Below are 144,179 nucleotides of genomic sequence, written 5' to 3' on the forward strand. Positions count from 1 at the left end.
CCCTCGCCCAGGCTTTACCCAAACGGAGCCCAGGGCAGCTATACTGTTTATTTTCGGCCAAAGGCAGGACCGAAATCGAAAAAGTTGAACCTCTTGCAGATTTCTAAAGACCTGACGAAGGAGTACAAGGGCGTGACCGAAATTTCCAAGGTCCGGCCTAACAAGCTCCGTGTCGTGGTCGGTAACCTGAAAGAGGCCAACGATATAGCTTGCTCTGAGCTCTTCACACGCGAGTATCGCGTTTACATACCCGCACGAGACGTGGAGATCGACGGTGTCATAACCGATTCGAGTCTGTCCGTCGAGTGTATACTGCAAAGTGCCAAAGGGTGCTTTAAGAACAAAACGTGTCCCGAAGTAAAGGTGCTCGACTGCAAGCAATTGCGGTCAGCATCGATCATCGGTGGCAAAACAGTATACACTCCGTCAGACTCGTTTCGAGTTACGTTCGCCGGGTCTGCACTACCAAGCCACGTCTCGATCCACCGGGCTCGTCTCCCTGTGAGGCTCTACGTGCCCCGCGTCATGAACTGCCTGAATTGCAAGCAGTTAGGCCATACAGCCGCCTACTGCTGCAATAAGGCACGTTGTGGCAAGTGTGGGGAGTCTCATGCGGAAGATTCTTGCAGTGTTAACGCTGAAAAGTGTATTCACTGCGGAGAAAATCTGCATGAGCTCTCGACATGTGCGGTGTACATGCAGCGCAGGGATAAAATAAAACGGTCTCTCAAAGAGCGTTCAAAGCGTTCCTACGCTGACATGCTGAAGAAGACCGTTACCACTTCTCCCGTTACTTCGAACCCCTTCGATCTGTTGTCCTCTGATGAAACCGATTCTGACGATTCACCAGCGGGAGCATCTTACGCCAATCCTGGGGAGTCTAGAAAGAGGAAAAATATTTCCTCTCCTAAACTTCCCAGAAAAGGTCCTAAGATTTCTCAAAGTGAAATGAAAGTTACAAACAAACCAAACAGTGCTGCGGAAAAACCGAAGCAAACTCCTCCTGGGCTGGCAAATTTAAAGTCCCAGAAGGAGTTCCCAGCACTGCCAGGAACATCTAAAACCCCAGTTGCTCCTTTTACACTCCCAGTTGATGAAACAAACTCTGGATTAGTGAAATTTTCTGACATTGTGGACTGGATTTTTGAAACTTTCAATGTACCCGATCCAATTAAAATTTTTCTTACAGCATTCCTCCCAACAGTTAGATCATTTTTGAAGCAGTTGACTGCCCAATGGCCTCTCCTTGCAGCGATTGTATCCTTCGATGCCTAATTCAACTGCGTATATGAAGGATTCTATCTCTGTCTTACAGTGGAATTGTAGAAGTATTTTACCAAAAATTGATTCGTTTAAAGTTTTGATAAATAAAAACAAATGCGATGCATTTTCCCTTTGTGAAACTTGGCTTACTTCAAATATTGATCTCAACTTCCATGATTTTAATATTATTCGCCTTGATCGAGACACCCCATATGGAGGAGTACTTTTAGGGATTAAAAAGTGCTATTCTTTCTATCGTATTAACCTCCCCTCGATTCCAGGCATCGAAGTTGTCGCATGTCAAATGACAATACAAGGTAAAGAGCTTTGTATTGCCTCAATATATATTCCCCCCAGAGCACAGGTTGGGCAACGGCTGCTCTTTGATTTAATAGAACTTCTTCCCTCGCCACGTTTGATTTTGGGAGACTTCAACTCTCATGGCGTGGCTTGGGGTTCCCCATACAATGATAACCGCTCCTCTTTAATCTATAACCTTTGCGATGACTTCGACATGACTATTTTAAACAACGGTGAAATGACACGTATCCCGAAACCTCCAGCGCGCCCAAGCGCTTTGGATCTATCCTTATGTTCGACGTCGCTACGGTTGGATTGCACATGGAAGGTAATCCTCGATCCTCACGGTAGCGACCATCTGCCTATTCTTATTTCAATTACTAACGGGTCAACTCGCATGCGACCAATTGACATTCCGTATGACCTCACACGAAATGTCGATTGGAAGTTATACGAGGAAATGATTTCAAAAGCGGTCGAGTCGATTCAACATCATTCACCACTTGAAGAATACAACCTCCTCGCGGGCTTGATTCTCGACGCCGCGTTGCAAGCCCAAACGAAGAAATATCCCGGCGTAACGATCAAAGAACGGCCTCCCACTCCGTGGTGGGACCAAGAGTGCTCCGATGTCTACACGCAAAGATCCGACGCGTTTAAGGCCTACCAGACGGGAGGTATACCTGGCGACTATTTACGGTATTCGGAGCTTGATACCAAGCTTAAAAGCTTGGCTAAAGCAAAGAAACGTGGATATTGGCGTCGGTTCGTGAACGAGACGTCGAGGGAGACATCGATGAGCACTCTTTGGAACACAGCCCGAAGAATGCGGAATCGCGTAACGGTCAACGAAAGCGAGGAGTCTTCAAGTAGGTGGATATTTGATTTTGCCAGGAAAGTATGTCCGGACTCTGTTCCTGAGCAAAATATTGTTCGCGATGCGTCTCCGGGCCACGACGCGATAGAATCACCTTTTGCGATGGCAGAATTTTCAGTTGCCCTCCTGTCCTGTAACAATAACGCGCCTGGATTAGATAGAATCAAATTCAACTTGTTGAAGAATCTACCCGGCAATGCCAAGAGGCGCTTGTTGAACTTGTTCAATAAGTTCCTGGAGCAAAACATTGTACCGCAGGATTGGAGGCAAGTGAAGGTGATCGCCATCCAAAAACCAGGGAAACCAGCTTCTGATCACAACTCTTATAGGCCGATTGCAATGCTATCCTGTATCCGGAAATTGATGGAAAAAATGATACTCCGTCGTTTAGACCATTGGGTCGAATCAAATGGTCTACTATCAGATACTCAATTTGGCTTCCGCCGTGCCAAAGGGACGAATGATTGTCTTGCGTTGCTTTCAACAGATATTCAGCTGGCGTATGCTCGTAAAGAACAAATGGCGTCTGCGTTCTTGGACATTAAGGGGGCTTTTGATTCCGTTTCTATTGACATTCTTTCGGGTAAACTTCACCGACAAGGATTTTCTCCAATTTTGAACAATTTTTTGCACAATTTGTTGTCCGAAAAGCACATGCATTTTACGCATGGCGATTTGGCAACTTTTCGCATTAGCTACATGGGTCTTCCCCAGGGCTCATGTTTAAGCCCCCTTCTTTACAACTTTTATGTAAATGACATCGACGAATGTCTGGCAAATTCATGCACGATAAGACAACTTGCAGACGACAGTGTAATCTCTGTTACAGGAGCCAAAGCTGCCGATTTGCAAGGACCATTGCAAGATACCTTGGACAATTTGTCTGCTTGGGCTTTACAGCTAGGTATCGAATTCTCTCCGGAGAAGACTGAGATAGTAGTTTTTTCTAGGAAGCATGAACCTGCTCAGCTTCAAACACAATTAATGGGTAAAACGATTTCTCAGGTTTTGGTACACAAATATCTTGGTGTCTGGTTCGACTCTAAAGGCACCTGGGGTTGTCACGTGAGGTATCTGATGAAAAAATGTCAACAAAGAGTGAATTTTCTTCGTACAATAACCGGACAATGGTGGGGAGCCCATCCAGGAGACCTTATAAGGCTTTACCAAACAACGATATTGTCTGTTATTGAATACGGGTGTTTCTGCTTCCGCTCCGCAGCAAACACACATTTGATCAAACTGGAGCGAATACAATATCGTTGTTTGCGTATCGCCTTAGGTTGCATGCAGTCGACCCATACGATGAGTTTGGAGGTTTTAGCTGGATTACTACCATTGAAAAACCGCTTCTGGAGCCTGTCTTCTCGTATTCTAATCAAATGTGAGGTCTTGAACCGTCCCGTGATTGAAAATTTTGAAAGGTTAATCGAACTTCATTCTCAAACCCGTTTTATGACATTGTATTTCAATCACATGTCCCAAAATATTAACCCTTCTTCGAATATTCCAAATCGTGTCGACTTATCAAATACTTCTGATTCTACTGTGTTTTTCGATACATCCATGATAGAAGAAACTCGTGGAATCCCGGATCATTTACGCGTGCAGCAGATCCCTAAAATTTTTTCCAATAAATATCGAAACATCAACTGCGACAATATGTACTACACTGACGGATCACTTCTTGATGGGTCCACTGGCTTCGGTATCTTCAATAACAATTTAACCGTCTCCCATAAGCTCGATAATCCTGCTTCTGTTTACGTCGCAGAATTAGCTGCAATTCAGTACACCCTAGGGATTATCGAAAAAATGCCCACGGACCATTATTTCATCTTTACGGACAGTCTCAGTTCCATTGAGGCTCTCCGATCGATGAAAGATGTTAAGCACTCTCCGTATTTCCTGGGGAAAATACGGGAACATCTGAGTGCTTTATCCGAAAAATCTACTCAGATTACCTTAGCGTGGGTCCCTTCTCACTGCTCGATACCGGGTAATGAGAAAGCGGACTCTTTGGCTAAGGTGGGCGCAACAAACGGTGATATTTATGAAAGACCAATTGCCTTTAATGAATTTTTCGCACTTGTACGTCAGAATACGATCATCAGTTGGCAAAATGCTTGGACCAGAGGGGAATTGGGAAGGTGGTTACATTCCATAATCCCCAAAGTATCGACGAACCCGTGGTTCAAGGGGTTGGATGTAGGTCGGGATTTCATTTGCGTGATGTCCCGGCTTATGTCCAATCACTATAGATTTGACGCGCTCCTCCGTCGTGTTGGGCTCGGGGAAAGTGGTATCTGTGCCTGTGGTGAAGGTTATCACGACATAGAGCATGTGGTTTGGTCATGCCCTGTACACCGTGACGCCAGGTCTAAATTAATAGCTTCCCTGCAGGCTGAGGGTAGACAGCCGGCTGTTCCTGTTCGTGATGTCTTGGCGAGCCGTGACCTATCCTACATGTCCCTTATATACGTTTTCCTGAAATCCATCCACGCCCCAGTCTAGTCCCGTTCCCCTCCGTCTACACCCAACAAAACGACAAGAACACGTTTGAACCTTAAGCACAAAACCAGCAACCAGACCCCGCACAATAGAACCAGGACCCAAGGACTACGAGCCTCTGTCCCAACTCACGACATCGTGGCTCAGCAGAACGAATCCATACATGCCATTCGACGATTATCAGACGACCATTGAACAACAAAACACTGATTGGAAATCCCATGCTAGTTTTAAGTTAGACTTAATTTCAGCTCGTAGTCGGCAGCGAGGATAAAAAATTTGCTTTAGTTTTTAAGTCATCAGATATAATTGGCGCCGTTAAACATTAAATTGTATTTGTGCCGTGTCAAATAAATGTTATGTGAAGAAAAAAAAAAATATATAGATTTTATTTTGCTTGTTTAATTTTTCTCTAGATGGGCATAAGCAAGGTTTAAAAATACTGATGGGTTATGGGAAATGGGTTTTCGGGCATTTCTGAGTTACCAAAAACAGGCTTGCATCAATCAAAAACATTTATTTTCTGTAGGTAACCACTTGTACGCGGCACGTATCCCCCGCGTAAAAAGCGACTTTAGTGTATTTGAATAGTAAATCTGATAGATTGCCTGTTAGAGCTGGTGTTCTTCAAGGAAGTATCTTGGGCCCAGTCTTATATAATATTTTTACTTATGATCTTCCGGATTTACCACCATGATGTGAGAAATCTCTGTTTTGTGACGATACAAGCATTTCCGTATAAGAAAAAAGCCTTCATGTCATATGCAGTATGCTGCAAAAAAGTCTAGATATATTTTATTCATATTTGCAGAAATGAAAGATTTCTCCTAATGCATCAAAAACACAATTAATTATTTTTCCCATAAACCAAGAGTTTCTTTTCTCAAACTCACCAATAATCATGTTGTTAAGATGAACGGTGCAATCCTAAATTGGTCTGACCAAGTTAAATATTTGGGGCTAGTTTATGATAAAAATCTTACCTTCAAGGAGCACATTGAAAATATCCAAACAAAGTGCAATAAATATATAAAATGTTTGTATCCTCTTATCAACAGAAATTCTAGACTTTGTCTCAAGAATAAACTGTTAATTTGCAAATAAATATTTAGACCAGCAATGTTATATGCAGTCCCCATCGGGACAAGTTGTTGTACAACCAGGAAGAAGATGCTTCAAAGGATTCAGAACAAACTTCTGAAAATGATATTGTAGCGTCCTCGCTGGTTTAGCACGAATGAACTACACAGGCTTACTAGTGTAGAAACATTAAAAAATATGTCAAACCAAATTATCAATAAGTTCTGACAAAAATTGTTGCAATCCTCAATTACAACGATTAGCTCACTTTATAGTCAGTAAGATAGGTGTAATATTAGATTAAGGTTCAATTTTGAAATCCCTTTTTTTCTTGACAAGTAGGTTTACAATTTTCCTACAATTATATTCACTTAACTGTGGAAGCAATTACAATCTTTTAATGAAATAAAGCTAAGAATATATGTAATAGTGTTGATATGTCACCGTTTGTGGCAGAACACACAATAAAAATTCTGAATAAATATTAGTAAATAATTAATTCATCACAAATTCATCACATGAAAAAAATTTTGATACCTATGCTTTATTAACCTCGGTAAGAGTGGAAACTTGGCTGTAGAGCGTGCTCATAGCGGTTATCAGGAAGTTCTGATGGTACGCTTAATTTTGAATGATGCGCCGATAATTCTTGATTCTTCCGGAAAGTTTCATATTTGAAACGGAAAGTTTCCTGTTTGAAAGTGTCATGTTTGAGAACGTGCCGAACATTTATGTTTGAAATCGGATTTGTTTCGTTTATACCGCTTGTTATGCACAGTATCAACAAATCGTAATAAACATCACACTGCTGTGTATTTGCAGCAGCATCAAACCACAGTTGCAGTTTAGTAATAACCATTCATTATGCTCTTCCAAATACATTCAGTAGCCTTGAAAAGGTCCGATTGCTGCGATTGCAATTTTCATTCAATTATCGCATAAATGATTCATGGTCAGATAGCGTGCGAAATCGGCTCTGCTGACATAACAAATTTTTCGAACGTTGTGGAATTGTATAACTGGAAAAGAGGTGTGACTTAATTATTTCCAATTATACCATTTTACAACATTCGAAAAATTTTATTTTGTATGTCGTAATACTAATGTACGAAAAGTACATCTCATTCATTCTGGCTCAGAGCAATCGTTTGATAAGCCCCGCCATTATTTTCAGTTTCTTCAGTTTTTCCTCAGTTTCGTAACACGGATGTACAAAAATGATTTTTTGTGGACATTCTGTCCAGCCCGACCGATAGAACTCTCATAAAGGCAACAAAATAGCATGTATTGTGTCGTGTTGCGCATTTGGAAGAAGAAAACGTTTCCGCCCCTGTGTCGCATGGAAGCAGATTGTTGCGTGTTTGATATTGCCTATGGTAGACATGAGTATGAAGATCGTAATTCTGCTGTGATGTCAAACTTAAACCGTTTTGTTTTAAGACGCAATAGCGTAAGTGCTGCATTTTTGTTATCTGCTGCATCCAGCACGAGAACAAGTTTAAATTACAACCGGCCCTTCTCAGGGCCACCAACACGTTCTTGAGGCAATGTTGAATTTTTCTTGGCTTGCAAATGCTGGAATTTTCGGTTTTCAATCTATTACACATGATAAAAAATTTTAACTACTCCAATCACATAAATGTAGAGCACCAAAAGATGCTATTATATTTCACAACAGTAGCAACACTGGCAAATTTGTTCGTTTATTATCATTTCGGATAACCATTCGCCGATGATTCTAGTTCTCCCGTTTTCTCTAGTAGAATTGCCTGCCATTTACAATAATTCAGCAGCTACCGAAAACTCCATAACAGCTGCCAGGTGCTCAAGTATCAACGCGCCCAGCGCGATTAGCCAGAAATTGAAACCCGGATTTTCTTTCTTCGTCACGATCAGCAACCAACGTTCGTGTGGTATCGGTACAGTCATGGAATGAATTTTTCTTCTTCTTCTATATATCTATAAATGCGAATGTCTGTCTGTCTGTCTGTTTCCTATAGACTCAAAAACTACTGAACCGATTACCGTGAAAATTTGTACACAGGGGTTTTCGAGTACGGGGAGTAATCTCAAAATATTAGTTTTGCTCTATCTCATAAGCGTAGGCAAGGGGGGGGGGGTGAATTTGTGGTTCATGAACTTGAAAACTTCTCCCCGATAGCCGTGCAAATTGAATGTTGTCAACCTTTACTAATTTTAAAACCGCCTAACCGATTATCATTTAAATCGGTAAATACACGTCGTATAGCAGCGTATATGTCTCAATTACTTCAAATTATATCTATCTCATAAGCGTAATTACAGGGAGGGGGAGCTACGATTACCTTTATTATTTTTGAACCGTCTAATAGTTCATCTTGAAAATTTGTATCTTGGAGTTTTTGCATATCGGACATGTTTCTATGATATTAGTGTCGCTTTATTCTAGCGTGTGGAAGCGTGTATTTCGCAAAGTAGAGATCGTCAATTCCCATGATCATTTCAATTTAATTGTAAGGGATTTTAAGTTTAAAGGGCGTTTCCATGACATTGATTGCCATCGGATTTCTTTTGTTTTTGCAACAATCGATTGGAAAATTAGTCACGCCTCCATCAACATGCGGCAAATTTGTAATGATATGATAAGAACTATTGAACTATTGAAAAACGTCGATACATATTTTTAGCTCAGATTTTGGCCAATGAGAACTGAAAAAAGGCCAATATAGGTATTTTCGGCGCCGAGGATTTATTTAGAGACGGAAAATCAACCCAAGATATCAAGATGACTTGCTCCGGTTTCTGGAAAACATTCTAAAATGACTCAATACCACCCAATATAAATATTTCTCAAACCAAAATAGTACTAGGACCGGAAATCAAATCTAGACGTCATTTGAAATCCAATATGGCGATTTACGGTTTTAGAAAATTATCAAATACCACCCATTATGGTTATTTCGGAAACCGGTTTCCAGCAAATGGCTTCAAATGACCGAATACCATCCAATATGAGTATTTTTGGAATAGAGATAATGTTCAGAGACCTAAAATCAACTTTAGACATCTTTTTGAAATCCAAGACTTTCGGCTTTCGAAAATGACCTAATATCATCCCAAGACGCCATTTTGGAATACGAAGTAGCAACTCCCGGTTGCTGGAAAACAGCTAAAAATAGTCATCCCAGAACCGGGATGAAAAACAGGATGACGATTTTAGTAACCGAAAATGACCAAATACTAAATTGTATAGTTATTTTGAAGATCGAAATGATAACCAGCGGCCGAGATCCGACTTCGCAGACCATTTTTAAATCCAACATGATGACTTGCGGTTTCCGAAAAACAACCTGTAATAACCGAACACCACTCAAATTGGATATTTCTGTAATCGCAATGATGCCAAGAGATCTGAAATCAACTCAAGAGACCGTTTCGGAAATCCAAAATTCGGTTGCCAGAAATCTCCAAATGTCACCCAAAATGGCTTTTTCCGTAATCGAGATGATGCACATAGGCCAAAAATCAACCCCTAACGACATATGGGAAAAAGACCTAGAATACTCATTTCAAAATCGAGATGATGCCCGGATACCGGAGAATGAATCCAGATGCCACTTTGAAATCCAACGAGGCGACTTTCGGCTTTTGGAAAACGGCTTTCAATGGCCAAACGCCACCCAATACCGGTGTTTTGGAGATCAAAATGTTGTCCAGAGACCGGAAATCAAATCCAGACGCCATTTGAAAATCCAGTTTGGCGATTTCCGGTTCTTGGAAAAAGTCAAATACCACCCAATATGGGTATTTCCGTAATCAATATCATACACGGGAGCCAAAAATCAACACCAAATGCCATTTTGAAAACCAAAGTGGCAACTTTCGGTTGCTGGAAATCAGCCAAAAATTGTTATTTCAGAATCGAGATGATGCTCACGAACGGTAAATCAAATCCAACCCCCATTTTTAAATCCAAGATGATGACTTCCGGTTGCTGGAATACAGCTAAAAATGACCAAATCCCAACCAGTATGGCTATTTTTAAAATCAAAATGATGTTCAGAGTCCAGAATTCAATTCTATTCCTTAAATCCAAGGTAGCAATTTCCAGTTTCGTAGGAACAGCCAGAAATGGTCAAATATCATGAATATTTCCAAACCGCAAAGAAATCCAAAGATCGGAAATCGACCCCAGAAGGAATTTTAAATTTTTACAGGGCCACCACACAATTTCTAGAGAGTTATTTTATAAGTTTTTGTAGTGAGAAGTTGGCTTCGAACTTATTCTTGGTGATCATTCTCAAATGCAATAATGCAAGTAATGTGACAAACAGCATTATGTTGAGGTAGTTATCAAAATGGATGGATACTCTTTTTATTGGCAAAACAAATACACTTCACAAATTATTTTGAATCGAAATAACAGATTTCGAATTGTTTACGTTTGGCACCTGGGTGCTTTTGCACGTGTTGCTTGACTGAGGATTAGCACAATACTTCAGCTATTCCTAGCCAAAATAATACAAGTTTCAAGTGTGCGAGAGCTCTATCGGTCCGGTTTCGTCGGCTGCCAACATGAGATGAAATTAATATTTTGTGCATTCGCATTACGAACCAGAGACTGGAAAAAACTTGAAATAAAGGCGGAGTCTTGTGCTTGTAAGACTCCGCCTTTATTAAGTTCTTTCCAGTTTGTCTCTGGTTCGTAAGTTACAACATAGCTCTAAAAAATATCAGAAACAGAAAGCGACCTCAAGAAAAACAACAACAGCAATAACAACAAATCGTTTACAAAGTCAGATTGGTTGCATCCGTTAGTGTCGACTGTGCTTGTGAAGAGAGGTGGTGATTGGTTGCTCGGTATGATATAGACAATCCATGTTATTTATCAATTTTTCAATTGTGTATCTCAAACAATAGGCTATTTTTGTTACATACATTTAACCGTAAAAGAATTTCTGATCGGTTGATGCCAGAACCTCGAAATTCTGAAAAGAAATGATTGATATATAAACGCTCAAAACCTGACCACTCTTCCCTGGTTTTTCCTGGTTGTATTACTAGATTTTCAAATTCAGGCGCCTAACTTCGATATAGACGTTAGTCAACGTCCAAAGGTACCTGGGTTGCAGATAACTCCAGTATAGCGGCCATATGGACGACGCACATAGGAGTACGTAGAACAAAAACCTGGCCAAAATTATTTCAATGAGTTTTTAGATAGCAAATTTGTCTCAACGTGGTTTTATTTCTATTAAGCTTCATATTTAGACATAAAAACTTATTATTAACAAGATTTCTTCAAGATCTAATCACCTAGCAGTGATATATCAACTTTCTTCTGCTATTACTCTGCAATTCTAAAAAAGTACCAATATAGTAAGAGCTTGTTCTGTCGAATACTTTTTTGCCAATAATATCTATTATCTGCTACTTTTAAATCACTTTTTAATAACTCGCTTTCAAACGATCGTCTGATATGGTCTTAATAATGTTGGAAATCGCAGTGCGTAACTTAACTCATCCAATGGTACGATTTCTCTTAGCATTTGCGTTTTGCGTCTCTTGCTTCGATCACTGCCATCAATCCTTTGCTTGGACGACATAAATGCGAAGCTTCCGACCAACTCTACAACATTATGGTCAAGCTATACCAATTTTGTTATATTTCGAAGCTGTCAATTTTATATAATCTAACTTTTGAAGCGACTCTGTTGACATCTTAAGGTGAAACCTCATTGAATCCAAAATGGCCGACTTTGAGTCACCACTTCGAATTTTCGAAAGCACAAAACTCGGAAATAGCTAATGCGTTCCCTGTGAAAATACTGTTTTATGATTGCTGTGGTGAAGCAAACATAAAATAGAATTTTCATAGGGAACGCAATGAGTATTTCCGAGTCTTGTGCTTTTGAAAATTCGAAGTGGTGACTCGAAGTCAGCCATTCTTGGATTCAATGAGTTTTCATCTTAAGGTAGAGTGCTTCTTGGAGGACATTTGAGGGTTCTTTGTAAGACTTTTACCACTCGATCATTGTTTTGATCTTTTGTGGTAACATTTGAGGGTTTCTTTAAGTTTTTCTTCCAGAATCAGGAACTTTTTATTAATCAAATGTTCATAGCATTGCGCAATCAACCCGAATAGGGTATTTCTCGGCAAGTTATCACAAAATCTGAAGAAACTAATCAAGTTTTTACAATCGATGTATGACAAAGGCATGATAAATGCACTCATTCAATAAAAACTAAAATTCAGCAAAACTGAATGTTCCAACTTCGCATTGATCGCAATTACGAATGGGTGAGCATGGGGCAGATTTTCTTTCTGGTATTTATTGAGGAACACATAACCTTTCCAATGGTGGGTAAATTTTTGCTGGGACTTGCTGGGAACCCAAACAAAAATCCTTTTTTGTGAAAAGGTTGTTGATTAAAAGAAACTGAAAAACACGTGTATGGCAATGCCTTGTTTTGAACAAATTTTTTCAACCTATACAACACATTACCCACACAAATTCACTAAACATACCTTTGTTGTTACCGCCCATATTAAACTTACGCTCAAGAATCACTTTAAAGTTATAATAACATGAGTGGAAGTGTATAGTTTTCGTACAACAATTTGTGACTTATTCATGGTCTCTAACTAATATCAAGGTTATGATTGTTCCTGTAGTTTGTAAACAACCCAGATAATTTCAAGATGGCCTGCATACAAAGTAGTAAGTATCAGAGAACCCAAAAAGGACCAATAGCACGAGGAACACTTGAATTTTTTTTTTGCGTATTTTGGCCAGGTTTTTGACTGAAATACTTCTTTGTGCGACGTGAAGGTTCCTGCTTCAGGAGGTTGTTTCAACCTTAAAAGGAGGGTACGTGGTTGCCAAGATGAACGGAGTGTTCAATTGCAGTTGCTATGCTTCGCCACGTTGGTCTATTGAAAGGTTCACCCAGATGGTCGACGTGGAACTTACAAGCCTAACGCCGATGGTGGTGGAGGGCGACTTCAACGCGTGGGCAGTTGAGTGGGGAAGCCGCTCTACGAACCAACGAGGCTTTGACAAAGCTCAACCTAGATGTGGCCAACGCTGGGACCAAATGAACATACAGTAGAATTGGTGCGGAGTCGATCATCGACGTAACGTTCTCCAGCCCAAGACTGATCAAGAACTGGAAAGTACACACACACACACACGCACGCACGCACACACACACAAACACACACACAAACGCACACACACACACGCACGCATGCACACACACGCACACACACACACACACACACACACACACACACACACACACACAAACACAAGGCTCAGCTCGATTAACTGAGTCGAGTAGTTTATGAAATTCGGCTCATTCTCCCGTTCTTTAAGACTACGTAAAACAATTTAAACAAAACTAGTGCCAAAAGAACGAAGATTGTAGTGCCAATTTATGAAGATTGTACGTTTCGTTCGAAAGCTTCGAATAAAACTTATAAAAAGCCATTTGTAGACATATTTTTCAAAATATGCAAATTATTTTAATCAGGCCAGTACACTATCTACTATAGTTCGAAAAATACTGAACATACGTTCTAAAAGTAACTACTTAAACTATTTTTAAAAACTCAAAATCATATCTTATACTTCATTGCTTATTTAGCACAACTCCCCTCTCGAAAATTACGTCATAACATATGAGGAAAAAAAAATAGAACAAGCTTTCAATTCCAAATTGAAATCTTGCGCAACTTTTTTTTTTCTATACATGTTTGTTTATTCAAGTAATGTAACACATTAACAAACCTCATAGGAAAAACTCAGCTTCACATCGCGCTGATTTCCTGATCCTCTGGGGTACTTACTTTATAGCTTCCTGATTCCAGATGTTTCAATTGTTTTGAGCTTCGTCTTGATTCTTATATCAAACAATCGACGTTTTTGCTCTGTAACCTTTATGGTAGACCATTCCCTTCAAATTTGCCCAGAAAGTTTCAATAGACTACACTGTGGCACATTTTGAGAATTGTGTCCTTTCGGAATAAACCCGATATTGCCTTGCCGCAAATCCGCTAAAGTTGCATTAGCATAGTGTGACAATGCAAGGTCTGGCCAAAACACTACTTTGTCATTTTTATGGTACCTATATTCTGATTTTTAAACCCATTTCATGCAGATACTTTTTCACCGTTTTCGGATCAATCTGATATTTATTGCCCAGCTCACGATATAATTTCGCCGACCGACCAGGCGTTTCCACCCTCAATTTCGCCCGAACTTTGCTCTCTTGCAAAGTGCATTTTCGTCCCGAACCACATTTTCTTTTTAAGGTATTTCCATTCTCGAAGAGTTTGACAATAATGTATATAAATGTTTTTTTTGAAGTAGAATACTTCTCTCAGGAAGTTCGGCTACATAGGGATGTGAAATGAAAATCTAAAACCGAAAAAAGTGAAAAATATGTCCAATTTCAAATGCTAATAAATCGGTTAGTATTCGATGGTTTTCCTTCGTTCTTGCAGCAATAGATTGGAAAATCTTCTAAGATTCTTCCCAAAATAAGATAATTGTAATTTTATTATTCACACTATTGTACTATTGAAAATAGTCAAGCCTTGTCAAAACGAAAAATTCGACCTCTGATTGGTCGTTATATGCTTGCTTCCCAAGCACGGTCAACAGGATTATATACCTTGCAATTGAAAACATGCTATTTGGCCTATATAAGAGCCTGTTTCAGCCGGAGCCGCTCATAATAGTTCTAGACAGCGACAACAGCAGTAGTCCTTCCTTAGCAGCAGCACTAGCCCTGTGGTTGGTCACCACGTCTCAGGAGCAGCGCGGTTTTTCTCAGCGTGTGTCGCCAGACAGCCATTATTCCCCCCGTGTTGGGGCAGCATGAAGATTGCCATCAGGAAATCCAATTTTGGAAATCAAAATGTCTTTTTGAAGGCAAATAAACAAGTCATTGAAAGTTAATAATTTTTGTCAACGCAAGCAAGCATTCTGTGTTGCATCCTAGCAATTCAAATTTGTCGCACCCGTCTAATTTACTGAATGTGAAATAGCTTCCATAGTGCATGTTGTCCGTGTATCTTAATTCCACTAATGTTAGGGCAGCTCAAAGGTTGTAATTAGCAACCGATTTTGAACCACAACATGCTTTTTTCAAGGCAAATAAAAAAATAATTGAAGGTTAATAATTTTCTGGCATCAACACAAGCAGACATTCTGTGCGGGATGCAATCAAATTCTGTTGTAGTTGTCTAATTTTTACTTTATTTAGTAAACTCCTCACTGTAGGGGCAGCGCAAAGGCTGCGATCAGCATAACCGACATTGAATAATAAATTGCCCTGTTAGAACGCATTCACAAAAGCAGTTAGTTCGATTATGCAGAGCTAATATGAAGTCGATTCAATCAATCAGCATAAACAGAATTTCGTCGTCTCCCAGCTGCCAAGTTGCAACATGATGCAACACGCAACAGCGAGCAAAGCGCAATAAGATACGGGTTAAAACCGTTGCGTGTGTGAGAGCACCATCGGTGTTTATTCGCTGGATACACTATCTACTGTCTACTGAACGCAATAATCTGCTTACATGCGACACGGGGACGGGAACATTTTCTTCAACGAAGCTGCGCAACACGACACAAAACATGTTATTTTGTTGCTTCAATGAGAGTGCTATCGGTCCGGCTCGACAAGAAATCATTTTTAAGCATCCGTGCTACGAAACTGAGGAAAAACTTTAGAAACTGAAAAAAGAGGTGGAGCTTATCAAATGATCGCTCTGAGCCGGAATGAAGTCACACATATTTTTCAAGTTATATCATTCCACCACCTACGAAAAATAATTCATTCCTATTTTCATCCCTATATAAGAGCCTGTTTCAGCCGGAGCCGCTCATAATAGTTCTAGACAGCGACAACAGCAGTAGTCCTTCCTTAGCAGCAGCACTAGCCCTGTGGTTGGTCACCACGTCTCAGGAGCAGCGCGGTTTTTCTCAGCGTGTGTCGCCAGACAGCCATTATTCCCCCCGTGTTGGGGCAGCATGAAGATTGCCATCAGGAAATCCAATTTTGGAAATCAAAATGTCTTTTTGAAGGCAAATAAACAAGTCATTGAAAGTTAATAATTTTTGTCAACGCAAGCAAGTATTCTGTGTTGCATCCTACCAATTTAAATTTGTCGCACCCGTCTAATTTAAGCCTGTAGCCTGTACTCTTTGTCTAATGGTCAAATATTTGACCTTCTGACATAATGGTCAAATATATTTGACATCATGGTTGTTGTTTGCTCGTGTTTGCCCCATGTTAAAATTGGAGAGTGACAAATAATTAGCTTTGACCAAATTTTTATCTGTCAAAAAGTGACAAATATTTGACGCTCGGTCAAAGAGTGTACTACAGGCTTTACTGAATGTGAAATAGCTTCCACAGTGCATGTTGTCCGTGTATCTTAATTCCCCAAATGTAAGGGCAGCTCAAAGGTTGTAATTAGCAACCGATTTTGAACCGCAAAATGCTTTTTTCAAGGCAAATAAAAAAATAATTGAAGGTTAAAAATTTTCTGGCATCAACACAAGCAGACATTCTGTGTGGGATGCAATCAAATTCTGTTGAAGTTGTCCAATTTTTACTTTATTTAGTAATCCCCCCCACTGTAGGGGCAGCGCAAAGGCTGCGATTAGCATGACCAACTTTGAATAACAAACGGTTAACGTTTATTCACTAAAAATTCGTCCAATTCAAAAAAGGTTTTTGTCTGAGTACAATAATTTGCACAAAAAGACATTAAAAATTTTACCGCATTATTACACGCGTTTCTCCAGTCATGCCTCGTGAACGTGAAGGTTCCCTATCACAGACATAGATTTCGTGCTCCAGCACGTTACAACACGTGGAAATTGTCTTTTTACTAGTACTGCCCATAATTCAAAAACTGGCTAATATGCCATTTTTACCAAAATCGAGAAAACAGTTTCTCGTGATGGTACACACCCTAAACAAGGTCCCTACGGAAGCCGATTGTCAAAAAATGCATTTGGGAAGGCAGCAAACGTGAAACAATTTTGGCTAATATCCAGAATAGTTGAGAATTTGGCTAATATCCAATATCCAATTTGTACCTGTGGCATGTTCACGAACCAGTGTATTATTACTGAACTGTGTTTCTTCTAACTTTCGAAAGTGTGTTGTAGCTTGGTGGTTACTGGCGACAGGTGAGCGATCGTAAGGCTTTTGCATCAAATTTGACTTTTTCACGAAGAATATTTGATGCTACAAGAATTTATTTGTTGTACTGCGAAACCCAATGATCAAAACGTGTGACTGTTTCCTTCTGTCATAAACCTTTACATTTAAAAAAATGATATTTAGCTCTTTGATTGGGAGTATTATTAATAAAGATAAGATTCAGATTTCATTTTGGATTTGATGAGAAAAAATAGGAAAGTGGATTGTGAGATTACCATGAATAATAATATTTTCGTTATATTATTATATTGCCGCACGTAACAATTGTATCGTCGTCCTTTTCATCCTCACTTGTGCTTCCGTGTTGTTTTATTGAATTTAAAACCATTTGCATCACCAACGAGTACGATATAATTCACATCGTATGGATATTAGCCGAATTGCACACCGTTTTGTCAACTGACCTTTCGTTTATAATTGAAAAAAACGGCTACTGTGTTAAAAATACGTGGCGGATGGAATTTTTCTACAGATTTCCCTGTTTCAACTCAACGGCAAGGGTCCAGCATATATGAAGGGTGACATACTCAATAAAAAAGTTGTCATGAGCAGTCAAAATATGTTGTACCGATAAAAAACTTTCAAAGGCGCTTTTCTCGATTTGATGCCTACGGCATATTAGCCAATTTTTGAATTATGTGCAGTAGTGCAACATTTCTTGGAAGTGTTTCATTATTCTCGGGTAAGAGACTACGAGTGCATTTATTGCATTTATTGAGAAATCCATCGGAAGTGTATTCAGTGCTATGTCTAAATATATGAACGCCAAATACAAGCGTGATGCTCGGAAACGCGCGAAGGACCAGCATGGGGGAAGTGCATCGAAGAAACCAAGTACCAGTACGGAGGTCAATTTCAAAGCAGCCAGAGGTAACACGTGTTTCCAACCTCTGGTTGGGACGCTGGAGAAGGGCCTTCTACTAGAGGTAGGAGAAATCGAACCATTTTTAGGACAACCAAACAAATGAATTGAAGATTTAATATTTTCTTGTTCTGAGCTTTAACCAATAGTTAATTATCTTAATTTGAATTCACATGTACATATACGCTGACTGTTGAAACTTGTTTGCGCCGCAAAGAGTTTGTACTTTTCCTGTTCAGTGAGGTCGTATTTATATGTGCAAACTGAAATTGAGTAGTACTTCAACTTCGTTTGCACAGAATTTTCAATACTGCCATTGAGCGGTCAACATTTATTTACTAGGAAAAATGACTGACACGCAAGCAGCTGGGTTATCTTTCAGGTTAAAGTATTCTACTTCAACCTTGCGGTCGTGGCTTTGCACACAAACTTCCTGTGATTTTTTTTTATATATATATTCAAGATACTTAAAATAGTGGAACACTTCACTTTTAGATTTTTCTTTATTTCGCTCACAAAAATTGAAAATTTACAACGGTCTTCTTCCGACAACGCCCTTTTCTCAACTAAGCGTCACTTGACAGAGTCGACTGGTCGTGTTACAAGTTATATAAAAGCGAATCTTCATTTTGTGGAAAAGGATTTTTCTATTTATGCAGCACTTCAAAATCGTAGACCAATTTAAAAGTTGTTCGGATTTTTTTCCTCGCACGTTATGTTACATCTTTTAAATTAATTGTCACTTCGAATAATCAAAGTCTGACAACAAACCATACAACACCAATATTCTTAGAACGCACTGAGCGGAAATACACATATTGGTTGGTATTTAGCCATGTTGAACGGAAATGAGAAGCAGGCATTTCGAATTTCGGTTTTCAGCATATTGGATTTGTCCATTTTCATTCGACTGGAACTGAAATTGACTTTTTGGAAATCAAAAGGGCATCTTAATTTTACTCTCATTTGCTGGGTATCATCCTGTTCCCGGAATATACATGTTGGCTGACATCTGAATATTTTGGGCTTTATTCTAGAAATTATAAATCACCTCCCTGGATTTTAAAATGGTGTCTGGGATTATATTCCTACCCCTGGACATCATCCTGGTTCCGAAAAAACCCTTGAGGGGCGGTATTTGGCCATTGTACACACCTAAAATTTTTTTCCGGGTTTCGGTAACTTATTGCCGAGAACGGCACCACTGAGTGCTCGGTTAAAAAAATAATGACAGCTGTCATATTTTATCGTAAATCTCGGTTTAACCTAACTGAAATTTCGGCACAAAATATTACTACCGAGATTTCGGATATTTTGTGCCGGAATTTCAGTTGGGTAAACCGAGATTTACGAAAAAATGTGACAGCTGTAATTATTTTTTTAACCGAGCACTCAGTGATGCCGTTCTCGGCAATAAGTTACCGAGACCCGGCAAAAAATTTTAAGTGTGTACAGTCGAATACATCTCAGAAACGAACATCACTAAGATCGATTGCTCGATATTAAGTTCAGTTACGCTGTTAGTTGCCAAAGAATTATGATTTTAAGCAGAAAAAGCGTAATTATCATTAGCCTGCAATGTCACAAAATATAATTGCAAGACATTTATGACGTACATATATTAAAATTACTGTGAAAATCCACACGAAATTTACGTTGCATGCTTATAATGATTTTCATTTTTCTTATAGTTTATTCAAAGTGTCGGCTAAGTTTGCAAAACCAAATTCTCGAATATTCACTGATTTTACCTGTTAATTAATAGTAATTTAAAGATAAATTATTAAAATACCGCTCTTTGAGCGTGCTTTTAAGCGAAGGCTCCAAAACAAGCATGTTATAGCAAAAACCAGATTCTCTACTCGGTTCGATGATACACATAAAGATGTCAACCCTAAATAGAAAAATCAAGGTGTAAGAAATGAATTCGATATTGAGTATTTAATTGAGTACTTTAACTAATCATTGCATAGGTAGATACTCTATTTCATGCATTTTACCACATTCAATCAAAGTACTTATTGCGCATGCTTGAACAATGCAGTGACCTATTGATGGTGAGTTTTTTGATGAACTTGAACACATTTATGTCACAGAGTTTCATGAAATTGATTATCCACATACACTAACACCAAAGCCATCACTATCAGTGCTCTCCTTGTATATGGTGCCTTGTTGATGGCGCCGTTCTGGATCGAACTTCGAACAGTCTTCAAACTATAGAGAAAATCATACTAGATGTAGGAAACTGAGCTAGTCCAACTGTAATTACGTTTTCGTCCCAGGCAGTACACATCGCGAGGCGCCGTAAGCATTCATTTATAGTTGAGGGCAAATTCTTCTGTTTTCTCAAAGTTGCTGTTGTTTCCCAGTGCAATGGATCCATTTTTTTCATTGTTACATTGTTGGTTAATGTTTATGGGTACTCCGAAATATTCGCTTTACCTCTAGAGATGGATACCTTGTAGTATTTGATTATTTAGATGTTATCAGTTCGTTTTAGAACAATTTGATCAATTATGAGTTATTATTACTGTGAAAACATAGTCACACATCATAAGTAGTTGTACATGCCCAAAGCATTCTCAAATTGAAAAAGCTACGAAGAATAAGGTTTCTTTGTGTGTGTTACCATTTTGAGAATGTTATGAATGAACATGATGTGAGAACAATCGCTAGCAAGTGTTGGTGTTCGCCGTATATCAGATTCTCATTTATTTTTCTAAATATTGTCAGTGCAGAACTAGCATTGGGCGGTACGACGGAGAGTATCGATACTTCAGTATCGATACCCGAAGAACCAAAGGTATCGAGATACCCGAAATATCGGTCAAAAAGTATCGATACCAGAAGTATCGATACAATAGCTGATATCATTTTTTGAATTTTTGATGCTTACATTTACTGAAAACCAGTAATCGATTCAGTGATTCGCGAAAATACAGCAGACTATTTGCTGAACAGAAAACAGTAAATGAATGTTTGCTGGAATCCAGCAAAAGAATTGATATGGCAAAAAATTTACGTCAAGCTGTCATTAGTAAAACGCGCCAAATCGCTGTGCAGCTGGTACGGGATCATCGCTAAGCCCCTGATAGCGAATATGGGACCATAGCTAAGTCCTTGTTGGGCTAGATGAACATATAAGTTGAAATGATAATCATACATCTCTAGCACAACAGTAATTTGCCTATGATCCGATGGGCGGATGGAATCTGGTGCCTGACGGAAACATGGTTCCCTTGAACTAACTGGTTAACCAGCAAATTGATTTATGCTTTGCTGAATGAACAGCAAATTGTCATAGCTGACAACCAGCAAGTTGTATTTTGTTTTACTGAACATGCAGCAAACGACCTGTCACTTTTAAGCAATTGAGCAGCGAAGGAAAAAAATCACCTCTAGCGATTAATGAATACATATAAAACAAGCCTAGGATGCGTTGAGATCGTCGTCAGTATGCGAAAAACAAAGTATCGGTGCTGGTGCACTCATTTTGCTTTCCTCTTCACGATATATTTCTATTCATTAGTGTACACCACAATACGTGGTTCTCAATGTGCACAACTCGGTATATGAAGTTATTCGTCTCTGTTACATAGAGCGATCAGAACTTGTTATATCCTTATTCTTTTGACTCATGAATATGATTTTTTGTCAGAAAAAGAAAGAAAATGACAGTGTATGCTCTCCTACTCTCGCTTAAACTCAACCGCTGCCGAAGTAGTTCCTTCCCCCACACATTCCTCTCACCGCACCACACCTCTGCTGCTGTTCAGGCGACATGATTTTCTCCTGTTGCTATCCTTTATTCCCGTAACTACCGGCCTATGGAGAGACAAACGCAACGATCGAATCGCTTCTCAGAGCTGATGTAGTCTAGTCATGTGTTTGTTTTCTCCCAGAAACCTATGCACGCTATCATCATTTCATTATGGGTTGAGAGGATTCGAGTTTAGTCCCGGCCTGTACACTTCGTGAAGTGCACAAGTGATGAATAAACGACGATTGCATCATATTCGTTTCGTTTCCATCACTGCAATTGAGCATTACTGAATAATTAGCAAATTTCATTTTGCTGAACAGATTGCTGGAAGCACAGCAAACCAAAAATCAGCAAAATTTTGGTGGTTTCCAGCAATAAAAATTTGATGTGCCGACTTTTTGTTGTTTTTCTGGTATCTATCCGCATTCTCTAGAGCAGCATGAATCAAATGACTTCACAAACAAATACATACAGGTAATACAGAAATTCTGAGCCTTGGCAAACAAATGAATTAAACAACTTATCTTCAAGATTTGTATTCACTGGCCCAATGGGCTCTGAAGCTCCCGTCTTATTTGTATAAATTATTGACACGCTTCCATATTAATTGATGAGGAAGTTGATGACATAAAAAGTTAGATATGTCAGCGAAAATAAGATAGTGAAGTCTACCGCTGATTTTTTCTAACTAATTAATATTGCAATTTTATTTTTCACTTGTAGTTAGAGAACTTGTGTCGACGGAAAGCATGAGTTAGTTTCCACTTGCCAACATTCGATCTGAACAGTGTAACCAGAAAACTCATATTTATTTTTGAAATACAGTCAAATTTCGCTGGTTGGGCTATGTTTAGTTGGGCTACGTTTAAGTTGGGCTCCCGCTCGTTGGGTTATAGCTAAAGTGACCAGACGTCCCGCATTTCGCGGGACAGTCCCGCGTTTTAACAAAATGTCCCGCGTAGAAAAACGTCCCGCGAAATGTCCCGCGTTCATCTTAAGTGTAATACGCGCCTTTGAAAAGTTCCGCGGTTTAAAAATATTGAACCACCAGATGTCTCATATTTTCTATGAGACGCATATAGGAGTCCTTCAAGTAAAAACCTGATCAAAAGTCAAAAAAGCAAAAGTTTATTAACCATGATCTGCATGGTCTTATTATGAAGTGTGATACCTACTGAATCTTTTGAAAAGTCATGAGCGTCCAGAAGTATTGTTAACCTTTGCTACAGCTGGTTGAAATCGATAAAATTTTAGTTGTCTGTTGATGCATTCGATGCTCCCGTACTGTTCACTGTTTTTCAAAACAATCAAGTGCAACGTAGTGTTTTATGTTTTATGTAATAAATGAGTGTTTTGAGACATTTTCAACAGGTTGCTAATGGATTTGGATCCTTTGATTATGAGCTCTAGGCCAAAATCCAAAAAAAAAACGGCCATTCTTTTTCGTCTGAAGCAATGCAAATGTTGCGAGTGAAATGTTCGTACACGGACAATGACGATCAAACTAAGGACTCTTCAGACTCTTTTGAGTACTCAGATTGATTAATGAACGAATAATAGTTATGTTTCATTCATAATGGTTCAGTCATTTATTGTCGACAAAAAAAATTACATTGAATCTGAACTAGGGTATGTTTATTTTTTTTTATGTTTATGTAGGGAACATATTCTAAGCAGCTTTAGGAACCGCCCGTGTATTCAGACGAAATACTCGAAATGTGTTGGGTGAAGCTCAAACAGTAGTATATCAATCTGTTTTCTATCGTTTTCTCTGTCAGAACTTGTTTTCAGATTGTAAAACTAAGTTAGCAAACTTTAACAATCATCAATCAAAGTTACCATTCGAGGGACACTATTCCAATTACCCCGAACCTATTTTAAGCAGTTTTCATCTGTTTTGCAGGCGTTTTTTTCAGCACCCGAGTGGCTCCTGAATGGCTGCAATATAGGTCGATTTGTTTCAATTGCAATAGTTCACTGATTTCTTTGTGATTAACGGTATTTCTTATATTCGTAAGACAGCTAGACAATCAAAGTTTTCGTTTCCATAATTGAAATTGTCGATATTGATCAAAGTGCAAGAGTTTGAGGCCTGTTTTCTTCGACTGATTAAAATAGGCGCTACTGCTTAAGCCGTTTCCTACCCTACATCATCTGAATAGTAACAAATTAATCAAAGATGAATTATTCCATGAAAATTTTCAGTCACAACTAATAATTATATAATATTTTCGATTCATGATACATTTTTAGTCCGAAAAACCTTCAAAATAATTCTGACCAGGTTTGATGTTCAAAGTGCTCCACTGTGGCACGGTTGTCGGTATCGAACTTTTAAATGCCAAATGTCTTAAAAATACATGAAACGTTGGGATCTGGTGTTATCCTGATAAAACGACTTCGTGGGACTTAGAAATTCCCGAGTTGGGCCAACGGATAGTTTTCCAGCCCAAAAATTTCCTCGAAAAAAGCCCAGAAAGTCAATTTTTCGATTTTTTAGATAACATCAGTTCCTGCTGTTTTTGCATTTTTAAAACATTTGACATTAAAAAATTCGATACCGACAACCGTCCCAGTTACAGTTTGATATCGAAATGAACATTTAATGAACTTTATCAGTTAAAATAGGGAAACTTGGGCCGCTTTGAGGCATAACTTTTCGAAGTCCAATTGTGTTGTATGAGAAAATTGTTCAAGAAAATTGTTCATACGAATCTTTTGAATCTTACTGCACAACGAAATTCAAACATCAAATTTTTCCCATACAAGTCAAGTCATTGCCACCCTACTACAGTGACATGCGTTCGTTTAGACGCACCATGTTTTTCATAGATTTTTCTTTCAAAACTATTTGGATTTTGAATGTCATCACCTCCCCATGCCATAACCGTTCCTCCCCCAAAATTTCGCTCGGATCGAGTGACATTGAAATCCACCAATGATCATCTCGAAGAAAAGTATTCAAACCAAACCACACAACCCTCTCCCCCTCGTCTAAGAATTGAATTGGTGTCCCGCGCTTAAGCCCTAACTGTCTGGTCACTTTAGTTATAGCCCAACTAAATCGAAGCCAAACATCATTTCTGATAACGTTGAATTTCGTTTGAGGGGTTTGTGGATGCATTTTAACGCAGAAAGTAGAATTAATTCAAATAAAAACTAATGAAGTTGAGTATAAATGTAAACAAACAATATTTTAATCAATTGTCAAAGAAAACATAACATAGCGTATGAAAAGTGGCGGTGATCTCGTGTACACATTGAAATGTTAGCCCTTGTAACATGGCGCGATGTCAGCTAGCTGGTCCGTATGCATAAAAGAATATCGATACAAATATCGCGGTTTTCAGTATCGGTACGGTCGAGTATCGGCCGCTTGTGTATCGATTCAAAAAATCGAAATATCGCCTCAAAAGTATCGATTTTTCCGATACCGATACAATATCGCCCATTGCTATGCAGAACAGCTTAAATATCGTTATCCAGCTCAAAATTGGCGCATCTCTGTGTCAGGAGTCCACAATCTTTCCCTGCGCTCTTCAAGACTACTGGCTACTATCTCGGGTCAAACGATTTTTTAACGATGCCACGTACCTATCCATCGGAAATTGCAAGCTTGTGTACACTTATGACTTCAAAATCTACACCGAAATGATAAATTTGGCTGATTGCAACACCCAACATTTTCAACCTTTATTTGTGGTTGATAGAGCTATCGATCACAAAATGTTGATTCCTATTCAAATTCGGCCGGGAGTTTGATGACCCGCTATACTTCCGTTTCGACCACTCTATTTCGCGTTAATATGGTCTCTCTTGGAGTCATTTGCAGACATTTAGTTAAATTGCGATTTGAATTCAGAAAATTGTAAGTATTTAACGGAAGTTTGTTTTGAACGTCTTCAGGAAACTACGATGAATCAATCCTCTAATACTACCCCTACATGGAGTACTGTGTCAAGTGATGGTTATTACCAGTGATCAGCGTTGCCAGGTCATATTTTAAAAAATCTGGAAAAGGCAAAATAAAAATCTGGAAAAAATCTGGCAGTCATTTCGTGGGGTGAAAGGTTAATTTTTCGGATAAAAGTCTTGGTGTACGCAAAATTTGAGGTGACAGAATTGCAAAATTTCGCGCCAAAATTGAAGTGATGACCTTTTTGCGGAACAGAGAAAATAAAATCTGGATAAAATCTGGATCATCCATGAAAAATCTGGATAATTTGACATCAAAGCTGTTTACCTGGATACATGTCCAAAAATCTGGATAATCCAGCTAAATCTGGATACCTGGCAACGCTGGCAGTGATGGAAACGAAACGAATATGTTGCAATCATCGTTTACTCATCATAGGTGCACTTCACGAAGTGTACAGGCCGCGACTAAATTCGAATCCTCTCAACCCATAATGAAATGATGATAGGGTGCATAGGTTTCTGGGAGAAAACAAACACATGACTAGACTACATCAGCTCTGAGAAGCGATTCGATCGTTGCGTTTGTCTCTCCATGAGCCGGTAGTTACGGGAAGAAAGGATAGCAACAGGAGAAAATCATGTCGCCTGAACAGCAGCAGAGGTGTGGTGCGGTGAGAGGGAATGTGTTGGGGAAGGAACTACTTTCTACAGCGGTTGAGTTTAAGCGAGAGCAGGAGAGCATACACTGTCATTTTCTTTCTTTTTCTGACAAAAAATCATATTCATGAGTCAAAAGTATAAGGATATAACAAGTTCTGATCGCTCTCTGTAACAGAGACGAATAACTTCATATACCGAGTTGTGCACATTGAGAGCCACGTATTGTGGTGTACACTAATGAATAGAAATATATCGTAAAGAGGAAAGCAACAAGAGTGCACCAGCACCGATACTTTGTTTTTCGCATACTGACGACGATGTCAACGCATCCTAGGCTTGTTTTTTATGTATTCATTACTCGCTAGAGGTAATTTTTTCCTTCGCTGGCTATTACAACGTTGGAAAAAAGCAAAAGGTTTCGAAAGCTGTTTTTGTTTATCGTTCATTTGAATAAAAGTTTCTTATTATATTACTATGTAATTTCCACAGTTGTGCTTATCTTACGTTGAGATCTTGAGAGTTAAAATGAATGGTGTTCCTTGATCGTACTGCTTTTTTTGAATATATTTCAACTAAAATGAAATCAATGAATTCATTTCTTATCCCCATATGCCGTGTCAAATAAATGTTGTGTAAACAAAAAAAAAGTCTTATCCCTTCTAAACACGACGTTGTCAAAATGAACACGATATTTGGACAACTTTCTCAGTATGGAAGAACGACGTTGATGGTTCATGGTTAAGCTACAATTGGGTACTAAAGTTTTACAGTGCGTATTCGATTTTGTCACGGGTAAAAAAAAAATCATCGTGAATTTGTCGGAACCGTGAATTTGGCGAAATGATAAAAAATGTATTTTTTGTGTTGGATGCACTTTCACAATTCAACGGAATATAAGTTAAGGATACAAAAAATAAACGAAAAAAAGTTAGTTCATAATATTTTTCTCCACAGAAATTTCGCGAACTTTCTCACGACGGCAATTATACATGCAATATCAATATGATTTGTACTGCCCATTCCTTAGCATAGCTAGAAGAGTCTAATGCTGGTTTATGTGAAATTGTGGAACCGCTAGATTTTATAATTTTCAAATCCGCGTTCTATGAGCACCAAAGTGAAAGGCTTTTTAAGCTGTTAACAGTTTTCTTTCTCAACTGCTCGAATAATACGTAAATTTTGCTCCAAAGTCAATGAAATATGTATTTTACGTCTGCAAGGACACAAGGTACAAGTGGAAATGATGTTTCGAATACACCTTTTTACAACTGGAAGTACATTATGTTCGAGCGTCAATTTGGCGAGTAGTGATAAAAATGACTTGATAAAATCGAAAAAGCACTGTACGAGGTTTCCTGATTTTTATGTATCAGCTGAAAGAGTGTAATATTTTAAGCAAAACATGATTTTCAAAACATGTTTATCCTCGTCCTTCGATTTTGAAATGAAGAATAAAAAACTACTCGAAATGTATTAACTGACAGTTTATCTTTACACCGTACATGAGCGAACTGTCATTTGAGGCATTTCGAGCATTTATTTTAAAATCGAAGGACAACTTTTTTTTTAAATTACGTTTTACTCAAAAAATACGTCTCTTTCAAATGATATATAAAAACAAAAATAATACCTTGAGTTGACGCTAGCGAAAGTCATTTTGAAAACATCGCCGTTTAATTTGGGCATCATAGTCAGCAAAAATAACTTTTACCTGAAGCTTAAATTACTGTATACGGTTCACAGTTTTGATCATATAACCAGAATTTTGGTTGCCTGAAACATATACTAACATATTTCAAGGGCAGCTGTTGCCTGTGATTCAAGTTGAAGTGAATATTCTATTTTTTTTTTTTCAATTATTTATTGAGAGATAAGAGGATTGCATATGATTTAAAGAGTAATATGAAATAGTCTAACAATCTAAATAAGACACAAACTCACTAGGATATTTTTGAATCATGAATGTAGCGAAACATCGTGGTAACAGTGGGATACAATGAATATGAACTGTGTATAAATTTGGTGCATGCGCTTTGAAAGATTGAAAAATAGTTTGCGGAAGCCTAACCGAATTATATTATTAAACTGAAATAACGCATACTATTTGATGTAAAACATTTTGGGCGAACCATGAAATTTCTCTTCAATTCTTCCTATATCAAAACGTTGTTATAGGGAATATTATTTTATAATCCTGTTTTGTGAGTGAAAACGGTGGAAACTGATAAGGAATTTTCTCACGTCTCACCTTTTTTGTTTATTGGAAGTGCATTGGAAAGAATTGTCAGAAAACAATCTGTCAAAGTATGACGTGTTTCGGGATCATCCTAACGTAATTTAAGTATTACATTGTTGTACTGAAATTTCTAATTGATTCTGTTGAAGAAAATAGTGATCACTAAAATAAAGGAGACTTTGAACAGTCAGTGAATAATATTCAGTAACAGATTCCAACTGCACTCCGCATTAAATCAGTATATCAGAGATGTACTAAACGAGACAAACGCCTGCGTTTGATTGGCGAAAAGATGCACCATATTTATGAAACTGTTAAAAAACCTCAACAAAAGTGTAATACCAATCTCAGTTTCAAGGAACTATTTGGTTTATCGAAGCGAGTGAGACACTTTTGCTCTGCCATTTAAAATAATTGTTCCATATATGAATTTACAAAAAAAATGTTAGAGTGATTTTTTATATTTGTCATATAACAAACGGGGTTACTGGATGTAGTATTAATGGAACAAGTACCTAGTACAATAAACATGACAAAATCAGCTGCGTGATGAAGCTTTGTTTACATCTTTTATGCACTATCGGAGATCATCGCGTAAAAGTAACTAAATAATAGTGTTAAAGTAATTTAGCAGATATAGATATATTAAAAAAACCGATAGAATAACAACCATAAGTATCTGCAACTGTTAATACAAAGTTTTGTGAGTGCAATGTGTCAATCGTTTTTTTTTTTTGTTATCATCCATCCCACCACACTACGAAACAATGGTTTAGTAAAACCCCTTTGCGATGTTTTAAATAAACTTAAGTAAATGAGCAATTCAATTCAGTGTTATAAATATGAAGGCGTATGCACAGTTTTGTGTATGCAATAAGTGCTACAGCAGTTGTGTTGTGTTTTTTGTAAAGTGTAATTGTAGTCACTGCAAATAGATACGGAAAGTGTCATGTAATATCAAAAAAACATAGTACTGCCATAAAATAGGAACAGTCGCCACGAATAATTTTTTATCTGTTACATTGATGAACTATCCACCATAATGAACGGTAGTATATAAATATGAATATATTCATATATTTAATATTATATTTAATTACAAGTATAATTGTTTAGCAGCTACATGTTGTTGTATTTTATTTTGCAAGGAAACATTTCTCTGTAATGTTAAAACTTTTATAAATTCCAGGATAGTTTTCTCACCCAGCAGTCGAACTTGTTATTTGTTAAAATAGATTTACACGAACACATATAATTTCAGGAAGTGGAAAAACAAATACACCTTGATAATTTCTGCGGGATTCATTTTTTCTTTCTGAATAACAAAGTTTTGGTAGCCAAATACATGCAAATAACATATAAATATGTTTCAAATATATCACGCGAAAATTTTTGTTTATCGTGGTATAATCGAAACATCACATACATGCAAATAACATATAAATATGTTTCAAATATATCACGCGAAAATTTTTGTCTATCGTGGTATAATCGAAACGTGGTATAATCGAAACGTACAGGTCGAACTCGGTTATATATGAACTCAATTATGTATGGTTCGATTATATATAGTAGACATTTTTTTTCTATTTCAAGTATGACTTATCTATAGCTGAAATGTCTAAAGAAAACGTCCATAAAATAAATAACGGTTGAGAAGAAAAAATTTGAGGTTCTATACAAAGTGACGACAGTTTCCGATCAGCAGCCTAGAGTGACCAAATATCATCCAATACAATTTGCGGAAGCGGTATGATAACCTGAGGACAGAAAGGCACTAGAAGGCACAAACATAACCCAATGTGATTTTTTCAGTACCCGAGATGATGCTTAGAGGCTAGGAATCAACTCAATATTTCATTTTGAAATCAGAATTTGCAACGTCCTTTAATTTCCATAAAGGAATATCCACTCTTTGGGTTTTAGAATATTGATGTTGTATTTGAAGAAATAATTGGAGCATAATATGTGAAATTTGACGTAATATCTGTACTACATAAGTAGTCTTTTTATCATAATGACTCTAAATTTCGAAATTTGATCAAAGCAGCTAGTTTTAAACAGCTTTTAGGTTTCATGTTTTTGTAAGCTTAAGGAACAACCTGTTCGTTTGACACTTGTTTTGTTCAAATATATCGTGTAATCTTTGAGAGAATAGTGTAATCTTAGAGAGAACTGGGAAAAAATGAAAGATCATAGCTTTTAACCATTTCTGTGAATTTTGGTGCCCCTAACTACCAACATATTTTCAGAGACTTAAATGAGTATTCTCGTGAACATAACGTTGAAGGAACGAACCCGGTGAGCAATTACGTTGGAGTTAGAAGTTTTGAAGACTTATTTTGTTCAAATCGATTGTGCGGTTTCTGGGATAATAAAGTTTCGTGATTTTCACATTTTGATACATTACAGACGAAGCTACAGTCCGATTACAGTAATATTATGAGTGTTATAAGACAGCTGCTTCCATTTGGCGCTAGTTTTGTGGAAATCGGTTCAGCCATCTCTGATGATCGTGGTGTCTTCCTTTAAGTTGACAAGGCGTTGATACTCATCAATTAACGATTGGAGAGTAATTGGTGATTCAGGCTTTCCATTCTCTAGCATGGAAAGTAGTCTTACCCGGACATCCGCATATTTAGTTGCTTTCAATCCGCTGACGAAAATCAGGCACTTTTTCTCTGTTCACACAAGAAAATCAGGCACTTGAAATGGTCCGATGTTAGGTTCTGGAACTGAAAATCTTCACAGGCTCGATTGACATATCCACCGTAGCTGATAATATCTTCAGATTCGCATTTCACTGACTGCAGACAGGTTCATGTGTCTTCCGGAACGATGACGTTTGATGCCCAAAGATTTTATTGAGAATCTTGACTGTGTCTTCGAACTTCACGTCGTTGGGCAGCTTCGGCAGGATGTAGTTGAGATAGCGGCTGTGCGAATGGGTGTCCAACTTCCGGAGAAGTAGACGTATTTTCACCGCATCATTCAGCTGCTCTGCATCGTTCTCGAAGAGGTCCTGGTAGCGGTTTAACCAGCGTCCGAACGTAACTCCGTTTTTTTCGTCGAAGACAAATTTAGTGATGTTCGATGAGAAAGACTCCAAAATCTGCTCCGGGGCATGATACTAAAGCTGCCGCTGCTGTACAAGTTGGACCATCTTGATAATCAGCTTTCAATCTATCTTCTGCCATGTTCGTGGATTCTTGAGATCCTCGTCGCCAAAATGATATGTCTAAAGGTTTAAATGAACTTAATATTTTTTACTAAAGAACATGTATTTATTTTCGAGGTTGGACAAAGAATAATCAAATTTTCCACTCTGATGTCAAAGGACAACTTCCACTGGTTGCCTTGATGTAACAATCACTAAACACTAGTGTTTATTTCTATTTTTCAAAATACCATTTTTTTCCTTCTAAAATTTAGAAGAGCTTACATTATTTCCAGTAGTTAGTCGTTTTTTTATTTGATTTCTGCCCATGGTGATGTCGATTTTTTCGCAGTGCTGGTTATAGTGACGCATCATGCGATTTATTGGGCCATTTTTTGAGTAGTTTGTTCTGTGAGAATTTTCCGAAAATATTTTACGATTTCTTAATTGACGACTGGGTGCATAAAAATTTAGTTGTGATAATAATTGAGTAGATTGCACGCGTTGAGAAATAATGTCATTGATAAAATAAAGCATTGAAAGATCGCGGCGTTCTTTAAGTGCTTGTATGTCTATAGCGGCACACACCATATGGCCACTTGAATACCAGCGAACAACAACAACGAACCAAAACCAGCAACTAGACCCCGCACAATACTCTCAGAACCCGAGGATTACAAGCCCCTGTCCCAGCTCATTAAATCGTGGCTAAGCAGAACAAATCCATACATGCTGCATATTCATTCGACGATCATCAGACGACCATTCAACTACAAAACACTGATTGAATTATACATGCTAGTTTTAGGATAGATTTAATTTCAGCTCGTAGTCGGCAGCGAGGACAAAAAATTTGCTCTAAGATTTTATGTCATCAGATATAATTGGCGCCGTTAAACATTGAATTGTATTTGTGCCGTGACAAATAAATGATTTGTGAAGAAGAAAAAAAATCATTCAAATTAATTAAACAACATTTATTTATATATTATTTCAAATCTACTGACTTAAGTCGACATAAACAATCTAAAAATTTATATGCGTATGAGTATAAACAAAATCGCATCATAAATTTGGAAGAATTCAATGTTATTTGCATGCATATGTGTTAATGTATGTTCATATGTGTGTGAATGTTATATTTTAAATGTTCGGTATAGTTGTGCTGTTGGCTACCAAAAATTTGTTGTTTAGAATGAATAACAAATCCTGCGGAAATTATCAAGGTGTATTTTTTAAGTGTTGGTGTAAATCTTTTTTAACAAATAATAAGTTCGAGTGAGAAAGGCTGGTACTCACCGCTAGGTGGATTAATTTGGGTTTTTACCTTTGGTTTTACCAGTGATTGCTATACTTTTCTAGGAGAAATGCAAAAATTAAAATATATATTTAAAAAAAACAGTTTATGTTTAGGTTTACAAGTAAACAAATCAATATACACTTCTCAAAATTTTTCTCTACGTTTGACTGCAAGTACATGAAAAACACAACATATTTTTTTAACTTTTTTTTTATTTTTGTAAGAAATGTGTTTTCTGGCTTTGAGTTGGTTAGTCGAAAAGAAAATTCTTCTTACTTATTAAAAAACAACAAAACATTAATGCAAAATAAACAAAATAAAATTTTTCGGTTACATATAGAATTCGACTATATTTAGTAAAGAAATAGAGACCATGTATATATAATAGACTGGGACACAGTTAAATGGAAAAAACGGTGGTGGATGGCTCCCATGCACTTTTCGTGTTCCTTATTGGTCCTTTAACAACTATGTAACTTTTCAGATCAATCGATGTAACTAAATTATTGCGCCCGACTTTAAAATTTCCATACGATTTTATATGAATAAATCCACTTTTTCAAAACTTATTTTCTAGAGATGTCCAATAGGCTTCTGAAAATATATCGATACATGATATTAGAATTTTTCCTAGAAAAACTCTTCTGAAGACCGTAAGGCGATACGATGTTCGTAGTTATTCCACAGAGAACAAGCGTTCATCTTTTTTCATCTTTAGGTCACTTTGCTAACTTAGCTAACTAACCTGGAGACTGGCCGCTAGCTTACACTGGCTTGCAGCTCTAAAACTATTTGAGAGGCGGCTGCACAAACCGCCCTCCAAATGTTCGGGTCTTTACACATCCTCTGAACTAGGTTGTCCGGAGTAGTGTCTGGCCCACTCACTACCATCATGTCGCTCCGCGCATGCGCAAAAAGAGGGCACACAAAGAATGCATGCTCAGCAGTCTCTTCCGCATCCACGCACTCGGGACAATGGGGGACCTCGCATGCCCGAATCTGTGTAGATACTGCCTAAAGCAACCATGGCGCCTCCCGACCCATTCGGATACGTCCGGAATAAGTCGATGCGTTCATCTACCTTTCGCGGAGTTGGACCATTCCTGCTGCCATCTGATCATCGAGAATGTTCTTCTGGTACCTCGTATGCCCCTTTTCACGTTGATCGAAGCATTCTACGTCCTCCTTAATGGCTATGCTGATAGGCATCATGCCGGACAGAATGCAGATTGCGTCGTATGACACAGTTCGATACGCGCTCGCAACCCTCAGGCACATGAGCCTGTAGGTACTTTCCAACTTACTCCGATGTTTACTAGTTCCTAGTGCTTTGGACCACACTGGCCCGCCGTATCTCAGTATGGACGAAGTCACACTAGCTAGAAGTTTTCGCTTGCTGCCGTACACTGCTGAGCTATTAGACATCATGCGAGATAATGCTGCAATAGCCTTTGAAGCCCTCTTACAGGCATAGTCGATATGGCTCCCGAAGGCGAGCGGTTTCAACAGTCGTGCGGTGTACGATCCAAAAAAATTTGTTGAGCAATGTTTGAATGGTTGAAAGATTTTTAGTTTATTTTTTTCTTTCAATGTTGATTGTGAATTGTTACTTAATTTCTGCTCAAAAAATCTCTTGAATGCGGCCCTGTCTTACCTTGATTTTGATAGATTTATGATCACCTTTTTGTCCGGTCATTGAAGCAAAAAAAAAATAGATTTTTATGCATGTTCAAACTATTGGAGCGAACTGTATGAACGATGCACTGTAAACTCAATGTAGGATGGAACAGCAAGCAGAGTTTTGTTCGAAGTTGCATATCGGTTCTGTGCTTTGGTATAAGCTTTGCTTTTATAACGTGATTTCACATTTTAATAAATAACGGACAAAGCTATCAACCGCATACAATGAAATTAAATAGCAACCTATGAGACAATCACACCTTCCGTTCGAGACTAATTTTGTGAAAATCGGTCCAGCCATCTCTGAAAAAAAGTGAGTGAGTTTAAACAGCCTCTGGAAAACATTTCTTTGCATAACTTTTGAACCATATATTTAATCAGTATGAAATTTATAAGTTAAGGGGACTGGAGATAGCCGGTTCATTTGACATCAGTTTTCCTAAAATCGGTTGTGTAGTTTCTGAGATATTGATGTTTTGAGATTTTCACGTTTTGATACATGCCCTCTTAACTAAAAATCCGATTCTAATGAAATTCAATAGCAACCGGTGGGGCATCTAGACCTAGCCATCTCTGAGAAAAGTGAGTAAGAAAAAAAAGTTGCACACACACACGCACATACACACGCACACACGCACATATATATATACATACATACATATATATTAGGGTGCCAGCCAAAATGGTCATCTCGAATTTCAAAAAAAACCCTATACAAAATGTTCACCTGCTCGAAAAAATACCCTGTGCAAAATTTCAGCTCAATCGGACTTAAAATGGGGTGGCGCAAAGCGAATGAAGTTTGGCTTTTTTGAAAACCGAAAAATCACCCAAGGGGGGGGGGGGTACGTGAAATTTTGGTTTTCGAATTTTTTTTTGACGCCAAATGAGTTAAAAACGCATGAAACGTCGAGAATTGGTGTCATCCGAAAAAAAATTTTTTGCAAAAATTTACTCTCGTTTTTTCAATAGTGAAAGGCGGAGTTCAAAATGTTTAGAATTTATCTTTTGAAATTGATCACTTGTCTCTCGAAATAGCTTGTATAATGATACACACAATAACTACCATCGAATCCATTATGTTTCATTTGGGTGGTTCATTTATTCGACATAGGGTGGTTCATAATATTGTGAAGAATGAGTATAAAATAAAAAAAGCACTTCGGTTCGTTTGATTGGTGTGACGTCTTCGACAAAGTTGTAGATAATAACTTTGTCTTTCCAAAAAAAAAATACACTTAAAAAATTATTCATTCAAAAGTAAGAAGAAAGATTAAAAATTAAATATTCAAGAGCTCATGTTTCAAAAACTTGATTTTTTAAATGAAACCTACGAAAGATTACCAAAACAATGAAACCAGTCCGATCATATCGAAATCAAGAAAAATAAGTTATCATTTAAAAAAAGAATATTTTTTGAAAAAAAATATGTTTTGAAAAAAATATTTATTTTCAATTATTTTTTTTAAAAGGCATATTTTTTTTGGAAGGACAAAATATTATCTACAACTTTGCCGAAGACACTATGCCGTTTCGACTGTAGACATATTTTTTATTTCCAATAGAGCACTCTATGAGGAATCAAGAACATTTATACAGTCAAAATGGTTTATTTGATTGGCATAGTGAATCTGGCAAAGTTGTAAATAATAACTTCGTTCCTCAAAAAAAAATGTACCCTGTGAAAAAAAAAATTTAAAAAATATAACTTTTTTTCTGATTTCTCCATGGCCGGTTTCGTTGTTCAGGTAAACTTTCGTAGTTTTTATAAAAAAAAGTAAATTTGTTTAAATGGGCTGTTTTCGATAATTAATTTATAACTTTCTTTTATTTTTTTTTTTTAATTAGTAATTTGTTTTTAGAGTGTATATTTTTTTTTTAAAACAAAACTATTATCTACAACTTTGCCGAAGATGTCACACCGCTCAAACGAACCGTGCTGGCTCTAAAATTTTTTGTAATCATCAATACCTATCCGAAATAGCATTTTCCAATAGCTTTTCAAAAATGAGTTGTGTATCAATAAATTAAACCAATAGCACAAAATTGCATCTTTTGCCTATAAAAACGTCTATGCAAAGTTTCAGCCAATGGGCACGTTCACGTTCTCATGATGTTAACTCAACAGAAAATGTATGGTCGAACTGTCAAAACGACGCAAACCCAGAAACAACGAGTCAATTGTATTTCGTATCTGATTGAGATCCCAATACTCTCATTATCACTGAATAACATCGATACAGTCTATTGTCCGATTATATAAGCCAGAGCACTGTGTGTTCGATCAAGTGTTGGCAAAGGACTTTATTGTGGTAAATAAATTATCTGGTACAACATTCGAAAGACGAGTGCAAGTGTCTTAGAGAGTAGATTTTTCAAACAAAGTAATATAACATATTCCATCAGTTTCCACCGTTTCATTTAAAAGTTTAAGACACTTGGAATCGAAACCATTTTTCAAATATTAAAATTCCATGTACCTCCCGTGTGTGACATGAAAGCATTCAACATTTTCCACGAGACACAATCTTAATTTTGGTTGAGTTAATTTTTTTTTTGCACAGAGTAGTTTGATACATTTTGTAAATTTGTTTTGTAATATTTTGCCATTTTACTTATAATTTTTCCAATTCAACATTGCCACCCTAACGACAATGATATAACAAATATTATATTTTCAGGAATTTTTCTATTGGTATTCAGTGAGAAGTGATTTTTTTCATTTTATACTCATTTTTACACAATATTATGAACCACCCTATGTCGAATAAATGAACCACCCTAATGAAACATAATGTATTCGATGCTAGTTATAGTGTATATCATTATACAAGCTATTTCGAGAGACTTGTGATCAATTTCAAAAGATAAATTCTAAAAATTTTGAACTCCGCCTTCCACAATTGAAAAAACCTAATTAATCCACCTAGCGGTCAGACCCAGCCTTTCTCATTCAAACTTTTATTTTTAAAAATTGATTTACATGAACGCTTCAATCCAATAAATGTATATTCACTCTTTAGGTTCTAAAATATTGATGTTGCAATCTATAATATAAAAATGCAGTTCGGTCTGTCTGTCTGTCTGATCCATATAGGCTCGAAAACTCCGTACCGATCGACGTCAAAATTTGTATGTAGTGGTTTTTGGTGCCGTTAAAGGTTCCTATGATAGTTTGAGACCCCGCCCTCTTCTGGAAGAGAGGGGTTCCATACAAATGAAACACAAATTTCTGCACATCTCGACAACTAATCAACTAAATGGAACCAAATTTGGCAGGTAAATGTGAGTAGTTTAATACATTTTGTAAATTTGTTTTGTAATATTTTGCCATTTTACTTATAATTTTTCCAATTCAACATTGCCACCCTAACGGCAATGATATAACAAATATTATATTTTCAGGAATTTTTCTATTGGTATTCAGTGAGAAGTGATTTTTTTCATTTTATACTCATTTTCACACAATATTATGAACCACCCTATCTCGAATAATATGTATTCGATGCTAGTTATAGTGTATATCATTATACAAGCTATTTCGAGAGACTAGTGATCAATTTTAAAAGATAAATTCTAAAAATTTTGAACTCCGCCTTCCACAATTGAAAAAACCTAAATTAATCCACCTGGCGGTCAGACCCAGCCTTTCTCATTCAAACAAATTTCTGCACATCTCGAGAACTAACTGAGTAAAGGGAACCAAATTTAGCATGCGAATGTTTTTTGGGGTAACAAATATGTCCAAAATGGTTCGACACCCCTCCTTTTTCTGGAAGGGAGGGGTTCTATACAAATGAAACACAAATTTCTGAACATCTCGAGAGCTAACCAACTAAATGGAACCAAATTTGGCAGCCAAAAATGGCCGATTTCCTCCCAACATATCAATATCCGGATCTAGAATGATACACAGGAGCTAAAATCGACCACAGATACCATTTTGAATTCTAAGATGGCGCCTTCCGCTATTGGGTGTTATTCGATCTTTTTCGGCTGTTTCCCAGGAACAGACTTGGTAAAAGCACCGCTCCGAGCCGCTCGGTGACACCGCCAAATTCTAGGCACCCATCACCACGAGCGTATTTGCGACATTTGCAGCAAGCCCCAGCTCGGCGCAAGAGCTAAGAAGCTACGAATGCAGTGCCGTAACCTTTCGTTTGTCACCGGGAGGCACATTGAACGTTTTATCTTTTTCGTTCTGTTTTGAACCGCCAGTGCGTCAGGTCGGCTGGACTGAGGCCGCTCGAGCACGTCATTTGATGTTTACTCTGCTGCAGTGCTGCTATGAATTGATGAGCAGGGAGGGGTGATGGCTGAGTGTTTGCTTGTGTAGTTGAACATGATTTTGCATTGCCTTATTCGTTTTGATGCAATTCTAATTTGATGTGGCTTCTAATAAATGGTAAACATGTCTTGCTCTTGCAATCCGCCAAATTGGATGATGCGTGGTTTGTACTTTTTAGTAAACAAGTATACGATGTAACAATGATTTCCGCTAGTGTCAACATCCTACTGCTTACAGTACCGACACTGATTTATCCAAAATAATATTATCATTTCAACAGCGTGATATTTACTCGCATGAAAAAATAAATCTATTGATTTATAACAATGGATGCAATACGGGTGATATCATTTACCTTCGTTAGGGATCGTGAGCTTACTGCATTTCGTCTATGCTATTTGTAATCAAGATTATGCTTTCATAAATCAAAAGCTGTTGTTATAAACGTTAGTCAATTTGATGATATTTGAGATTTGATAAATTAATAGTTTTAGCGATATAAGTAGATTAGCGTTGTTTTTTTGCCTTTCTCTTAGAAAGGTATAGCAATCACTTGCAAAACCGAAAGTATAAAAGTGCTCCAAAGGGCCGAATGGCATATATTTTTTTTTCAGAGTCGATTTTCCTTTATTTTTTCCAAAATTCTGTAACACCAGTTATGCTTTTTTTTTTTTTACTTTTTGTAAGAATTTGTTTATTTCTAAGTTAAAAGCTTTAACAGATACTATTTACATTTCAACAATCTAATTCAAACTCTAGTGAAGTTAGGTCAATATTATTAGTATTACAATGTATATCACTCGACTCAGCTCGACGAGCCGAGCATTTTCTGTATGTGTGTGTGTATGTGTGTGTGTGTGTGTATGTGCAGATTTTTATTCTCTCTCACTTTTCTCAGAGATGGCTGGACCGATTTTCATGAAATTAATTGCAAATGAAAGATCTTGTTGTCCCATAAGACCCTATTAAATTTCATTGTAATCGGATTTTTAGCTTAGAGGTTATGTAGCAAAATGTAAAAATCATGAAACATCATTATCTCGAAAACTATGCAACCGATTTGAACAATATAAATTTCAAATGAACGGGCTACCTGAGAAACCCTTTACTTTAAAATTTTATGAAGATTGAACTTGTTGTTCAAAAGTTATAGAAAGAAACGTGTTCTGAAGACTGTTTAATCTCACTCATGTTTCTCAGAGATGACTGGACCGATTTTCATAAAATCAGTGTCAAATGGAAGGTCTAGTTGCCCCATAAGACCCTATTGATTTGTTTTGCAATCAGACTATTACTTTGCCTGTTATGTTTAAAAATGTGAAATCCATGAAAAGGAACATATTCCGAAGACTACTTGGACTCACTCACTTTTTTCAGAGATGGCTGAGCCGATTTTCACTAAATTAAAGTCAAATGAGAGGTCTAGCTGCCTCATAACACCCTATTGAATTTAACTATAATCGGACTGTAACTTTGTCTGTAATGTGTCGAAATGTGAAAAGCACGATACTTCATTATCTCAGAAACTACACAACCGATTTAATCAATATTATCAATATTATTATCAGATGAGCAGGCTAAGGGTTAACTGATGAATTATGATTGAACATGTGGTTTCAAAGTTTGGCTGCCGTCTACGTTCCCATTTTATTTGATTATAATCGAAGTTAAGCAACCGTTATGTATTAAATTGTTAATAAAACAACTAAAGTCTATTATCTCAAAGACTACTTGACTTGTTTGAACATAACTAGTGTCATACGAACGAGTCATCTCTCTAAATTACAAATAACAAGCTTCATAACAATTTGATATGTGGCTCAAAAGTCATGGAAAGAAAAGAAATTCAAAGACTATTTAAAACTATACCTGCTTTGATCGATGTATGTGGCCTCAACATAATTTAAATGTGGTATCGTACTATTTGAACGTTCCAAATTTATTGATTCCTTGCGATGTGTTAAAAGTCTTCAAATGCACGACGAATCGGCCATAGGATATGATCAAAGTCAAATAACAAATCGTTTGAAATGATTGGGTTTATCGAAATGACAATATCCTGGACTTTTGGCTTCTGTACATCGCCTTAACTTGAATATATTCATATTGGGTGGTATTCGGTCATTTTCAGTAGATTTTCTGGCATCAATCTGACACCGGGAATACCCATATTGGGAGGTGTTTAGTTATTTAGGTTGTTTTCAAAAACTAAAAGTGGTCGTCTTTAAATTCAAGATGGTGTCCAGGGTCAATGTTTGGTTTCTATGCATCATCTCGATTACAGAAATATTCATATTGAGTATTATTCGGTCATTTTCGACTGTTTCCTAAAAGTTGCCATTTAGCAATTCAAAATGGTGCCTGAGGTCAATTGTTAGCTCATTGCATCATTCTAGTTCCAGAGATACTCATATTGGATGGTATTTGGTTATTTTAGGCTGTTTTTCAGAAACCGGTAGTCGTCATATTGGATTTCAATATGGTATTTAAGATAATTTCTAGCCTCTGAGTGTCATTCTGGTTGAAGAAACACCCACATTGGGTGTTATTCGATCATTTTCGGCTGTTTCCCAGGAACCGGAAGTCGCTAACCTAGAATCCAAAATGGGATGTGTGGTCGATTTCAGCTGCTGTGTATCATTCTAGATCCGGAGATACTCATGTCAGACGGAAATCGGCCATTTTTGGCTGTTTTCCAGAAACCAGAAGTTGCCATCCTACAATTCATAGTGGTGTTCTTGCAACATTCTGGCTCCGGAGATAATCATATTGGGTGGTATTTGATCACTTTGGGCTGTTTTTCAGAAACCGAAAGTCGTCATTTGAACTTTAAAATTGCCTGTGAAATCAATTTCTGTCATCTGGGCGTAATTCTGGTTCCGAAAAGATTCATATTGAATGGTATTTGGTCGTTTCCGGCTGTTTGCCAGACAGCGGAAGTCACCATCTTAAAATTCAAGATTGTGTCTGTGATCAATTTTTAGCTTCTGTGCATCTTTCTGGTTCCGGAGATACTCATATTTAATGGGATGGGTCCATTTCAACTTGATTTCCAGAAACCGGAAGTTGCCATCTTACAATCCAAAATGTTGCCTGAGGTCACATCTGTTCAACTGAAGAACCAAAAACGAGACAAAATCTCTTCATTTTAAGTATCGACATCTAGCGGTGGAGAGAACGCATTTTACACTCGAAATTTCATTACGCTTATATTCCATTCATTCATATTCATTAGTTTGAGACCCCTCTATCTTCTGGAAGGGAGAAGCTCATACAAATGAAACACAAATTTCTGCACATCTCGAAAACTAACAAAGTAAATGTAACCAAATTTGGCATGTGGATGTTTTCAGGGGCAACAAATATGATTATATTAATTTGACACTCCTCCCTCTTCTGGAAGGAAGAGGTTCCATACAAATCTAATACCGATTTCTGCACGTTTCGAGAATTAACCAACTAAATGGAACCAAATTTGGCATGTGAATGTTTTAGGGGTACCAAATATGTCCATAATGGTTTGACCCCTTCCCACTACTATAAGGTAGGGGTTCCATACAAATGAAACACAAATTTCGCACAGCTCGAGAACCAATCAAGCAAACACAACCAAATTTGACATGTGAATGTTTTTGAGGGTAACAAATATGTCCATAATGGTTTGACACCCCTCCCTCTTCTATAAGAGAGCGGTCCCATACAAATGAAACACAAATTTCTGCACATCTCGAAAACTAATCAAGTACCAAATTTGGCATGTGGATGTTTTCAGGGGTAACAAATATGTCAGTATTAGTTCGACACCCCTCTCTCTTCTGGAAAGGTGGGGGTTCCATACAAATGAAACACGAATTTTTGCACATCTTAAGAGCTAACCAACTAAATGGAATCGAATTTGGCATGTGAATCTTTTAGGGGTAACAAATTCCAAAAGAACCAAAAACGAGACAAAATCTCTTCATTTTAAGTATCGACATCTAGCGGTGGAGAGAACGCATTTTACACTCGAAATTTCATTACGCTTATATTCCATTCATTCAACAAAAGGACTGTATGAGCTCTCGCCGCTTTTTCGTCGAGAGAATCCTTTGTTCTCCCCGGTACTGGTATAGCGAGGGTGCCTTTTCATGATAAACGCACAGTACCACCCGCATACGTGCAACGGTTTTTATGTAGATATATTTTTAATGAATTTCATTGTTGCCCAAGTTGAAAACTGAATATCTTGACTAACGACAATCATTTTTTTACATTGTACCTTATGTCGTAAGCAGTGCTGGTACAGCGCGTCTGATATGCATTTCTAGCAATGTTAGGTATAAAAAACGGTACGAGAAAAAAATATTGTCGTTGGTCGAGAAATTCGGTTTTCAAGTCCAACGAAGATATTCAAGTAAATCAACTAACAGGTTAAAAAAGTTTCAACAGTCGTGAGGTGTACGATCCAAGAAAATTTGTTAGCCAATGTTTGAATGGTTGAAAGACTTTTAGTTTAATTTGTTCTATTGACGTTGATTGTGAATTGTTACTGAATTTCCACTTTAAAGATCTCTTGATTGCGGTCCTGTCTTAATTTGATTTTGATAGATTCAACTGTTCAAGATCACCTTTTTGCCTGGTCATTAAAGCAAAAAAAAAAAATTGTTTTTTGGTGCATGTTCAAACTATTGGAGCGAGCTGTTCGAACGATGCACTGTGAAACCAATGTAGGATGGAACAGCTAAAAATGAATGCGAAAGCTTTGGCACCGATTAGCTGCAGAGTTTTGTTCGAAGTTGCATATCTGTTCTGTGCTGAGGTCGATTATGGAACATATTTTTTACCACTGAAACATTCACCTGCCAAATTTGGTTCCATGTAGTTGGTTAGCTCTCGAGATGTGCAGAAATTTGTTTTTCATTTGTATGGCATCCCTCCCTTCCAAAAGAAGGAGGGGTGTCAAAACATTATGGACATATTTTTTACCCCTTAAAACATCTACATGCCAAATTCGTTTTCATTTGCTTGGTTTGTTCTTGAGTTGTGCAGAAATTTATGTTTCATTTGTATGGGACCCCTCCCTTCCAGCAAAGAAAGGGGTCTCAAACTATCATAGGAACCTTTATCGGCACCAAAAACCCATACAAACAAATTTTCACGCCGATCGGTTCGGTAATTTTCGAGCCTATATGGATCAGAGAGACAGACAGACCGAATTGCATTTTTAATTGTATAGATTAAAACATCAATATTTCTTATTTAAGAGTGAATATACATTTATTGGATTGAAGCGTTCCTGTAAATCTATTTTTACAAATAAAAGTTTGAATGAGAAAGGCTGGGTCTGACCGCTAGGTGGATTAATTTAGGTTTTTTTATTTGCATTACATTGACTGAGCCGGTAACATTGTGATGGCAAACATGTGTTTTTTAATTCGGCTATTAGCTTATGTGCAAGTTGCTTGGAAGCACTTTTCTCTTCCGTTTAAGCCTTCAATTCATTTTCGTTACTGAGCCCAGGGTGAATATTATTATAATTTGATTAGTATGAAAATGTTTTATCATATCAAAGAATATTCATTAATGGAGATTAAATCAAATAAAATATATCTTATTATGCCTCGCTTTTTTAATCAGAATTAACACATGAGTAGCTGGACTGATGATAAATCGCAACTCTGAATGTATGTACTGGTCGGACTCAATTACCCGGAGCATTGAATAATATTTCACTCCGGATAACCGAATTCTCCGGATAATAGAACCGTTTATTTATTTAGATTTTTTTTCTATTTTCGCTTGTCAAGAACAGCTAGATTGCTAATAAAAATAAGTGTAAATGTGCCGACATAAATATTTAGAAATGGTCTAATGGTCGATGTCAATGTTTATCATATAAACCACTTTCAGTTTATTTAAGTTCATTTATCTCGGAGATGTCTGAACGGATTTATACGCAACATATTTAGTTTTAAAGGTATAGCTGCCTTCATATTCTAATAAACTTTATCGTAATCGGTCACCAGAATCCGAAATAATTTCCAGGATAATTATGAAGGAAACATGAAGCCGCTAAAACACCTTGATACCCTTTTTATATGTCTCTTATTGGTAATTATATAAGCGTTGCGGCTAGATAAGCTGCGGATCAGAGAAAGCTACTGAGATTTATTCAGAAGCAACCCATCCATGCGACGGGTACGGTGACCGTCAAAATAGTGGAAATTCAATAATAATAAGTTGAACCAAAATCAATCTTGCTCCTCCCCTTTTTGCATCATTGAAATGACTACGCAGCATATAACGCAAAATACTGAATCAAAGTTGGTATTTCTAGGTAGAATAGTCAACAAAATCCGAAATCGAAGAAAAATAACAACTCGAGATAATCAAACCATTCTCTCCGCATAATCGAACCCCGGATAATCGAGCCTCCGAATGATTGTGCCTCCAGATAATCGAGTCCGATCTGTATTGCAATATGTGTATTTACATTGGGTTTAAAATTTCTTATAAGGTTTTTCGGAGAATCTATTTGCATTTGTTTTACGAAAACCATCCTTCTGTTCAACATAAGCAGCATATTCAACTAGTAAATGAAATAAAAAGTAATAAAAGTAGTAAAATGCGCTCCTTATTATTTTGTTTTTATTTGCGATTGTTGTACATTCGAACGTTTTAATTTTAGTACTAAAAATAGTTGGAAATCGATATGAATCTGTTATGTAGATGGTTCATTCAATAATTTAATAACTAACAGGTGAAAATCAAAGCACCTAGACCGAGTGCGTGTGGGTTATGAAGCAGAGCTACAATCAAGCTTTGCTCGAGATGCTGTGCGGGCTTTACCAAGTTCGAATAGGAATTTTGTAATATTTTTTGAAATATGAACTCGTATTGTGAATTGATAATTGATGATTATGCTTCCTGAAACGACGGAAAGTATCAAAATAGTGTCTTGATCATTCTCTACTGTAATCTTTGGCTGAAGGCTTAAAAATATAAAACAATTTAAACCTCATATTAGAGGAAATATTTACCGAAACGTATGGTTTCTTTAAAACTGTGTGATGCGCTTCGGTTCTTAGCCATATATCAAGATTTCTATATTTAAGGAGCAACACCTCGTAGAACACCTTACTTTTATTCTTGCTTCATTTTTCAAAAAGAAGTAAGTTAGTCTCCTGGTTTGCGCGTGTGGACAGTACACGTGTGAAAAAATATCAAATGTGAGAACGAAACAAACAAAGCCAAGTAATTTCAACTGTTGCAATAAAAAATTTTCACCGCATGTTCTTTTAAAACTATAAAAAGAAATAGAAAATCAGTTTAGACTACTGATCAGTTATCACTTGAACCCTTTTTGTATCCTTGGCTACACCGGTGTTGTTAAACAGAGCATTATTTTGCTGCTTCATTTCATTGAATTTCATTAAATTTCATTTCGTTAAATTCAAGACATTTAATTTTAAAAACAACACAATTATATAGTCACCCATTTAGCCGCAAACGTCGTCAGCGCTCACTGTGCGCTAGCTCAAAGTATAATATACATAGCAAGGAGAATCAGAGTACAAGGAGGCGGAGATGCCACAAAGCAAAAAGTAGGAGGGTGGTATTCAAGACACGACCGCATGACGTTGGACTACGGTATTCTTATATTCCATTAAAACAAATAATAGAGAGAATTGCAACTCTAGTATTTGCTGCAATTTTATCTAACAGTGCATTTCTGGATGCTGAGACGTTAAAACGTTATAAATAATAATATATACTAAAAGAATGGATATCTTTTATTTAATCGCTGTCATTTCATACATATTCGAATCAACCCTTTGTTTGCTGCACTACCAAGACAATCATTTAATTGAGCGAATTGGTAAAATTTTCCTATCTAAGCAAAAAACAAACTTTACGAAACTATCTGAAATTGGAGCCCAGAACGATTCAACCGAAAATTTTGAATTTGAAAATTGTTTGACATTTAATCGATAAAACTCATGCTAGGTTAGTTCCAGCCCAGCATATAACTTCATGTATTTGAAAAAAAAAAAACGTTTGGTTCAATAATTCAATATAGCAAGAGCTCAATCACACGTTTTTCGGTAGTTGTTATCAAGGTTTGGGCGAGTGACAGGAAAATATCTTAACTTCTTCAGTTGTGATTTAGAGCATTTCTAATTGTTTTGTTATTTTTCACGATAGCGACAAGTTTGTTTCTTTCTCTGTGTGCGAGAAACAAAATCAAAACCGCGCACCGAGAAACAAAAACGAAAATTTAATGAATGCTCATTGAGAAAACTTGCAACTCTTTTTACCAATAACTTATGATACTCAAAAGAACCCGTTTTGATCTAAATCAAATTTCTAGTAAATAAGTGTTGATCATTCACAGGTAGTAATTTTTCCTCGATGAATAAAGACTGGCTGAAGAAGTTAAAATCGCTGCTGTAAAATCAAATTCACAACTGTGTTCGTTAAGACGTTTTAATATTTTCAATGACAATAATAATCTTCGATAAACACCCGCTATAGTTATTCACACACATGCTATAACTATCTAAACACGCGTTAAAACTATTCATACACACGCTGTAGCTTTAGCTATCCATACACACGCTATTCCTTTCCATACATCCGATACAACTATCTATACACACGCATAAGCTATCCAACCATGTGCTATTACTATCCATACATACGCTATAACTAATCATTACACACGCAGCAGCTATCCACACACAAGCTATAACTATCCGTACACACGCTGAAGATATACACGCAATAGCCATAATATGCTACACATGCTAGTGTCTTACACACGCTATAGCTAGCCATACACACGCAACAGCGCCATCCCTATCATCGCAAATGTCATAGCAATACAGATGCACATACGCTATATGTGCACACTGCACACACACCCAACGTTTTCACCCAACGATATCTGAATTGGATTACCGCTGGTGGGGTCCAACTCAGATCGAAGGAGCACCGAACTGAATGAAGAAATGCAGCTTCCCACTACCTCCGCCGCTGCTGCCTGATACCCCCGCTCTGGTTCTGCTGCAGCTCAGTTTGGCCGCTGGAATCAGCCACCGCTGCTGATTATACAAGACCGGCCTGGTGGCCTTTCACTTGTTAACTGATGACTGCTATGAGACGACACAGGCTATTATATAGCCCAAAGCAAAAATCCATCCGCGAGCAAACAAGAAGCGAGCTTGTGATTGGTTGAATGTGCACGACTTTTAACACAACTTTTAACTAGTTTAGTATCGAAAACATATTTAAATTATTATATGACAATCTTGCGCAATATTTCCCCTATCAATCAAGCCATTGGTGTTTAGAATCTGTTCAGTGGTAATGATAAAAGAAGCATTTTAAAACGGTGTTGAAACACCTGTTGCAGCTACCGAAAGCGAGCTCGTTATTGGTTGAAAGCTGTGAGACTGTTTACAAAGTCAGATCGGTTGTATCCGTTAGTGTCGACTGTGCTTGTGAAGAGAGGTGGTGATTGGTTGCTCGGTATGATTTATACAATCGATGTGATTTATCAATTTTTCAATAGTGTATCTCGAACAATAGGTTATTTTTGTTACATAAATTCAACCGTAAAAGAATTTCTGATCGGTTGATGCCAAAACCTCGAAATTCTGAAAAGAAATGACTGATATATAAGCGCTCAGAACCTGACCACTTTTCCCTGGTTTTCCCCGGTTGAATTACTAGATTTTCAAATTCAGGTGCCTAACTTCGATATAGACGTTAGTCCAACGTCAAAAAGCAAGCAAATATGGATCGGGGCTACACCGCGCGCTCCATGTAACTTTATAAAAACACCAACGAAGAGATATCACCTGTTTGGTGTTATTATCTTATTTTTCACGTGCCGAGTCGGCGACCGAAGCAGCTAGCTTGAGTGCGTGTTACCTATCAAGCAAGAGCTCAATTTGCGTTCCGCTACTAGTGCGGCGCGTGCTTTACCAAGTCTCAGGAACATGTGCTTCCAAAGGAGGGAGGGGCGTCGAACCATTATGGACATATTTGTTACCTCTAAAAACATTCAAGCATAAAGACGCTCAGAGGCCAGAATCTTTCTTAAATACCATTTCGAAATCCAAGATGGCGACTTCTGGTTTGTAAAAAACAGCCTAAAATAACCAACTACCATCCAATATGAATACCTCTGGAACCAGAATAATGTAATGAGCTAACAATTGACCTCAGGCACCATTTTGAATAACTTAATGGCAACATCTAGGAAACAGCGGAAAATGACCGAATAATGCTCAATAAGGATATTTCCGTAATCGAGATGATGCATAGAGACCAAACATTGACCCTGGACACCAAAATAACTAAATACCTCCCAATATGGGTATTTCCGGTGTCAGATTGATGCCAGAAAATTTGCTGAAAATGACCGATTACCACCCAATATGAATGTATTCAGAATTAAGGTATTGTACAGAAGCCAAAAGTCGAGGATGTTGTTATTTCGGTAAATCATTTCAAACGATGTGTTATTTGACTTTGATCATATCCTATGGCCGATTCGTCGTGCATTTGCAGACTTTGAACACATCGCAAGGAATCAATGAATTTGGAACGTTTAAATAGTACGATACCAAATTTGAATTTTGTTGAGGCCAAATATATCGATCAAAGCAGGTATAGTTTTAAATAGTCTTTGAATTTCTTCTCTTTCCATAACTTTTGAGCCACATATCAAATTGTTATGAAGTTTGTTATTTGTCATGCCAAGTCATGTAATCTTTGAGATAATAGACTTTCGTTGTTTCATTAAAAATTTAATACATAACGGTTGCTTAAGTTCGATTATAATCAAATGCAATGGGAACGGATAGGGCAGCCAAACTTTGAAACCACGTGTTCAATCATACTTCTTCAGTTAACCCTTAACTAGCCTCAGAGCCGGATTTATGGGGGGGCCCAGGGGGCCCGGGCCCCGGGCCCCCACATTTTTGGGGCCCCCACAAATTGTTAAAAAGATTTTTTCTCTTTAAAAAATTAGATTTAATCAAAAGTTCGATTTACAGTAAGAAAATTTGATCAGACCATTTCAATCTGACACTTTCTTTCAGTGTTATTTTTTCGCTAGCGCCAATATCACAACTACATCCATAAGAGCTCACCTTGGATCAGGGTTGCCACATTTATTTCTGTATTTTTGCTCGAAAATGTCTGTATTATCTGTATAAAAAATCTATATAAAAAATCTGTATCCAGCAAACTAAAAATGTTGCATGAAAATCTTCTTCCTTAAAGAATATATTGAAACAAATCACCATTTTTTGCTATGGCATAATTTTTTATTGGTTCCAAACTTATAATTAGGCGAGTTAATCAAATGTAGTAACTGAACACGATATTGCTTATTTATCTTTACGTGATGTTCATGCATGTTTTTGTTAATTTAATTCTAGTAGCTCCTGCTTGGTTAGCAACGTAGCTTTTAGCTTTTAAAATTGAGCTCATAAGCTTAGGGGCCATGAGATTTCTGGCTTTAGACTTGTTGCAAGTATATATTGAAAAAAATGCGTTCTACAAAAGCCGAAGAATGTGGAATTATTGAAAAAATTCGCACAAATGATCTCAGTAACGGAAACATGAATTTACCATTGGCATTGTGGCGTCCAACTACTCAGACCAAGTTAAGTCATCTGTTTCATCGAATCTTCCGGTCAAAAAGTTTGTTCTTAGCGAGTAAAACTCGTTATTCATGTCTTGTCGTCCAGTTACTGTTACGAATTTTGGAAATCAAATCATTTAAATTTTCCAATTTCACGAATGTTTAGAATTGAATAAAGCTACCGTTTTTACAACAGAATCGATAAAATCGAACAGCTTTGCAATTTGTTTCACAAATTTTAAATAGAAATCCCGTCAAATATTTCGAAACGTTATTTTCCGCCTTCGTCCAAGCCTCATCCCTCTTCTTCTGCAACGATACTAACATAAACAGCATCAGGTTTTTTCACAAAAGTTTGAAAGTCGTTGAATTGAATTTAACCTTCCAAAAAATTGATTTCATTTCGAATAGCAAAAGATTCTGTAAAATCTGTATTTTTGACAACATTCTGTAATACAGATTCTGTATTGCTTTTTTAGTTCAAAAATCTGTAAAATACAGAAAAATCTGTATATGTGGCATCCCTGCCTTGTATTCTCTTGGAATGACACACATTAACACACCATTTGAATCGAACCAGCGCGCATGGGAGATAAAGCAGAGAAAGAAAACCCACAATTTTTTTAATGCATTGCTTTTGCTAACTTGTCCGAATCAGGAACACCAGATGTGCTTTGCAAAATGCAGATTTTCTGAGTTCGTGTGCAGATTTTATTGACCTGCAGATGTGTGTAGTTTTTTCCTAGTTTCTGTAGATTATTGTCAGAGTCGTCTTATATTTGCGCAGTCTTTCTCAAATTGTGTGCAAATTTTTGCCTGTGGATCGCAATTTTTTCAAATTAGGTTTTTTTTTCAGGTGTCAAGAAAAAAAAAATCGAAGATGAAACTAATTAAAAATAGGTTGCGTACGACTGTGGAGAATGAAAGGCAGTCTTAGCATTATTAAGTTTCGAGTACGAGTATACTGAAGGAGTTAAATGTTGATTATTTAATTAATAAGTTTTCTGCAAAACAACACGAAAGAAAAAAAATTAACAAATTTTTGATAACTTTTCAATAGCAAATAAATATTTTTAACTTGTACGATAAAAAAAGATTTTGTTTTATTTCGGGGCCCCCACTATAACTGGGCCCCGGGCCCCCACAATCGTAAATCCGGCCCTGACTAGCCTGCTCATCTAATAATAATATTGATCAAATCGGTAGTGTAGTTTCTGAGATAATGAAGTATCGTGATTTTCACATTTCGGTACATTACAGACGAAGTTACAGTTCGATTACAGTAAAATTCAATAGGGTGTTATGAGGCAGCTAGACTTTTTATTTGACACTAATTTTGTGGAAATTGGGTCAGCCATCTCTGAGAAAAGTGAGTGAGTCCAAGTAGTCTACGGAATATGTTCCTTTTCATAGCTGGATTTTACATTTTTAAACATAAAAGGCAAAGAAATAGTCCGATTGCAAAACAAATCAAAAGGGTCTTGTGAGGCTACTAGACCTTCCATTTGACACTGATTTTATGAAAATCGGTACAGCCATCTCTGAGAAACATGAGTGAGACTAAACAGTCTCCAGAACACGTTTCTTTTCATAACTTTTGAACTACAAGTTCAATCTTCATAAGATTGAGAAGTTAAGGGTTTTTGAGGTAGCTCGTTCATTTAAAACAAATTTTGTTCAAATCGGTTGTGTAGTTTTTGAGATAATGATGTTTCACGATTTTTACATTTTGATACATAACCTCTAAACTAAAGATCCGATTACAATGAAGTTTGATAAGGTCTTATGGGGCAACAAGATCTTTCATTTGCAATTAATTTCATGGAAATCGGTTCACTGCCTATAATCGCATATCGGTCCCATCTTGAAAATCATCAAGTTGAGAAAACAGCGCTTGAAGATATTTTTCTTGTTTTGGGTATTTCTCCTGTTTGGGGTGGGTTATTCTAATCTTTTCGTCATGATGTAATGAAATAGACCTCAATCATAACTTTTTCATTGAAGAATTGCCTTTGTCGTGAAAATTACAATGAAAAATAAGGAAGAGACTAATATGGGATTATTTATGCCATCGAGTAGCAAAATAATCGCATACCAGTCTCACTTTCAACCACTCGGTGTAGTAGGAGAACTCATATTTTTCTCAAGTATTTTGAATATGGCCAGACGTTTATGGCCGCAGACAGCTTCTAGCCCGTGCATTCAGCATATTGGAAAAGTGGTATTGAAAAAGGGAAGTTTCCAATTTCATTACAACAGTGACTTGACGGAAGACGACGGCGATGAAAAGAGCTGTTTTTAGCTAAGCAACTAAAAATATCTGAGTTATGACAATTTCAATTGTCTCAAAGCTATTATCCCTCTGATTGACGAAACCAATAACCTTTCGTGAACGACTTTTCAGAAAAAGTTACAGTTTCAGTGTCTACTTACAATTATCTTTTGTGTGAAATTTATTTGAAATAACCTTGCAATTATTAATTATTTGATGATTTTTTAACAGTAAAAAGCTTGAAAAACAGCACCAAGTATTTATTATATGGATTGAAGAAAAAAATATGGCCGTACTCAGTGAAAACATTTGGTGGGACTGATATGCGATTATTTTTAAGATGGGACAATTTGACCTCACATTTTTTTCTGACTTTTTTCAAATAAAACATACTTTTTTGTTTCCTTAATCGATAGTAGAGTAAGAAATAGATGGAATCTGATATTTAACTCAAAAACGATGAAAATCCATATGGGACTGGTATGCGATTATAGGCAGATCAGCCATCTCTGAGAAAAGTGAGTGAGAATAAAAATCTACACATACACACACACACATACAGAAAATGCTCAACTCGTCGAGCTGAGCCGAGTGATATATGCCATTCAGCCCTTTGGAGCACTTTTATACTTTCGGTTTTGCAAGTGATTGCTATACCTTTCTACGAGAAAGGCAAAACGACTAAGTCCCAGAGAGTAAATTTTTGCAAAAAAAAATTTTTCCAGATGCCACCAATTCTCGACGTTTTGTGCGTTTTTAAGTCATTTGGCATCAAAAAAATTTCGAAAACCGAAATTTCACGTACCCCCCCCCTTGCGTGATTTTTCGGTTTTCAAAAAAGCCAAACTTCAATCGCTTTGCGCCACCCCGTTTTAAGTCTGATTGAGCTGAAATTTGCACAGGGTGTTTTTTCGAGCAGGTGAACATTTTGTATAGGGTTTTTGCTTGAAATTCGAGATGACCATTTTGGTTGGCACCCTAATATTCATATTGAGTGATATTCGGTCATTTTCAGCAGATTTCCTGGCATCAATCTGACACGGGAAATACCCATATTGGGAGGTATTAATTTATTTTGGTTGTTTTCCAGAACCTAAAAGTGGTTGTCTTTAAATTCAAAATGGTGTCCAGGGTCAATGGTTGGTTTTTATGCATCATCTCGATTACGGAAATATCCATATTGAGTATTATTCCGTCGTTTTCGACTGTTTCCTAGAAGTTGCCATTTAGCAATTCAAAATGGTGCCTGAGGTCAATTGTTAGCTCATTGCATCATTCTGGTTCCAGAGATACTCATATTGGACAGTATTTGGTTATTTTAGGCTGTTTTTCACGAACCGGAAGTTACCGTCTTGGGTTTAAAAATGGTATTTAAGATAATTTCCGGCCTTTGAGCGTCATTCTGGTTGAAGAAACACCCATATTGGGTGTTATTCGACCATTTTCGGCTGTTTCCCAGGAACCGGAAGCTGCCAACCTAGAATCTAAAATGGAGTCTGTGGTCGTTTTCAGCTGCTGTGTATCCTACAATTCATAATGGTGTCAATTTTTAGCTTCTTGCAACATTCTGGCTCCAGAGATACTCACATTGGGTGGTATTTGGTGAATTTGGGCTGTTTTTCAGAAACCGAAAGTCGTCATTTTGGACTTCAAAATTGCCTGTGAAATCAGTTTCTGTCATTTGGGCGTAATTCTGGTTCCGAAAACATTCATATTGAATGGTATTTGCTCATTTCCGGCTGTTTGCCAGACACCGGAAGTCACCGTCTTAAAATTCAAGATTGTGTCTGTGATCAATTTTTAGCTTCTGTGCATCTTTATGGTTCCGGGGATACTCATATTTAATGGGAATCGTCCATTTCAGGCTGTTTTCCAGAAACCGGAGGTTGCCATTTTACAATTCAGTTCTGAAGTCGATTTGTGGCTCCAGTGCATCATTACGATTCCGGAAATATCCATATTGGGTGGTATTTGGTCGTTTGCCGCTTCCGAAACCGGAAGTCGCCATTTTGGATTTCATAATGGCATTTGGAGACAATTTCTGGATTTTGAACGTCATACTGGTTAAAGAAACACTCGTATTGGGTGGTATTTGGTCATTTTCAGCTGTTTTTCAGAAACCGGAAGTCGCCATTTTAGAATTCAAAATGGTATCTGTGGTCGATTTGAGCTCCTGTGTATCATTCTAGATCCGGATATTATTATATTGGGTGAAAATCGGCTATATTTGGCTGTTTTCCAAAACCGGATGTTGCCATCCTACAATCCAAAATGTTGCCTGAGGTCGATTATGGAACATATTTGTTACCTCTAAAAACATTCACATACCAAACTTGGTTGTATTTTCTTGATTTGTTCTTGAGCTGTGCGAAATTTGTGTTTCATTTGTATGGGACCCCTCCCTTATAGAAAAGGGAGGGGTGTCAAACCATTATGCACATATATGTTACTTCTAAAAACATTCACTTGCCAAATTTGGTTCAATTTATTTGGTTAATTCTCGAAACGTGCAGAAATTTGTGTTTCATTTGTATGGCACCCCTTGCTTCCAAAAGAAGGAGGGGTGTCAAAATATTATGGACATATTTGTTATCCCTAAAACATTTACCTAACAAACTTGGTTCCATTTAGTTGATTAGTTCTCGAGATGTGCAGAAATTTGTGTTTCATTTGTATGGGACTATCATTTCATATATAACTATCATATGAACCTTTATCGGCACCAAAAACCCCTACATACAAATTTTCACATCGATCGGTTCGGTAGTTTTCGAGCTTATATGAATCAGATAGACAGACAGACAGACCGGACTGCATTTTTATATGTGAGCAAAATCATTTCAAATCGCCTGGAAATACGCGAAAATTTAATGGACCATTTTTGATTTGAATGAAACTTTGCGCACGTATTTGGCTTAGCAAACTGAGCATTTTTCACAGATGGAGAGATTTTTTACACCCATGGGTTACATTCTAAAAGGGCGTATGCCTTTTGGCATAGGTTTTATTCGAAGCATTGTAGCCCAGAAACCGTTGGTTGTATAGAAAAACTGTCTGAGAATGAGTTGTAGCGAAACGAAAATGCATCATAAAAAAATATACACTGTACAAAAAAAAAATTTTGTTTAACCAAAAAAAAAATAAAAATAAACATTAAATTTCAATTTAAAAATAAGAGTTGATTTTTTTTAATTTTTTTTTAAAGAAACTTGACGTTAATACGCAACTTTTTAAAAAAAAGTCCAGGATGGAGAAATGAAAAATAATTTTTTTATGGTAGATTAATTTTTTTATGAAAATTCTAATTCAAACATTTTTCAGAATATTTGTATTCTGATGATTTTAAAAAATGCAGAGAATCATCTTGAATCAAAAAGCTCTTGGTAGTAAACATTCTAAAGGCATTGGTTTTCGAGTAATTTCTAATTTAAGCTCGAAAAATTATAATTATTTAGGAAAATACACATTTTTCTTAATTTGTCTATGGTTCTCCAGCAAAAACCATACGTTCATTGGAATGCTTGATCAAAAATATACAATTCATTCTTTGACAACAAAACGATTGGGCGAACGGTTCTCAAGAAAAGAGTTAAATGTTCTAAGTGATATAAATATATATAAGAATCAAATATTTATTTTCGAGTTTTATTATCTTAGGAACATATTTTTTATGACATAGATACTTTAGAACTAGTTTCACCTTATATTTTATATACATCATAAGTAAATGGTTCGTCATCTTTTAAAAACAGCTTCGTTTGTATCTTATTTTCTGAAATCGGAACAAAAGAGTAATACTTTTGTGTGGCAGCTATTATTATAGATTTTTTGAAAATATTGCTCCATTCTGTTGCTCCTTGTTCATATTCTTCATATGATACCCAACTAAATGACATTTTTGATGAATTTTTATTACTTTTCTGATTAGACCAATCACACAATTTTTTTGCGCTTGTAATGGGATGTTCATGTTCTTTAGCTAAACTTGCATTTCCTGCCATTCGTTTTAATAACCACCACCACCAATGGGCGAACCAATTGCATCGCATTACAGATTCTGAATAGTAAACAACGAAGGGATGAATGGTGACTTGACTATCATTCCAATAACTACACGAATCACAAATTGATAAAGATTTATTAAAATGAGCTTGACTGGTAAAGGGTTTGGTTTTCGTTTATTTGCGTAAGCTTGATGAGCACCGATGATCAGGAAAGGGTTTACAACATTTGGGCTTGGTGTATTCCATTTTCACTTTATTCATCTTCACAAAATGCAAACTGTTACTAACACATCAGAAGAAGTGCAATCGTATTTATATACGAAAACAGATATTATAGGTAACCCAGTAGTTATTGGTTGCGTACTTTACAAACAGTTATTATTAGTGAACAAGTAGGTAGTGTTGCACGACAAACATATTTTTTTAAAAAACATTCGGCAAGGGGGAAAGTGTAGGCAAGCTGAGGTTTAGCACTTGAGTTATTTATCCAGTCGTTTTGTTGTCAAAGAATGAATTGTATATTTTTGATCAAGCATTCCAATGAACGTATGGTTTTTGCTGGAGAACCATGGACAAATTAGGAAAAACGTGTATTTTCCGAAATAATTATAATTTTTCGAGCTTAAATTAGAAATAACTCGAAAACCGATGTCTTTAGAATGTTAACTACCAAGAGCTTTTTGATTCAAAATGACTCTCTGCATCTTTTAAAATCATCAGAATAATAATATTTTGAAAAATGTTAAAATTAGAATTTTTACAAAAAAATAATCTACCATAAAAAAATTATTTTTCATTTCTCCATCCTGAACTTTTTTTAAAAAGTTGCGTATTAACGTCATTTTTCTTTTAAAAAAAAATAAAAAAAAATTCAACTCTTTTTTTAAGTTGAAATTTAATGTTTATTTTTAATTTTTTTTGGTCAAAAAAAAATTTTTTTTGTTCAGTGTATTTTTTTTTATGGTGCATTTTCGATTCCCTACAACTCATTCTCAGACAGTTTTTCTATACAACCAACGGTTTCTGGGCTACAATGCTTCGAATAAAACCTATGCCAAAAGGCATACGCTCTTTTAGAATGTAACTTATGGGTAAAAAAATGGGTGTAAAAAATCTCTCCTGTGAAAAATGCTCAGTTTGCTAAGCCAAATACGTGTGCAAAGTTTCATTCAAATCAAAAATGGTCGATATTCGACCATAGTTCATTTGGCGCGATCTTGCTCATGTATAGATCACGACATCAATTTTTTAGAACCCAAATAGTGAATACACATTCATTGGATTGAAGCGTTCACGTAAATCTATTTTTACAATTAATAAGTTTGAATGAGAAAGGCTGGGTCTGACCGCTAGGTGGATTAATTTACATGCCGCGTAAAAAAATCGCGTAAATCCCGAATTCGCGTAAACAAAAAACCACGTAAATTCCGGAATCCGCGTAAAAAAACGCTCAAATTCCGGAATCCGCGTAAAAAAAACCGCGTAAATTCAGGAAACCGCGTTAAAAAACCGCGTAAATTCCGGAATCCGCGTAAAAAAACATATATATAGATATAACTTTGTTTAAAGAATAAACTTTTGATTTACAAACAAATTTTTAGACCAGCAATGCTTTATGCTGTACCGATCTGGTCAAGTTGTTGTTTAACAATGAAGAAAACACTTCACAGGATTCAGAATAAAATTCTGAAGATGATTTTGAATGTGAAAAAAAATATTAACAATTTTCGACAAAAATCGTTGCAATCCTCAATTGCAACGATAAGCTCTCTTTATAGCCAATAAGTTAGCAATTAAGTTAGTTGTAAGTGTACTTACACTGTACAAGTAGGTTTAAATCCCTACGAATGATAACTCCTAATTGCGAAAGCAAACAAACCCTAACAATTAAAATTACAATATTTCTAACAGTGTTGAGAAGTCACCATTTGTGATTTGACACACATCCTCATTAACAACCCCCCCTTATTTTAAAAACAAGTTTAAGAAGAAAAAGGTTAGGTCCCATCGCTATTGAGAAAATTGCATGCCCTCACGAGTCAGTGCTTGGCGACCGCTGAGGACATGCATGCGAGATGTGTGTGCCCATTGATAGCAAACTAATAGCGAATTTCTTTATTCCACCAGCTCACCTCGTTTTGACCTGAAAGCAACCCAACGCTGTCAAAACCCTTCTTTATTCGTTCAATTTTGACCCAGTATTGACCTGGCGTGCTGCTCGAAGCGCACTGAAAAATTTGTCAGCTTCAACCTGCCACCGCACGTGCTTAGTTCGTAAACAATTATCTGGCACCTCTTTCTCACTTGCGTCGTCGTTTCTTTATTTCTCGGCAGATTTGCCCGAACACAGTGGAATAAAGAAATTCTTTATAACGATCTTGCATCAGCAGCGAGAGCTTGCCTTGGACGTGGTGGGGTATCGAACACCAGTTACCGCTCGGACGTTGAAGTGTCAACACATTATAATTGGTAGTCTACAAAAGAGCTCTCGTGTTTAAGCACTTTAGTGCACCTAGTTAAACAAAAGGAATCTATTCTTTGAATAGATAAAAGAGAAATGGATAAAGTTCGTAGGCAGACAGTAAAGATAGCTTTCGCGAGTGGAGTCAAGGCACCTGTTCATCTAGATGTAATCCGCTTCGCGGCAAATGTTCTAAAGCTTCCTGCTTCAGATATACATTCGATCTACAAGGATGAAAACGACCGCTGTTTTTATATCAAATTTCAAGATGAGCCTCATTTCGATTGTTTTATGTCTGCAATGGAAGAAGAATACAGGTTCGAATACGGAGATGGAGGAAGCACAGTGGTGCGACTGGAAGTGGCAAGCCGACATTTCAGATACGTAAGAATATTTAATCTACCACCAGAAACTGAAGAAAAGGACATCGCGGCTGTGCTTAGCCAATTTGGGACGATCCGTCAACATGTGCGAGAACGTTACCCCATGAGTTACGGGTACTCGGTGTACAGTGGAATACGCGGTGTGCACATGGAGATCGCTAAAGAAATCCCGGCCAACCTTTACATTGGACATTACAAGTCACGATTGTTCTACGAGGGTCTGAAGAACAGGTGCTTCCCTTGTAAAATGGAGAGCCATCTCAAAGCCGAGTGCCCAAAAGTAGCTAGTCCAAAGCCATTTACTAGCACCGCTTCCTATAGTGGTGTGCTAGCAGGAGCTGTAGCAAACAACGCCACGAGCTCGAACAATAGCACAATGCAACCAAATATGACATCACTGCCGTTGAAAAGCAACCGATCATCCCCGAACACAACAAAGCAACCATCGATCCAACGCAGTTCGGCTGATGGAGATACAACCGTAGATCCAACAGGAGAAAAGACGCAGGACGAAGAGGAGAGAATGGAGCTATCTCCACAGTCATCTACTGATAACAACAGTCCAACCGACAAACAATCACCACAAAGAGGACGCACTCGGACCAAAAAAACGAACGTCGAACAACATAGACAAAGCGTATTTTCACAGCTCTCCGAGAGATCAAGATCGAGATCGCGAAGCCTGCGAAAGAATAAGGAGAAGACTGATACGTAAATCTTGTGTGTTTGTTTGTTGAACACGATTTGTATTCACTTCTTAATCACAACTAACCCCGCTAACTCGCACAATTCATGCCTTTAATTCGTAACGTAGCTACAATCAACTTGAACGCTATCAATTCTCCCGTTAAAAAATCGTTACTTAAAGATTTTGTCTGGAACCATGACTAGGACATTATATTCTTACAAGAATATGCCTTTGAAAATTTTTCTTTCCTAAACACTCATACGGCAATCGTCAATATTAGTGAAGATGGGAAAGGTACAGGAATTCTTCTCCGCAACAATATAGTACTTTCTAATGTTATCTTGAACGTCAATGGGCGTATTTCCTCCGTTACTGTAGATTCGATAAACTATATAAATATTTACGCACATTCAGGAAGCGGTTTTAGAAAAGAAAGAGACATTTTGTTCAACGAAGATATTCTAATACATTTAATTCACGGCAAAGAAAATGTCATAGTCGGTGACTTTAATTGTGTATTAATCGCAGAAGATATGATAGGGTCAGGAAAAAACTTTTGTGCGGGTCTTAAGAATCTTACGGACTCTCTCGACCTAAAAGATATAGAACAAACAATTTTGAAAAGACAAACCAATTTCACTTTTGTTAGAGGCTCATCGAAGTCTCGGCTAGATCGATATTATGCATCTATAAATTTTATAAAAAATGTTCAAAATATCAAAACAATTCCGCTATCGTTTTCCGATAATCACAGTGTGATTTTGAAGGTTTCTGTTTGCCAGAATCAAGATGTAGTTTACTTGGGTCGAGGATATTGGAAGTTAAACCAACATTTTTTGAATGATGAAGAGATTGTGCAGAGATTTAATGAAATGTTTAACCGGTTGAAAACCCGAAGGTCGTATACCAATCTAAGTTTTTGGTGGAATAATGATTTCAAATCAAGTGTAAAAAGTTTTTTCAAAAAAGAGTCGTTTATACGGAATCAGGAACTTAATAGGGTGAAAAACTTTTACTATACTTGTTTGAATGAACTGTTTTTGGAGCAAAAACAAAACAAACCGGTTGACAGTGAAATGAAAATTGTGAAATCAAAACTTATGGAAATAGAACAGAAAAAAATGTCGTTTCACAAAGGTACTTTTAACAATAACAATATCCTCGAGGATGAAAAACTTAGCTTATTTCAAATTGCTGACAGATTCAAAAAAGCAACTACATCGAATGCATTACTGCCCCTCATGGCAAGTCCGTCCCAATTGCATTTTTATCAATTTTGACTTTATTGGTGGAATCATCACCTTTTTACATCTACTTTTGATAGAACACATAATTCTGAAAACTTTGCTCTGAGGAACTATGAAAAAATAGCAAGTCGGTTTGTCCCATAGCAAAAATGATCGCAAGTCGGTCCCATAGAACAAATCATCACAATCATCAGTCCCATAGTCAAAAATTTATTATGAAACATGTTATGTTTAACATAGTTCATGGTCTTCAGGTTTAGAATTCGATGTACCAGTTGACCAAATAAAATTCAATAGGCAGTTCGATCGAATTTTACTATACTTTCGCATTTAAAACTGGAAAAATAGAACATTTCGTTTTCTATAAGAGAGACCTGATTTCTAGAATCTGCTGGGAATCGTGAGTTGTTGTGCCGATATCTTGTTATAGGTAATAACGAGAGAACAAAGCTAATTACAAATGTGTGTATTTGAGGATGGGATAAAAATTAAAACCTTATTGTTTGACAGTTGATTGGTAATGTCTTTGTATAATTTTAAAAGTAAAACTACAAAAATTTATCAATGCTTAGCTTCTTTCATCATTTTTTTTTTTTTTTTTGAATGAACAGCATTTCTGCTATCCCGGTAGGTATGTCACTGTACTGTTAATTAGAGCATCCAATCAATATAAAATAATACTACCCTCGTATTTCATCCATGTTGGGCCGTGGATAATAATTGAGAAACGGTGGTTTATTTTTTGAACAACGTGTCAACAGACATACCGAATACTTCAGCACGCTTCTTAGCTTTTTCACAACGTAGTAATAATAAATCTAAATGAGTAATAGTAGGGTCTTTGTTATATTGGTCCGCCGCCGTCACACATTGACCGCTTTCAAAAAATTTTAGAACAAGTTCCTCCACCTGAACTGATTGAGAATTAATTCATAGTATTAGATGAAGAAACAAGCGGGCAAGTTATACAACCATATTGTAATACATTTCTCACTACAAAATCATTTAATGATTCTATGGAAGCACGCAAGAAGGTTATCGTCCAGCAGCTGATTTTTTTCAAATGCAAGCTATCACCGGAATCGCTTTGCAGTAGTTTACTTTTCATCACCAGTCGTAGGTGGCTATGGGACTGGTTTGCTATCATTCTGGCTAGGTATCGAAAAAGTAATCGCATATGGGTCCCAGCTTATGGTTTGGAACATAATTTCATCGAATTTTGGTGTTTATGAATGGATTATAATGCTAAAGTATTTAATTGACATTGCAGTAACAATTTCTGTCGATGGTCTTGTTCGAAACAGCATAAGAGTGCAATATTTCTCTCAAAGCGTTACGATTTTCAATTGTTGTTTTCTCATCAGCACGAAAACGCAAATGGGACGGACTTGCTATGAGCGGCAGATTAACTCTTCGCATAAATGGCGTTATAACATCAGATACACGACTTTTGAGTGAAAAAATTTTTGAACACTTTTCCAAGATTTTTGAAAAACAAAATGATTCAGATGCTAATCCTGAAAACGTTTTGATACATGTAAGAACGTTTTTATCTGAAGAAGACCGGAATGATTTGGTAAAGCCCATCGAACCTATAGAAATAATTAATGTGATAAAAAAAGCTTCAAAAAACTCCTCACCAGGACCGGATGGCCTTACATACGCATTCTATAAAAAATTCTATGATGTTTTCAAAGATGAGCTACTCGCTCTTTTTAACGGTTACCTTACTCTGCGTGAATATCCGCCTGGATTGCTCACAGCAGGAATTATAACGTTGATTCCTAAAAAAGGTGACAAACACGATCTGAATAATCGACGCCCTATCAGTATGCTTAATACAGACTACAAATTGTTTACAAAAATTTTATGGACAAGACTACAGCCTTTGTTAAACAAACTTCTGGGTCCTGGCCAATCAGCGTGTATAACTGAAAAGTCATGCGTGAATAACCTTCGTATTTTGAGAAACGTTGTGCTAAAAGCTAAACAAACCAACAATTTCAAAGCCATGCTCTTGAGCATGGATCTTGAAAAAGCTTTCGATCTTGTTGATCACAATTTTCTTTGGTCGGTTCTTGAGAAATTTAAATTCCCGGAAATGTTTATAAACTGTTTAAAGAATCTCTACAAAAACGCTACTTCGAAAGTATTATACAACGGTTTTTAAACCAACTCAATCAAGATAGAAAGTTCTGTCAGACAAGGATGCCCACTAAGCATGGCCTTGTTTTGTCTGTACATCGAACCGTTAATTCGCATGCTTTATGACGCTGTTGGTGGCTGCCTGATAAGCAACTACTTCGTTAAGGTAGTTGCATACGCGGACGACATCAATGTTTTAATCAGGAATAATCACGAATTTGATAATGTCCTCGAGCTAGTCAATTATTTTAGCATCTATGCTAAAATCAGGTTGAACATTGTTAAATCAAAATTGTTAAGGTTTAACAATTGCAGCTCGGGACCACACCTGATCGAGGAGGTTGATTGTCTCAAAATTCTTGGTGTTAAGTTACATAGGAATTATAACCTTACAGTTGACAGTAACTACAGCGATCTAATAGTGAAACTCAAATATTCAATATCAATTAATAACAGAAGAAACTTAAATCTTATCCAAAAAGTGCTTATTTTAAATACACTGATTCTAGCAAAACTTTGGTATACGGTACAAATTTATCCACCCAATAATAAGCATATTGCTCACATCAGACGAATTTGTTTCAACTTTCTATGGAAAAGTCAAATTTATAGTGTTGCGAAAACCCAGCTCTACCTTCCAGTATATAAAGGAGGCTTAAGTCTTGAAGACGTCGAAAGCAAAACAAAAAGTCTCTTCATTAAAAACGTCTTATATTCGGAAAAAAATAATACGTTGAACATTGATGAATTCATGCTAAATCAAATCGATAACAGAAATGTCACTAGAAACACACGAGAATGGCTTAATATCGCAAATAGGATAAAACACCAACCAACGCTGAATTCGACTAAACTTATATATTGGCATCTGATCGAAGAACTAAACATTATACCTAAAATTCAGAACGAACTTCCTAACGTAGATTGGAATACGATATCAGAAAATGTAAGTAAAAATTTTCTCTCATCATCTGCTAAAACAGTGTTGTTTATTGTTCTCAATGACTTGGTTCCAACTAAAAGCAAAATGTTTAGACATGGCATTACTGGAGTTTCTAGCCCGCATTGTGACGCATGTGGAAAACGCGATACAATGCAGCATCGAATTGAGACTTGTGGATTTGCTGGGGACGTTTGGAATTGGATAACATTGATTATTCGATCCCGAATGAAAATAATGATTGTAAGTCCGGACGAAACATTAACACTGCACATTGGCAATAGAGATTGTAAAAGTAAGGCTGCTTTATGGCTTGCAACTGAAGCGATAGCGTTCAATTTGAAAAATAATTTAAAACGCTACATTAGAAAAATTTAAAACACTCATTCGCCAACAAAGATGGAATCAGAAAGAAACTTTCGCTGTTCATTTTAAAACATTTTTGAACATTTGTTAAGGGAAACTGCTGTGAAAAGTCACAAATGAATTGCTCAATGGCATGAAGGAAGTTGCGGATGAGTGTGAGTGTTGTTGAATGATATACTAAGTTAAGTTAGAATTAAGGTAGGTTGACCAAAAATTAACTTAGATTACAAAAAAAACAGACGAGACGTATTGAATAATGTAAAAATTTGTAAAATGTTAAATCGTAAAAATAAAAGTAAACCATGTAAAAAAAAAATAAAAAAAAAAAACACTGGCTGTCGACTCCCCATAAAAGCCACAGTACTCGTAAGCAGCTCTGATCGAGCGAGTATGGCAGTTCCCATCACCAAAATTGACTAACCAGCTTATTGATACCAGTAAGCAGTGGTGCCAACCTTATGTTAAACTGGAAGAGTTAAGAAAACTGGATATATAAATTTGAAGCTTTTACAAAAATTTGTTTGATTTTCGGTTCAAAAATGTAAGGAAGAAGAGTGAAACAGAATTTTAAAATGATGGAAATTTTATAATGATGCGAATTATAGGAATGAAGAAAAGAATTTAATAAATGTGGTGATGAATAGAAAACTGGATAAAACAGGAACAATTAGGTTGTTTAGCTATTGTAGTTTTTATATCATCTGAAAAAGCTGTGATTTCTTAGCAAAACGTGATTTTCAAAAATTTTCTATCGTTTTTCGATTTTTAAATCATGAATTAAAGTTTCTCGAAATCGTCACAATGACAGTTCGTCCATATATCAACTGTCATTCAAGAGATTTAGAGGGATTTTTGTTCTTTATTTAAGAATCGAAGGACAATGATATAAAAATTATAAAAAATCACGTTTCACTAGGAAAATTACACTCTTTTGGCTGATATATCAAAATCAGAAGTCCGTAAATACCCAAACAACCCAATTTTTAAAAATTGGAAATATTTCACCTTTAGTTGTTTTACTGGCGTTCCTCAAAAAAAAAATTGAGATATCCAGAAAAAACTGGAGGTTTGGCAACGCTGCCAGTAAAGCTCCAACTATGGCATATAATCGCAGTGTTGAGGATATGAGTCGGGATACGCTTCTATACTACAATGTTGGGATGGCATGTGCACCGAGCTAGTGCTGGGACTTTTAACCGGATATATTCGTGATTCGGTTATCCGAAGCTCGGATCACGGATGTGTAAACGAATACTATTCGGATGACCGGATATCCGGATACGGATAATCGAATAGTCGGATATCCGGATATCCGGATTTTTTTTTCTGTCTCTCAGGCCCGTTCAAATGAAATGTAACGCGAAAAATGGCTTTTTCCACAATCCCCCATCCCCTCGTAAGTATTTATTTACATAACTCTCATTAAACTATGTTCGGATACAATATCCGGATATCCGACTATCCGACTATCCGAAAATCCGGATATCCTGTCGGATAATATCCGGATATCCGGTTGATCCGGATTTTGGAAATTTATCGGATATCCGAGGTCGGATATCCGGATATTTTAATCCGGATAGTCCCAGCACTACACCGAGCTCCCTTAATGAAGTTGTCTGACAACGGTTTGAAACGGCAAGGTAGCAAACGGATGCTGGGTTCTCCGTCCCGTTAAACCTGGCAGGTCTTCAGTACGTTCCGCGGTGGAAATCAGGCAGGTTTAGGATCTTATGCCCTTTCCTGACTTACACCGGTCGGGACGATACTTAGTGGTCCTTGAGACGCTATGACGATCTTTCTTAGCCATGAACCCCTAGCTTTGGGTAGCTTTTTTTTATTTCAGGTAGAGGGAAAATTTGCTGCCAAACACCTGAGAGACCAACCTCAGGTAATGTGAGGTTTGACCCACTGAAACCCTCCAGTCTCCAGCCCATTATACTCCCCGAGACGATCGCTGGGTATTGCTTCAGGGAACGACTTTTATGAACGAAAATGGAAAAGTATATGAAAACGAAGGTGAGAGCAGATGAACTACCAATTCTTACTTATGTCGTCGTAGCGGTGGTGTAGGCTACAAAGCGCGGGTCTGCAAGGCTCCTCCCAAGTGTACTGGAAAAGGGACGCTAAGCACGCCACGGGAAGCCCCAAGTGTAATTTTACAGAATTTTGATTAGGAAAATTGGAAAACTCAAAGTTCGCAATTTCGCCAGCAAACCTTTATGCCTAACACTGTCGAATGCTATTTTTATATCTAAAAGAGCAGCTCCAGTGCAATAACCTTCAGATTTGTTAGCTCGTATCATATTAGTAACTCTGAGCAATTGATGAGTAGTGGAATGCCCATGGCGAAATCCAAACTGTTCATCTTAAAAAATTGAATTTTCGTTGATTTGTGACATCATTCTGTTATAAATAATTTTCTCAAACAGTTTACTTATTGAAGAAAGCAAACTGATTGATCGATAACCTGAAACCTCAGCTGGATTCTTATCCTGCTTTAAATCTGGAGTTATTTTTGCATTTATCCATAATTTGGGAAAATAGTCAATTTTGAAGAAGCTATTGAAAAAAATTACTAAAAATTCCATTGTGCTGCTTTCATATTTTTGAAATTTTTAATAATTGATTCAATTTCCTTCAAGTTAGTTTTAATTATTTCTGCAGGTAAAAAATTCTGTGAAGAAATTTGATCAAATTGACATGTGACTTCATTTTCAATTGGACTCACAAAATTCAAATTTGAATTATGAACACTCTCAAACTGCTGAGCAAGTCTTTGAGCCTTTTGTTCATTGGATACAAGAAAATTCACCATCTTTTAAAACTGGAATAGGCTTTGAAGGTTTCTCAAGAAACTTCGACAGCTTCCAAAAGGGTTTTGAATATGGTTTCAATTTTTCAACTTTAGTCACAAAATTTTGATCTTTTTGAATTTTGATCTCAAAAGAGTAATCTCTTTCAGTAAATCTTTATACACATTTTTCAAACAAATTAAAAGTTGAAGATTTTCGTCAATTATTGGTGAATCAAATTTCACTTGAGCCTTTGGAACAGAATAATTTCTGGCATCAATAATTGCACATTTCAATGCTACCAAAGCGGAATCAATATTTTCTTCGTTTTGCAAATCAAGCTCATTATTGAAATTTCTATCAATATGAGTTTTGTATCTTTCCCAATTAGCCTTGTGATAATTAAAAACAGAGCTTATAGCGTTTAGAGTTGATTCATGTTATATGGAAAAAGTTATTGGAAGATGGTCAGAATCAAAATCAGCATGTGTGATCAATTCACTACATACATGACTTTGATCTGTTAGTACCAAATCAATTGTTGATGGATTCCTTACAGAAGAAAAACATGTAGGACTATTCGGAGACAAAATAGAATAGTATACTGAAGAACAATCATTGAATAAAATTTTGCCATTGGAAATACTTTGAGAATTATTCCATGATCGATGTTTAGCGTTAAAATCGCCGATTAGAAAAAAATTTGAGCGATTTCTGGTGAGCTTTTGTAAATCACCTTTAAAATAATTTTCATGCTCTCGTGTCCATTGGAATGGTAAATATGCTACGGTAATAAATAAAATCCGAAGTTCAGTTTGAGCTTCAATTCCCAAAGTTTCAATAACTTTCGTCTCAAGATGGGGAAGAGCACGGTGTTTGATTCGGCGATGAATAACAATTGCAACTCCACTGCCGGAACCCTGGATCCTATCGTATCTATGAACCACGTAATTAGGATCATATTTTAATTTGATGTTAGGTTTCAAAAATGTTTCAGTAATAATTGCAATATGCACATTATTTACTGTTAAAAAATTAAAAAGCTCATTCTCATTGGCCTTCAATGAGCGAGTATTCCAATTTAAAATTTTGATTGTTTTATTTAAAATCATTGCTAAATTTTAAATTAGAAACAATTTTAATTATAAAATTTGTTCCAATTTGTATTGCTTCAAACATTGATTTTGCCTGCAACATGACGTTCATAAGATCGAACATTGCCTGTTGCAGGAAAGAAAGTTTACCTGTCGTAATAGGCCCCAGGCAGTTTACATTAGAAAAAATATTTTCGGTTGCAATATTAGCTGGGGTAATAAATGAATTCTTATCTTCTACAGTGTTTTGCTTACCTCCCATATTAACGGTCATTTTCGAACTACCAACATCAGGCGGTATAATGTTCGAACAACCTGTAACCTGTACATATGTTAAACGAGTATGCAAAGGAGTAGAAAAACTGGGCGGTACTGGTAAGCTTGGAGAATTTTGTTTAAAAGTTTGTTTTGATTGGGAAATTGAATTTTGTTTACCTTGCCTCGCCTTAACAATTGCTAAACGGACTGGGCATTGATAAAAATTTGACATATGGTTGCCGTTACAATTCGCACAGCGTAAATTTTTACTCTCTTTCACAGGACATGTTTCCTTTTGTGAGAAGAGTCTCCACAAATAAGGTATTTTTGGTCAATGTTACAGAATTTTGAACCATGGCCATAACGTTGGCAAATACGGCATTGGGTGATATGCTTTTCACCTCCGCCAAACTCTCGATGTAATTCCCATTTCACTCGCACATTATAGACAGCATGTGTTTTGTCAAAAAACTTCAAATTGGTAACCTCAGTGCGATTAAAATGAATTAAATAATTAACAAGGGAAATTCCAGCTCTCTGACTGTTTTCGCCTCGTGATTTTTGTTTCATTAGAATTACTTGGGTAGAGGCTTTGCCAGGTAATTCTGTTAAAGTAAGTTTGATCTCATCAACGGTTTGATCGTTGGTGAGACCTTTCAATACGACCTTGAACGGCTTGGCGCCTCTAGTGTCATATGTAAAAACCTAAATTAATCCACCTAGCGGTCAGACCCAGCCTTTCCCATTCAAACTTTTATTTGTAAAAATAGATTTACAGGAACGCTTCAATCCAATAAATGTTTGTCACTTTTTAGGTTCTAAAATATTGATGTTGTAATCTATACATATGAAAATGTAGTCCGGTCTGTCTGTTTGATCCATATAGGCTCGAAAACTACCGAACCGATCGACGTGAAAATTTGTATGTAGGGGTTTTTGGTCCCGATAAAGGTTCCTATGATAGTTTGAGACCCCTCCCTCTTCTGGAACGGAGGGGTCCAATACAAATGAAACATACATTTCTGCACAACTCAAGAACAAACCAAGCAAATGAAACCGAATTTAGCATGTGGATGTTTTAAAGGGTATTAAATATGTTCGACGCCCCTCCCTCTTATGGAAGCAAATGTTTCTGTACAAATTTCTGCACATCTCGCGAACTAATCAACTAAATGGAACCATATTTGGCAGATGAATGTTTTTAGTGGTAACAAATATGTTCCATAATCGACCTCAGGCAACATTTTGGATATTGTTTTTGGCACATTTTGCTTGTGTAGGATAAGTACAACGATACACCGTGCCCCAGTGCTGAGTCGAGAAAATTTCCAGTTCCAAAAGACCCTCGACATCGCTAACCACAGAGCCACGGGGACCACAAGAAAGATACACAGGAGCTAAATTCGACCACCGATACCATTTTGAATTCTAATATGGCGACTTCCGGCTACGGAAAACCAGCGGCAAACGACAAAATACCACCCAATATGGTTATTTTCGGAATCGTAATGATGCACTGGAGCCACAAATCGACATCAGACACCATCATGAATTGTAGGATGGCAACTTGTGGTTTCTGGAAAACAGCCAAAAAATCGGCCATTTCCGTCTAACATGAGTATCTCCGGATCTAGAATGATACACAGCAGCTGAAATCGAAAATGATCAAATTTCACCCAATATGGGTGTTTTTTCAACCAGAATGACGCTCAGAGGCCAGAAATTATATTAAATACCATTTTGAAATCCAAGATGGCGACTTCCGGTTTGTGAAAAACAGCCTAAAATAACCAAATACCATCCAATATGAGTATCTCTGGCACCAGAAAGATGCAATGAGCTAACAATTGACCTCAGACACCATTTTGAATCGCTAAATGACAACTTATAGGAAACAGTCGAAAATGACCAAATAATACTCAACATGGATATTTCCGTAATCGAGATGATGCATAGAAACCAAACATTGACCCTTGACACCATTTTGAATTTAAAGACGACCACTGTTAGTTTCTGGAAAACAAGCAAAATAACTAAATACCTCCCAATATGGGTATTTCCGGTGTCAGATTGATGCCAGAAAATTTGCTGAAAATGACCGAATACCACCCAATATGAATATATTCAGAATTAGGGCGATGTACAGAAGCCAAAAGTCGAGGATGTAGTCATTTCGATAAAACCAATAAAACCGATAAACCAAACGATATGTTTTTTGACTTTGATCATATCCTATGGCCGATTCGTCGTGCATTAGCAGACTTAGAACACATTGCAAGGAATCAATGACTTTGGAACGTTCAAATAGTACAAAACCACATTTAAATTATGTTGAGGCCACAAAAATATATCAATCAAAGCGGGTATAGTTTTGAATAGTCTTTGAATTTCTTTTCTTTCCATAACTTTTGAGCCACATATCAAATTGTTATGAAGTTTGTTATTTGTAAGTTTGAGAGATGACTCGTTCGTATGACTCTAGTTATGTTCAAATAAGTCATGTGAAATAATAGACTTTCATTGTTTTATTAACAATTTTATACATAACATTGGCTTAATTCAATTATAATCAAATGAAATGGGAACGTATAGGGCAGCCAAACTTTGAAACCACGTGTTCAATCATAATTCATCAGTTAACCCTTAACTAGCCCGCTCATTTGATAATAATATTGATCAAATCGGTTGTGTAGTTTTTGAAATAATGAAGTTTCGTGATTCTCACATTTTAGTAATTTACAGACAAAGTTACAGTCCGATTATAGTTAAATTCAATAGGGTGTTACGAGGCAGCTAGACTTATTAGTTGACACTAATTTTGTGGAAATCGGGTCAGCCATCTCTGAGAAAAGTGAGTGAGTTCAAGTAGTCTTTGGAATATGTTCCTTTTCATAGCTGGATTTCACATTTTTAAACATAACAGGCAAAGTAATAGTCCGATTGCAAACCAAATCAATAGGGTCTCATGGGGCAACTAGACCTTCCATTTGACACTGATTTTATGAAAATCGGTTCAGCCATCTCTGAGAAACATGAGTGAGATTAAGTAGTCTTCAAAACACGTTTCTTGTCATAACTTTTGAACCACAAGTTCAATCTTTATAAAATTTAAAAGTTAAGAGTTTTTCGGGTAGCCCGTTCATTTGAAATCAATTTTGTTCAAATCGGTTGTGTAGTTTTTGAGATAATGATGTTTCATGATTTTTACATTTTGAAACATAACCTCTAAACTAAAAATCCGATTACAATGAAATTTAACAGGGTCTTATGGGACATCAAGACCTTTTATTCGCAGTTAATTTCATGAAAATCGGTCCAGCCATCTCTGAGAAAAGTGAGTGAGAATAAAAATCTGCACATCACACACACACATATACACACACACAGAAAATGCTCAGCTCGTCGAGCTGAGTCGAGTGATATATGCCATTCGGCCCTTTGGAGCACTTTTATACTTTCGGTTTTGCAAGTGATTGCTATACCTTTCTAGGAGAAAGGCAAAAAGTTATACATCATTTCATTTAAATACTGAATAAGACGATTCCAATCTTTAAATGTTTGGGCCAGTGATTATTCGCCTCTTTGGCCAATTTGATAAGTAACTGTGACGTCGGAGAGAAACGTAGAAAGTTCTCTTTTAAAAATGTTAAATTCAGGAGCAATAGTTACCACATTAGGTGGAACTTCCTCCTTTTTGCCTTTCTCCTAGAAAGGTATAGCAATCACTTGCAAAACCGAAAGTATAAAAGTGCTCCAAAGGGCTGAATGGCATATATCACTCGACTTAGCTCGACGAGCTGAGCATTTTCTGTATGTGTGTGTGTGTTTGTGCAGATTTTTATTCTCACTCACTTTTCTTAGAAATGGCTGGACCGATTTTCATGAAATTAATTGAAAATGAAAGGTCTCGTTGTCCCATAAGACCCTATAAAATTTCATTGTAATCGGATTTTTAGTTTAGAGGTTAGGGTTCAAACTGTAAAAATCATGAAACAACATTATCTCGAAAACTACACAACCGATTTGAACAAAATTGATTTCAAATGAACAGGCTACCTGAAATACCCTTAACTTTTGAATTTCATTTAAGATTGAACTTGTGGTTCAAAAGTTATAACAAGAAACGTGTTTTGAAGACTACTTAACCTCACTCATGTTTCTCAGAGGTGGCTGAACCGATTTTCATGAAATTAGTGTCAAATGGAAGGTCTAGTTGCCCCATAAGACTCTTTTGATTTGTTTTGCAATCAGACTATTACTTTTCCTGTTATGTTAAAAAATGTGAAATCCAGCTATGAAAAGGAACATATTTCGAAGACTACTTGAACTCACTCACTTTTCTCAGTGATGGCTGACCCGATTTCTACAAAATTAGTGTCAACTAATAAGTCTAGCTGCCTCGTAACACCCTATTGAATTTTACTGTAATCGGACTGTAACTTCGTCTGTAAAGTACTAAAATGTGAAAATCACGAAACTTCATTATTTCAAAAACTACACAACCGATTTGATCAATATTATTATCAAATGAGCGGGCTAGTTAAGGGTTAACTGATGAATTATGATTGAACACGTGGTTTCAAAGTTTGGCTGCCCTATACGTTCCCATTTCATTTGATTATAATTGAACTTAAGCCACCGTTATGTATTAAATTGTTCATAAAACAACGAAAGTCTATTATCTCAAAGATTACATGACTTATTTGAACATAACTAGTGTCATACGAACAAGTCAACTCTCAAACTTACAAATAAGAAACTTCATAACAATTTGATATGTGGCTCAAAAGTTATGGAAAGAAAAAAAATTCAAAGGCTATTTAAAACTATACCTGCTTTGATTGATATATGTGGTCTCAACATAATTTAAATGTGATTTTGTACTATTTGAACGTTTCAAATTCATTGATACCTTGCGATGTGTTAAAAGTCTGCAAATGCACGACGAATCGGCCATAGGATATGATCAAAGTCTAAAGACAAATCGTTTGAAATGATTGGTTTTATCGAAATGACAAAATCTTCGACTTTTGGCTTTTGGCGCCTCAATTCTGAATCTATTCATATTGGGTGGAATTCGGTCATTTTCAGCAAATTTTCTGGCATCAATCTAACACCGGAAATACCCATATTGGGAGGTATTTAGTTATTTTGGTTGTTTTCCAGAAACTAACAGTGGTCGTCTTTAAATTCAAAATGGTGTCAAGGGTCAATGTTTGGTTTCTATGCATCATCTCGATTAAGGAAATATCCATGTTGAGTATTGTTTGGTCATTTTCGACTGTTTCCTATTAGTTGCCATTTAGCGATTCAAAATGGTGCCTGAGGTCAATTGTTAGCTCATTGCATCATTCTAGTTCCAGAGATACTCATATTGGATGGTATTTGGTTATTTTAGGCTGTTTTTTACAAACCGGAAGTCGCAATCTTGGATTTCAAAATGGTATTTAAAATAATTTCTGGCCTCTGAGCGTCATTTTGGTTGAAGAAACACCCATATTGGGTGGTATTCGATCATTTTCCGCTGTTTCCCAGGAACCGGAAGTCGCAAACCTAAAATTTAAAATGGGGTCTGTGGTCGATTTCAGCTGCTGTGTATCATTATAGATCCGGAGATACTCATGTTAGACCGAAATCGGCCATTTTGCTGTTTTCCAGAAACCACAAGTTGCCATCCTACAATTCATAATGGTGTCTGAAGCCGATTTGTGGCTCCAGTGCATCATTACGATTCCGGAAATACCCATATTGGGTGGTATTTGGTCGTTTGCCGCTGTTTTTTCGAAACCGGAAGTCGCCATCTTAGAATTCAAAATGGTATCTGTGGTTGAATTTAGCTCCTGTGTATCTTTCTTTATCCGGATATTATTATATTGGGTGAAAATCGTCCATTTTTGGCTGTTTTCCAGAAACCGGAAGTTGCCATCTCACAATCCAAAATGTTGCCTGAGGTCGATTATGGAACATGTTTGTTACCACTAAAAACATTCACCTGCCAAATATGGTTCCGTTTAGTTGATTAGTTCGCGAAATGTGCAGAAATTTGTGCAGAAACATGTGCTTCCATAAGAGGGAGGAGCGTCGAACCATTATGGACATATTTATTACCCTTTAAAACATCCGCATGCCAAACTCGGTTTCATTTGCTTGGTTTGTTCTTGAATTGTGCAGAAATGTATGTTTCATTTGTATTGGACCCCTCCATTCCAGAAGAGGGAGGGGTCTCAAACTATCATAGGAACCTTTATCGGGACCAAAAACCCCTACATACAAATTTTCACGGTTCGGTAGTTTTCGAGCCTATATGGATCAAACAGACAGATAGACCGGACTACATTTTTATATGTATAGATTACAACATCAATATTTTAGAACCTAAAGAGTGAATATACATTTTTTGGATTGAAGCGCTCATGTAAATCTATTTTTTCAAATAAAAGTTTGCATGAGAAAGGCTGGGTCTGACCGCTAGGTGGATTAATTTAGATTTTTGAAGAAATTTCACTTTGAATAGTTGTACCTTCGAACATTTCAATTTCGCCGGCTTCTTGCTCAGACAGAATATCAAATAAATTTTCACTGCATAAGCTAGTGTCAGAAAGGGAAGAAAGAGATGCCTCTCTTTTCCTCCCTGTAGCGATGCGTGGTTTCTTTTCTCGTCCTCCATTTCAAGTGTTACGAAAAAAGTTCAAAAATTATATCAAATTGCAAGTCTTGAGAAAAAAAATTAAGTTACCATCCAGGTAATCTTTAAAAGACGCACTGACAAAACACAAACTTTGAAGCTATAGGCAGTTAAAGACCAGTCCACAAGCAACCGAAAACACGTCTGACCTGTCGGGCAGCTCAAGACGCACTGTCTTCTTAATCATTATTCTTAATCATATTGAAACCACATATTTTGTTCAAAGCAGTTGATTTTAAACAGCCTTAGGGTTACGTTGCTTTCCACAACTATTGAACCACATACTAAATTATTATGAAATAATTACTTTTGAGTTTGAGAGATAACCGTATGAAACTAGTTTCATTCGAATAAGGCTTTACAATTTGATACATAATACTGGTCGACAAAATGAAAAAAGTGCATTCCACTTTTCAACCTACGTGAGAGTGTCGTATAGAAATTACTCGCCGGGTTCGTCGCTCCAACGTTATGTTTACGAAAAAACTCATTTGAGTCTCTGAAAAAACGTTAATGGCTAGAGACATCAAAATTCACAGGAATGGTTGAATAGCTATAATCTTTCATTTTTTCCGGTTTGAGCTTCTGGAGTGAACCTGTGTTGATCAGCAGAGTTACCAATAAAATTTTTAATTAAACTGAAAGAATGCTGAAGAAAAAACTGGATTCTAAATAAATTTACGAAATACCGAAAAAATAACTTGTGAGAGAGCTTCTCTGTGATAGCTATCGAATCCAATATACGTTTTAAATATAGCGAGTTTACATTTGGTTTTGTTTTGTACTTCGGGCTTACATTTTGTTGAAATTATAGACTGAAAAATCTCATTTGCAGGAGCAAATTTGAAATTGCGCAACCAGTTTATCGCCAAATAATAAAATAAAGCTTTTTTCGTTTAACTTTAACTTTTAAAAAAAGAACTGATGCAACGTTTTTCTACGTTATATGTTTGAAGTATAAATTTCAATTATCTCGGAGTTCACTGCTACGCGGCAGAAATAATTTGAAGAATGCCGCCTGAGAATACCATTTTTTGATATAGATTGTTTTTATTTGTATATAATATTACCCTATCATTGCAATTAATTTTTTTTTCTGCATGATCTGATAAAACCTATTTGTTACGATACTGAAAATGCTGGAGTGTCCAAAAAATCTGGATGAAACTGGCAGATATACAAAAACTGGAAGATTTTGGGATTAAACTGTTTGACTGGATCAATTGAAAAAAATGTGAAGAATCCAGTTTAAACTGGAACATCGACAACTCTGTTGATCAGTTTCAGAACCGGGGCCCTCACAAATCGAGAAAAGTTTTTTTCTCTATCAAAGTTCGATTTACAGCAAGAAAATTATATAGAACAGACCATTTCAATCTGAATCTTTCCTTTGGTGTCATTTTTTCGCGAGTGCCAATATCACAACTACATCCATAAGAGTTCACCTTGGATTCTCTTGGAATGACACTCATTAACACACCATTTGACTCGAACCAGCGCTCATGGGAGGTAAAGCAGAGAAAGAAAATAACCCACAAGTTTTTTAATACATTGCTTTTGCTATTGCTTACTTGTCCGAATCAGGGATACCGGATGTGCTTTGCAAAATGCAGATTTTCAGAGTCCAGATTTTATTGACCTGCAGATGTGTGTCTTTTTCAAATTGTGTGCAAACTTTTGCCTGTGGATCGCATTTTTTTTTTTAAATGCGGTAGGTTTTCTCAGATATCAAGAAAAAAATTCTGGTTTTCGAGCAGTTGCAGACATTTTTCAAAAACATCTGGCACCTCTGATCCAAATCTCGTGCTCGTACGATAAAAAACGGTTTTGTTTTATTTTGGGGTCCCCACTTAAAACTGGGCCCCGGGACATACTATAATTAAATAATTACGAACCTATCGGGTAACTAGACGTTTCATTTGACTCTAAAAACATAAAAAAAAAAATAGCTCTAGCAATCTCTGAGAAAAGTGAATGAGCTCAAAAAGTTTTCGGAGTATGATTTTTTCGTAACTTTTGAACCATATGTATAGTCATTATAAAACTCATTAGTTAAGGGCATAGAAGACAGGGTTTTGAAGACAGATAGAAATTTTGTTTTAATCGTGTCTGAGATAATAAAGTCTCGTGATTTTTACATTTTTAAAATAACAGACAAAGTTGCAGTCCGATTACAAGAAAATTCTATAGGGTCTTATGGGGTAATAGGACTATTGCGGCAGAACGCAGTTTGTCGCAGTTCCCCAGCCGGTGATCCAATACCATAATTCGATATTAAAATGCTCAGAAGAATTACACAATAAATATATTCTAGTCAGTTTATTCGCAGCCACCGCCGCTGGTGGCTGGTTGTGCTATCCACAGCAGCTATTGTGTCATTTTATATCACCGTTCCGTCTTTGTGTTCGTTTCCTGCTGTTGGGTTTAACACTAATTTTACGGAAATCGTTCCAGTCAACTCTGAGAAAAATTAGTGAGTTCAAACAGCCTCCGGAGCACGTTTCTTCTGGTAAATTTTGAACCATATGTTTAATCATTATTAAAGTTAAAAGTTATGTATTCGGGCCGCCTTGAAAACCCTTAATTTCAAGGCAGCCCGAATACATAACCGGAATACGTAACCCAACGAATCTGCTACAGTATTGCCCAATCGAAGATTTTTTTTATTTTGAGTTAGTTGCTGCACAACAAACCGCCTAGCTAGTCTCGCGGTACGATGCTGGCATAATAAGCCTGTCATCTTATGCTCGAATCCTGGCTCGGGGGGAATTTTTAGTATGAATAGGGTCGTAGCAGTAACCCCGCAATTGTCGTATAAACTAATACAGTGATGATTCGCTCGTTGGATGTTCGTTAGTTGGGGGTTCGTTAGTTTGGTGTTCGCTAGTTGGGCTGTCATTTATATTTATATTTACATGTTTCATTATTACGCTTAATCCATTCAGCATTGATAAGTTTGTTTCTCAGTGCTATTAGATGGACACTTCTGGCATAATCAATCGTGTAATTTGAAAAGTACATGTTATACATTTACAACATTTTGTGTGTAATTTAGAGGTTTATTGTTCGGTTGTTTGTTCTATTATTTCTTCAACGCCTTCACCGGAAATATCCAGCGTAGCGATCGTCCATTTTTTAAGCAAGAAGTAGAGTGATGTGCTTGCGCTTTATCATTTGGCTTCTCGTTGGATTTTTTGTATGAAAAAGTAATGACCAAAAACATAAAAAATTTCCTACAGCAGCAAGACAGATGAGCAAGGTTCATTTTCTTTGACATAGTTTTACCGCAATGAAATAAGAAAAACTTTTCGAAACAGGAAGAAAATTATCAATCGGTGCTCCCCTTTGAAAAATTACATTATTTCGGTATTACTTCACCTTCGTCCTTCGTAGTTTGAAACTAACAATGAAATCAATTATTGTATTGTATCACGAAGGAATTTTTTACTGTGGGGCTTGGAATTGCGCATAGTTTTCGCTTTTAAACAGCTGTAAAAAGTATGTTATTAGCTAAAGTGCAATTTTACCCTTTTTTAGTGAATTTAAGTATTCCAAAGTGGTTTTTTGATATGGAGGTCCAAGAACAAGGAATGTTAAGCTTTTTCCAGTGATTAAAATCAGAATGTTGTATTGTGTTGTTAACGACTGAGCCAACGGTAAAATAGGTGCATTTTGATATAAATAGATATCACCAATGTATTTTAATTTTTTTTTGTTCACACAACATTTATTTGACCCGGCACAACACAAAATATTTTCATTTGTCAATTCAACAATGTTCTGAAGCGAATTTACGTGAAAGCAATGCATCATAATGTTCGTTAGGGATCGTTTATCTGTTCAAAACACAATTTGGCTGCCTAGACCTGCCGATTGGTTTGTGAGAGTGATTACAAATTGGTAATTTTTGGGACGTCTTCTTCGTTTTTGTTTTGTGTTTGAGTGTTTTCTTATGCTGTAATATTTTGCAACCCCCTTTTCGACAAATACCGCGTGACGTCAACATATTTATAGGTTCATTTTTCAAAATGCATATCTTTTAAATTTGAGCTGGAAAATCTGGTAGGTTTCATGAGAAGATACAAAATATTTTGAAGTCAAGAAACTCAACACTATGGGATTATTATAACTTGAAGCTAGATGAATAGTGAGCTCTAATACATTACAATTGCCCCCGATTATCAGTTCACTGGAAATAATCTAAGCGAAGAAAGAGCAGCTGCATGATTGGTTGGGCGTGGTTGGACATGGTTGAATGAGGTAGAGCGGATCGATCTCCTATTATCGAACTGTAATAACACCACCACAGTTCTTTTTCGTAGTCAGCCTAAGAAGAACGTAAAAAGATTTTTATTTCACCACTTTTTATGACATTTTGTGAATTATATTATTTCGTTCATTGTAATTTACTTAATATGTATTGTGCCATATCAAATAAATTTAGTGAACAAAACATTTCCTTAATTTTCAAATACACATCGAGAAACACTTTTCTTTTGTAGTGTATAACTTAGAAAAATTTCATGGTTAAGAAAAAGTACTAAGAGACAAAGTTGGTAGAATATACTTGTTCTTTTAGATGACCCTTGACCACGAACCTATGAAAAATACTTCGAAATAGATGTGATTTTTGGATTCAGCATCAAAAAATATCCTTAGATTGACATTTTGAACTCAAGACATAGGAGAACAATTTTTATGACCGCCCTTCTTATAAAATAGAACCACTGTGCACTGGTGTAGCATGGTGGGAGCGGAGGCGGTGATCTGCCCCGGGTGCCACCCTCAAAGGAGTGACACCCGTGAGACTGTTTACGTGCGTGGTATCTTCAAAAGGGAGACATCCGCGAATATAGTTATAAATTATCATGTGTTTCATCCTTAACAAGGCGACACCCGCGAAAATTATATACATTTTCTCCTATTGGTTGCAGGAAATTTTACTGCAAACTTAGGGGGGTAACACCCAAATTTTTCGCCCCGGGTGTCACCCAGTTACCCAGCTCAATACGTAGAACAGTATTAAGATTCTTCTAGATCTAACATCCTAATTCCGAACATAGTATAGCTAATAAATCAATCATTCAATTAGCTTCGTACTAGAGATGGTCGGGTACGTGTATTTTTACCCGATACCCGTACCCGACGGGTTCGGGTCGGGTTTCCGGTAACGCCAAAAAATATTTTTCGGGTTCGGGTCGGGTACGGGTAATTCAAAAACCAAGGCTTCGGGTCCGGGTCGGGTACGGGTTTGAAAAATTCTCAACTGGTCGTGTACGGGTCGGGTACGGGTAATTCGATTTTCGTGCATTATGAGAATTTAATTATAAACTTTACAAGCCTAGGTGTTTTAGCATAGTCTTGGTCTTGAAGGGAGAAACGGATATAAAGCTGTGGGAGTCTCAAAAGAACCAGAATGAGCTGGCATCTTTTAGTAGCAGGTATTGCAATAACTTGAAAGTATCGCCTTACTTGAAAAAAATATTCAACGCAAGCATTTTTTGTATTCAATATTTTGGTTTATTTTTACGTAAAATGATAAATTTCATGAAGTCTCAGTAATAATCCTGCCAGCGTATTTCGATTATTAAACTTGCGCTTTCTGGATTTACGGTCCGACCCCGGCTTTCTTTTGAAATTTGAGAAATTGCTTAACCAACTTCTGTTTTATGTAGCTACAAATTTGTAATTATTACTACAATTTATTGAAAAAAATGTCGTTTGGTAATAATTTTCAACTATACACTTCATCACGGTTGAATGTCGTTTCACAAAATAGTGAGGTATAAAATTGTAAAATTATGGCAACTCTGCGGGGTCTCCTACGAAAGGCAGAAAATCAAAAGGCAGAATCACGAAAGGCAGAATTACGAAAAGTAGAATTACGAAAGGCAGAATATTAATAATAAAACCTGTTTGAATAATCCTAGACCCCAGTAGATCAGTCGTTTGTATGCGAGAGGCCGCCGCTTCCGACGGCCGGTCGGCGGCCGGCTCGGACTGCGGAAACCACGGCGGCTTTGTGCCGCCTCAGTTCCTTGCCCTCGATTATGCGTCTTCGCCGCATGAATTGTTTTATGTTAATTATAACCAACTAGACAAGGGTAAGTTATACCTAACATCGAAAAATTACTCTCCGCGATGCCGTGAGAATCTTGAGGAACTGAGCCAAACCAGTTTGCGCGTTTCGGATCTAATAATCAGGCTTGATTTGCACCTCCCAACAAAACTGGTCATTGCTTGCGACCAGTTATTATGTCTGGTTACCAAATAATATTAAATAACAAATGTAGAGTAGTAGTTTTGATACCGTGACCAGGATTCGCAACAATTTGCCATCACGCACTTGTCTATCGTGAGTCAGGTTTTGCTACCAGTGATTCTGCCTTTCGTGCTCTTCTGCTTTTTGAAATATTCTGCCTTGTGTGTACGGTCAAAGAGTTCTGCCTTTCATGATACTGCCTTTCGTGCTTCTGCCTTTTGTGATTCTGCCTTCTGTGGCGAACCCACTCTGCGCAAGTCTGCGTAAATATATATAAACATAAAAATCTGAAGAAACCGACTCGAAAAATCTGTGTTTTACAGACAAATTTGCACAATTAGTTTTCCTGATGTTACTTAAAACTTAGTTCAAGTCATGCTCGGGTTACAGCAGGGAGATAATTACACCCTATCAAAATCGACGAATGTACGTGTCATCTGTTCGATCAATTTTTAGTATTCGTTCCTCCCTCCCAGGTCTGGATTGCACTGTGACCAGGTATGTCGCATGTACAGAGATATCTGTATTATACTGAATTTTAGATTCCAGGTTGCTACGATGTGCACATAAAACTCGTCGTTTATTTCATAACCTACAAGACATACATTTTTCACCATTCTCCGTGGTGTTCAGTAGAGTAAATTAACATGTAGTTAACCGCTTCCCTATAGTGGACCACCCACCAGAATTTTATGTGAAAACTCGAGTGATTTTCAAAAAGCTTCCATCGGGAAACATCTTGTACAGCCAGTCTGCATCACAAACATAGGTTAATAAAATAAAGGGGTTCACTATAGGTTAATTTACCCTATTCTTCTTATTGTTTCGATCTGGTTCGTTATAAAGTTATTATGAATCTTTCAAAAAATAAAATCTATTGAAATTTTATTTATCTCTTGAAAACAAAATAAAAATTTTCAGCAGTTTATATGAATCATACGTAGGGTAGATGTGCCAGTAATAGTGGGTGAACCAGTAGTGGTGCTGGTGGTATACCAGAAATTAGCGTTATTAAGACATTTTCCGGGATAATTTTATATTATCAGATAATTTGTATTGATTCTGTGGAAATATGTCTACGATTTGGTTGACTATATTGGCTTGAAATTTCATTCAAACACTTCGTATTTATTCATTCATTCGAGAGTTAAAAAACAGCAAGATTCTTACGAAATTTGTAACGCAACAGTGAAATTTCGTAGCATGAAATATCAATGTAAACACGATTTCTGTGGCAACAGTCTTTGTAGAACTGTTCTCAACTATTTTACTTACCATAATCAATCGAAAAAATCACAAATAATTATCAAAATACTGAATAAATTGCAACTCCACTATAGGAACAATTTTAGTACCCCTGTTCCAGTAATAGTGGTAGTGCTTCAGCCAACATTTGAGGTTAGGTTTGTAACTGTGGTGCGCGAGCTACTCTCGTGTGTAAATTCGATTCTTGTGCACTCAATACAATCCACTTACCGTTATTCTTACATTTTAATATCATAGGTAAGCTTCTATTTTACTTTGCACCAGTGGTCCGAACGTCACCAGGTAACCGAAGAAACCATCTGCGAGTGCCTAGAAAGCATCAAAAGCGGTGAAAGAACGATTTACGGTGCTTCTAGGCACTACGGGATATCTGAGTCAACGATCCGTTTTCGTCTGAGTGGAAAATGGAGGATGCATTTTTCATTTTTCAAAACTTTTTTAAACTCAAAGCGAATAATTATCACGGCTTATGCTATCTCTCAGCTGGTCTTGAGGTACGATGCTGGCCTAGCGAGCCAGTTGTCATAGATTCGTTTCTCGGCTCGTGAGAAGACTGTTAGTGTCAGTAGAATCGTAGCGCTAGTCTGTGTATAAAAACAAAAGCTCAAGTTCCAAATCGGAATGTAGCACCATAGCTTTGCTTGTTTCATGCTAGACGTTTAACCACGGTGAAGAAGGAGGTCTAGGATGCTATCTTAGAGCATCAAAAAAACTAAATCGCGACTACCACCATTACTGGCACATTTTCCACTATTATAGGAACATTGCATCCATCACTGGTACATAAGAAAATTGTAAAATTATGGCAACTCTGCGGGGTCTCCTACGAAAGGCAGAAAATCAAAAGGCAGAATCACGAAAGGCAGAGTTACGAAAAGCAGAATTACGAAAGGCAGAATATTTCATAAGGCAGAATAACGAACGGCAGAATAAAAAAATTGGCCGACTCTATTGTCCAAGTGTATGCTGTCCTTACTCGCTACCGCTCGTTCGGACTTAAATAAGGGAAAGAAAACCTGTTTGAATAATCCTAGAAAACCAGTAGATCAGTCGTTTGTATGCGAGAGGCCGCCGCTTCCGACGGCCGGTCGGCGGCCGGCTCGGACTGCGGAAACCACGGCTGCTTTGTGCCGCCTCAGTTCCTTGCCCTCGATTATGCGTCTTCGCCGCATGAATTGTTTTATGTTAATTATAACCAACTAGACAAGGGTAAGTTATACCTAACATCGAAAAATTACTCTCCACGATGCCGTGAGAATCTTGAGGAACTGAGCCAAACCAGTTTGCGCGTTTCGGATCTAATAATCAGGCTTGATTTGCACCTCCCAACAAAACTGGTCATTGCTTGCGACCAGTTATTATATCTGGTTACCAAATAATATTAAATAACAAATGTAGAGTAGTAGTTTTGATACCGTGACCAGGACTCGCACCAATTTGCCATCACGCACTTGTCTATCGTGAGTCAGGTTTTGCTACCAGTGATTCTGCCTTTCGTGCTCTTCTGCTTTTTGAAATATTCTGCCTTGTGTGTACGGTCAAAGAGTTCTGCCTTTCATGATACTGCCTTTCGTGCTTCTGCCTTTTGTGATTCTGCCTTCTGTGGTGAACCCACTCTGCACAAGTCTGCGTAAATATATATAAACATAAAAATCTGAAGAAACAGACTCGAAAAATCTGTGTTTTACAGACAAATTTGCACAATTAGTTTTCCTGATGTTACTTAAAACTTAGTTCAAGTCATGCTCGGGTTACAGCAGGAAGATAGTTACACCATATCAAAATCGACGAATGTACGTGTCATCTGTTCGATCAATTTTTAGTATTCGTTCCTCCCTCCCAGGTCTGGATTGCACTGTGACCAGGTATGTCGCATGTACAGAGATATCTGTATTATACTGAATTTTAGATTCCAGGTTGCTACGGTGTGCACATAAAACTCGTCGTTTATTTCATAACCTACAAGACATACATTTTTCACCATTCTCCGTGGTGTTCAGTAGAGTAAATTAACATATAGTGAACCGCTTCCCTATAGTGGACCACCCACCAGAATTTTATGTGAAAACTCGAGTGATTTTCAAAAAGCTTCCATCGGGAAACATCTTGTACAGCCAGTCTGCATCACAAACATAGGTTAATAAAATAAAGGGGTTCACTATAGGTTAATTTACCCTATTCTTCTTATTGTTTCGATCTGGTTCGTTATGAAGTTATTATGAATCTTTCAAAAAAAAAATCTATTGAAATTTTATTTATCTCTTGATAACAAAATAAAAATTTTCAGCAGTTTATATGAATCATACGTAGGGTAGATGTGCCAGTAATAGTGGGTGTACCAGTAGTGGTGCTGGTGGTATTCCAGGTATTAGCGTTATTAAGACATTTTCCGGGATAATTTTATATTATCAGATAATTTGTATTGATTCTGTGGAAATATGTCTACGATTTGGTTGACTATATTGGCTTGAAATTTCATTCAAACACTTCGTATTTATTCATTCATTCGAGAGTTAAAAAACAGCAAGATTCTTACGAAATTTGTAACGCAACAGTGAAATTTCGTAGCATGAAATATCAATGTAAACACGATTTCTGTGGCAACAGTCTGTGTAGAACTGTTCTCAACTATTTTACTTACCATAATCAATCGAAAAAATCACAAATAATCATCAAAATACTGAATAAATTGAAACTCCACTATAGGAACACCCCTGTTCCAGTAATAGTGGTAGTGCTTCAGCCAACATTTGAGGTTAGGTTTGTAACTGAGCAGATGTAAACAAACTGTGGTGCGCGAGCTACTCTCGTGTGTAAATTCGATTCTTGTGCACTCAATATAATCCGCTTACCGTTATTCTTACATTTTAATATCATAGGTAAGCTTCTATTTTACTTTGCACCAGTGGTCCGAACGTCACCAGGTAACCGAAGAAACCATCTGCGAGTGCCTAGAAAGCATCAAAAGCGGTGAAAGAACGATTTACGGTGCTTCTAGGCACTACGGGATACCTGAGTCAACGATCCGTTTTCGTCTGAGTGGAAAATGGAGGATGCATTTTTCATTTTCAAAACTTTTTTAAACTCAAAGCGAATAATTATCACGGCTTATGCTATCTCTCAGCTGGTCTTGAGGTACGATGCTGGCCTAGCGAGCCAGTTGTCATAGATTCGTTTCTCGGCTCGTGAGAAGACTGTTAGTGTCAGTAGAATCGTAGCGCTAGTCTGTGTATAAAAACAAAAGCTCAAGTTCCAAATCGGAATGTAGCACCAAGGCTTTGCTTGTTTCATGCTAGACGTGTAACCACGGTGAAGAAAGCGGTCTAGGATGCTATCTTAGAGCATCAAAAAAACTAAATCGCGACTACCACCATTACTGGCACATTTTCCACTATTATAGGAACATTGCCTCCATCACTGGTACATAAGATTGGTTCACAATTATTCATTTTTCATACATATTTTATTTATAACATATAGGTACAAACTGTAATTGTGCATGACAATTTATGATATTTCCAATTACACCAAAGTAACATGTGTTGGATATTTGCGATATGAATATTGATACTCTCGTTTTTAAAAAACACTGGTGCTTAGACCCTCCATTACTGGAACACCTACCCTATGCATACAAAATAAATAATAAAAATCCCTGATCAATTTTAATATGAGGTAACTAACATGAAAAATGGAACCCAATTTCTCCGTACCCAGTTATGAATAAATATTTTGCTGCGTGATAAAAATGGTCAAATTTCTCAACATCAGACGAGCGGACGTACTCAGTGACAGACGCTACGCTGGATTCTAGGAGAACCAGTACATCGCCATGAACTCTGGGTTCATTAACATTCGTTCACATGAACACTCGGTTCTGGCCTAACTCCGGCCATCATCTCGAGAAACCACATATGACAATCAAATTTGAAACAAAAATTAAAAAAAAAACAAAACGGGTCGGGTACCAGCAATTTCGGGGTATTTTTCTTTCGGGTACGGGTCGGGTACATGTAGCTGAAAAAAATAAATTTCGGGTTCGGGTCGGGTACGGGTATTTTGAACAAACCTGACTTCGGGGTACCGGTTTTGAAAAATCTCGATGAGTCGGGTGCGGGTCGGGTCGAAAAACGCACTGAGTAGCTTTTTTGGTTGTGTTCACTATTTTGTACATCATACATTCACAACCGTTGTGAGTCACAACCATGAAATTGTAGTTCATTCTTAAGTTAGAGCCTAAAAAACTCAAAAAATAGTATTGCAGCACGTTTGTGATACAGATTCAGGGATTATAATTTTACTATTGTACATTGAAAGTAGAGCAGAATCCAGCAAATTCTACTAATAAATTTTGATATTAGGATTGAATTGAAAACTTTTTTTTTATTTTCAATATATGTATATACACTACCCGTCATAAGTTTGGAATCGCTTTGCTGAGTATTGCAACACCCAGTTTGAATATTGCAACACCTCCCGAAAAGTTCAGCATCACCTGGAATAGGCGGGTATCTCGTATTTTTGACAACCTAGAAAATTGCGGTTTTCAGCAAACTTGTTCAGAATGTCAAAGGCTACTATATGGTAGCCAATTCAGTGTGAAATTTTACCGCTATGTGGCGCTAGTGGGCACACAATGTGTCGTATTTTGAACTTAACTAATCTCACGATTCCGACCTGCTAGAAAGCTGCGGTGTTCAGCAAACTTGTTCAGGAGGCCAAAGGCTTCTACATGGTAGACAATTTAATACTGAATTACCCCGCTTTGCGCTACGGTGCATGCAGTTTTTCGTATTTAGACTACCCCTCCCTAATTGCTACCCACAAAATTACGGTCTTCGGCTAGTGCCACCAGTTCTGGTTAAGCATGTAAAAATACAGTATAACGCCGCATGTGTGTTCCAAACTATTCCATCGATTCTATTTTCATTACAATTCAGTGTTAACACAAATCAAAAACACCCAGTGTTCTAATTGAAACACGACTTCGACAACTTCAGCAACCACCAGGGCGTGTGTTTTGGGCTTTATGTATACATTTCGGGTGTCTGCTCGTTGGATGGGGCTTACACGCGCCTTCCCGAACGCACCATGTACTGAAGTCACAACCACTCGGCTTGCATATAAGCCGACGGCGCACATAGGAGTATTTGAGCCAAAAAGCTGGCCAAAAGTCCAAGTCGCTCTTTTTTGGTACACGCAAAACTTTTCCTTATTACTTTAGAAGCAATAGCGCAAAATTACCTTTTAGGTAACAAATCCATTACTTAAAAAGCAATAAAATTCTTCCCCAGTCAAGTAACAACACATACTGTCATATATTTAGCACGTGTTATGAGAGTACGGCTATCTAATAATGGTCGTTTCAACCACATGCAACGTTTTTTTCTGTCGAAAAATGCCCCCTCTCCACCTCAAGTCAAAAAAAATCACACACCGTCGCATAAGTTGCACATGTTACAAGTTTTTTCAATCTCCAATTCATCCGGTGGGCGTGTATTAGTTCGCTCGTTGTATGCATACAGAGCAGCGAAAAAATATGACAAGAGCTGCCAAGCAACATTTTCCCCGTCATAGAGTATGCAAACGTTGATGATTTCAAAGACTTGAAATGCGCTTTAAAATGACATCACGATCTGTAAACTGCGTTAGAGAAAAATAAAAACATTCGCTTTCTTGCAAGCTATTTACAGCACATAATCATTGGTTCATGAAAACTCATTTGGACCTGTTTGAATATACAAAACTCGTGCCCATCCAGAACAATATTCGCAACTTCGGCAACTCTGGTTAGACAGTATTACATATTTCCATTTCAAGTAAACACTGGGGGACGAAACGAAAGTGTTTCTAATTGGACATTTGAGGTTGACGGTTGAGATTCTGATTGTGTGTGGATGAAGGGAGACAAAAATGAACCAGATCGTCGCATCAATACAAATGCAGCGAGTGAAGTCTTGCCAACACATGCATTTCGGTGCTTGGCTGTATGTTCTCCTGCAGAAACACATACAAGCGTGTGGCCGTCATAATTTTTATTACTTTTTGTTTGTTACTTTTTGTGTATAATGCGCAGTCATAAGACACAAAAAGTAATAAAAAATTGCCCAAAAGTAATAAAATATTCCCCGTTTGCGTTGGGTGTAGTAATTGGATACATTTATATCAAAAACGGGTTATTTTCGTATAATAAACACAAAAAAGGTGACATTCATTTAAAACGTCACCCAATATATAAATAAATAAATATATATATATAAATGAATATATAATAAATATATAAATAAATCATATAATTAATTTCACAATATTATGGACTTTTCGCGGTCGGTTTTCACAATCACTTATTTCGTAAACAATCCATGATTATTTTATGCATTCAACGTTTTAAATATTGCAAAACATTTTACTTATCTTGTAGATTATGTTCTGTGAGAGAGAAAAACTTTTTGACAATTTTTTTCAATTTTTTACGCCACCCGAGCAGTAGCACGTATTTTTTAAACTGACCAAATTACTGTGGAATAACTTTGAAATATAACAGTTTGGTTTATGTGATAAGACACAAATGGGTTCTTGGATAGCATGAGGGTATGTTTCAACTGAAATCAATTAAAAATAATGGAAATCGTGTATTTTGTATGTCGGACTTTTGGCCAACTTTTTGGGTCAAATACTCCTATGTGCGGCGTTGCGTGTTCGGTCTTCAGCTTGCAGCGGAAAATACTACGAAATGCCCTCTATGGTGTTCAAATCCTTCAACATCGGATTAGAGGCATGTCTACTGCAACTGCCGAGGTAATCAATTTAGTCGCGATATCGTCAATTTCCCTCCTTGTAAAACGGGTTGTGAACGTTGGTGATTAAACTGTCAACATACCAACACAGTCGCATGCTACATGTTGTAGCCTCCTGAAATGAAGGCACTTCTTTATAATAAACACACACAATCTTACGTATTGTGTGATTTGATCAAACTGTCAACATTCAAATTGGTTTCACTTCGTCATGTGTAAACAATCAGTGCTTATAGAATTACGTAAATAAAAAGTGTTACTGTTTAACTGAATATTGCAACTATCTAAACAAGGTTCAAAATAGAGTAAGTTGAAAACTATACTGTCGGCCAATTACAAGCCCTTGAACTTCTGAGCAACTTTGCTGGAAACTACAATTCTCTAGGTTTCCAGAATCAAAAGATAGAGTTACATATCCATTTCAAGTGATGCTTGATATTCAAACTGGGTGTTGCAATACTCAGTGAAGCGATTCCAAACTTATGACGGGTAGTGTATATGTATTTATTCACTCAATAAAATCATTTTTGAAATATTGAGGTTTTCAATTTATTTTATCATCAATTTTCTACTATTTTTGCGCAGATTCCGGAAAAGTTCCTCTACACATCTCACCACCACCTCCACCTCCACCTTCACAGTCGTCATCGGAGCAAAATCTGAAGAAAATGGGTATTCCGGATACGCAATCTGATTTTAATCAATGGTTGCATGCAATGAAAATGGTAGCACGACTGCCCGGAGGAATACCTCCAGATTTTCGTCGGAAGGTACATCTGTGAAGTTCAATAACGAAAATATAGTTCTAACTTTCCTCTTTGACTAAGTTATGGATGGCTCTCTCGGATCGTTATCTCCAAACGAAAAAAATCAACTGGGAGCAGGAAAGCAAAACATATTTGAGTGAGCAGTCGAATGAAGATGACGAAGAGCTAGGAATTCAAATAGTGAAGGTACTAAAGTCGTTTTGATTTCATTCATTTTTGAGAATAACAAATTTATCTACACAGGATCTACATCGAACAGGTTCTAGTCTATGTACCGGTCCTTCTGGCGCAGTGAACCAGGCCAAACTAAAGCGAGTTCTGCTAGGATACTCAAGATTCAATCCAGAAGTAGGTTATTGTCAGGGATTCAATATGCTTGGAGCCTTGATTCTTCAAGTTATGGATAAAAACGAAATAGATTCAATGAAAGTTATGATTTTGCTGATAGAAGGGTTGCTACCGGCTGGATATTTTTGTGGTTCACTAGGTGGGCTTCAAGCGGATATGGCGGTCTTTCGTGATCTCTTAGGAACAAAGTTACCTAAGCTAGCTCGCCATTTGCAAAAGCTACAAGGACCTGAATGTGCTTTTGAACCTCCTTTGACAAACGTGTTTACAATGCAATGGTTCCTCACATTATTCTGCACCTGTCTACCTATTCCTGCAGTGCTTCGAATTTGGGATTTGATTTTAATCGAGGGTAGTGACGTTTTATTACGTACTGCCTTATCCATCTGGGGACTACTAGAAAGGTAATTAAAAATATGTGATGCCAATTTTCGATATCAACCATGTACTTTTTTACTAGTCGCATTTTACAAACCAAAACTGCTGACGATTTCTATTGTAAAATGGGTGCACTTTCGTCCGAACTTGTCAATGGCAATCTTATAGACTGTAATGAACTCATCCAAAGAATTGTCGATATAGGACCTATTGCAGATTTGGACCACCTACGTGAAAAACATTTGACAAGTATAACGCAATTAAATGAATCTTCCAATCTTAGGCAAGAAAATATAGTTTTTAAATAGATCATGATTGTGATCAGGTTTTTTTATAGGATATTTTACTCTGACGATGAGTGTGAATCCGATGAAGAATCACGATTAACAGTAACTGCAACTGCATGGGGTCTGCGTTCCGGAAGAAGGTCTTCTTTAGGGTTTTCGACAAATATGCGCAATTCTGGCGAAGGAAAAGAAAAAATTAATCTCGATATATCATTATTGAAGAAGCAGTACGTTAAACTACGAGAGCGCCAAAGACAGGCTCATATCATTTTGACTGCTGCAGTAGCTAGACAGTCCACTTCAGGAACACAGAGCAGTAGCACACAACAAATACAGCAGCTGCTAGTAGGTAAAAACGCTATACTAAGTAACAAAGGAAAGCGGTTGGGTCCACCACAAGGCGCTGTACCGCCTGCGCGTGTCTCAAAAGTGGGTAAGCAATCTAAATTGAGTACGTCAAAACCAATTGAAACCTTACATTGGAAAGATATGGACGAGAAGCAACGACGAGGCAGTATAAAGCGGAAAGATGTGCAAAAGGATAATAGAAAACCTACAGTAAAAGACGATTTCGATTTAGCGAAACAGTATGTAGCGTTAATATGAAATGTTGAATAAATATCAAAGATATGTGCATTTTCATTTCCAGGGAACCTCCGAAGCTGATCAAATCGCTAAGTGCGTCATCTGCAATTAGTAACTTATCCGAAAGCGGAGTCAAACGGCGCAGCGAATCATCATCTTACAGCGAAGAATCAGATGTTGACTCAAGTACTAGTACCTCACTGTGCGATGACGATCTCCAATTACTGAGTGCTTCTTCACTTGAAGCTTCTCCAATGAAACGACGTTTGACACCGGACAGCATTCAAGAAGTGCCTGACGAAGAGCGATTGATTGTGACTTCTGATGATGTATCATGTTACAATAGTTCTGAGGTAGTTGATGCTCAAAATATTGGATTTACTCTATCAGGCATTGCAGAAGAAAGTTTTATTGAGCCACATAATAATTCGACGACTGTTAAACTTAACTCCAACAAGCATGAACAAGATAACGATGTTTCAGCGAACATTGTGAAACATAAATATCCAGATTTAGTATTACCTAGTCCTTCAAACGATGAATCGCTCCCAATTACGATTACAAGTACAAACCAATTATCCCCCATCCCTGATATATGTCATTATGTCAGTATGTCTACGATAAGTCCCTTGAGGACCCCATCATCGATTGTGGATTTTTCTGATTATCTTAATAATATACCAAATGAGAGCATTGCAGCAAATGCAGTGTCCAAGGATGTTAAAAGTAATGTGGAGTTCAACGTAAACGAAGAAGGAGTAACCAATCAGCTCTTCGAAAGAATGAATGTAGCTGAGCGTCCTAATAAATTAGATTTAATTGTATTCAAAGAAAGAAAAGTTAGCGAGTCTCTAGCTAACACGACTGAAAGCATAGTTGATCAAAGTGATAACACATCAAAGATAGATAATTACAGCTTCACAGATGCCTCTAGCAGGACATCAATATCTGCATCTTTTGTCCGTGAATTACCAACAGGAGCAGCACAACACAACGATGTACCATTTTTACCATCAAATACTGATATGTCAACTATTATTTCTGCAAATTCTCCAACTCAAAAAGGACATAGATTTCAAATAGTAAGTGCAACGACGCCATCACCGAAAAATAGTCCAGAAAATGGTGATGTAAATTTTACAAGTCGCGTAAGATTTTTGAAAGAAAAATCCTTTTCAATGGATGATCCAATTAAAAGTGATGATATTCATCAAGAAGATATCGCTAAGAGATCTGCTTCAGAAGGTTTGGTGTCAGCGGATTTGAATTCGTATAAATGCAATAAAATGTTTGAAATTATAAAAGAAAACTCACTGATTTTAGATCGCATGATCAAAAAACCCAACCGAAATGATATAAGCTGCTTGAACGAAAGTATTGATTGTAGTAGTAATGATAGGACGGATGTGAATTGTAATGATAATATTAGGACAGATATGGATGACTTGAAATGTTCAAATTTGAACCAAAACGAAGACGAAATACAAACAGAAAATGATGATAATTCCAACACATCTCCAAATGTAACAGATTCTCTAAAAACAAATTATGCTTGTTCGATTACTGGCATTGAACAAACACGACTACTATCGAACATAATGCTTCAGAAAAAACTTGAGCTCAAATCAAATACGTTAGGAATTGAAAACGTGGCAAAACTGACTTCCAAAAAAAACGGAGAAGCGAAAATGTGCAACGAAAGTATCGATTCTTATGTTTCTTCCGGGCAGCCTATATCTAAAACGGATCTTTTGATTAAACGTACAGAAGAACAACTTGCTCGCTTCAAAGAACCGGAACCGCAGGTATATTATATACGGAATGAGAATTTCCAAAAAAATATTACACCGGAAGAAGAAAAAGAATTTTCATTGACTAAAGCTGTTTCTAAACAAGCAGCATTAGAATGCAATTTTTTGAGCGAGACATTGATGGAAGACATCGAGTTACAATCATCAAAAAACACATTAAATAAAACAAATGAGCCAGATTCACGGCCCAAGGCTTCTATTACTGTGAAACAACAAAATTTTCATAATCTTGCATCATTCGACAAAAGTGGAACAAGTTTGGCATTTACTGAAGTAGACACTAGATCGTCTTCAGCATCTAAAACAGACGAGTTGATAAAAAAAGGTGAAGAACAATTGGCAAAATTTAAAAATCACGATAAAAAAGTCTTGGAGCGACTAGAGAAACGCCTCTCTTTAATTGATTTCAAACCAGAAGATATGATTTCAATGAGTCAAGAAAATTCTGAAAGAAAAACATACAGTAAAACTGAACAAGTGATTAAAAAATCCGAAGAGCAAATTTCACGTATTAAAATCGAAAGTCCGTTTATTACAAAAATATTTCCTACGCGTCCATTTGATGAAGAAGTGGGTTCTATAGACATCATGTCGGTTTCGTGTTCATCTAAAACTGAAGAGATAATTAAAAAAACGGATGAACAACTTGCTAGATTCAAAGCCGCTGCAGAGAGTAACGCGGAAAAAAGGAAAAGCCGACATGAAATCAACGAGTTACTACAATTACGAGTAGAATCACCAGACTTGTTGAGCAGATCTTCTGATCTTTCTATTAAATTCGAAGACATTTCCATACGAGATGAAAGCGAAGCCATTATTATAAAAAATGCCCAAGCTGAGTTATTGAAAACGATTAAAATACCTGACGAGGTTAAAAGTTCAAAAACCGACACTATAATTAAAAGAATCGAAGATGGAAAAATTAAGTTGGGAGAAGACTATATAACTACTATTAAAACAATTGACTATCTAAAACAATCGAATGCCAATTTATCTGCTACTTTATCTTCGATAGAGAGTTCAATTAAAGCGATCGATGGACTTTGTGATCACGATTCGGAAGTTCAGTCTAACAGGATAAACGATACTATTCAAAACCTAGAAAAATCTCTTAAACAATTCGATAGTTTCTATGTCGAAACTCCTATTGTTTTGGTTCACGATTGTTCCAATAACAACCGCTGCAGACCTTCATCAACTAACCGACCCAGCAGACCCCGTAAACGAAGAGAATATTCCCCACGGCGAAAAAAAGGCAAAGATCGCGACGAAAAAAGCACCTTTTACAACCAAACAGATAACAGTACTGACCATTCACCTGATAATCTATCATCGGATAGAGAATCCTCGAAGACTTATACTTTTCATTCGTTTTACAGTACTTCACCTCCGATCACACCCAGAGTCGTATCGCCGCTTACAATTTCTGCTGAGAATATTGAATACAGGCGACCGCTTTGTTTCAAAAGTTCATCTCACGACCGCTATCTCTTACAAAAGGAAGTACAGTTTATTAAGTTTGACAAATCACCATCATCTCCGATTATTAATAAATCTTGCCTCGAATCGCTTTTACCAGCTACTCCAATTGTATCAGACCGTACTACGCGGTCTGCTGAAAACTCTCCACCGTTAACGCATAATGCAATCGGTGGTATTCAGAATAGTTTACTACATCACCAAACCAAACAGTGCGGGAGTGAATACTCACACATCAATAAAAGCTGTGAAAATATCCTGATGCGATTCGACCGCAAAAGTATATCAGCCATAGCTGCTAGCTATCCGGTAGCCAGCACTATTTTGCCCTCTCCCACAATGTGTACGAGCCTTAATTTAAAACACGAAACTACACTAAATTTTGATTTGTCAGCATCGCCAAATAAAAATTTGAACTAACTGTTATTTACGACTGTATGTAAATTAATTTAATAATTATTTCAACTGTGATATATAGTTAGCGATAAGCACTTACGATTTAAATATAGATGAATGTAAATCAAATACGAATACGATTTGAAATTGTTAAAATTCAATGTAATAAACAACATCTCCAAATTTTCTCATCTGAAATCAGGGATTAATGAATTTACTTTGTGTCATGTAATTTCGAATTTATTAAACATATTGAGAAATACAGAAAAAATATTTCAGTACGAAAAACGGTGCCATAGAATGAGGAGAAACAAATCAGTGGGACAAAACTGTTCAAGAGATACTAATCGTGTTCACGTGTTCTCGAATACAACTTTTACAAAATTCCCGTACTTGACGCAGTTAACCTTTTAATGCCCGGGGCCATTCGATACATTTTCATAAAATGTCTTAAACTCCGCAAAATTCATTCAAAGTTTTTTTTTTCACACAATATTTATTTGACACGGCACAATACAAATTAATATCTTACGGATTATATCTAATGACTCATGGTTTAAAATATCTTATAAGCTAAAGACAATTTTTTTATCCTCGCTGCCGACTACGAGCTAAAACTTAATCTAATACTAAAACTAACATTTTTTTACTAAAGATTCGTTTCGCTGTTAAATGGGCACATGGGCTATAAACATGTAGCATGTATGGCAAGTTTCGATGAGCGAGGATATCACGAACATAGGGTTGTATTCCTCGGGCCCTGAGGGTATCCAAAAGTAGCGATCTGGCGCCCCGGAATTTAGCACACACCCAAACCACGGGGTTTGAGTGAACGGGCTACCTGAAATACCCTTAACTTCTGAATTTTATAAAGATTGAACATGTGGTTCAAAAGTTATAACAAGAAACGTGTTCTGGAGACTGTTTAATCTCACTCATGTTTCTCAGAGATGGCGGAACCAATTTTCATGAAATCAGTGTCAAATGGAAGGTCTAGTTGTCCCATAAGACCCTTTTGATTTGTTTTGCAATCGGACTATTACGTTGCCTGTTATGTTTAAAAATGTGAATTTTCTCAGAGGTGGATGGCCCGATTTCCACAAAATTAGTGTAAAATGAAAAGTCTAGCTGCCTCATAACACCCTATTGAATTTTACTGTAATCGGACTGTAACTTCGTCTGTAATGTATCGAAATGTGAAAATCACGAAACTTCATTATCTCAAAAACTACACAACCGATTTGAACAATGTTGATATCAGATGAGCGGGCTGGATAAGGGTTAACTGATGAATTATGACTGAACACGTGGTTTCAAAGTTTGGCTGCCCTATACGTTCCCATGTCATTTGATTATAATCGAACTTAAGCAACAGTTATGTATTAAATTGTTAAAACAACGCAAGTCTATTATTTCAAAGATTACATGACTTATTTGAACATAACTAGTGTCGTACGAACGAGTCATCTTACAAGCTGACGAATAACAAACTTTATAAAAATTTGATATGTGGCTCAAAAGTTATGGAAAGAGAAAAATTTCAAAGACTATTTAAAACTAAAGCTGCTTTGATCAATATATGTGGCCTCAACATAATTAAAATGTGATATCGTACTATTTGAAGTGTTCGAAATTAAGAGTCATTTTTCCTATTTCGCTATTTCTTAAGCACCAACATTACGTCAAATTTCATATTTTATACTTCAGTTACAACATCAATATTTTAGAACCCAAAGAGTGAATATACCTTTATTGGATTGAAGCATTCTTGTAAATCTATTTTTACAAATAATAAGTTTGAATGAGAAAGGCTGGGTCTGACCGCTAGGTGGATTAAATTGGGTTTTTCATCAAATACCGAACGTGACATCCTTTCGAATCGAACCAAACACCAAGATATTTATATACCAAAACCTGAGAGATCGTTTCAGCTATTATCTGTAAGTGGAGCTGAGCAGGCTCGCGCTTCCTAGAAAAAAACTACCATCTCAGTCTTCTCCGGAGAGTCTTCGATACCTAGCTGTAAAGCCCAAGCAGACAAATTGTCTAAAGTATCTAGCAATGATTCTTGCAAGTCGGCAGCTTTGGCTCCTGTAACAGAGACCACGCTGTCGCCTGCAAGTTGTCTTATCGTGCATAAATTTGCCAGACATGCGTCAATGTCATTCACATAAAAATTGTAAAGAAGGAGGCTTAAGCATGAGCCCTGGGGAAGACCCATGTAGCTAATACGAAGCAAAGCCTTGGTGCTACATTCCGATTCGGAACTTGACCTTCTTTTTATTATACACAGACTTCGCAGCCAACTGTTTAGTGTACAGGAAAGTTCCGCTAATGTGGATTTAGCGTTTAGCGTTTAGCGATTATCGAGCTAAATTTTCCGGTTAGCGACCTAGCGATTAGCGTCGCAAAATTTTCGGTTAGCAGTGCCCACCACTGTGCTTCAATTGTGCTCAAAATCGCAGAGATGGATCTATGTTGAAAATAATCAAACCCGTATTGTGTCGTTGGGTTGTTAGGGGGACTAGCTCTAGAATATTTTATTTCAAAAAATTCTTAACTTTTGAACCAGTTGATCGATTTTCAATGTTTTTGGGTGAAATTGAAGGTAATTACCAAAAAAATAAATTTGGGTGCTTTTATGTGCATAATGTATAAAATTATTGAAATTTTCGTCTTGTTCTTGAATTGAATTTACTCAAATTTAATTATTAACAAATTTTTAAAAATTCCTCCATTTCTAGAGTCAAGTTTGCCCTTCAAAATGAGACCAAGAGATATTTTTTTATGTTAGCCCCAAAAAGAATGACATACAAATGAAAAACGTATATTTTTTGATGAAAAATACTAATAACTGAGTAAAATTGAGATATTCACGTTGTCAGCATTGCAAATTGTTTCTCGTAAAAAGCTCTAAAAGTCGTTCAAAAACAGTTTTGAGATGAAACTTGAAATGAAAAAGTTAGAGCGCAAAATGTGTTTTTTCGATATAGGTAAATCGGTTGTTTTCAAAGATAGAGAAACACTTTTTTTTACCCAGTTACTTAAAATTAGTGGAGCTATAACTTTGTAGAACGAAGTTTTCTTCTATATACAAAGATGAAAAAGTTAGATACTTGATTGCTTCGAAAATGTTGGTCACCCTAATCATTGATAATGTTTTAATAAGCGCTTTATTATATGTTACAACTTTGTAGAAGAAAGTTTTTCTCTAAAATGTTGCTATAGAGCTCTAGACCCAAATTTCCCCCTAAATTTGGTTTCTGGACCATTGTGCAATGGTCTCAACGACGGTGTATCATTTTTTCCATCAATTTCGAGATAGGTACAGGATAGCATTGCAATCGGCCTATAAGAGTTGTGAACAGAAGCTGGTTTTCCCGGTTTTTGGATGGCGATCATCTTCACTTGCCTCCAATCCTGCGGTACAATATTTTGCTCGAGGAACTTATTGAATAAATTCAATAAGCGCCTGCAGATTCTTGAATTTAATTCTCTCTAACCCAGGTGCGTTATTGTTGCAGGACAGGCGGGCAACTAAAAGCTCTGCCATCGAAAAAGGTGATTCTATCGCGACGTGGCCCGGAGACGTATCCCGAACAATGTTTTGCGCAGGGACAGAATCCGAACATACTTTCCAGGCAAAATCAAATATCAACTAGACCTTTCATTCGCAATTAATTTAATGAAAATCAGTCCAGCCATCTCTGAGAAAAGTGAAAGAGAATAAAAAGTTGCACATACACACACACAGAAAATGCTCAGCTCGTCGAACTGAGGCGAGGGATATACGACATTCTGCCCTTTGGAGTACTTTTATACCTTTGGTTTTTGCAGTAATTGCTACACACGTTTACGCTTTTCTCAGAGATGGCTGGACCGATTTTCACAAAATTAGTGTCATATGAAAGGTCTTGTTACCTCATAAGACCCTATTAAATTTTATTGTTATTGGACTTCAGCTTTGTCCGTTATTTATAATTATGTGAAATCAGGCTATAAAAAGAAACATGTTTCTAAGACTGCTTGAACTCACCCACTTTTCTCAGAGATGGTTGGACCGACTTTCACGAACTAAGTTGCAATAGGAAGGTCTAGTTGCCTGGTAAGACCCTATTGAATTTTATTATATTCGAACTGTAACTTTGTCTGTTATGTATCAAAATGTAAAAATTATGAAACTCCATAATCTCCGTAACTACACAACCGATTTGAACAAAATAATGCTCAAATGAACGAACTGTCTTCAAAACCCCTAACTGAACATGTAGTTCAAAGATTATGGAAAGAAACGTGTTTAGAAAACTTCTTAAATTCAATCGTTTTGCCAAAGATGGCTGGACTGATTTTAGCAATCCTAATTTCAAATTGAGGGTTTAGTTGCTTTATTGGTACTCATGTGATAATAACACTGATTGTCAAAATCAAAAAAAAAAAAGGTGCTCTAAAGCTCACAATAGTTGCCCTAGAAATAAAAACCTAAATTTATCCACCTAGCGGTCAGACCCAGCCTTTCTCATTCAAACTTTTATTTGTTTCAATAGATTTACACGAACGCTTCAATCCAATAAATGTATATTCACTCTTTTTGGTGCCGATAAAGGTTCCTATACCACTGCGGGCACCATTCCGCTAATTCGCTAATCGCTAACTAGCGACGCTAAAATTCAGTTAGCGATTTAGCGATTTCGCTAATTTTTGAGCTGGTTAGCGAAACTGTTAGCGTCGCTAAAACAAGCCACAGGAGCATTTTGAAGAAAAAGCACAAGGTCTAGATTGAATTTTCGCTACACCAAGAACTTTGGTAAATTGCAATGCGCTTGAAATTATGACAACTTTGGTTATACTTTTTCGATTCAGATAATAATTGAATTTTTTTGAAAACATTCCTAAGAGTATCTATTTTCAATGCAAGCTAAATAACTTTTGTTATTCTTGTAAGTAATTGTGTTCGTTTGTTTAACCAACACAGATCAAAGTGGTCCAAATCTTACAAAACACGAGCAATAAATATAGCGATATGACTATTTACATATTAAAAAGTTAGCGATTAGCGAAAGTTCCGCTAATGTTGGTTTAGCGTTTAGCGATTATCGAGCTAAATTTTGCGGTTAGCGACTTAGCGATTAGCGTCGCTAAATTTTCGGTTAGCGGTGCCCACCACTGATTTTAAATAATCCATAGATTTCTTTTCTTTCCATAACTTTTGAGCAACATATCAAATTGTTATGAAGTTTGTTATTTGTAATTTCGAGAGATGACTCGTTCGTATGACACTAGTTATGTTCAAATAAGTCATGTAATCTTTGAGATAATAGACTTTCGTTGTTTTATTAACAATTTAATACATAACAGTTGCTTAAGTTCGATTATAATCAAATAAAATGGGAACGTATAGGGCAGCCAAAATTTGAAACCACGTGTTCAATCATAATTTATCAATCAACCCTTAACTGGCCCGCTCATCTGATAATAATATTGATCAAATCGGTTTTGTAGTTTCTGAGATAATGAAGTTTCGTGATTTTCACATTTCGGTACATTACAGACGAAGTTACAGTTCGATTACAGTAAAATTCAATAGGGTGTTATGAGGCAGCTAGACTTTTCATTTTACACTAATTTTGTGGAAATCGGGCCAGCCATCTCTGAGAAAAGTTAGTGAGTCCAAGTAGTCTTCGGAATATGTTCCTTTTCATAGCTGGATTTCACATTTTTGAACATAACAGGAAAAGTAATAGTCCGATTGCAAAACAGATCAATAGAGTCTTATGGGACAACTAGACCTTCCATATGACACTGATTTTATGAAAATCGGTACAGCCATCTCTGAGAAACATGAGTGAGATTAAACAGTCTTCAGAACACGTTTCTTTTCATAACTATTGAACCACATATTCAATCTTTATAAAATTCAAAAGTAAAGGGTTTTCAGGTAGTCTGTTCATTTGAAACCAATTTTGTTCAAATCGGTTGTGTAGTTTTTGAGATAATGATGTTTTATGATTTTTACATTTTGATACATAACCTCTGACCTAAGAATCCGATTACAATGAAATTTAATAGGGTCTTATGAGGCAACTAGACCTTTCATTTGCAATTAATTTCATGAGAATCGGTCCAGCCATCTCTGAGAAAAGTGAGTGAGAATAAAAATCTGCACATACACACACACATACATACACACACAGAGCAGAGGCATGCCACCACGGGTCGACGTGTGGCGATCGTCGAGGGTACACAATACAGGTGTGACCACTGACAGTACCGAACAGTCCCGGACCAGCAGCGGGAGGTCGCCTAGGTGTGGTGAGCGTCGGACCAGGGACAGTCGACTCCTCGCAAAAGCCACAATCACCCGGAAGCACCTCTGACGGAGCGAATAGAGCCGCTCCCAATACCCAAAAGCACTAACCCGCCCATCGGGACTGATGCCAGTAAGGTACCGATTATGACAACTGGCAGCGTAGTGAACGGATATGAGCTGGATTTCGGAATGGTACCGCGTCCTCGGGCTGGCACCTGCATCGAGCTCCCTTAGTAAAGTCGTGTGACAACGGCTTGAAACGGCGAGGTGGTACCCGATGCAGGGGTCTCCGTACCATAAAACCTCGCAGGCCTTCCAGTACGTTCCGAGTCTATTGCCTGGTGGGAATCAGGCAGGAGTAGGATCAGATGGTTGTTCCTGACTTGCGCCGGTTGGTGGAGTCATAGTTGCCCATAAGGCGCTATGACTGCTTACCCTAGCCATGACCTCACTGCTTCGGAATAGACCACCATGGGACCACATAGGCGACTACTCCACCATGGACAAGGATAGCGGCTGGAAGGGGGACCCACTTAACTACAATGAGCTCACAAAAACCAAAAGAGACGGATGCGGGGGGTTTACCAAATCTCTTCGCACGAGGAGGCATCCAGCGTTCTCCGAAGAAGAAGTCTGGAGGTGGAAAAACGGCGAATTCGTCGGTGTCCACACCAGACATCTCGGTAGACGGTCCTTTGCTAGTCAAGGCCGTCGAAAGGTGCATGAACACGCGGCCAAGAGTGGCGGCGCTGTCTGAACAACTCGATGCCATAATCGAGTTTATGGCGAACAGGCGAAACATCGCTGGCGACCTGAAGCAAAGCCTCATCCTGCTTCGGAGCACCATTGATGAAGCCAGAAAGGAGCACGAAGAACTCGTAGCTCGGATGAAGGCGGCCGAGAAAGCGGTCAGGACCGGGAGGGCGACTGCATCTAAAGAGGTGCAGACAGACGCCCCCTTGTTCGCGTCGGTCTGCTCCACGGGGCAGTTCGCTAAGCGAACGAGGCAGTCCCCGGGGGAAACGGCCCCCGGGAACACCAAGAAACGATTGGTCGTGCTACTCCCACGGGAAAACACGCCAACCGGTTCAAGGTCCACCGCGGAAAAGGCACAGGTGGAGGCTACGGGCAACCCTTGGACTACCGTAGAGGGTAGGAAGCGTCGGGAAGGTGCGACGCGCCATGATAGCGAAGCGGTCAGAGGACCAAAAAAGGTCAAAAAGGCGCGGAGTAGGGGTGATGCCCTCATACTCAAGACGGATGGGTCGAAGTACTCAGAAGTCCTGAAGAAGATGAGGGGGGAAACCCAGCTCAAGGATCTGGGGGCGGATGTGCGGAGTATCCGCCGATCTCGCACTGGCGAGATGATACTTAAGCTCCGGAAGGACGCCAAGAACAAGGGGGCTATCTACCAAACGGTAGCTTAGAAGGTCCGAGGGAAGGAGGTGCAAGTGCAGGCACTCACCTCAGAAGTGACTCTCCAGCTTAAAAACCTGGACGAAATCACTGAGGGGTGCGACATTGCACAAGGCCTAAAAGCGAAGTGCGGGGTGGAGGTGGCTAAGGAGTCAATCCGCCTCCGCAAAGGTCCGGCGGGGACCCAGATAGCTACCTTCCGACTACCGTCGGCGGACGCTAACCTGGCCCTGAAAGAGGGCAAGTTGAAGGTCGGCTGTTCTGTATGTCTTCTGGGCATACTACAGCAACCAGACATTTGCTTCCGGTGCTTCGAGGGCGGACATAAGTCATGGGTCTGCAAGTGGCCCGATAGGAGCCAGCTGTGCAGGCGATGTGGAGGTGCAGGCCATAAAGCAAAGGACTGTGGGGAGTCTCCCAAGTGCAGGGTATGCTCCGGGAAACGGGACGCCAAACACTTTATGGGAGGCCCCAGGTGCCCAGCCGGTAAGCCGGCTGCGAAACCACGGGCGTAAGGGTGACGCAACTGAACCTGAAACATTGCTTCACGGCTCAGCAGCTGCTACACCAAGCAGCCACTGAGTCGTTGTCGGACATCGCCATCATATCGGATCCCTACCGCATCCCTCCCGGAAACGGTAACTGGGTTGCGGATAGGTCCAGTATGGCGGTCATATGTACGACGAGCAAGTTCCCGGTTCAGGAGGTTGTCTCAACCTCAGAAGAAGGGTACGTAGTTGCTAAGGTGAACGGAGTGTTCTACTGCAGTTGCTATGCTCCGCCACGTTGGTCTACCGAAAGGTTCACCCAGATGGTCGACCTCCTATCCATGGAGCTAACGGGCCTAACGCCGTTGGTGGTGGTGGGCGAGTTCAACGCTTGGGGTGTTAAGTGTGGAAGTTCACGAACCAGAGGGGCCAGATCCTGTTGGGGGCTTTGGCAAAGCTCAACCTAGATCTGGCCAACGTTGGGAACAAAAGTACATTTAGCAGAAATGGTGCGGAGTCGATCATCGACGTGACGTTCTCCAACCCAGGACTGATCAAGAACTGGAGGGTAGGCGATGGCTACACTAAAAGCGACCACCAGGCGGTCTGTTATAGTGTAGACAACAACGAGAGGCGGCAAGCGACGGGTAGAGCCGTCACAGACTCCGACTGTTCGCGGGTGGAAGACATCGCACATTGATGCCGAGGTATTCGAAGAGGCAATGAGAAGGGAACTCCGCCCGACTGCTGACCAACTAGTTGCTAGGCAATGAGAAGGGAACTCCGCCCGACTGCTGACCAACTAGTTGCTATGCTATCGCGGGCGTGCGACGCCACCATGCCTCGGACTTGCCAACCTAGGAATGGGAGGCCACCGGTTTACTGGTGGACGGACGCGATAGCCGACCTTCGCAGTGCGTGCCTCCGTGCAAGATGGAGGATGCAGCGTGCGCGAAACGAAGATGAGAAGACAGAGCGCTGCGCAGCATTCAGTTCGGCAAGATCGATGCTAAAGAGTGCGATGAAGGCCAGCAAGAGGGCCTGCTTCGATAGGCGATGTGCGAGTGCCAATACAAATCCGTGGGGTGACGCCTACAGGATCGTAATGGCCAAGACTAAAGGTGCGCTGGCGCCTGCAGAGCGATCACCAGCGATGCTGGAGCGTATCATCGAGGGACTCTTTCCGCGCCACGAGCCAAGTCCTTGGCCTCCGGCGGTCGAGTCTCACGTTCGACGTTCCAGTATCTCAGACATAGACCAGGGATGGTCGGCCAACCTGCCGAGCATCCAATCCGTGAGCGACGACAGCCGTGTCGAGGCAGCCTCCCCTGCCAAGGGTTACGGGGTTAAGGGTAGGCAAGGGTTACGAATGTCGCTGTGCAAGATTCTGGAAAATTATTTTCAGAATCGAGTACTTGTTTACGATACGGAGGAGGGTCAGAAGTGCGTCCCAATTACCGCAGGAGTTCCGCAAGGTTCTATCCTGGGCCCGGTGTTGTGGAATGTCATGTATGACGGAGTGTTGAAATTCAAGTTCCCTGTAGGGGTTGTGATCGTCGGCTTTGCTGACCAGGGCTGGAGACTGGAGTGGTTTTCTAGGAGAAAGGCAAAAAATTCACAGGAATGGTTAAAAGCTATAATTTTTCATTTTTTTCAGTTTGACCTTCGGGGCCACACTTGTAGTGACCATTGCAATCGGACTTTCATTTTAAACATTATGTGTTAAATTGTAAAAATATTGAAAGCCTATTCTCTCAAAGATTACACGACTTATTTAAAGAACACAAGTGTCAAACGAACAGGTTGTTTCTCAAATTAAGAGGCATTATGATAGAAAGACTATTTATTTTGTACAAAAATTACGTCAAATTTCAAATACTATGCTCCAATTTTTCCTTTAAATACAACATCAATATGCTAAAATCCGAAGAGTTGATATACCTTTATGGGATTGTATTTGGCAATTGAAGGATCCAGAAACCGGAAGTCGCAAATTCGGATTTCAAAATGAAGTATGGAGTTGATTCCTGGCCTCTGACCTTCATCTCGGGTACTGAAAAATTCACATTGGGTAATGTTTGTCTCTTTTAGACTAGTTTCCAAAAACCGCAAGTCACTGTCTAGGAACTTAAAATGGCATCTGAAGATGATTTCTAGTCTCAAGGTATTATACCGCTGCCCCAAATCGTATTGTATAATATTTTTCACTTTAGGCTGTTGATCGAAAACTGTCTCCATCTTCGCCATCGAAATACCCAGATTAGGTAGTTCGGCAATTTTATTATGGATTATCAGGCAACCAGAAGTGGTAATATCAACTGCGTTGAGGAATTTCATTTTCACTGATAAGATCATTCACATTAATGTATAAGGAACAATATTTAATTATACCATATTAGAAATTTACTGAATTAAGTTGACATAAACAATCTAAATTTTTATACGCGGTATATGAGTACAAATCGATCATACCACGATCAAGAACAAAATCGCATCATTTATTTGAAAGAATTTATTGTTATTTGCATGTGTTGCATGTGTTAATGTATGTTCATATGTCTGTGAATGTTATATTTTAAATGTTCGGTATAGTTGTTGGCTACCAAAAATTTTGACTAGGTTGAGTGTTGGTGTAAATCTGTTTTAATAAATAATAAGTTCAAATGAGAAGTCTGGGTCCCACCGCTAGGTGGATTAATTCGGGTTTTTCTGCGTGAAGCATGCTGAATTTTCGGGTAAATTATGTTGAACTTGAGGAACAGTGTGAAGGTTGATAACAGATCAAAAATTAGAATTTTTCACGATTACGATTATTCGCTTTTCTCAGGCCTTAGTGGTACTTATTGTGGGAGTCACTTCACGGTGAAATCAGAGTGAAGTGAACAAAATCCTATTACGGGACTCACGTAAGTGAGAAAAACGTCGCGAAGTGACATCTGCCGTGGAATCTGGGTTATTATGAGTGTCATATCAGTGAAGTGAGAACGGAAAAAGCGACGTTTCGCGTGGAATTATTTCACGACCATTTTGAACGGTGAAATGATTCCACGAAGCTGCCATAAGTCTTAAAGTTGATTGATTTGTGATTTAATGGTAACTATTGGATTTATTCTTCAGTAACGAAACGAATCAGAATTTGATCCGTGCCTTAAAGCGGTCAATTTTTAATTTTTTTGCCCGATGAAAAAAATGCAAACTAGGTTAGGAAATTTTCGATACTTTCGAATGTCTTAGAAATGCAGAACACGTCAAGATCTAATGTTATCCAAAAAAACGGGAAAAAACGACTTTCTGGGACTTAGAGATTTTTGAACAACAACAACAATCTCATTTCACTTGTCCTATTCTCAATTTCACTTCACTGTCAATCTTACTCCACGGAGGTGATTTTTGTCACCTCACTTGAGGTGGAATCGGGAATAGGTCTAAAAAAGTGAAGTGAGCATGAGAGTGAAATATATTTCACCGTGAAGTGACTCCCGTAATAAGCACCAGTGTATGCTTTTGCACTGGGTTGTATGTGACTTTTTTTTGGGCTCCATTTACATTGCGAACCCACCGTGGATCCAATATTTTGCTTGTTATTTTTCGGTCATACAAAAATGGCGTCTTTTCATAGTCGAAAATAAATCGCACGCTAATCCGTTTTACATACGAATGCCAATAAACGAACCCAATCATATCATCCCATATCGATTTTTATTAGAATCCACGGTATTTTGAAGTGTTTTAGTATTGAAATCTGAGTGTAAGGAGATTGATTTCCGTATGCATAACATAGTAAACCGAAATGTAAAGCACTCAATTTTTTCTGTGAACTGAACCGCAAGTGTATTCCACGTAGATATGAAATATTGCATCTATGAGCACAGATGCCTAAGCGGAATCCACTCCGCAGTAACGTGTCGATTTTTTAAAGTCTAAAAAGCAAACAAACATCGCTCCATTACCGATTTACTCGTTCGTTAGACCCATATACCCATCGGGAGATTTTGTCAGAAAGTAGATTGGCATGCATGCTAACTATCCAGCATGATTTGGTGATGGTTATTTTTCATGCTTCTAGGAATGTACTCTAATTTTCAACTTTTCGAATCTGGTTATCTCATAGTTGAGGTTCTCGTTCATTTCCCCTTTTGGGAATTTGTTTTTCGTATTTCTGTATTCTCAAAGCTATAATGTTTCTTTCGTAACAATAAATCTACTCGCAATTTATCAAAAATATCATTGATTCAATTAATTTCTAATTTCAGTTTAAGTTAGTTCCGCTACCCGCCGCTACAGCACCCGTGCGCTGCGGTCGGATAAATGTGTCGCTGAGCAAAACTGTCGGTGAAATCACGCTGGTTTCCAATAAGGGTAATATGACTGCTTGCTCTCCGATGGTTTTGGTTTGGGAGGGAGAAACGGATACGAAGCTGTGTGAGTGTCAAACTGAACTAGAATGAGCTGTCATTGACTGTCAATTTGAACCAAGGAAAAAAAGGATTTTTTTGCGATGAGTATTGTTATAACTGGAAGGTATGCGTTGCTCGAAAATATATTCACCACCGGTTGCCACTTCGTTACTGATCAGGATCGATTGGAGTTGTAAATCGAATTTAGTGAATCCTGCTTGGGATTTAGCTTTTCGATGTGCATCTCCAATAACCCCTGCATGCTGATCAGTACCGACGCCTGCCGGTCCAGAACGTAGATCAAAGGAAGGAAGGAAAGGGGTGTTAGTTCGATACTTGTTGTTACTAGAGGCCGGATATACTCCTGCACACTCCACAAGCACCACGGGTATAGGAATTTTGTGTTAGTTGTTTGTCGCGTTTTTTCTCTACATACGATAAAACTCTTGGCGGTATTTATGGGCCCTCGGCCACTAAGATATTTTTCGCGAACCTATCTTCTATGTATCTAAGACGTTTTGTTTCATTGATTTTAGGAGTACGACGGGAATAACGAGCTTTGTACTAATAGAGGAACTAACCGACCCTTCCAATTTTGAACCCGACGTGCACGCACTTTCCCGAGGTTAGTGGTGCTATCTTCGATATATGAACTCACGAAAGCGCGCCAGGTGCCAACATGTTTGAAACCTCATCATATTTGCAGTGACGGGATACAAGCGAATCGTGGAGGTTAAGTAATTTCGGTTACCTTACGTATCGTACGACTCTACGCGTTTCTGCTCATGAACACCTTAATTTACCCATTCACGAATCAATGAGTAGCTTTATTTCGTAAGACGTTAAACTTTATTCGGAAACTGTAAGCCGACCGCAATTTTAGAGGATACAAGATCTACAACGCGTTTTTCTCTTGTAATATAATTTGGAATGAGCTAAGTATCCTAATGAATTCAAAAACTGGCAAATTTACATGCATCCAAAGCCCTTAAAATTCAAAAACAGAAAATTGCATCCAACAAGATTTAAACATTATTGAATAAAAAAAAATTCAAGTGTATCAACATTTGTCCAAAAGCTAGGAAAATCATAAAAATAATAGGGTTAAATATGGTTAAATGACCGTAACCGATCAGAACTCTTCATGACAGACGAAGCACTTAGATATTTGTCGCGTGTGAATGATAGATGATCAAACTCTATTGTAAAACTATCAATTCGATCTTGTGAAAGTTAGCGTGTTCAAAGATTTATAGTAGCATATGAATATAGTAAAACCTACGACACGCTGAACCGCATCCGAGCCAATCTCCGCTTTTCAACCACATCAAGAAGTTCAATTTACTACCCCATGAAAACCAAAAAAATCTGTATTATTTCCAGAAAATCTGCAATCTGCATGCAGATATCTGTATGAAAAATACGCAAGAAATCTGTATAAAAGCAGACAAATCTATATATGTGGCATCACTGGTCACAACTGAAATGATCTGCTATAATTTAGAACCAAACTGCATCGCCCGAAGGCAAACAAAGCCACCAATAGCTGTCAAACGCAAGTGCGCGACGTCACCGTGCGATGGTCTATTTGCTGAACACACATTCTCATGTCAGCCTACTGCAACTTGCAAGTTGATGCAACGTAAAAAAATCATGAACACATGAACGCGCTACCCAACACACACAGCACCCAGTAAGAATTGTCAGGCCGATGTCGGACCAATTCGCGTCCGATTCTCCGATAGATCGGTCCTACAACGGGTCGACATTTCGCTCAACATCGGTCCAATGTCGTGCTCAAATGCAACAAAAATGTCGGACCAGGGTTCATTCGCTCCTAGGGGTTCATTCGCCTTCGTGCGTCGCGGGCGAGAGGGAAGTTTAGTTGTGTTTGTTTTGAAGCAAGTCCGGTGCGGCTGGCATGCGGACTTGGTCAAAACAAACACAACCAAACTTCCCCTGCCGCAAAGAGATCACGATGGCGGGGTGTGCGATTCAATCTTCATTGTATGCGACGCAGCAACGGCGGTGTGCAGGTTGCTTTGTTTTGATTATTTTGATAGCGCGGTTTTGGATTAGAGCGCTTCATTTATTTTAGGATGGTGCATGATTAATTATTTTTATCCACTATATAAAAATGGATTTACGTAACGCAGATTTCATTGATATTATTCCCGCCGTTACTGAGGTGCACAATAAGCACCATCATTTTAAATCGTTTTAAATCAAGAAATTAAGCGGTGACATGTACGTTATATTGCAATAAAATATTCGTAGAGTTCGAAGCAATATATTGGTGAAACATGTAGGGTTTCTTAATAATAAAAATTGTGATTTCATTCACATAACGTAAAACGTGGTGGCGGGGCTGTGCGATGCAACAACGACGATGTGCAGGTTGCTTTATTTTGAATATTTTGATAGCGCAGCATTGGATTAGAGCGCTTCATTTATCGGATGGTGCATGATTAATTATTTTTATCCACTATATAAAAATGGATTTACGTAACGCAGATTTTATTATTATTATTCCCGCCGTTACTGAGGTGCACAATAAGCACCATCATTTTAAATCGTTTTAAATCAAGAAATTAAGCGGTGACATGTACATTTTATTACAAGAAAATATTCGTAGAGTTTGAAGCAATATATTTGTTAAACAGTTAGGGTTTTTTAATACTTAAAATTGTGATATCATTCAAATAACGTAAACGTGGCGGCGGGGCTGTGCAATTTATACCTAGTGGTGTGCGATGTAGCAACGGCGAAGTGCAGGTTGCTTTATTTTGATTATTTTGATAGCGCAGTATTGGATTAGAGCGCTTCATTTGTAGGATGGTGCATTATTAATCATTTTTATCCACTTTATAAAAATTGGATTTACGTAACGCAGATTTTATTGATATTATTCGCGCCGTTACTGAGGTGCACAATAAGCACCATCATTTAAAATTGTTTTGAATCAAGAAAGTAAGCGGTGACATGTACATTTTATTGCAAGAAAATATTCGTAGAGTTCGAAGCAATATATTTGTAACAGTTAGGGTTTTTTAATACTTAAAATTGTGATATCATTCAGATAACGAAAAACGTGGCGGCGGGGCTGTGCGATTAAGATTTCATTGTGTGCGCAACGGAAGGGTGCAAGAATTTTGATTATTTTGATAGCGCAGTATTAGATTAGAGCGCTTCATTTATAGGACGGATCATGATTAATAATTTTTATCTACTACATTGAATCCCTTAACGCAGATCTTATTAATATTATTCTCACCGTCTCTGAGGTGCACAATAACCACTATCATTTTAAATCGTTCTAGATCAAAAAAGTAAACGGTGACATGTACGTTTTAATGCAAGAAAATATTCGCAGAGGTCGAAGCAATATATTTGAGAAACAGTTAGGGATTTTTAATAATAAAAATTGTGATATCATTCACATGACGAAAAGCATAAATAAAACTTAACTTTTTTTCGTTCAACCTTCAACATACAACCTTTAATTCGAAATTCAAAGCGATGGCATGTGTTTCTTTATTTGATATTCAGACGAGACATTTGAGGTGGAATACTGACCCCGTTCGATTTTGGCAACACGTCCGAATTCTACATGTTGCCAAATTCGAACCATGCCAAAAACGCACGGTTTATTTTCATCATATTTTGTTACTTTTTATGTGACCAATGACTTAGACTCTAGCTATGGCCACCAATGAACTAGTTTGTGGATTCCAACTCGTTATAGGTGACGCTTGATGGGTTTTGGTTCAATGATTCGGATGTATCTGGAACACATTCGGGATAGGTCCGCTTATATACACTTTATATGACCACCGAAGTAATTAGAGGCATGGTACGGTTCTAATCACTTTTATAATATTACCCGAGCATGTTCCGGTCATAGATCCGGAACCAGTTGACCGATTCTGACCAGCCTCCTTTGCAACATTAGAGACCATAATATCGGTTATTAAACTTAAATCTGTTAAAGTAAAAACGAGAAAACTTAAAATATGAATAAAAAACCGTACATTTTTTTGGTCTATGTGTCAAAATCGAACAGTGCCAAAAATGAACCGTACCCAAAACGTAACGAGCCAAAATCGAACGAGGTCTGTAATTGGTATCAGATTACTAAAAACATTATTCACGAGACTACGAAAAATATACAAAACCGTGACTTTTCATGCTTAATTTACTTCTAAAACAAAATCCGAAGCGGTAATAGGTATGTGTTTTTTCTATAAAATTTACTGCTAAATCATGATTTTTTTATGCTCAATTTTTCTTCAATTCAATGTTCATAGAGATGATGTGTTTTTTTCTACATTAAAAAGTTTCTTTGACTCGAATTTTAGAACTAATGCGGATTTTTACGCGATTTTTTATGCTTAACAGCGCACTAGATGCGACATTATGCGTATTGTCGCAAGTCATTGTTTTTGATTTTCAGCTGGAACGGTACTATATGACAAATAAATGTGTGCCACACATCCCAGACACATGACGATATTTTCATTAAATACGTAACTACAAACATTGTAGCAATCATGATTAATCTTGCAGATTATTAGACCTAAACTTATGAATGTTAAAAAACAGCAGATGACCATTTACATCCCACATCAACTCCAGCTGTCATATTTTTATTGTGGAGGTAATTTCCGGTTTCTGCCGGTCGTTGCCGACGATATTTTGTGCTTCCCGGAGAGTTCACGGCAGCAGCTTGCGAAGATGATATTTTCGTTTTTTTTTGCATCCGCGCCACGGTTTGGACTCTGTCCGAAAACAGTGGAAACAGCGCTTAATTCGCATATAATTTTGTATAAGCAATCCGAAGGTGAATAGGTATGTCAAGAGTGAAAAGCTAGAGTCTGAAGCAAGAAAAACCTAACGAACCAAACGACCAAAGTAAACGAATTTTACTACTAGACTTGTCGGAAAGGGTATTATGATTATTAAAAAAAAAGTTTACAGTAAATTGAGTTTTTTATTCTTTTTGTTTATTTTTAACATTTAAGAAAGCGTACAATATATTGAATTATAATTTAATTTATTTTATTTGTTTTCGTTTATGTATATGTGCGCAGCATTTCAATGGTGTAGGTTTGCTTGCCCGATCGATGTCGCAATCGCTGAATAATGAAAACATTGAATACTCATAATGAAAACATTGAATTTTTACCTAGGCTTTCCCGCTGAAGCAAGTCTACCGATCCCTTTGAACCGTTCTGAACCTTCTAGTTGATCGTTGGACCATACTGTAATGTTGTGAAGAGTTTCCACATAACAGCTTAGAGGCAACAATTCATCATCGGCAGCAGTCCCAGCAGCAGTAGCAACTTCCACCGAAGCAGTCTCTATATGATCATCAACGAAAAAACGGACCACCGCAACCTGATGAGAAGGATTGGACGCACTGACGACCCTAGGTGCTTACATTGTGCCGTGACAACCGAAACGCTGGAACATAAGTTCAGTGAATGTATTCGTGTCGCAGCAGCATGGAGAACACTGCAAAGCGAAATTGCGGTCATTTTACATGGCTGGAGACGAATTGGGTTCGAAGCCCTGTTGAGACCCGAACTGCGAAGAATTGAAAAATCAAAAAAAGTTAAAATATTAAAAATGTTTAGTATCTATATCAATTACATTAACGAGATTAATGGAGCGATAGATATAAATGAGTTGAAATTTCACATGACGAATGAAGCGTAGCTAATTATGGATTGTAATTAATTTTATCAACTTCACAAGAATAAACCGAACTTTTATAAAAAAAAAAAATAATAGTCCCAGCAACAACAGTAGTCCCAGCAGCAGCAGTAGTCCTAGCAGCAGCAGTAGTTCAGCAGCAGTAGCAGTCCTAACGTCTTTTGTTGTTGAATCTACCACCCGCAACAATTTTACCATGAAAAACATTGTCAGTGACTTCTGAATGCATAAAAATGGCTGTGAAGATACATCACAACCCCTCTTTTCATCGTAAAAATGACAAACAGAGTGTTTTTTATTGTTCTAAACAATGATATATAATGTAGAATTGATGTATTTACAATAGAAAACATAGTCAAATTATGATAAAGCTATGTACAATTACAGCAACCGCTAAGGTTTTTTGATTTGTTTCGGGTGCTCTCGTACTGGTTTCTTTCACTTGAGTTTGGCATTGGAAATCTTGGAGCACACCAGGTATAGGTCTCAGCTTCCCATTGGCTGCGGCCACGTACAGATCCCGCTCATAATGAACACCTATTCAAAATGACAAAAAACATTTTATTCATCACTTGCAATTATTTTCTAGTTTACTTACACTGCAAAGTCTGGTGTTTTCGGTAGTAAAATAATCTGCTGAAAGACAGCAAAAGTCCATGCGTAGCTTTGTTACTATCGGATTCTTTGGAAACCGTAGTGTATCGCCAGAGTGTTTATCTCCATACAAAGTACATTGTGGACCAGTAAATACACCTCTATATCATCGGTTGAAGGAAACACTAACACAACTCAAAATTTTAAGTATTTGATGTCAAAAGCTGTCAGCTCACAAATCATCTAGCACAGTTGTGTCCATTTTGTTCCACTAACCAGTACAGAAGCTTATTAGACCACAAACTTTCAAACGTGTGTTTCCCGAAACAAGTACGTTGATTGATCGTACGCTGTCTTATTGTTTTTCAAGGGACCCTAGGACTGAATGCAAGATTTTTCTCAACTAAAAAACTAAAAACCTGGTGTCTAGTAAATATTATTGATATGAATTTTATTGCAAACGAAATTTTGATCCTGGTTCGCGCCATGTTTTTCGTGGTTCACGTCATTTATGATTTTATTTCTTCCTAATAATAAATAGAAGTGGAGCATTACAAATTGATGGAATACACGTGATATAAACTTACTATTGTGTCGAATACAGTTACATTCTCCATACTTTAATAAAGAATAATGTAAAACATACTCACATGCATTTGAGCCGTTGCGGAACAGAGTGGTCTATGTGCCATCGAGCAAACTTTTCAGGAGAAGCAATTTTCGAAAAATCTCTGAATAAAATTCTGTTCAACGGATTCCTTCAAACAAAATGTTCTAATATAAAGGTTACCTTACCTACCTTACCTAGCAGGCTAGAGCCGGGGTGGCTCGTGCTGTATCAAGAAGTCGTCTCCATTCAACTCGGTTCTGGGCTGTATGGCGCCATGCTCCCAGGCGTCTTATCACTCGTAGGTCACTTTCAATCTGATCAAGCCATCGTGTACGCTGTGCTCCTCAATTTCTGGTGCCGGAGGGGTTACTGAAAAGGGTCGCTTTAACCGGGTTGTCGTCCGGCATCCTTGCGACGTGTCCGGCCCATCGCAATCTGTAAACTTTGATCAGATGTGCAATGGGGATCTCTCCTAGCAGCGCGTGCAGCTCATGGTTCATGCGTCTACGCCGTTCTCCGTCTTCAGTCTGTACTCCACCGTAGATGGTTCGCAGCACCTTCCGTTCGAAAACTCCAAGGGCGTTGAGGTCCTCTGAGAGCAGTGTTGTCTTCTCTAGCCCATAGAGGACTTCCAGTCTAACTAGTGTTTTGTACAGTTTCAACTTTGTACGGCGGCGCACTCGATTGGATCTCATCGTCTTTCGAAATGCAAAGTAGGCACGATTTCCCGCTTGATTGCGTCTCCGGATCTCCTTGCTGGTGTTGTTGTTAGCGGTTATCAGCGATCCTAAGTACACGAACTCGTCTACCACCTCAAGCTCATCGCCGTCTACGGTGATCCGGGGTGGGAGGCTGACATTGTTCTCCTTGGAGCCTCTTCCCTTCATATACTCAGTTTTCGACCAATTGATCAGCAGTCCAATGCGCTTAGCTTCCGCTTTCAGTCTGGTGTAGGTTTCCTCCACCGTCGCAAAGTTTCGTGCTATTATGTCGAAGTCATCAGCGAAGCCGTTAAGCTGAACCCGTTTCGTAAAAATCGTACCACTCGTGTCGATGCCCGCTCTTCGTATAACACCTTCGAGGGCGATGTTAAAAAGCAAACAAGAGAGTCCATCACATTGTCTCAATCCTCGGCATGACTCGAAAGGACTCGAGAGCATCCCCGAGACACGCACGTAACACATCACACGGTTCATGGTAGCCTTGATCAGCCGCGTCAGTTTATCCGGGAAGATATCCTCGTTCTCGTGCATGATCTGCCATAGTTGTTCTCGATCAACTGTATCATAGGCTGCCTTCAAGTCGATAAAAATGTGATGCGTGGACACGTTATACTCACGAAATTTTTGTAGAATCTGTCGGATTGAAAAAAATTGGTCCGTGGTTGCGCGGGCTCCCATGAAACCCGCCTGGTACTGCCCCACGAACCTTCTTGTTAAAGGTGTTAGACGTTGGAATAGAACTTGGGAGAGTATTTTATATGCAGCGTTGACAAGCGTAATGCCACGATAATTGCAGCACTCCAGCTTGTCGCCCTTCTTATAGATGGGGCAGACGACTCCCTCCATCCACTCTTCCGGCAGTTTTTCCTCTTCCCAGATCTTGGAAATGACCCAGTGTAGTGCTCTAGCAAGCGTTACTTTACCATGTTTGTAGAGCTCGCCCGGCAGGCCGTCTTTGCCGGTGGCTTTGTTGTTCTTCAGCCTCCCAATCTCCCGCTGAATTTCGTGGAGATCGGGGGCTAATACCCGGTCATCTACTGCTGGCACTCCCAGGTCCGTTCCAGTTCCACTTCCGTTTGTTGCATCGCCATTCAGATGTTCATCGAAGTGCTGCTTCCACCTGTCGACCACCTCGCTGTCGTTCGTGATGAGATTACCTTCCATATCCTTGCAAAAGTCGGCTCGCGGCACATAGCCTTTACGGGATTGGTTAACCTTTTCGTAGAACTTTCGCGTCTCATTAGCAGTGAACAGCTCTTCTAGCTCTTCATGGTCACGATCCTCTTGCTGGCGCTTTTTACGTCTCAGGATCGTGGTCATGTCGTTCCTTGCCCGTCTGTATTTGACCAGGTTCTCTCTCGTCCTTACCCTCAGGTGATTTACCCAGGTCCGGTTTTTCTCTGACACCGCTGCCTGGCATCCCCCATCATACCAGTCGTTTCTGCCATTCGGCGGCTCTGTTCCTAGTGTCGTTGTCGCGGATTCCCTAATGGCCATGCGGATCATGGTCCAGCCATCCTCGAGAGAAGCTGCGCCGAGCTCCTCTACCAAGGGTAGTGCCGCTTCAAGCTGTTGTGCGTAGACTTCGGCAGCTTGCGGGTTCCGTAGCTGCTTGATGTTAAGCCGCAGGGATCGGCTCTGTCGTGACTGGTAGACAGTCGACAGTTTGAGCGCATACAAACCGCCACTAAGTAGTGGTCCGAGTCAATGTCCGCACCTCGGTAGGTGCGTATGTTGGTGATGTCCGAGAAAAATCGTCCTTCGATGAGCACATGGTCATTTTGGTTCGTTGTTTGTTGGTCAGGTGATTTCCAAGTGGCTTTGTGGATGTCCTTGCGGGGGAAAAATGTAATTCGGACTACCATTCCTCGGGAAGCTGCAGAGTTGACACATCTTTGGCCGTTGTTGTTCGTTTCGGTGTGCAGACTTTCGTGTCCGATCACCGGTTTATACAAGTCTTCCCTTCCGATTTGAGCGTTCAAATCCCCGATGACGATCTTGATGTCCCGCTGTGGGCAGCCATCGCAGACGTCCTCCAGCTGCGCGTAGAAGGCTTCTTTTTCGCCATCGGGTCTTCCTTCATGCGGGCAGTGCAAATTGATGATGGAGTAATTGTAGAACCGGCCTTTAATTCTCAATACACACATCCTGTCGCTGATCGCCCTCCACTTGATCACACGACTTTGCATCTTGCCCAACACAATAAAGCCGGTACCCCGCTCATTTGTTGTGCCGCCGCTCTGGTAGTATTGGGCCCTGCGGCCACACATCCTCCGTACAGTTTCTCCTTTCCGACAAAGTTCCTGCAGCGCTACGATGCCGATTTGACAAGGTTCCAACTGATCCAGTAGGATCCTGTCGCCACCCGGGATGTTCAGCGATCTACAGTTCCATGTTCCGAGTTTCCAATCAGTGTCCTTTTTTTGTCGCCTAGGTCGTTGCCGATTGATCCGGTCCGTTTCTTCTTCTTGATTATTCGTAGTAAAGTGTTTTTGCCATGCTACCTTACTAGGGTGGCGATGGCTAGTCTCGCGACGGGGTTGTCGTCTTAGATTTAGCTGGCGAGACACCGCGTTTCATGATTCAGCCGCCCGTCCCGGGTCAGACGCTGTTGTACGCCGCCCCTAACATGGGGAACAGCCGCGTACGTTCCCCCTTCCCAGTCAGCATACGACCAAAGTTTCCACCGGGGGTTGGTTGCCCGATCTCCGCTAAGGTTACTCGTATTCCGGTCGGCACCACGTGGAGGTTGGGATAGGAGTTGCTGGACAGAGGTGAATGACCACAATAGGGTCTCAGGTGACACGTGTCCAACCATTTTCCAACCTAATATAAAGGTTATGAAGTTGTTTAACATGTGAATACATAAAATTACCATTTTTTTGGCGAAACAAGTGAATTTACCATACCAATGTACATAGACCACTCTGACTTCATATATATTTTACTGGAATCCTCGTATCGTTTCGGAACAGAGTGGTTTATGTACATAAACATAAATAAAAATGACGTTAACTCGTACAAAATGGCTAGTGTCACATGTTACATGTAACACAATATGTTACATATTACATGATATTTGACATGTTACATTTTTCGTGTTACATCACGTGTAACATGTTACAGGACAAGTGACAAGTTACATATCACATTTAATATGTTACATATATGTTACATAGCCATTCTGTTTCGGACGAAATTTCAACATGGTATAAATCAGCTTTAAAGTTCGATTTTTCGAAATTTTTCTAGTCTTTAGACCACTCTGTTTTGCAACGGCTAATATATGGGTATACAAGAAGCTTTTGCGGTCCCGTTAGGATAGGATAAGATCTTTGTCGTATTGGAAATTGTTGAAGTTTATTTTGAAGGAGAAATTTAATGTGAGGGTTTGACACTCTTTTTCTGTACGGACTTCCTCACTGCGACCAGAATCGTTGATCTGTTTTAAGATATATCTGGGTGTCTGCTTTATCTCGCACTTCTATTATTAGCAATACCACTACTGAGAAGTGGCATGCTTAAAATTAATTTATTCGTGCTTGTGTGTAATATGATTTTACACTCTTTTTTACTCACTATCTGCTCTACTATACCGAGCCTCGTTCCTCTCGCCAAATATTTCCAATTAAAATTCCCTGGAAAAATTTCATCGTGCGTCCTTCTAACCAGTTTTATTTATATCGAATGATCTGATTCTACTAAGAATCGAACCCGTGACTAAATGCATACTTTTTTACACTTCCATCATTTTTTTTCAAAACAAATTATCAATGACTAGAGTCACTGACTGCTTCTATTCGCAGAATAGTGCTATGTAAAATTTGAGTGTTCTTTTGTTTGCGATAATGGGTCCATTTTGGGATACTTTTCAAGAATAGCCATTAAAAAAGTAAGGTTTGATTCTCACAACCTCGATTTAAATGGCTATTCTTGAAAACCACGCCAAAATGGACCCATTTCCGCAAAAAAAGGAACTTACTTTTTTACAAAAATGGTGATTGTTTTTCGTTGTTCACGTAAAATATGTCGGTTTTTGTAGTAGGAAAAAATATATTGCTTCAAAAAAAACCGTCGTTTCCGAGCATGCTATTATTGTTATAAACAAGCCTGTCTAAAATTCAGGCTGATCCGGTTAATGGTTCTTCAAAGCCAGTACTTACCACAGCCACATTTTCTTGGAAAAAATAGTTTCGAGATAATCGTGGTATGTGACGCGCAGAAGCAGATTACGCGCTTGCAATAGCTGGCAAATCGGTTCTACTGCTCAGACGTTTATGATTTTTTTTAAATATACTCTAGTCGAAAAAATCGACATGTTTTTAATGCTTTATCTGAAAGTACATATCCTTTTAGAAAATGCAATAAAGAATATTTCGATTTGTTTCAACTAACACTAGTGTATAACCAGCCCCTAATAGTAAATACAGATTAATTTAGTATATTAGTACTTTCACCTATACGTGGCTATATCTATTTTTAAAATGCAAAAAGCGTTAATTCAAATACTTTTTTCAGGTTCAGGGCGTTACTTCGATGTACTCCAACATTGAGCAATTCGAATAGGTTTTTTGTAACATTGGTGTCACACCGATTTACCAACAACAAAAAGTACAAAAAGCAAAAATTTTTGAAGCAGTGTTTTCGGACACTCGGTTCTTTGAAAGATTCAAAAATGAATTTTAAAACGATGTAAAACGAGCTTGCCTTTGGGGTCAGTTCAACAAACTGGCACTGCCGTACCAAGAGCCTGAAAATGGTCTCGAACAGAATTCGGACATGAAAAATGTGTCGAAAACAATATTGATTACGATTTTTTTTAAGTTCAAAATTTGTTATTTGCGAACAATTGGAAATTGTTCATGGCGAATTCCTGATTTCCATGAGGATTCGTTCGCTTTCCATGGTTGTAACCGATATTCGGCTATTCCGATTGAGTGGCTACCCTGATTATTCAAGTATTACATACTATTATACAATTAATAATGATAGAGTTCAGTTTGCTTCACAACTCTGTTAGTTTAAGCATTTTAAAAATTAGCATTAGCTTAGCGAAAATGTGAAGGGTATGAGACTATTTCAGCAGCAGACGAAGAAAGTCTGGTTTTCTACAACATACTAATGCAAAATCTGCCGAAAAGCGACCTCTGTCGATGTGATGCAATTCCTTACCGATACTCTAGTTATTTTTCTATTTTGTGTTCGTCATTTTTACTGGATTTTGTTAACCCTGAAAAGAAAATTATATTTTGATGTGCGTAAAAGAATAATAATACGTCGAATTGACTCCCGGCTTTCAAATAATTGAAAATGCAATTGTTTCTTCAAAAACAATCATTGAATGGTCATTACAGTATTAACTCATCGATAAACAACAAACACCAGAACTCAGGTTTTAATGTGTCTTTCTTTTCCATTTCTTTTACCATTTAAAAAAAAGTTAAAAGAAAAATCAGAAACTAATTAGAGTGCTCTATCCAGCTTTCCACGAGCGGTAATGGCGGACAGTGCACGCAGCCCATTTTGACGTTTTCTGTAGGTCGAGTAATTTTCAATCGCAGTAACAATGTGAAAAACATAAAAATTTTGCGACGTAGCATAGCAACTTTAATAAACAGTTCTGTTTATTTTGATCCGCGCAGGCGCACGACAAAATCGAAATAACAAAACGCCCATTGTTTGTTGAAGTTGCTATGCTACGTTGCGACGTTGTTATATTTTCTACTCCCTTACTGCGATTGAAAATTCCTAGACCTACAGAAAACGTCAAAATGGGCTGCAAGCACTATCCACCATTACCGCTCGTGGAAAGCTGTATTGGTAATTAAAAAAATTTTAGCAACCAAAACGGTTTCTTTGATTGGCATAGTGTCTTTGGAAAAGTTGTAGATAATTATTTTGACATTGAAAAAAATATTAGCTGCGATTTTTTTTAAATATTGTTTTTTTTTCAAAAGTATATAACTTTATTTTTCATGATTTCTCCATGAGCGGACAGTCCGCAATGTTTAGGTAATCTTTTGTAGTTTTCATGAAAAAATATAATTTTTTTATTCAATACCTCTCCAATATAGCATTTTTCTATGCCTTCTCGAAAATGAGTCGTGTTTCAAAAAACTAAACCAATAGCACAAAATTCCGTCTTTTGCTCATAGAAACGACTATGCAAAGTTTAAAACTGGGACATTTGTTGTGGAAGTTTCTTCAGATTGCGTCGAAGTTTACGTCTTTGAAATAACGAGCCAAACGACCGAATACATAACCTGAGCTCACATTGTCCTAGAACAACATTTATTTTTCTAAGAAAGTGTTCTACGCTGGCACGTAAGAGTTTTCTAAACACTTCCGGTTTTTTTTTTCAGAAAACAACTAACATTTGATTCTTTTTTGGAAAATTTGGCGAAATTTATTAAAATAAAATTATGTACAAAGTCCTACATACGTTTTTGGTATGTAATAGCCATAAAAATAAAATTGACTCCAGTCGATTGTAAAAATGTTGTTTCAAGAAGACCGCATTGAAAAAGTTTAGTATCTCAAAATCGTAACGGAAACGTAGCTTCCAAAAAACGCGAAAATTTAAAAATCCTCGTGAAAATACCGGGTAAACTCTGAAATCCGCGTGGAAACATTTTATTTGTTGAAATTTTTTAATCATGTCTGCTAAATACTTTTCGAAAAAGATTAAAAAGCAGTGTTATTTTCATCTACGAAATAACATAAAAATCAGAAACAAAAATTAACCAACTATAAGCTACTATAAACTATAACTACAAAAACCATATCGTGTAATCAAACGGCTTTTCTGGGCAACTCGAGTAAAAAACGCGGTAATTCCAAAATTCACTATTTACCCACTTTTGGAATTATTTAGAAGAGTTTTAGAACTAACGTTGATTCTAGACTTTCCATGTTTGTTCCATGTATCCCTCGCGTAAATAGTGACTTTAACGTAAAAAAAAATCAGGGTGGCGACTCAATTTCCAAAATTTAACTCCCTGATATTCCCTGATTCTCCCTGATGTTTCAAATTTTTTTCCCTGACTATTCAAATTTATTTTAAACTGATTTAAGTTACGACTGTCATAGGTTTTTTCACCTTTATCACAAAACTAAAACGGATCAGACCTGAACTGGTTCCTGCCAAAATTCGCACTAGTAATTAAAACAGTTAAGCTTCGCTTTTGCTAACTTGAATCTTGAACAAAAAAATATTTTTGTTGAGAAACTCGACCAATTTGATGTAATTGAAAATAAAAATTGCACTGGTCGACAAAAAAAGTTGTCCCAAATCTCAAATAAGTACTCTAGAAATTATAGCTTTATAACCATTCCTATTCATTTAGGTGCTCCTGGTAAACGCAGAACTGCGTCATAAGGCCGCAGGATAATTATTTGCTGTGTTCGTCGTTTTTACGTTTACTTACGGGAAAGCTTTATGGAAGTCTTTGAAGACTTGAAGCATTTCTGAAACGTCTAGGGGCACTAGCTTTTCAAGGGGCAATTGACTTTTTCGAGACACACCTATTTTGACAGGAAAATTAATCAGATTTGGAATTCTGGTTGGATCAGTTGAATAATTATTTTAAAATCTTGACTGTGAAAATTAGAAGATGAGAACTTACAAATTCGCAATCAAACCTTTATTCTGAATCCTGTCGAATGCTTTTTCTAAGTATAGAAGAGCAGCTCCACGTGAATAACCTTCAGATTTATTAGCTCGTATCATCATAAATTGATTGGTCGACAACTTGAAACCTCAGCTGGATCCTTATCCGGCTTTAAAATTGGAGTATTTTTGGCATTTTTTCATAATTTGGCTAAATATTCATATTGGAACAATTTCTGCGAATTTCGCAAGAAAAACTTCAATTAAAATGTCACCAGGTGCTTTTGTATTTTTGAAAATTTTGATGATAGATTTAAGCTCATTTAAGCTAGTTCCAATTAATTCCAATTGATAGAAATTTGATAACATCAAAGTGTGACTTCGCCTTTAATTGGACTCACTAGATTTCGAGTTATGAACACATTCAAACTATTGAGCAAGTCTTTGAGTCTTCTGTCAATTGGTTGCAAGAAAGTAATCACCATTTTCGATTACTGGAATATGACAATGGCGATAGAGAAGCTTGCTCAGACGATGTTAGAAGATATGTCAATAGTTTGGTAGCAATTGTAAACGTGATGATGATGAAGTGCAAGAAACTGGAAAAAAAACTCGTCTAACCACTGGTTTTGAGGGAAAAAAATGTAGTAATTAGCATAAAATGCGCGCATTACTGAATGACTTGTTAGTACCTATTAGGATACTTTTCGAAAAATTTAGAGTCACTTTTTCTTGATATTTTGGTCACTGAAGTCACTACTGTTGCATTGTCTAACCGTTACGAGCCCTGCACAAGGTATCATCAGTTCCTTGCAATTCATTCTCAGAAAGTTTTACTGTTAAGTTCGTGCAAATTGTGCATGTGGTTGCTGAGTAAGAAGAGTTTGAAGGTCATTTATCAATGAAAAACCCTATCACTCCGCGGGAATAGGGTTAAATAAAGCCTATGCTAAAATGGATACGTTCTTCTTGAAATTTACTTTTCATGAAAAATTTTCTACTAAGAATAAATGCTTAGTTTGCTGAACCAATTACGAGTGCATAGTTTCAGTCAATTAAAAAATGATCGATTTTTTTTTGCATATTTTGAACTCATTTGGCATTAATTAGTACTTTCGTTTTCGTGTCGGAAAAATTAAGAAACCTAATTATTATTGAGTGTTGTTGTATGGTTCCTGGTGAGCGTCCACATCGAATGCTCTGAAATAAATTCTGTTCAGAACTAACTTTGTAAAAAAATCCCAAGCCTCTGAAATTTTCCCTGATGACTTTTCAAATTCCCTGATATTCCCTGATTTCCCTGATCGAAAAATCAAATCCCTGATATTCCCCGATTCACCCGGTTTTTCCCGGTAGTCGCCACCCTGAAAATGATTTTACAAAAACAAAATGTTGGACAACAATATCAATTCTCAATTTCAAGCAATAGTTAAAACATTCGCATACAAAAATGACCGATGGTCAATTGGTAGTTATAAAGTAGTTATAAAGATTCCTAGAAACAAATTTACTTTCCCCTTGTTAAAAAAAAATAAAATCAAAAGAAATAATTATCGGTTTCTGTTAGACTCTACTAGAAATGTGGGAAATAAATATTGAAATTAAGTCCGCGCATTCAATATTTATTTCCCAAATTTCTAGTTGAGTCTAACGGAAACCGATAATTATTTCTTTGATTTCATAAATCACTCTGGTAAGACGCTCGGTATGGATTTTCCAAATTAAAAAAAAAATACTTTTTGCTTAATTGCTAATAAAAAAAATCACAGGAGGGTTGTGTGCAAAGCCACGACCGCGAGGTTGAAGTAGAATACTTTTACACAGCTACGGCTGCACATTAACCTACGGCCGGGCGAAACGGTTCACGCCGCTTTTCGCGTTTAGCCTGGTAGAGGCCTAATTTGCACGGCCAACACAATAGAAAGGAATTTCACATTGAAAATTAGACACGGCTTTACTGGAGTAAGTGTTGGCAAATGAATCTACCACTAATACCGCCGCTATCGTACGAAAGCGCTTCGTTTCATGTGGGGAATAATATCAACAACGAAAAATGACGCGCGTCTAAGCACACCCGAACTGTTTCGCCATGCCGCTTCCATTTACTTCCTTATAACATCCGCCTCATGGAAGTACCGGCTGCACCTACCGCTGAGGCTGTTACCATACTGCTACTGGTACCCAAAACTATTAACTCTTCAAATTAAGTGTTTTATTTGTCCTCAAAAGAACAATTGTTCAATTCCATATTGGATATAATACAATCGCAGCTCGGTAATATTACTGACAGTAATATTCTTTTGAACAAAATGATCCAACTTTTCCATTAGAGGAAGTGCCGGCTGATGTACGGTAAAAATCTCGCCCGATCGCTCGCGTTGGCTTTTGTTCTCAGGCAGAGACCTGAGACGTGATGACCAACCACAGGGCAAGTGATTTGTTTAATTTGAAGGCAGCCATAGGCGCAACCTGCTGATATATTCTGTTACCGCTGAGTGCTGATATCTGCTGCTGCTGCTGTCAACGTTGTGGACGGTCCATCCAGCTCACCTTCCGACTAATGAATGTAGCTAGTTTTCCCAGAAACACTCTTTTATAGCCGAAGGGTGCTACGTAATAGGCCACGCCCTATCAGTTCAGTTGTTCCATTCCCTAATGTTCTTCAGACAAATTATTCCACAATTCGCATTTGATTTTTGTATCCAGCGAATAAACACCGATGGTGCTCTCACACACGCAACGGTTTTAACCCGTATCTTATTGCGGTTTGTAACATCAAGCGATTTCGTTTGCTCGTTGTTGCGTGTTGCATCATGTTGCAACTTGGCAGCTGGGAGACGACGCAATTCTGTTTATGCTGATTGATTGAATCGACTTCATATTAGCTCTGCACAGTCGAACTAACTGCTTTTGTGAATGCGTTCTAACAGGGCAGTTTATTATTCATTGTCGGTTATGCTGATCGCAGCCTTTGCACTGCCCTTACAGCGGGGGGTTTACTAAATAAAGTAAAAATTAGACAACTACAACAGAATTTGATTGCATCCCGCACAGAATGTCTGCTTGTGTTGATGTCAGAAAATTATTAACCTTCAATTATTTTTTTATTTGCCTTGAAAAAAAGCATTTTGCGGTTCAAAATCGGTTGCTAATTACAACCTTTGAGCTGCCCCAACATTGGGGGAATTAAGATACACGGACAACATGCACTGTGGAAGCTATTTTACATTCAGTAAATTCGACGGGTGCGAAAGATTTAAATTGCTAGGATGCAACACAGAATGCTTGCTTGCGTTGACAAAAATTATTAACTTTCAATGACTTGTTCATTTGCCTTCAAAAAGGCATTTTGATTTCCAACATTGGATTTTCTGATGGCAATCTTCATGCTGCCCCAACACGGGGGGAATAATGGCTGTCTGGCGACACACGCTGAGAAAAACCGCGCTGCTCCTGAGACGTGGTGACCAACCACAGGGCTAGTGCTGCTGCTAAGGAAGGACGACTGCTGTTGTCGCTGTCTAGAACTATTATGAGCGGCTCTGGCTAAAACAGGCTCTTATATAGGCCAAATAGCATGTTTTCAATTACAAGGTATATGATCCTGTCGACCGTACTTGGGAAGCAAGCATATAACGACCAATCAGAGGTCGAATTTTTCGTTTTGACAAGGCTGGACTATTTTCAATAGTACAATAGTGTGAATAATAAAATTACAATTATCTTATTTTGGGAAGAATCTTAGAAGATTTTCCAATCTATTGCTGCAAGAACGAAGGAAATCCATCGAATACTAACCGATTTATTAGCATTTGAAATTGGACATATTTTTCACTTTTTTCGGTTTTAGATTTTCATTTCACATCCCTATGTAGCCGAACTTCCTGAGAGAAGTATTCTACTTCAAAAAGGTACCAATTGCATTAGCATACTGAAAGTAATTTTTAATTTTTCCAATTTTAAGCTAATTATAAATTTGTTGGAAAAATGAAATGGTAAAAAACACGTCATAATAGATTCAAGAGCTGAAATCTAATCAATTTAGTGGAAATAAAAACAAAAACATACAATTTTTCTCATATTTAAGCTTCGTCACAGGCTTTTTTTTCAAAGAAGCAGTAAATTAACATAACAAAAGAAAATAAGTATTTCACGTTCGCTAACGGCAAATTTGTGAATAACAATTTGGTGATTCGATTATCTGGAAAATTCGATTATCCGGAGTGAAAAAAAATTCTACACTTCGGCTAAATATTATACAGTCATACCTTGATATACGGCAACCTCGATATAAGGCAACCTCGATATAACGTAACTCGATATACGGTAAATTTTACCTCTATGTAACGTAACTTTTTAAGATGCATTAAAATTGAAAATAAATGATACAGCATATGTATGGGTATAAATTGCTCCAAAAAACAATGTTTGTAGTAAGTTTTGAAACCAACACAATTCACAGTAACAATTCACAGTCTTGCATCAATTAAAAAAAAATTTTGCTTGTTGAAATTTTCTCTAAGTGGGCATAAGAAAGATTTAAAAATACTGATAGGTGATGGGAAATAGGTTTTCGCGCATCTTTGAGTAACCATCAACAGTTTTGCATCAATTAAAAAAAATTGTTGCTTGTTGAAAATTGTCCTAAATCTGCATAAGAATGATTTAAAAATACTAATAGGTGATGGGAAACAGGTTTTCACGCTTCTGCGAGTAACCTCTTGTATCACTTGAAAAAAATATTCTTTTTTGCTTCTTAAAATAATTCTAAATAAGCATAAGAAAGGTTTAAAAGTACTGATAGGTTATGGAAAATAGGTTTTCGCGCATCTCTGAGTGACCATTAATATTCTTGCATAAATTAAAAAAATATTTTTTTAACGAAACGAAAATAAAAATAAAAAATGCCTTATATCGAGGTATGACTGTATACAAAAGCGAATTTTTCATTGATTTCTAATTAATGTTTCAAAATAAAGTAATCAAAAGTCCACTTATCAATGGCTAAGAAACAACGAGTCGCTTTAATTTTGAGAAATAAAAAGCTTCAAGAAGTGAAGTTCATAGCAGAACTCGTTTTGTATTATTTTCCAAAAACACTAACCTGGGGAGTGCAATTGCACTCGATCGATGAGAAAATCGAATCCATTATCGAGGATATCCAGCAACCACCTCTTCCTGAAAACCACCAAAACAACACACTTGCTGGTTGCGAACCAGCATTCCTTTCTAATATAGCTTGGATTAAATCCAAGCTACTTATCCACTACACTTTTCCATAAACACCACACTTAACCCCCCTGAGTTTCACAACTTTATTCACCAGAATATAAACAGTTTTTCACACTGCTGCATTGCAGCATACTTGGCACCGGGAAGAACTACGACCTTTTTGGCAGCAGCCCGATTAACACTTCCGACACTTAAGATTACGCCGCGACAATCAAAATACGTGAATACAAATTTCTAACGCGACACGAAATAATCCAACTTTTATAACAACTCGATTGAAAATTAAATGTGCATCAAACCGTAATGCTACCGTATAAAAAAGCAAAACAAGCAAGCAAGCAAACAAAAGCGCGTTGCTCTACTCCGAGTCTGTACGCGATGACAAAAAAAGCGTTCAACACATACACGTCGTGTATCTGCATGCGCATACGTTTATTACTCGACGAGAATGAAGAGCGTTTTCATGCGAACTAACTGCCCCCCAGTAAGAATTGTCGGGCCGATGTCGGACCAATTCGCGTCCGATTCTCCGATAGATCGGTCCAACAACGGGGCGAAATTTCGCTCAACATCGGTCCGATGTCGTGCTCAAATGCAACAAAAATGTCGGAGATGTCGGACCAGGGTTCATTCGCTCCTAGAGGTTCATTCGTCATCGTGCGTCGCGGGCGAGAGGGAAGTTTAGTTGTGTTTGTTTTGAAGCAAGTCCGGTGCGGCTGGCATGCGGACTTGGTCAAAACAAACACAACCAAACTTCTCCTGCCGCAAAGAGATCACGATGGCGGGGTGTGCGATTCAATCTTCATTGTATGCGACGCAGCAACGGCGGTGTGCAAGTTGCTTTGTTTTGATTATTTTGATAGCGCGGTTTTGGATTAGAGCGCTTCATCTATTTTAGGATGGTGCATGATTTACGTAACGCAGATTTTATTGATATTATTCCCGCCGTTACTGGAGTGCACAATAAGCACCATCATTTTAAATCGTTTTAAATCAAGAAAGTAAGCGGTGACATGTACGTTTTATTGCAATAAAATATTCGTAGAGGTCGAAGCAATATATTTGTGAAACAGTTAGGGTTTCTTAATACATAATTGATATTATTCACATAATGTAAAACGTGGCGGCGGGGCTGTGCAAATTATACCTACTGGGGTGCGACGCAACAACGACGATGTGCAGGTTGCTTTGTTTCGATTGTTTTGATAGCGCAGTATTGGATTAGAGCACTTCATTTATAGGATGGCGCATGATTAATTATTTTTATCTACTATATAAAAATGAAATTTCGTAACGCCGAGCTTATTGATACTATTCCCGCCGTTTCTAAGGTACACAATAAGCACCATGATTTTAAATCGTCCTTATCAAGAAAGTAAGCAGTGGCATGTATGTTTTATCGCAAGGAAATATTGGTAGAGGTCGAGGCAATATATTTGTGAAACAGTTACGGTTTTATGATAATAAAAATTGTGATTTTTTTTCTTCATCTAAATGATAAAAAATGTGATATCATTCACATTACATTAAACATGAATAAAACCTGACTTTTTTTCGTTCAACCTTCAACGTTCACCATATAATTCGAAATTCAAAGCGATGGCATGTGGTTGATATTCAGACGAGGCATTCGAGGAGAAATTATAGGTATTTGATTACTAAAGATATAATTCACAAGACTTCGAAAAACATGAAAAACCGTGACTTTTCATGCTTGATTTACCTCTAAATCAAAGTCTGAAGCGCTGATTTTTGTTTTTTTATTTTTCTATAATAAAATGTTTGTTATTGTTTCGGATAGACATGTGTGGGAAAGTTATGGTTTTTTTTTACTAAAAACTGAGTTTATAATGCAAAATCATGTCTTTTCATGCTCCATTTTTTCTTTAAATCGTAGTTCTTTTTTTTCTACATTAAAATGTTCGGAAAAATATTTGAGGAGAAATATGTTTCACGCATATTTCAAGCAGTTTTGTGAATAATGACTTTTAATGTTCAAACTTCATCTAAATCAAAATTAAAAGCGACGATATGTTTTTTTTTCAAAAAAAATGTTTGATGATGTTTAGAAGAGACATTTGAGGAGAAACAACAGGTACCTGATAACTAAAAATTGAGATATTATTCACTACATAAAACATTCCTAATGATGATATTTATTGCGTGATTCGCCTCTAACTCGAATTTCAAAGCAATGACATAAAGTGATTTCTTACATTAAAATGTTCGGTAATGCTTAGCAATGAAATTTGAGGATATATGACAAATGAAGAAAATATGGAAATATATTGCAAATAACTCAATCTGATAAATAAAAATGAGATATTATCCATAAAATTACGAAGACATGTAAAATCATGAAACTTAGTAGCCCCAAAATTGATAAATTTTAATCACATTAAATCGTTGATTCAAATGTGCACGCGAAGTGATGTTTTTGAATATCCATATTCTAAGCACCGATCTTATTTTTCCGCGTTTCGAACTTATGCGGTTTTTTACGCTAAACGGTGCATTAGATGCGACATTATGCGCATTGTGCATAAGGTAAAAAAAATCTAATGTCGCACGCAAAACATTTTTTTTAATTTTCTGCTGGAACGGTATAATATATGACAAATATATGTGTGCCGCCAATCTCAGGCACGAAGCTATTTTCAACAAATACGTAACTACAAACATTGTAACAATCGTGATTGATCTTGCAGATTGTTAGACCTAAACTTAAAAATAAAAAAAAAAAAACAACCCTAAATGGTCATCTTATATCAACTCCAGCTTCCATATTTAATTTTGTGATGGTAATTTCCGGTTTTTGGCGAACAGCCCAAGGTAGTCAAATACCATCCAATCTTAGTGTTTTCAGAAACAGGATGATGCCCAGAGGCCAGAAATTATTCACAACAGCCCAATAGATTTTGTATTTAAAATGACGATTGGAGTATCAGAGGTGAAACGTAATATTTCTGAAGTGAAGTGCGGCAGAGAAATGTAAAAAAAAATGATTCGTATAACCGTTATGTGCTTGACGGAGTACCCGGGTACCTTTTAAAGTTTCATAAAACGGAGTTTCATAGTTCACTGCAATCAAAGCTCATTAAAAGGGAACTTTTGATAACATTAATTTTTATGTAATAACAATATGCCTAACGGGGTACCCGCGTACCCATAGATTGTAATTCTTGTAACATTGACAATTATCTTCCGATTTCGACACTTTTAGCATCAAAAGATTCAGTTACTTCTCTGCATTGAAATCAGATTCAGCGGTGCCTCGAAAGAATTTTCTCATTGCCGAAAATCTGGGTTTTCGGAGATATGTTGCAAAACTGAAGAATTTCATGAATTTTCGAGCAGAATCTTACAACTATTGGTCCGAAGTTTATAAAACTACTTCCATAGGCCATTTTTATGGTGCTATAGTGATATGCCTTCGAAATGGCCCTTACGGAACAGATTCCACCGCACAGTGGTCCAATAATGCAAAAAGTGGAACTTAATTCCATATCGCCTTTTAACTTCATCCTAGCTTAATAGTGTCTTCGGAGCAATTGTTTGTATGAATGACCCGCATAATTGCAAATTGTAAAAAAATATTAAAAGTTTACTATACTAAAAATAAAAAAATAACTTTTTTGTGTTAAGAGATAGAAGAATAGTTTATTCAGCAAAGTTGTAGAAAATTCAAAAATATGAAACTTTGTTGAACAAATGAAAATCCTATCTTTTTTCGGTACAAAGTTATGAAGTACATTACATGGAACTTATTTAAAAGTTAGTTTTTTGTACTTAACTTTAGTTAGTTGCATTTTACACGGAAGTGTAGTTCGGAGGAATTGTTAGGGCACACAAAACAAACATTTTTGCCGAAGACTATATATCTCCAGGAGTTTTCCTTACAAAGTTATATCATATTTTAGCTTATTTTTTCGATAACTTCAAGAATGTATAGGTTGAAAAGGGGCAAGTGGAATCATGATGTCAATAGTTTTTCTTGAAGTTAAGCTGAAGTACTATAAACTTCTTTAGGTTCCATTTGTCCCAATCCACCCATTTTAGAGTACAGCGAACATATGTCACAGTAGGTTTTCATATATCAAAAATATTAACTTTTTTGTGTTAAGAGATAGAGGAATGGTCTTTTCGGCAAAGTTTGAGAACGTGCAAAAATATGAAACTTTGCTGAACAAACAAAATTTCTATCTTCATTGGGAACAGAGTTACAGAGTATTTCATGTAAAAGTTACTTAAAAGTTAGTTTTTTGTACTAAACTTTTGTTAGTAACATTTTACAAGAAAACTTTGTTCTGAAGAAGCATTTGGGCATACAAAACACACGTTTTTGTTGAAAGCTACACGTATCCAGGACTTTTCCTTATAAAGTTATAGCACATTTCAGCATATTTTTTCGATAACTTCAACAACGTATAGAATAAAGATTAGGTGGATTGGGACGGATGGAACTTATAGCAGTTTTGAGCACTTGAGCAGAACTTTGAGAAAAAAAATTGACATCATGATTCCACTTGCCCCTTTTTCCTTTATACGTTCTTAAAGTTATCGAAAAAATATGCTGAATTATGCTATATCTTTGTAAGGAAAAGTCCTGGAGATGTGTAGCCTTCAACAAAAACGTGTATTTTGTATGCCAAAATCCTTTTGTAGAACAACGTTTTTTTTTGTAAAATGTAACTAACAGAAGTTTAGTACAAAAAACTAACTTTTAAGTAACTTTTACATGAAATACTCTGAAACTCTGTTCCCAATGAAGATAGAAATTTTGTTTGTTCAGCAAACTTTCATATTTTTGCACGTTCTAAAACTTTGCCGAAAAGACCATTCCTCTATCTCTTAACACAAAAAAGTTAGTATTTTTGATATATGAAAACCTACTGTGACATATGTTCGCCGTACTCTAAAATGGGTGGATTGGGACAAATGGAACCTAAAGAAGTTTATAGTACTTCAGCTTAACTTCAAGAAAAACTATTGACATCATGATTCCACTTGCCCCTTTTTAACCTATACATTCTTGAAGTTATCGAAAAAATAAGCTAAAATATGATATAACTTTGTAAGGAAAACTCCTGGAGATATATAGTCTTCGGCAAAAATGTTTGTTTTGTGTGCCCTAACAATTCCTCCGAACTACACTTCCGTGTAAAATGCAACTAACTAAAGTTAAGTACAAAAAACTAACTTTTAAACAAGTTCCATGTAATGTACTTTATAACTTTGTACCGAAAAAAGATAGGATTTTCATTTGTTCAACAAAGTTTCATATTTTTGAATTTTCTACAACTTTGCTGAATAAACTATTCTTCTATCTCTTAACACAAAAAAGTTAATTTTTTTATTTTTAGTGTAGTAAACTTTTAATATTTTTTTACAATTTGCAATTATGCGGGTCATTCATACAAACAATTGCTCCGAAGACACTATTAAGCTAGGATGAATTTAAAAGGCGCTATGGAATTAAGTTCCACTTTTTGCCTTATTGGACCACTGTGCACCGGGGCTTCTAGTGGACATACAAAACAATTGGATAACACAATGTCACATACTATCCATTATGAATATTTTCAAAACCGGTATTATATCTAGAGACTGTCAAACGAACCCCGACGCCATTTTGCATTCCAAAATGGCCACTTCCGCTATCTGGAAGAGAAACAAATTGACCGAATACGATCGAATATAGACAATTCCGAAATTGGGATGGTGCCTATAGACCGGAAATCAACTCCAGACGCAATTTAGAAAACCGAGATGGTGACTTCCGGTTTCTGGAAAACAGCCATAATTGACTAAATACCACCCTATATGAGTACTTTCGGAATCGAAATTATGTCCGGAGACCTGAAAACGACCTCAGCGGCCATTTAGAGTATCAAAATGGCGACCTCCGGTTTCTGTAAAAGATTAAAAAATGGCCGAATACCAGCCAAGATGGGTATATCCGGAACGTGAGGCATCAATTGTAATTATTCCAAAAATATTATCAAATATTCATTAAAATCCTCAGTTTCAAAACATATTACCGAAAAAAAAACGGATTTCCGAGAATGAGAATTTCTTTTCGGAGCACCGCTGACACTGATTCCAATGGAGATGGTAGAGTTGCTGAATCTTTGAGTACTAAAATTATTGAAATCAGATGAAAATTGTGAAAGTTACAAGAGTTTCAATTTATGGATACCCGGGTACCCGTCGGGCATTTAAGGGTGTTTTTTGTCGAGCACAGAACGGTTAATTTCAAATCTATCTCGAGCATCGCCGGAAGGGTTCAACTAGTAAATAATATCGAATCAATTATTATATTTAATAAAAAGTGTGTATCAATATTACAACGTCGCAGGTGTTTGAGTTCATGAATAATTAGACTTGTGTAGGTCATTCGCATATCCAGGTGCGACAGCCGAAGTGATGACGTGCCTCTAATTTTTAATACAGCACTATTTCGATCTTGTTCACACCAAACCGCCGTGTAACGTCCGGGACAGTGTCATGTTGTCGCCGTGCGAATGAAAAATATCGTTGCCGACGATATTTTTTGCTTCCCGGAGAGTGCACGGCAGCAACTTGCGAAGTTTTTACTAGGGTAATCGCTCTTATATTAATCTCATCACGCCTTTCTGATCAATTTATCGTCAAATTTTACCATATTTTCAATTTTTTATTTATTTTTATTCAATTTTATTTTATTGCACGGCTTGGACACTGCCCGGAAGCAGTGGGAATAGCGCTTAATTAGCATATAACTTTATATATACAACCCAGAAGTGGACAGGTATGACAAGAGTGGATAGATAGAGTGGCGCAGAGTCTGAAGCAAGAACAACCAAACGAACCGGTAAACGCTGAACCAAACGAGCAAAATAAATAAACTTTACTACTACGCTAGACTTGTCGGAAAGGGTATTGTAATCATTGAACAAAAGTTCACAATAAATTGAGTTTTTACTCTTTTTGTTTATTTTGATCATTTTCACATCTAAAATACCGTAAACAGATTAAATCGAATTAAATTAAGATTTATTCTTTTTGTTTATTCATTGGAATCATTTCCTGTTAACCACAAGACATGTGTATGTACGCAGCTTTTTAATTGTGTTGGCTTGTTTGCCCGATCGATGTCGCAATCGCTGAATCGTTCGTATCTAAGAAGTAAAATAAAGTAAAAACATAAGCAACTGTTCTCATAACGGGAACATTAAATTTTTACCTTGGCATTCCCGCAGAGGCAAATCTACCAATCCCTTTGGAGCTTTCTGAACTTTCCAGTTGATTGTTGAACCATGCTGTAATGTTGTTCCAAGAGTTTCCACGGAGCTGCTTAGAGGCAACAATTCATCGTCGGTACCAGTTCCAGCAACAGTCGCAATAGTCCCAGTAGCTGCAGTAGTCTCAACGTCTTTTGTCTACCATCGACAATAATTTTACTATGGAAGACATTGTCAGTGACTTCTAAATTTATGAAAAATGCCTAAAAAATTGCTGTTAAGATGCATAACAATGAATGAAAATGACAAACACAGTGTTTTTATTGTTCTGAACAATGATATTTAATGTAAAATTGATGTATTCACAATGAAAAACATAAACTATGTACAATTATAGCAACTTTTAAGTTTTTTTTATGTTATTTTTTTTTCGGGTGCCCTTGTGCTGGTTCGTTTCACTTAAGTTCGGCGTTGGAAAGCTTGAAGCACACCAGATATAGGTCTCAGCTTCCTGTTGGCTGCGGCCACATACAGATCCTGCTCGTAATTAATATAAAGCGTCCGCTTAACAAAGCGGACTTTGTAGCCTTGCGGCTATGCAGCTCCCCACTTCGAACTACCGATGCTCGTGGTACGCATTTTTTATATTTCAGTCAAATAGCCAAAATATTTTCGATAAAGAATTTATTTTTATCAAACTTATTATTCAATTAGTATGCTATGCAGTATTTTGTTGAGTCATTGATAGAATATTGCATTTTTACAAGAGTAAAAAATTGTTTGCTCGATTTGATCAGTGAACCAACTTCAGCGTGATTCGAACCAGGATCATTCTTTCTCTGTCATCAGAAGTAAATCCATTGAAATCTAGAAACACTGAGATCAATCAAAGTGTATCATGAAAAAAACTTAAACTGGTTCGAATCAGGTTTAAAAACCCTGCATTTATTCATCTGCTTTGCGCCTCGGCTATGTTCTAGAACTGATGCACTTTTTGTTGTTTTCAATAGAAACGCCCAAACAAGGATTTGAATTTAAAGTTCTTAAGAGTTTATATATACTTGTGTGCTCGCGATCAAAAGTATTTTTTCTTTCTTTAGAGTTGAAAAGTTAATGAGTTTTCTTTTAAATAATGAGATCTTACCTTTCTTTTTCAAAAGAAAATATTAATAACTGGACTCACTGGAGTTCATGTACCAAAATATAATTTTTTCGACATTCCTCGCAATGAGCATGATACAGAAAGAACTACTTGTCAGAAACACGAAAAATCCTGTACGCTATACCTGAACGAAGGATTTTGCATCATTAACTTTAAATCGGTTCTACTGCTCAGACATCCTTTAAATCGGTTCTACTGCTCCAGACACCTCCCAGATGGTCTCGAGGTACGATGCTGGCCTAACAAACCAGTCGTCGTAGGTTCGAGTCTCGACTCGGGTGAGGCTGTTAGTGTCAGTAGGATCGTAGCGCTAGCCCCGCAATTGTCCCGTACACGAAACAGTTGGCTGCGAAGTCTGTGTATAATAAACAGAAGGTCGAGTTCCGAATCGGAATGTAGCACCAAGGCTTTGCTTTTTTTACTGCTCAGACCATTCTGATTTTTAAAGGAAAAATAATCTAGTCTAAAACATCAAATATTTTTAATTGCAATTTTTTGAAATTCCGTATCCTTTTTAATAAGAGAAATAAAAAATATATTTCGATTTTTTCTCCTTAACATGAGAGTAACCCCTTTTAGTATAGAATAATTTATTATTGTAAAAATGATGAACGCATACTTAACTTTCCCTGATAGGTATGTATTCCCTGACTGTATTTTTTTGTAAAGAGCAATTCCACAAGACGGGTGATTCGACCCTTTTTAATTTGGCTGAAAATTGACCCTTTTTAATTTGGCTGAAAATAGTTGTTTCTATGGGCAAAAGATGTAATTTTGTGCTATTGGTTTAACTTCCTGAAGCTCGTCTCATTTTTGGGGAGCTATTTAAAAATGCTATTTTGGAAAGGTATTGGTAATTACAAATATTTTTAGAGCCGCTTAAAAGGTTTTTTGATAGGTATGATGTCTTTGGCAAATATTGTCTTTCCGAAAATATAACTATAATATTTTTTGTTTGAAAAAAAAGGAAGAGAAAAACAAAAAAAAATATTTAAAAAACTCATATTTTTAATACCGATTTTTTTTATAAAAATACAAAAAAATACCTAAACACTGAAATTGGTTCAATCGTGGAGAAATAAAAAACAAATTAAGATGTTTTGGATTTTTTTTATTTATTATATTTGGAAGGACCAAATTGTTATCTGCAACTGTGCAGAAGACACTATGCCAATCAAAGAAAACGTTTTAGCTTTAAAAACTGTTCGAATCACCAATAGAGCAGTCTAATTAGTTTCTGTTTTTCTGCTAACTATTTTTTGAAAGAAAAATTTTTTTTTCAGGGTATTTTCTTCGGAAAAAAAAATCATCTACAACTTTGCCGAAGACGACACTACGATCACGAAACTGAGCAATTTTTATTGGCAGTGGTGTTTTTTATAACTCAATTGTAACCCTATTCATACGATTGAAATGATTTAATGTTGAAAATGTTACTAAAAACATTTATTCTGCTCGGTGCAATAAGTGAAGTAACCCATAATTGTAGTGATGTTACGTTTTGCGGTGCACAATGGCGGGTCAGTCCATATTTTGGCTATTTTTATTACTTTTGCATGAAAATGGATCACGACCCAATAAAATAACTTATTATCAAGCTTTTACAACAATAAAATATTTTTTGTGATGGATTTTGATGGTTTTATAAACAAATTGATCTTGAAGGCCAAAAGTGACCCATGATTGTGTCTTTTGCTATGCAAGTACTATTTTTCTCCTCAACCGATTTACACACACACACACACACACATATATATATATATATATATATATATATATATATATATATATATATATATATATATATATATATATATATATATATATATATATATACCTGTCTATGGAATTGCCTGATGCTAACTCAGCGATCGCACGGAGGTACGATCGCGCTATGGAACACTAAAAATGATTAATTAACAAAAAATGTGTCGCTGCTCGGTGCGCTTCGGTGCAGTGACGATTCCGACGGTAACTTATATTGTTAATACACTCCCAATATAACATGTTTCACTAGCTTTTCAAAAATTAGTTGTTTCAAAAAATTAAACCAAGCACAAAATGACGTCTTTTGCCCATAGAAACGTTTATTGAAATTGATTCCCGTCGATTGTTAAAACGTTTTTTAAGAAGACCGCATTCAAAAACTTAAGTATCCTAGAGTCGCGAGAGTTTCCAAAAAACGCGTTAATTTCAAAATCCGCGAGTAAATTCTGAAATTCGCGTAGAAAAATGTTATTTCGCAAAAAATTTTAATCATATCTGCTTAATTCTTTCGAAAAAATAAAAAGAAGTGCTATTTCATATACGAATGAATATGAAAAAACCCATAGAAACATATCTCGTAAAATAACGACTTTTTTGGGAAATTCGAGTAAAATACGCGTTAATTCCAAAATTGGTTGTTTACCCACTTTTGAAGTATTTAGAAAAGTTTTGGAATTAATGATGATTCCGGACTCACCATGTTTGTTCCACGTGTCGGGTATTACCCGCGTGAAAAGCGATTTAAACGCCAGTGCATCGGGCATTCCAAGTGAAGTAAAATAAAAAAAAGAAATATTTAAATTATATCCGTTAAGCACAAATTTGAATATATTTTCTATGACTCGATTATCCGGAAAAATCGATAATCCAGAATGATTTTTTTCTATGTTCCTGATAATCGAGTCCGGCCTGTAACGATGAACCACGACAGTCGAAAAGTTAAGAAACTTTATAAAACGCCGACAATTAAAAAAAAACATCAAGCTCATACTGGCATGATATTACCCGTAGCCAATTTTAAACATCATTTAAACTTAGCATGCCCTGGGCCTGTTGACAATTGCAGTTTTCTACAAGTGCTATTCTGCCCATAATTCAAAAATTGGCTAATACGTAGGCATCAAATCGAGAAAAACGCATCTTGAAGTTTTTCGTCGGTACAACATATTTTGACTGTCGATGACAACATTTTATTGAGTATATCACCCTTCATATATGCTGGAACTTTGCCCTTGAGTTGAAACAGAGAAATCTGCAGGAAAATTCCATCCGCCACGTATTTTTAACGCAGTAGCCGTTTTTTCAATTATAAACGTAAGGACAGTCGACAAACCGGTGTGCAATTTGGCTAATATCCGTACGATGTGAATTATATCGTGCTCGTTGGTGATGAAAATTGTTTGTAATTTAGTAGAACAACACGGAAGCACCAGTGAGGGCGAAAAGGACGACGAGACAATTGTTTCGTGCAATAATATAACAATACATATAACGAAAATATTATTATTCATGATAATCTCACAATCCACTTTCCTATTTTTTCACATCAAATATAAAATGAAATCTGAATTTTCTCTTCAATATTACTTCTAACCAAAGAGCTAAATAGCATTTTTGAGAATGTAAAGATTTATGACAGAAGGAAACAGTCACGCGTTTTGATCATTGGGTTTCGCAGCACCGCAAATAAATTCTTGTTGCATCAAATATGTTGTTCGTAAATAGTCAAATTTGATGCAAGGGCCTTACGATCGCTTACCTGTCGCCAGTAACCACCAGGCTACAACACACTTTCGAAAGTTAGATGAAACAAAGTACAGTAATAATACACTGGTTCGTGAACATGCCACAGGTAGAAACATATTGGATATTAGCCAATTTCTGAATTATTTTGGATATTAGCCAAAATTGTTTCACCTCTGCTGTCTTCCCAAATGCATTTTTTGACAATCGGCTTCCGTAGGGACCTTGTTTAGGGTGTTAACCGTCTTGAGAAACTGTTTTCCCGATTTTGGTGAAAATGGCATATTGGCCAATTTCTGAATTATGGGCAGTATTGTGTTAAACTAATATTAACATATTGTATTTTACATTACATTATTTTACAGAAAATAAATTTATTTGACAAAAAAAAACTGGACAAAAAAGTTTCCAGTTCAGTCGATCAAGTCTAAGTTTCTTGAAGCTTTAAGGATTGAGAAATCATCCCTTTTGAGAGTCAGTAGTCCCCGTCAACTACGTGAAACAAAAAAATAGCAGATTCGATCAACTAATCACATATTTTTCATTCTACAACGAAGTTTGGCAAACTAACAACCATTTTTGCAAGATTTCATTTTTACAAAGTGCACACTGATTTTAGTAAACGCACTCTATAATGTTTCAAAGCGAGATAGTTTTCATTTTCATTTACACATAAATATATAAATATATATATATATATATATATATATATATATATATATATATATATATATATATATATATATAGATATATATATATATATATATATATATATATATATATATATATATATATATATATATATATATATATATATATATATATATATATATATATATAATATATATATATATATATATATATATATATATATATATATATATATATATATATATATATATATATATATATATATATATATATATATATATATATATATATATATATATATATATATATATATATATATATATATATATATATATATATATATATATATATATATATATATATATATATATATATATATATATATATATATAGTCATACCTCGCTATAAGGCAACCTTGATATAACGTAACTCGATATAACGTGACTTTTTGAGATGTATTAAAATTGAAAATAAATAATACAGCAACTGTTTATGGGGTATAAAATGCTTCAAAAAACTGTTTGTAGTAAGTGTAGAAACCAATGCGAAAATTGTTCTAAATGGGCATAAGAAAGGTTTGAGAATACTAATAGGTAATGCGAAATAGGTTTTCACGCATCCCTCAGTAACAGTTCACAGTCGTGCATCAAAGAAAATTTTTTTTGCTTGTTGAAATTTTCTTTGAATGGGCATAACCAAGGTTTAAAAAGACTGATAGGTGTTGGAAAATAGGTTTTCGCGCATCTTTGAGTAACCATCAGCAGTCTTGCATCAATAAGAATTTTTTGTTGACTGTTGAAAATTGTCCTAAATGGGCATAAGACTACGGTTTGAAAATACACTGGGGTCGCTTTTTACGCAGTTGGTTGTACCGCATTTAAAAGGTTAGATTAGACATACTAATACTTAACCTATTTTATACCGCGTACAAATAATCTTATAATCGAGTAAAAATAATCCGCGTTATTGTAAAAATATCCCGTTTAGAAAAACACATAAAGTTTAACACACACACCAATACAATAAACCGTGCATCTGTTTGCGCGACGTTGCTATCGGTGAGAGAAAAACCGAAAGAATATGCCCGGCGCCAAAAGAGAAAGACGAAAAAACAGAAATAGAGCGTCCAGCGCACACACCAATACGAGAGATTCGCTCGAAACACACGATCTCTCGTATTGGTGTGTGCGCTGCCCAGTCAGAATTCCCTGGAACGCGAATCGGATCATCGGACCCATCTCTCTCAGAATTCATGCGGGTTGAACGAAATTCGCTCGAAATACACGATCTCTCGTATTGGTGTGTGCGCTGGACGCTCTATTTCTGTTTTTTCGTCTTTCTCTTTTGGCGCAGCGGGCATATTCTTTCGGTTTTTTCTGTCTTTCTCGCTTTGGCGCAGACCTTATTCTCACCGATAGCAACGTCGCGCAAACAGATGCACGATTTATTGTATTGGTGCGTGTATTGAACTCTTGTTTATTCTCATCGAAAGCAAACGTAGCGCAAACATTTTTTTTATTTTCAATCGAGTTGTGATTGAAGTTTAATTATTTCGTGTCGCGTTAAAAATTCGCGTGTTTAAAGTAAGAAAATACTGTCGCGGCGGGTTAAAAAGTGTCGAAAGTGTTTATCCGGCTGCTGGCCAGTAGTGCGCGGTTTTTTGGTGCTAAGTTTGTTGAATTCCAGCAGAGTGATAATTTGTTATTTTCCTGTGAATTTAATCGTGAAACTCATGAAGGTGAAGTGCGGGTAAACCGAGATAGTATGGAGAATCCAGCCAATTTGAAACGGAAGAATAGAAAAGTATGCTGGTTGGTGGGTGTGTTGTTCTGGTGTGGTGATTTATAAGAGGACGAATAGTGTTGTGGCTCGCTGGGACTTAGATGAAAAAAATCGTCCTGCTGGTTAAGCGAATTCGTTTCGTAACCAACTGGAAGGACAGGAATGTTGCCAGCTAGCGGCGGAGGAGAAATCTCAATCCAGAATGGATTTTTTCGATTTATGCATCAATAATTAGTGCAATTGCACTAGCCAGGTAATGATGAGTGGACTGTTGAACAATTTTGTT

The 144,179-nt window shown here is 37.3% G+C and overlaps 1 protein-coding gene and 2 long non-coding RNA genes across 9 annotated transcripts; 2 read left to right on the forward strand and 1 right to left on the reverse strand.

The window, feature by feature from the left end:
* Nucleotides 1–19,828: 19,828 nt before the first annotated feature.
* On the reverse strand, nucleotides 19,829–20,693 carry LOC129718283 (uncharacterized). Its single transcript, XR_008726842.1, has 3 exons — nucleotides 20,392–20,693; nucleotides 20,073–20,336; nucleotides 19,829–20,013 (listed from the first exon to the last, which is right to left on the reverse strand). It is a non-coding gene; the product is annotated as an uncharacterized LOC129718283 (long non-coding RNA).
* Nucleotides 20,694–28,741: 8,048 nt separating this feature from the next.
* Nucleotides 28,742–96,690, forward strand: LOC129718267 (uncharacterized). 7 transcript variants are annotated; one of them, XM_055668872.1, is made up of 8 exons: nucleotides 28,742–29,748; nucleotides 37,860–38,121; nucleotides 91,008–91,192; nucleotides 91,250–91,375; nucleotides 91,433–91,941; nucleotides 91,998–92,198; nucleotides 92,253–92,789; nucleotides 92,852–96,690. In XM_055668872.1, exons 2-8 carry the CDS (start codon nucleotides 38,097–38,099, stop codon nucleotides 96,495–96,497), a joined length of 5,229 nt encoding a protein of 1,742 aa, XP_055524847.1. In that variant the 5' UTR covers nucleotides 28,742–29,748; nucleotides 37,860–38,096; the 3' UTR covers nucleotides 96,498–96,690. The 7 variants fall into 7 exon arrangements, with proteins under 7 accessions (XP_055524847.1, XP_055524846.1, XP_055524848.1 ...); XM_055668871.1 differs by having other exon boundaries at nucleotides 37,934–38,121; XM_055668873.1 differs by having other exon boundaries at nucleotides 37,934–38,115.
* Nucleotides 96,691–109,155: 12,465 nt separating this feature from the next.
* LOC129718284 (uncharacterized) lies at nucleotides 109,156–112,563 on the forward strand. The gene is made up of 2 exons (XR_008726843.1): nucleotides 109,156–109,533; nucleotides 109,618–112,563. It is a non-coding gene; the product is annotated as an uncharacterized LOC129718284 (long non-coding RNA).
* The last annotated feature ends 31,616 nt before the right edge of the window (nucleotides 112,564–144,179 follow it).

This window comes from Wyeomyia smithii, chromosome 1 (assembly GCF_029784165.1).
Source record: "Wyeomyia smithii strain HCP4-BCI-WySm-NY-G18 chromosome 1, ASM2978416v1, whole genome shotgun sequence".
Classification (NCBI taxonomy): domain Eukaryota; kingdom Metazoa; phylum Arthropoda; class Insecta; order Diptera; family Culicidae; genus Wyeomyia; species Wyeomyia smithii.

Bases quoted from the DNA above. Each gene is read 5' to 3' on its own strand.
- LOC129718267 (XM_055668870.1), top strand. From the start codon at position 29,272: ATGCACTATCGGAGATCATCGCGTAAAA. The intron at 29,300-91,007 runs GTAACTAAATAA...ATTTTTGCGCAG, and splicing joins TCGGAGATCATCGCGTAAAA to ATTCCGGAAAAGTTCCTCTA. The intron at 92,790-92,851 runs GTATGTAGCGTT...TTTCATTTCCAG, and splicing joins GATTTCGATTTAGCGAAACA to GGAACCTCCGAAGCTGATCA.